General features: G+C 43.4%; 1 protein-coding gene across 1 annotated transcript; it reads right to left on the bottom strand.

Moving 5' to 3' along the window:
- Positions 1 to 1,617: 1,617 nt before the first annotated feature.
- CNIH3 (cornichon family AMPA receptor auxiliary protein 3) lies at positions 1,618 to 100,298 on the bottom strand. The gene is made up of 6 exons (XM_066594466.1): positions 99,956 to 100,298; positions 38,004 to 38,072; positions 30,041 to 30,088; positions 7,731 to 7,843; positions 6,751 to 6,894; positions 1,618 to 2,659 (listed from the first exon to the last, which is right to left on the bottom strand). Exons 1-6 carry the CDS (start codon positions 100,034 to 100,036, stop codon positions 2,632 to 2,634), a joined length of 483 nt encoding a protein of 160 aa, XP_066450563.1. The 5' UTR covers positions 100,037 to 100,298; the 3' UTR covers positions 1,618 to 2,631.
- Between the last annotated feature and the right edge of the window lie 21,598 nt (positions 100,299 to 121,896).

The raw sequence follows: 121,896 nt of genomic DNA, 5'->3' as shown, positions 1-121,896 counted from the left end.
GCAGGGAAGGGCTTATATATTTAAGCCCTTCCCGACAATTCATCCCACACTCGCCCGCAGCGCATTGCTTTCAATGGAGCCGCTGTATTGCCGGCTCCATTGAATACAATGCGCTGGACAGCTCCCGCCCGTTTCTAATGAAACGCGGCTAGGAGCAGATTTTCGGGCGATTTTCGGGCACCGGTCACGCGATTTGCGGATGCGCATCCGTCATGCGATCCGCAAATCGCGCGAAAAAACGCCCGTCTGACTACGGCCTTACACTTTATTTTTTTCTACAAAAAAGTAATAAGTGCGCAAAATATCATACACTTATTGTCAAAAACACTCCGGCCCCCAGAAGAAGTTGTTATTTTGCTGCAAAATTCAGCATGCGGTTCCATCTCAGGCAGATCTGTGGATGATGGGAGTTGTGGTGATTAGATGGACAGTCTTGTCACTGGAGGCCCTATAAGTGGTTCCCCCTTGGTCTATAAGAGGCTCTCGGAGGCTCCTTGTGTGTAGTGACCTCTTCTTCCGCTTGTAGAGCTTGTTGACCACTAGATGCCTCTACGACGCAGAGAAGAGACCCCGTTATCAGAGTCTGATAGGGGCGGATTATTGGGGTGTGAGAAGCTGAAGAAAATGGATGAAACTTGGATAAAAGTCTCCCCCTATGAAGGGTACTGAATAATACAAAATTGGATGAGGTCCATGTATTAGTATGGAAATTATGGGGTCCTTTGTTATACAAAATGCAATGTTGTTGTAGTTTATAGGTGGTACAGTGTGTTATGTAAGATGGTCCTTCTTTGTCCACAGATTGTTAGTGACCAGATACGCCAAATTGTATAGTTCAAACCCCATGCACCCAAATGTCTGAGAGAGGTCAGGTAATTTGCATGTTTGAATTGTGGAATTTCTGCAAGGACTGGCCGTAGTGCAATGTTAGTGCAGAGAGCTCTTACTCAGTGGACTCAGGAAAGATCCAGTACTCGCAGACCGACCACAGGTCCATGCAGAACGCCTTGCGAAGACTGTCAAATTGTGCGGATGGCAGTTGTTAATAGACGGGCAACTGCAGTACTGGTCCAAGGAGTAGCGGGAGTCAGAGTTACCCTATGAACAATTGTAAACTGCTTAAAGCTGGGTTACATTTTTGGACCCCCTGAAGTGTGTTCCATTAAGCTAATTTCACTGCCAGCAACGACTACCCTTAGTAGAGTTGCGTTTAATGAAGAGTCCCGATTCTGTCTGTGACAAAGTGATGATCGTCAACATATCTGTAGGCGTTTTGGAGAAAGGGCCCACGCTATTGTGATTTCAGAATACCACACAGGTCCAACCCCTAGAGACATGTTTTGGGGGGCCAAGAAGTTTTGACAGCAGGCTGAAGTTGGTGGTTGGTTGAAGACATAACAGCTGACCGCGAGTATGTAGAGTGGTATACCCTGTTGACGTACCATTCATGACCACCATCCGAAATGGTATCTTTCAACAGTATAATGTCCATCCACATACTGCAGCCATGGATTGGCCTTCGTGGTCCGCCGATTTATTACCAGTAGAGCATGTCTGGGATGCCATAGGTAGACGCATTACGACACATGGTGACCTACCACAAACTGTACACCAACTGATTGCACAAGACATGCAGGTATGGCGAGACCCTAACATTACTGAGAGATCCGAACACCTCTTGATTCAATGCCTGCAAGGATCCAAGAGTGTCTAGGTGCTCATGGTGGGCGCACTTCTTACTGATACAAACTGTCTGATTTATTCCAGTTAGCTATCATTTATTCAGGGTCGGACTCTGTAGAGATCTACCATGCTTCATGAAATTCCACCGATTCATTCTCAGTGGAACACTTTCTATTTCGACCAATGTAAATCACCCCTTGAGGCAATGAGAACTTGCCTCGTTATCTGTGTGTCTATGGTAAGCCTTAGAACATTTACCTCCCATTACAAAATAACATTAGTTGATATACAAAGTACAAATCGCCGACCTGAAGAGCATAAATTTGCATTCCAAGTGCACAGTTTATAGTAAATGATAATTCCCTGTCAAACAGAGATGACTTAACTGAACACATGCAAGGCTGAAAAACAGAGAGAAAAATAATCCATAATCACTTGTGGCAGGTACGACGAAGCTGGCGCCTGGGACAAGAAATTACCTGTCCGTTAGAAATCTCTGCGTCGTGACATCTGAAGCTTAGAATATGGAGTGGGATGTGATCAGCAAAGGGATGTAAGCAAATTCACCCATTAGCATAAAAAAACGTTAAGTACTTTATATTATTGCAATAGAGAAGAGACAAGTAAAAGATGTTAGAATGCTTTGTGATGGCAGCCATCTTGTAGACCGCCTCTCCAAAGGGATCGGCTCTTCGGCTGTCCAAGAACTTGGTATCCAAGTTTATAATCCCAATGATCGCCAACATCTTGGCCACCAGTGCGGTCAATTGTCTAGTTGTAGCTAAACATTTAGACACAATTATGTCATCCAAGGTTAGGACCTTCTCAGACGTCTAGGGCCACCGTATCGGATCCTCTTTCCCATACAGTTATGTTGGTGGATGTGTGGATCATCTCCAAACCGGGCAAGTTCTTAAGGTCTTACTAATTTTTCAACTTCTTTCTCCTTTAGGAACTCATTAAAGTGTATATCATACTGGAAAAACAGAGAAAACATAGTGAGTCATCTCATGAGAGAGAAGCCATCAGACCATATTACAGTAGTAAAAGACTAACATAGAAACATAGTATGTTAGGCTGAAAAAAGGCAAAAGTCCATCTAGTTCAACTTATTACCCTCCTATGTTGATCCAGAAGAAGGCAAAAAAAAAGGTTGAAGCCAATTTTTCTAATTTAAGGGGAAAAAGAAATTCCTTCCTGCCTCCAAATCTGGCAATCAGAATAGTCCCCAGATCACCGACCCTTCTGAAGTAACCAGTGACTAGAACATGTAATAGGCATCAAGACCACTCTCTATCAAATTTGCCATCACCACATCCTCAAGCAAAGAGCTCCATAGTCTTACTGCTCTAACAGTAAAGAACCCCCTTCTATTTTGGTGTAGAAACCTTCTTTCCTCTAGACGTAGACAGCGCCCCCTTGTTACAGTCCTGGGTATAAATAGATGGTGGGAGAGATCTCTGTATTGCCCCCTGATATATTATACATAGTTATTAGGTCTCCCCTCAGCTGTCTTTTTTCTAATCTAAATAACCCCAATTCTGATAACCTCTCTGGGTATTGTAGTCCGCCTATTACTTTAGTTGCCCACCTTTGTATCTACTCAAGCTCTGATATGTCCTCCTTGAGTACCGATGCCCAGAACTGTCCACAATATTCAATGTGTGGACTGACCAGTGATTGTAAAGAAGAAGAACAATGTTCTCATCATGCGCCCCTAGACCTCATTTGATGCACCCCATAGTCTTATTTGCCTTGACAGCAGCTGCCTGACACTGGTTGTTCTAAGTTTACAGTTAACTAAAATCCCCTAGTCCTTTTCCATGTCAGTGTTCCCCGGTGGTTTCCCATTTAGTGTGTAATGGTGACATGTATTTCCTCTGCTCATGTGCAGAACCTTACATTTATCAGTGTTACACCTCATTTGCCATTTTTCTTGAATATTGGCATCACATTGGCTGTCACTATAGAATCCTTAAATATAAGAAACAATGGTCTGTCTATCACATTATGTAATGCCCTTAGAACCCAGAGATATATGCCATTAGTCCCTGCGATTTGTCTAATTTAATCTTTTTAAGGTGGCTCTGCACTTCCTCCTGGGTTAAACTGTTGACATTTAGTGGAGAGTTTACTTTATCACTCTGGATCTCATCTGAAATTTTATTTTCCTCTATGAACACACTGGAGAAAAAAAACTGACAAATTTGCTTTTTCCTCATCACCTTTGACTATTTTTCCATTATTACTATTAAAAGGGCCAACACTTTCAGTATAAATTTTTAAATTTTCATATAGTTGAAGAAAAGTTTAGGATTAGTTTCGGATTGACACACATTTGCGCCGTGTCTTTGCAAATCAGGGGTTGCGTATTTGCATGTGTAACAACATTTTTTACTGTACCTTTTGCGCACGCATGTTGTTCGTAATTGCACATGCAAAAAAAAGCACAGATGTATTGTCAGTACTCTTATTTTTGAGGACATTGTCCCAGGCAATAAGGTTAAGGACATCTCTGAGCTGATCGAACTTTGCCTTCCTAAAGCTTAGTATTTTTGTAGCTTCCCAATAAAACCCCCTTTTGAAAGTCTCCCCCTATGAAAGGTACTGAATAGAGATGAGCGAGCGTACTCGCTAAAGCAAATTACTCGAGCAAGTATTGCCATTTTCGAGTACATGCCCACTATATTATGGTCACTGGGAAGGTGGAGGGAGCTCTATACTACTTGACCGATGTAGCAATTGCGTCGGAAGTGAAGTTACCCCAGACCACACTGGAATGAGTATTTAAAGACCAGTGCACATATATTATATGGCAGCAGGCAAAAAGTTTTTTTTCAGGCATTTTCTATTGATGACCTATCTACAGAATAGATAATCAATAAATGATCAGTGAGGATCCGTCGCTCATCTTCTGGGCCGGTGTCACTGCAGTGGGGCGAGAAGTTGTCATCAGGGTAAGAGGTAGAAGTCAAATAGAAAGGCTTTACTCCCATTGAAATCAATGGTGTTGCCTTCTATTACACTTCCTGCTCTGACCCCGATGACAATGTCCGGCCCCACTGCACTGACTGCGGGAGGATCAGCTGATTGGTGGAGATCCAACTGGCAGACTCCTGCTGGCCAACTACTGATGATCTATCCTGAGGATGTCCCTCTTATTGGACCATATAAATGGTATCCTACTTTCCTTGGTTTCATTTGTGAACTCAGACCAAAGAGAGATACATTCTCAAAGGTAGGTACCCACCTTTCCCAGGCTAAGATTAGATCACCTGGTATTAGTGTTAGAACCCATCTGAAAGCTTGGTCACCTGGACGTTGGTAGATGGGCCAATATGATTTGATCAAATGATATACCAAGAACCTTGCATTATTTAATGTGGTTAGTGTATGTATCATATATTTCTGATAAAAAAAATGTATTTTGAGTGCTGTTGCCACTTTTTGTTTTTCGCTATGCCGAGGATAGGTCATCAAGACTAAATGTCCAGAAAACCCCTCTAACTATGAGACCATTTAACCAACCCACAGGTACTCCTTGCACCAAAGTATTGTGCCTTCTTGAGTGAAAATACCTTTGTGTGCCTCTGTATAAGACATGGGGTGCACAGGTACAATATGAGGAGGCTATAGGCATATATTAGAAATCTGTACAACAGGGCCGTGTGCGGGAGGCCTCACACTGATTAAAGAGATTTTCAATTTATTTCTCATTCTTTTTCCTCCCCGCACCGCAAGTGCCATAAACTCTTCATTTGTCTTAAATTTTTTCAACTTAGGAAAGGATGAATAAATAACTGAATTCCTTCTTTTTGGGGGGGTTGGGGTTATTAGAACCATTTTAGGGTCCATACATCTGTTTCATCACTTTTTATTCAATTTTTGGGGGAGACAGAGTAACAAAAAAACCTGTAATTCGTTTTTCTATTATGTTCATCGTGCGGGATAAATAGTGTGATAGTTTCGTAATTTGGTCTTTTCTTTCATTTGTTAGAATTTTTTTTTTTACTGATAAATTACTTGAAAAGCATTTTGTTAACTTTTAACATTTTTTTCATTTTTACAAAAATGTATGAAACCTTTTGCTACATTTTTTTCAGTTCCCATAGAGGTGCTGAACTTGCTATCATTTGATCGCTTAACTATAAACTACAATACTTCATAATTGCAGTACATAGCGCTTTTCAATGTTGCCTATTAAGCCCTGCCGAGGCCACAGGAGGGGCTTAATAGGTATCCATGCATGGCGGCCCTGGAGGCCTTAACTAGGCCTAAGGTTGCCATCGTAACCCATAGGCACTCCTTGACTGCGTTTTGGGGGTGGTGGGAGGGCGATGGAGCACTAGAGGGGTCCCCTTTGACAAATGATCATGATAGGGGCTAACTCTGAATGACACCACATTGCCAGCGTCTGTCAGCTGTCAAAAACAACTGATAGTCACAAAGTATGAAGCAGACTCGGCTCCTTAGCCCGCTCATACACCGTTCACGACCGCATGACATATATTTACATGATAAGGTCAGGATGGGGTTAAATGTGCCCCCCAAAAAACTTTACACTTGCTCAGGGTAGTGGAGAAAAATAACAAAGTCATCCTCACTTTATCCAATTTCCCGGTCCACTGATGCCCAGTCCCCAGTGCTCCCTGCTTCCTGATGCAATGATGACATCACTGACATCAAGGACAGGTGACTGGTGCAGCCAAACATTGACTCACTTTCCTGGGGCAAGATGTCATTGCTGCTGCAGCAGGAAGTGCGAGGCAGCAGAATCTGGGCACAAGCAGATAAGAGCAGTGGGATTGAGGTAAGCATGACGTTTCTTATGTTTCTCCAAAGAGTTGTCTTTCTTGCCAATATGCCCTATTAGAAGACCAGGCAAGATAGGCCAACCCCCGAGTTAATCGTCCCTCCTCCAAGGTAATCCCCAGGTGAAGAAAACTGAGCATTTATGTTCTGTTCATATAAATGACTCAAAGATTGTCACGGCTTCATCCTTATCATAGTACCAATAGGAGGTATGTCACATAGTTCACAAACATAACTCAGAATCTCGGACTTTACCAGTATAGATAATAGAAGAAGGAGAGGAGATAGAACGCTAGTTTGCACCAGGCTTCTTTCTGACAATAGCTCAATGTGCTGGCGTTCATTACTACAGGAGGGTCGTACGCCAACTCTGAGCTGTCTGCCGGGCAGTGGAAGTACCTGGTGACAGATAAAGATGACAGGTAAATAATGATGTATAGACTGCAAGTACCCACAGTACAACATGTCAATATAACTGCAGGGTACAACGGTTTGGTTGGTTGGTTTTATTAAAGGGATTCCCCACTACAGACATCCCCTTTCTATAGGTACGTCTTATATCTGGTTTCTGACCAGTGGGTTCCCCAGTGATCCTAAGAGCAGCGCAATCCAGATGCCCCATGTGAGTGTGGCAGTGGTGCACATGCGTGATCATTGCTACATACACTTCTGTGGGACTGAAGAAGATTTCCAAGCACATCTATCTCCTTCCCAAAGAAGTGAATGGAACAAGGATTGAGCATGCACAGTGCCTCTCTATTTGCATGGGACATAGGGATCTACTGGTTTTTGAGATTACTGGGGTTGGACCCCAGTTGGACCTTTAGCAATCAGACATTTATTCCGTATCCAGACAGAAATGTTGTGCGGAACCATCTCCATGCCTGCTGAGTGGGTGGTCTACAGCTTGTGTGATGCAAGAATTGTGCTGTGTGCTCTTAGCCAATTTCCCCATGCTGCTCTCTCTCCCCTCTCACAGCAGACAGTCTCATACATGCTGCAGCTTCATCTCCCTTTTCCTTGTTTTCTACGTGCTGACCAGGAGGTGACTGTAGAGGCTTCTGAACATGGACAGACATGCAGGGAGTAAAAAGGGAACTACAAGCTGCTGGAAGGTGAGCAAGATGCCACTTTACACTTATACGATGTAGTAGACAGTTTCATATACCGTATTCACATGTACTACTGATTTACGCAACATATATGGGGTTTATTGTCATACGTAGAGTAATTACCTCCAGATATGGTAGAAGAGCAATGGGGCATTCAGCCCAAGCGTTAACCATTCTTCGGCACATAGGAACATTATGCAGAATAGGCTATGAATGGAATATTCCGGAAGCACCAGCTAGAAAAAAAGATAAAGGATAAGTGACAATTAAAAGGGTATTCTGACAGTAGTTATTTACAAATGTGTATGGGATATTTCAAGGTTAACTTATGTACGATGTCGAATAGGTAGGGGGCTCCACCACTGGGACACCCATTTATATGCCCTATTAGGGCTTGGAAACATCATAGAGCAGAGTTCTCTGCTCAGGACCTCCAAAACAGAAAGTTTAAGATTGGCTTACACCCTGGCAGACCTTCTACTGTCCTGGAATTACAGGATGACCATTTATGAGAATGTCTGTCCTCTAATACTACATTTTCCTTGTAGCAGCTTTGGCTTCCACCGACAAAACCAGCGAATTGCCCAGGGCCCTACACTCTGGGAGGGCTTGTGCATGTTGGCAGTGGAGTTCACACTAGGTGACTGGGCTCAGGACGCCCCTTTCAGACCACCAGTAAAGAGGAGCGTCTGACAAGACTGTTAGGAGGTGTTGGGACCAGTGGATGGGGGTATACAAGGTGACCAGGCTCAGGACGCCCCCTACAGACCACCAGTAGAGAGGACCATCTGATCATCCAACAAGCATGAGTAGTTCCAACAGTTTTGTTGTCCGCCATCCACAGACAGGAGGCGCCATCGTTATACCCCTGTGTCTGTAGGAATCATTTCCAGGTGCTTGGCTGAAGGACATTTGGTCTCACGGCCCCCATTACATGTACGGCATCGGACATCCACCGGCCCCTCCATTTGCAGTCATGTCATGAACAATGAAACTGGACGCTACGGAGGGAAACCGTATTGTCTACAGCGATGAATCCAGGTTTAGTTTGGGCGCTGATGATGGCCGTGTTTGTGTCTAGAGACCTTGAGATGAATGCCTCAATCCTGCCTTTGCTGTGGAGTGGCACACTGCCCCCTGCTGGTGTGATGTCTGGGGGGGCCATCGCATACAACAGTTGGTCACCCCAAGTAGTGGTACGAGGGACAATGGTCGCTCAGCGATATGTTCAGGACATCCTGCAGCCACATGTGTTCCTCTCATGGCGGCTTCCAGCTGGATAATGCTCAACCGTACAACAAGGGGGTCACAGGAGCCCCCACAACATTGTCACATTTCCATGGCTGCCCAGTCGCCAGATTTATCAATTTCGACAACCTATGAGATTACACGATCCAGAGGCTCAGTTACAGCAAATGTAGAGCAATATGCCACAAGAACCTGTATGCCTCCATGCCCACCTGTATCACATCTTGTATCCAAGCTAGAGGCGGTACAACAGGGTACTAGAGCCTCCATGCTCACCCGTATCACATCTTGTATCCAAGCTAGAGGTGGTACACAGGGTATTAGAGCCTCCATGCCCACCCGTATCACATCTTGTATCCAAGCTAGAGGCGGTGCAACAGGGTACTAGAGCCTCCATGCTCGCCCGTATCACATCTTGTATCCTAGCGAGAGGTGGTACACAGGGTATTAGAGCCTCCATGCCCACCCGTATCACATCTTGTATCCAAGCTAGAGGCAGTACAACAGGGTCCTAGAGCCTCCATTCTCCCTGTATCACATCTTGTATCCAACCTAGAGGCGGTACAACAGGGCCCTACAAGGGGTCAGTTCTCCACAATAAATTATCCTTTTGCTCTGATATTATAATCACTTACTTATAACAACGTTACAATCACACAGAGAAAGTTTCATCCATCCGAAAACTTCCAGGGTAGGAATTGTTTTTACAATGAGTATATAAAACCTGACTTAGGCCAGTTTCACACAGATCCATTAATGCAGTTTCAGTATTAGTGCAATATGTCTCCACTGGAACTATGGGTGGAGAAATGGGTTTGCTGTGTGGAGTTACAGGGAATGCCCACAGCTGCTGATTGGCTCTTCGCTTACCCCTGTTAGGAGCCCTGTGAGGAGGAGGAGGGCATGTCTCCCGCAGTGAGGGGGTACTTGGAGCCGAAAGCTGTATTCCCAGCCCTTCCCAGCCAAAGCAGCAGCAGCTCGCTGGAACAGGGCCGGCCGAGCGGTCAGGATGCTGTGGACGATCCCAGTGACTCTGGCGCGTGGAGGAGGCAGCTCTCTCTGCTTCCACATGAATGGCCATCTGGTCCACCGGCGACTGGAAAGCCAGCCATCTGCCGCCTTGAGGGAGAGACGGAGCGCTGAGCCAGCAGCGGCTGCTGGAGAAACTGGTGTGGGAATGAGCTGCAGGGCCGTCGCTCTGAAGGTGTGTGTCCACCATCCAGTCAGCAGCTGTGGGCGTTCCCAGGACCTCAGCGCGGCCAACCCATGTCTCCACCCATACTTCGGGTGGAGTTTCTGTAAGCATATTATGTATTTATTCATCAGTTTAAGGGTGCCCACCCACTGGTGTTTGCGATTTTCGTGCGTGAAAAACGCCGCGTTTTCGCGGCGTTTTCCATTAATTTCCATTGACTTTCATGGGTGCATTAGGAGAAAAATAAGGACACATATGCAACTGACAGTTCCTATGTTAAAAAACGCAACGCAACGCAAAACGCCAGTGGACAGGAGTACATTCAATTCTAATTGCTCTGCAGGAAAAACGCAAAACGCAAAGAAAAAAAAATCGCCAGTGGGTGGGCGCCCTTAAACTTTCGTAATGATTTACTTTTCTACTGCAGTAAGGTGTAACTCAGGGTGCTGTCTGCTGTGATTGGACACTACACATTCCTTTGTTCTACTTTGCACTATTACTAAAGTTAACACTGAGTTAGGGTGGCTTCACACGAGCGTGTGCACGCACAAAAACACGCTTGTATTTGCAACATTGCATTCCCTATGGTGTGTGCACATGTCCGTACTTTGCAGGTGCGTGCCTGCAAAGATGGGACATGCGTGCACCATTGGGAATGCACGCATTGTTTTCAATGGAGCCGCGGCAGATGTTTTCTTCACTCCCGCTGGTTAAAAGAATTCCCTGCTGCTACATCTGCCACATCTGTGGCAGATGCAGCAGAGGAATTCTTCAATTCCCTACCTGCCGGCATCCCCGTGAATCCTGCTGCCAGCATCCCCGTGATTGGATTTCAGGGAAGGGCTTTAATCATAAGCCCTTCCCTGAAAATCCAATAAAAGTAGTGTAAAAATAGTTAAAAAAAGCATACTCACCTTCCTTTAGCTGCCGGGGCTCAGCCGCGACTTCTGGCATTGTCCTCAGCTCAGTAGTTCTGAGCTATCAGCAGTCGGGGATTTAAAATCCCCGACCGCTGGTAGCTCTGATTGTGATTGGCTGAGCGCTTCAGCCAATTACAATCAGTGCTACCAGCAGGCGGGGATTTTAAATCCCCGGCTGCTGATAGCTCAGAACTACAGAACCAGGGACAGCGCAAAGTTATTGGGCATCCCTTTCTGAGGGGTGTCCAGAAGAGGCGCTGCTCTGGCCTTGGCTACGTGCATCCCTCCGGGAGGGAGCGTGGTCAGTGCCACCGTGAGCAGTGTCCATCTTGCCCTCCCAATTCCTCAACGCATGCCCTGTGTCCGGGTCACCCTACGGGACACTGCAGGTACAGCTAGGAGATACGTGAAACACTCTGTGATTGCGCAGAAAAAGAACACATATGGAACTCAGACCAATTGACCATTTCAATCGGAGCATCTTTGTTTGCCATGTGCAAAGGAACATGCCCTGCAGGCGCAAAAAGGACAGCAAAATACACCGCTGCGCACGCAAAAAATCATAATTCATTCTCCAAATACGCAGCGCTCAGGCGTGCTCAAACACGCATACGCTTCTGTGAAGGGGGTCTAAGGCTTAAACTTGCTAACGGACTGGGAAGCGATACGCCCCGCCAGACTCCCAGCGTGCAGGTCCGCCTTCCAGCATCTCCGGACACTTCCATATTATCTCCACCGCCAGCCGGGACTTAAATGAAAAATATAAACATAACATGAAAAGACTCTGAAACGCTTCACTGCGGCTGCAAAAAGTCGTTTCTACGTTTTTAGATTTTTTTTCTTTTCTTATAAAAGACAAATTAACCATAAAATCTTTTTTTTAACCTTTTCTCTCCCAGTATTTTATATAGATAAATATATATTATTTTTTGTTATATTTTTTAATAAAGATATATAAAAACCTTTCCTGTACTTCTGGAATGTACATATCTCTGGAACAGATTAATAAAGGACCGTATAAAACAAGGCTCCCAAACACCGCCCTCCAGAGGCGGAGGAGGGTGGGACAGCTTCTAGGGCGCAAGAGTAAGAGGGGAACACTACACAAAATGGACACAAAAGAGACTCTGTCACCATGTTTTTGCACCTCTCTATGAGGGCAGCAAGTAGGTACGGGCACACCGATATGTCTGCTGTGTGGATCTGTGCAGTAGTTTTGGAGAAACTTGCATTTTATCTGTAGCAGCGCATAGAGGACTACTTAAAGGGGTTCTGTCAGCAAAATAAAAAAAATTATACTCACCTGCATTCCTGTAGAGTCTAACCTGTGGAAAAAGAAGAGTTTAAAAAACTAAGCATGCTCACTTTATCCCGTTGTACTTGGTCCCTCCGTTGTTCAGGTGCCACGTGAGGGGTCATCTCCCAGCGGCTACTGTGCGCTCAGGTCGACCTGGCCATGTCTAACCTCTGCCGTCCATGGAGAGTTGACGGCGAGTGCGCAAACACACCGGGAAGGGGGAAGCATGCGCACTCGCCATCGACTCTCCGAGGACGGCAGAGGTTAGACACGGCCAGGTCAATCAGTGAGCGATGCGTCACTTGTGTCCAGCAGTGGTCGGAGCAGGGGCAGAACCTAGAACTTTGCCAGCTTCTGCCCTGCGATTGGATGGCTGCCGGGGGGAGAGGCGAAGACCAGCAATGATTCTCCGCTAGTGGACGGTGTGCTATGGAAAGCTTCAGAGGGCGTGATTCGCTGGCGGTAAACCACCGGCGAAATCACGCCTGTGGACAGGCACCCTAAATATGATACAGAGGAGAATGGAAAGCATGGTATTGACTGCTGGGACCAAGAAGGCAGAACTGGTAGCTACCAGGCAGCATACAAGGCGGGGTGGGGTGGGCATTACTGAACACCTTATATGGGTATACTGATAGCTCAGGCTACCTGGCATGACTTTAATAAGTGCCCTCCGCAGTCAGCATGCACCCCACTTATACAGTGGGGATGCATTCCAAAGCTGCAGGCTTAGAAAGGTCACCATAAAACCTTCCTGCGGCGTTCATCTGACTGTTCTAGTTGTGGTCTTGTTTCGTACCCCATTCCCCCTTCTTCAGTCCTCCCTCCACTAATCACCTCCGTTGCCCACCAGTTCCAGTCTGCTCAACCAAGCAGTAGATAGCGGTTTCTTTTTTCTCTATGCACCTACAATGTACTCCAGTAGTCTTTCATCTGTTCTCCTCCAAAACTAGCACTGCTAGTATGACCTGACAGGACCTTTCACCCGGGATGGAATTGTCCACCAGACGCAGCACAGATGCAGATTTTATTGCGTTTTTAACTGCAGAATGCGTTCTGCGGGACGTCTTGTGGAATTTTGGGGGGGGGGGGGGTTGAGCAGATTTTAATTGCAGAATTATATTTCCTGTATGTTGTAAATCCACTACAACAACTTTGCAAGACTACTTTATTCTGCAGCAGAAAGCTTTCCTCTGCGGAATTTATTCTTGTGGTGCATTAAGACGCACGGATTTTAACAGGTACGAAACTCATAGAGATAACACTGTGACGCAGAAGTGTCCGTGCCGACTAATTCCATCCCGTGTGATAGGCCCGACAGCCTCCTGGGGTAATGGCTTCACAACTGCTGGAGAGCCACAGGTTGGAGACCACTGGTGCATACGAATGATGGCAACTGATACGAGCCCTAACGCTGGTGATTAGACATGACACACTGAACTAGAACGCTCGCCGCAGGACGCAGAGTGTATCAAATATTTAACGTTCGCCCGGGCATTAAATACGGAGAGTTAACGATCAGATAAAAATAAATGCACAATAAAAGCCGACAGAGCATGACCTTTCCCTCTTCGCTTTTCTAGTTACTTAAGCAATTAGTTGTGTAAATCATGACCTTTAAGAACTCGCAGTACGATGACTCCCGCAGCCGGTGGGGAGCTTGGAATGAGGACTAATACACTGGTAATATGGCTACATACTACAGTCATGTGGATAGAAATGTACACAGTATGGGACTATGGTAGTAAGGATGAGCACAACCAAAGAAGAAGGGAAGATGACCTTCGCGGTAGCACTGGTCTGGTCACTTTTCAGCTGGTTTTATGTACACTGGGGGCAGCGGTCATCTCATCATCACAGGCAGGACAATGAAAGGAGGCAGATAACACAAGATCTACCATTAAGAACAGGTGATGAGAGCAACTCAGCTCACCTCCTCTACCTCCCTGCACATGTCACAGAGCATGCCCACAGCACTCTCTCATAGAAGTCAATATGTTGTTTTCTGGGGTCCTCCTCTTCCTTGCAATGCCCACTACAGATATCATGCAGCACGACGAAAACACTCTCCCATGAAAGTCAAGAAATTGTTATGCAAGGTCCTCCTATTCCTTGTACTGTACATATTACAGAGCATGACCACAACACTATGCCATAGAAGTCAATAAGTTGTTTCTTGGGGAATCTCTTCCTTGCAATGACTATGGCACATGACGCAGATCAAAATAAGACATGCTGCCCCCCTCCCTGCCCCCTTCCTCTAGCCATGTCCTGGTCATGTAATATACCAGGGCCATGCAATTTTTCATTCTGACTTCCGTTGTATAGGTTTCCAAGTTGCTGTCTAAACTATAGATCCTTACTGCCCCCAAATTAAAAATTGTCTGCAATGTTCCTGAACTGAACAAAAAATGCTGCTAAACCCCACCTCATCACTGACATCACTTCCTGCTCTGCAGCTATTGGCTGAAGTCTTACCCTGTATACTTCCTGCTCCGCCCACTCCTTGCATGCACTCTGCATTTAGAACATATTTATATGACTGTTGAACAGGAAGTTCTAGGAGATCGGTGAGGCAAGTATGACTTTTCATGGTTTATTCAGAGCTGAGCAGATTTTAATCCAACGTTTTCCTCCCCAGATTGCCCCTTTAACCCATAAAGGACCAAGCACCATAAATGTATGATAAATGGTCCTGGGCTTTAATCCCGACTGATAGTAAAAATACGGCGCAGGATCAAAGCACCCGCTCCTGCAATGTACCATGAGCAGGTCGGGTTCTCGGCTGTCAAAGAACACTTCTCCTGTATAAACTGAATAGTATTCACTGAGCACTTACTGGTCTTATCAGACCCCAGAACAGCTCTGGCAGTGACCAATGTAACACAAGAAGGATGTTTTCCACTAACTGAGGCTCTTACACCGTAGATGCCCCAGTTACAGTGGGAAAATATGAAACAAAAACAAAAAAATGTGAATGACCACCAAAAACCCTTATACAGAGTCACGGGGGACAGAGATGTTAAAAAAAGTTACAAAAATAACTATAAAATACAAGTATATATGAAAAATAGAAAACAATGCCAACATAAACCGTCACCATATTCATGATCCATGATTATACAAATTATATATCAAAACATCCGAAACCAAATGACAAACCTATTCCTGTGTAGTGGCCCAGAGTTTGGGGTCCCCTCCAGCACTATATGCATGTTATATGTATGTCTCACGTCATTGTCATAAGTGTTGAATGAGTCAATGTTATGTTTATTAGCACCTGCAGGCAAGAAGGGGTTAATGTCTGCTAATGTTTGGTAGTGTCTGGAAAATGTATTGTTTTCTCTAGTCGTGGATTGGTTGATGTACACGTGGTGTGTTGTGGGTGAGATGTCTAGAAGAGAGTTGGTAGTTGAAGGGAGTAGAGCTTGAGAGGGGATGAAAATGGAGGAGAGATGGACTGCTGCTCCTGCCGGAGCGCAGCAATGTCGAAGTGTCTTCATATAAGGAAGTTTGCCTTTTCAGGGTTTTGGAACCCAGGACATGCCGAGTACGTGTGGGTGTGAGAGCACAAGAACGAATGTACCTAGTCAGCGACAACAGCAAGCCAAGCAAGAAATAGCGAGTAACTGCCTGATGTTCAAGTCAAGTGTGAAAGAGATCCGTCCAGTTGAGAGAGGTTCGACCAAGAGAGTGAGATCAACAGATAACTGAGACTGTGGATGTAATACCTTTGGAAACCCAAACTGTGCGAGTGAGAGGAAACAGGCGAGGAATGTAAACTCACTGCTTCTAACAAGTTAATTATATTCAAGTTATTTGCACGCAAGTCAATCATCTTTTATCACAAGTGTTATTTGAAGCAAAGGAACAGGACCGCAAATAAAACTATCAATTTAAAACTTTTTTTTAACTTTTTGCATACATTAGCCTTAGGCTAACTTCACACTGGTGAGCGTGATATGGGGCTGTGAATCCCACTCCCATATCGCGCTCCCCACCATGTGAATTCTCTGTGGATGCAAAGCGCCTTCATGTCAAAATAGCCTTGAAGCATTTGTCAGCGGAGGATTGCATTGCGTGTATCTAGCACGGTGCTGCCGCCGGCCCCATTGAAACAACGGGCGCTGCAGTGCTAGACCACGAACAAGACAGAACATGCCGCGAATTTCTTCCCTCATCGGATCACGGTGCCATGCAGGAAAACATCGCTCATGTGTATGAATGGGGTTCATATTTTTGCGTCTCGCAATGCACTATTCTCGCGTGATTTTGTTACCCGCTTGAAGGCAGCGTTAATAAAATGTAAAAAAACTGAAAAATATTTTTGTGAAAAAAGGTATTATAATGTATCCCTGCATGTGATGGAAAAAAACGCAGCAAAAAAAAACAAAAAACTGTTAAGGACCGCTGCCCGGTCACAAACCCTTTCAGGTCTTGAGGTCCAAATTAGAATCGTATCTGGGTGCACCTTAGAAACCAAAAACTAAACTCAGAGGCAGTTATCGGTTTCCTCAGATACGCGGAGTAAACGCAGGCCAGGAAAAAAATTTAGGCCATAAAACCACCACATGGGTGAAGTTGCTAAAAAGTGTCTGGTCCTTTGTGACGGAAACACCCTGGTCCTTAAGGCTGAACGCACATGAGTTAGTCGGATTCCGCATGAGGGAGGCCAAGCTGTGAGCCCGACCGGTCACCCTGCATACCCGATTTTTCTGTATCGCGGATAAACGCGGCGGCTCGCCGTCGGTCATGTGCAGTACAGTTTTTTTCTCATTATTTGTATTACCAGCGCCGTTGCTAAGCGATGACGCTGGCACCCACAGTGCATACGCAATGTCAATTACGTATGTGTTGCGGGTCGGACAGCCTCCATTGACTTCACTGGAGGTCGTCGACGGAGAGTTCGCGACAAAATAGAGCATGCTGTGATTTTTCGTCCGCGAGTGTGAAGGACAATCTAAAGTTAATTCCTTTAAATGCCTGAATTTTGCCGCGGATCCTCAGAGCGGACGGCGATCGTGGATTCCGCAATCAGCATTTATCCGCGTGAGACCCCACTTAGTGGTTAAGGGCATAGCTGTTGTCTACTGTTCGGCCTATATATTGCCTACAGCTCTAAATGCCGTCACAAAGGGTTAACATCGCCTCGACTGCAGGCAGTAAATCACATCCACGCACCGCGCATCCTGCCACCTACCATCAAGAAAGGATTACCTACCTGACAGAAACCCGCTCGGCCCACGGAGCGCATTAAATATTTAGGGCTTTGTCAAAAGTTGTGACACATCTTGCGGGCAGCCAGCGATGGCGGCTTTACATGACAGGAGCTTCACAAAAATCTGCCCATGAATAAAACATGCGTCTCCGAGGAGGCAGAATTAATTACTGCTGCACTTTAAATAGAATATTAGCATTATGCCGCGGCGCTGATGGGCGCTAATGTGAGATAATTGGCGGTTCCAAGGGACTTCATGGGAAATCTTATAGCATTTACAAATTCTGTGTGTTTTATGGACGGCAGAGATGATTGGCGCAACACAGCAAACAACACGAAGGGCGAGGAAAGCAAATGAGCGGATCCTTGTTCTGATCAGGCAGATGTAACGGATGGGAAGAAAGAGGAAGAAGAAAGTGAAACGCAATCGCAGAAACTATGAACGTGCCAATGAAGAGAACCAAAAAGATGATGGAACATTCTAGAGAAACACTTACCTACAAAGCACAGATAAATGGCGCTATATAGCGCTCAGGTAGCGCCATACTGTAATGTATGCACGCAATACGCAGAGAATAGAACCCATTTATTTTGATGGGTGCGTTCATAGTTCCGTATTTTGCACGCGCATTTCAGTTGCACTAAAAAACTACTACTTTTCTGTGCAGAAGTCAATGCGGATGTGCAAATGTGCGAGCAAAAGGCAAGGAGATTCATAATGCGCAACATAATTCTGCTGGAAAAAAAAAACGTCTGGTATTCATTAGACAAATTAGTCATTTGAAGCAATGCGGCTTTGTTTGCGGTGCGCAAATGAACGGAAAAAGTACAAAAAAATACGCCAATATGCGTGCAAAAAAAGCCTTGTTCAGGCTTAAACAGATGAACGTGTTTGCGCATTTTATTTGCGCCAAAAAATCATGCTCACAAAATGTGACAAAGCGAACATATTGAAATCAATGGGTTCGCTTTTCTATGGGTGTTTCTCACACGCAAATCGGGAAAAGATAGGACATGCCCTATCCTTCTGCATGATACGCAGAAAGCTGCCACAGAAGGTTAAGACAATCAAGGGGAAGGGGATGACCGGCGGACAACCCTTGCTCATGTGTAAGTACGCTCCACTGCGCTAGTTGTGTCCACCTCCATTCACTGAGCGATGATCTTCCTGTGAAAAGTACAAGAACGATTCTCGCTGGGACGGCTGTTGGACGCTTCAGTGCCTGACTGTGTAAAATGGGCTTTAAAAAGGCCCTACAGCACTGTATATAGCATATACTGTCATATAGCACTGAAATAAGTAGTAGTGTCCAGATAAACCGTTACAGGCAGCGGCAAGATACATAGTGTCAAACAAAGCCCATTAGTGTCCTGTCACATTCAGATAGTGTCTGATAAATAGTGTCATACGGTGCCAAGATGAATAGTGTCATACAGTGTCCATATAAAGAGTGTCATATAGAGCCAATATAATGTCAAACACAGCCCAGAGAAAGTGACATACAGCATCTAAATGAACAGTGACATACTGTGCCCAGATAAATGGTACCATATGGTGGGTACCATGATGAATAGTGTCATACAGTGCCCATATAGATAGTGTCATACACTGTCCACATAAATACTGTCATATAGTGCCCATATAGATAGTGTCATACAGTGTCCATATAAACAGTGTCATATACAGCCAATATAGTGTCAAACACAGCCCAGAGAAAGTGACATACAGCATCTAAATGAACAGTGATATACTGTGCCCAGATAAATGGTACCATATGGTGCCATGATGAATAGTGTCATACAGTGTCCATATAAATAGTGTCATACAGTGTCCACATAAATAGTGTCATACAGTGTCCACATAAATAGTGTCATACAGTGTCCATATAAATAGTGTCATACAGTGTCCACATAGTGTCATACAGTGTCCATATAAATGGTGTCATACAGTGTCCACATAAATAGTGTCATACAGTGTCCATATAAATAGTGTCATACAGTGTCCACATAGTGTCATACAGTGTCCATATAAATGGTGTCATACAGTGTCCACATAAATAGTGTCATACAGTGTCCACATAAATAGTGTCATACAGTGTCCATATAAATAGTGTCATACAGTGTCCACATAGTGTCATACAGTGTCCATATAAATGGTGTCATACAGTGTCCACATAAATAGTGTCATACAGTGTCCATATAAATAGTGTCATACAGTGTCCACATAAATAGTGTCATACAGTGTCCATATAAATAGTGTCATACAGTGCCCGCATAAATAGTGTCATACACTGTCCACATAAATAGTGTCATACAGTGTCCATATAAATAGTGTCCTACAGTGTCCACATAAATAGTGTCATACAGTGTCCATATAAATGGTGTCATACAGTGTCCACATAAATAGTGTCATACAGTGTCCACAGAAATAGTGTCATACAGTGTCCATATAAATGGTGTCATACAGTGTCCACATAAATAGTGTCATACAGTGTCCATATAAATAGTGTCATACAGTGTCCACATAAATAGTGTCATACAGTGTCCACATAAATAGTGTCATACAGTGTCCATATAAATAGTGTCATACAGTGTCCACATAAATAGTGTCATACAGTGTCCACATAAATAGTGTCATACACTGTCCATATAAATAGTGTCATACAGTGTCCACATAAATAGTGTCATACAGTGTCCATATAAATAGTGTCATACAGTGTCCACATAAATAGTGTCATACAGTGCCCATATAAATAGTATCATACAGTGTCCACATAAATAGTGTCATACAGTGTCTATATAAATAGTGTCATACAGTGTCCATATAAATGGTGTCATACAGTGTCCACATAAATAGTGTCATACAGTGTCCATATAAATAGTGTCATACACTGTCCACATAAATAGTGTCATACAGTGTGCATATAAATGGTGTCATACAGTGTCCACATAAATAGTGTCATACAGTGTCCATATAAATGGTGTCATACAGTGTCCACATAAATAGTGTCATACAGTGTCCATATAAATAGTGTCATACACTGTCCACATAAATAGTGTCATACAGTGTCCACATAAATAGTGTCATACAGTGTCCATATAAATAGTGTCATACACTGTCCACATAAATAGTGTCATACAGTGTCCACATAAATAGTGTCATACAGTGTCCATATAAATGGTGTCATACAGTGTCCACATAAATAGTGTCATACAGTGTCCATATAAATAGTGTCATACACTGTCCACATAAATAGTGTCATACAGTGTGCATATAAATAGTGTCATACAGTGTCCACATAAATAGTGTCATACAGTGTCCATATAAATAGTGTCATACAGTGCCCACATAGTGTCATACAGTGTCCATATAAATGGTGTCATACAGTGTCCACATAAATAGTGTCATACAGTGTCCATATAAATAGTGTCATACAGTGTCCACATAAATAGTGTCATACAGTGCCCATATAAATAGTGTCATACAGTGTCCACATAAATACTGTCATACACTGTCCACATAAATAGTGTCATACAGTGCCCATATAAATAGTGTCATACAGTGCCCATATAAATAGTATCATACACTGTCCACATAAATACTGTTATACAGTGCCCATATAAATAGTGTCATACAGTGTCCATATAAATAGTATCATACAGTGTCCATATAAAGAGTGTCATACAGTGTCCATATAGATAGTGTCATACAGTGTCCACATAAATACTGTCATACAGTGCCCATATAAATAGTGTCATACAGTGTCCATATAAATAGTGTCATACAGTGTCCACATAAATAGTGTCATATAGTGTCCATATAAATAGTGCCATACAGTGTCCATATAAATAGTGTCATACAGTGTCCACATAACTAGTGTCATACAGTGTCCACATAAATAGTATCATACACTGTCCATATAAATAGTGTCATACAGTGTCCATATAAAGAGTGTCATACAGTGTCCATATAGATAGTGTCATACAGTGCCCACATAAATAGTGTCATACAGTGTCCATATAAATAGTGTCATACAGTGTCCACATAAATAGTGTCATACAGTGTCCATATAAATAGTGCCATACAGTGTCCATATAAAGAGTGTCATACAGTGTCCACATAAATAGTGTCATATAGTGCCCATATAAATAGTGCCATACAGTGTCCATATAAATAGTGTCATACAGTGTCCACATAACTAGTGTCATACAGTGTCCACATAAATAGTATCATACACTGTCCATATAAATAGTGTCATACAGTGTCCACATAAATAGTGTCATACAGTGTCCACATAACTAGTGTCGTACACTGTCCACATAAATACTGTCATACAGTGCCCATATAAATAGTGTCATACAGTGTCCACATAAATAGTATCATACACTGTCCATATAAATAGTGACATACAGTGCCCACATAAATAGTGTCATACAGTGTCCATATAAATAGTGTCATACAGTGTCCACATAAATAGTGTCATACAGTGTCCATATAAATAGTGTCATACAGTGCCCATATAAATAGTATCATACAGTGTCCACATAAATAGTGTCATACAGTGTCCACATAAATAGTGTCATACAGTGCCCATATAAATAGTGTCATACAGTGTCCACATAAATAGTGTCATACAGTGTCCATATAAATAGTGTCATACAGTGTCCACATAAATAGTGTCATACAGTGTCCATATAAATAGTGTCATACAGTGCCCATATAAATAGTATCATACAGTGTCCACATAAATAGTGTCATACAGTGTCCATATAAATGGTGTCATACAGTGTCCACATAAATAGTGTCATACAATGTCCATATAAATGGTGTCATACAGTGTCCACATAAATAGTGTCATACAGTGTCCATATAAATAGTGTCATATAGTGTCCATATAAATGGTGTCATACAGTGTCCATATAAATGGTGTCATACAGTGTCCACATAAATAGTGTCATACAGTGTCCATATAAATAGTGTCATACAGTGTCCATATAAAGAGTGTCATACAGTGTCCATATAAATAGTGTCATATAGTGTCCACATAAATAGTGTCATACAGTGTCCATATAAATAGTGTCATACAGTGTCCATATAAATAGTGCCATACAGTGTTCATATAAAGAGTGTCATACAGTGTCCACATAACCAGTGTCATACAGTGTCCACATAAATAGAGTCATACAGTGCCCATATAAATAGTGTCATACAGTGCCCATATAAATAGTATCATACAGTGTCCATATAAATGGTGTCATACAGTGTCCACATAAATACTGTCATACAGTGTCCATATAAAGAGTGTCATACAGTGTCCACATAAATAGTGTCATACAGTGTCCATATAAATAGTGCCATACAGTGTTCATATAAAGAGTGTCATACAGTGTCCACATAACCAGTGTCATACAGTGTCCACATAAATAGAGTCATACAGTGCCCATATAAATAGTGTCATACAGTGCCCATATAAATAGTATCATACAGTGTCCATATAAATGGTGTCATACAGTGTCCACATAAATACTGTCATACAGTGTCCATATAAAGAGTGTCATACAGTGTCCACATAACTAGTGTCATACAGTGTCCATATAAAGAGTGTCATACAGTGTCCATATAGATAGTGTCATACAGTGCCCACATAAATAGTGTCATACAGTGTCCATATAAATAGTGTCATACAGTGTCCACATAAATAGTGTCATACAGTGTCCATATAAATAGTGCCATACAGTGTCCATATAAAGAGTGTCATACAGTGTCCACATAAATAGTGTCATATAGTGCCCATATAAATAGTGCCATACAGTGTCCATATAAATAGTGTCATACAGTGTCCACATAACTAGTGTCATACAGTGTCCACATAAATAGTATCATACACTGTCCATATAAATAGTGTCATACAGTGTCCACATAAATAGTGTCATACAGTGTCCACATAACTAGTGTCGTACACTGTCCACATAAATACTGTCATACAGTGCCCATATAAATAGTGTCATACAGTGTCCACATAAATAGTATCATACACTGTCCATATAAATAGTGACATACAGTGCCCACATAAATAGTGTCATACAGTGTCCATATAAATAGTGTCATACAGTGTCCACATAAATAGTGTCATACAGTGTCCATATAAATAGTGTCATACAGTGCCCATATAAATAGTATCATACAGTGTCCACATAAATAGTGTCATACAGTGTCCACATAAATAGTGTCATACAGTGCCCATATAAATAGTGTCATACAGTGTCCACATAAATAGTGTCATACAGTGTCCATATAAATAGTGTCATACAGTGTCCACATAAATAGTGTCATACAGTGTCCATATAAATAGTGTCATACAGTGCCCATATAAATAGTATCATACAGTGTCCACATAAATAGTGTCATACAGTGTCCATATAAATGGTGTCATACAGTGTCCACATAAATAGTGTCATACAATGTCCATATAAATGGTGTCATACAGTGTCCACATAAATAGTGTCATACAGTGTCCATATAAATAGTGTCATATAGTGTCCATATAAAGAGTGTCATACAGTGTCCATATAAATGGTGTCATACAGTGTCCATATAAATGGTGTCATACAGTGTCCACATAAATAGTGTCATACAGTGTCCATATAAATAGTGTCATACAGTGTCCATATAAAGAGTGTCATACAGTGTCCATATAAATAGTGTCATATAGTGTCCACATAAATAGTGTCATACAGTGTCCATATAAATAGTGTCATACAGTGTCCATATAAATAGTGCCATACAGTGTTCATATAAAGAGTGTCATACAGTGTCCACATAACCAGTGTCATACAGTGTCCACATAAATAGAGTCATACAGTGCCCATATAAATAGTGTCATACAGTGCCCATATAAATAGTATCATACAGTGTCCATATAAATGGTGTCATACAGTGTCCACATAAATACTGTCATACAGTGTCCATATAAAGAGTGTCATACAGTGTCCACATAACTAGTGTCATACAGTGTCCACATAAATAGTGTCATACAGTGCCCATATAAATAGTGTCATACAGTGTCCATATAAATAGTATCATACAGTGTCCATATAAAGAGTGTCATACAGTGTCCATATAGATAGTGTCATACAGTGTCCACATAAATAGTGTCATACACTGTCCATATAAATAGTGTCATACAGTGTCCATATAAAGAGTGTCATACAGTGTCCACATAAATAGTGTCATACAGTGCCCATATAAATAGTGTCATACAGTGTCCATATAAATAGTGCCATACAGTGTCCATATAAAGAGTGTCATACAGTGTCCACATAAATAGTGTCATACAGTGTCCATATAACTAGTGTCATACAGTGTCCACATAGTGTCATACAGTGTCCACATAAATAGTGTCATACAGTGTCCACATAACTAGTGTCATACAGTGTCCATATAAATAGTGTCATACAGTGCCCATATAAATAGTGTCATACAGTGCCCATATAAATAGTGCCATACAGTGCCCATATAAATAGTGTCATACAGTGTCCATATAAAGAGTGTCATACAGTGCCCATATAAATAGTGTCATACAGTATCCACATAAATACTGTCATACAGTGCCCATATAAATAGTGCCATACAGTGTCCATATAAATAGTGTCATACAGTGTCCATATAAATAGTGTCATACAGTGTCCACATAGTGTCATACAGTGTCCATATAAATAGTGCCATACAGTGTCCATATAAATAGTGTCATACAGTGTCCACATAACTAGTGTCATACAGTGTCCACATAAATAGTGTCATACAGTGCCCACATAAATAGTGTCATACACTGTCCATATAAAGAGTGTCATACAGTGTCCATATAAATAGTGTCATACAGTGTCCACATAAATAGTGTCATATAGTGTCCATATAAATAGTGTCATACAGTGTCCATATAGTGTCATACACTGTCCATATAAAGAGTGTCATACAGTGTCCACATAAATAGTGTCATACAGTGTCCACATAAATAGTGTCATACAGTGCCCATATAAATAGTGTCATACAGTGTCCACATAAATAGTGTCATACAGTGCCCATATAAATAGTATCATACAGTGTCCATATAAATAGTATCATACAGTGTCCATATAAATAGTGTCATAGACTGTCCACATAAATAGTGTCATACAGTGCCCATATAAATAGTGTCATACAGTGCCCATATAAATAGTGTCATACAGTGTCCATATAAATAGTGTCATACAGTGTCCACATAACTAGTGTCATACAGTGTCCACATAACTAGTGTCATACAGTGTCCACATAAAGAGTGTCATACAGTGTCCACATAACTAGTGTCATACAGTGTCCACATAAATAGTGTCATACACTGTCCATATAGATAGTGTCATACAGTGTCCATATAGATAGTGTCATACAGTCCCCATATAAATAGTGTCATACAGTGCCCATATAAATAGTGTCATACACTGTCCACATAAAGAGTGTCATACAGTGTCCACATAACTAGTGTCATACAGTGTCCACATAACTAGTGTCATACAGTGTCCACATAAATAGTGTCATACACTGTCCATATAAATAGTGTCATACAGTGACCATATAGTGTCATACAGTGTCCATATAGATAGTGTCATACACTGTCCATATAAATAGTGCCATACAGTGCCAAGATAAAGCTTCTTCCAGTGCCAAGTCCAAATAAACAGCATCATATAGCATCCAAATAAGTAGATACAGTGCCTAGATAGATAGTTGTGCCATACAGCATCCAGATAATCCAGACTATCCAGGACTAGAAGTAGGACATACAACCTCCAGATAAGGCATGCTGATAATTAGTGCACAGAGTGCCAGTTTCCTGTTAATGCCATGCATGCCCCATTGTGCTACATAGTACCCACTGACTACCATAAATATCCATGCAGTGATCTGTAGGTGTCATACAGTGCCCCATAAGTGCTACGCAGGGCCCTGCACAGTACTGGTAGGTATAAGGGCTCACTAACATGGCGCGGTGCTACAGCTGCGTTTTTTCACACACGTATAACTCGTATGAAAAAAATGCAGCATGTTCTATTTTTGTGTGTTTTACACGTTAATGGGGATTTACCAAATACAGCAAATGTGTGTTCCATGTGTATTTGCTGTGTACTGTGTACTGTGCGTGTGCAAAATACACGGGCCACATACACTTGTGTGAGAACTAAGGCAGTGCTACATGCCCAATAAGGGTCACAGTGAATATACCAGTGCCACACAGTGACTCTTATATGCCACAGAAGTGGATTGCTGCTAGTGAGTACGGATGACATTTTCTGCGGCTCTGTGTATTAGATTGTATCACTGGGAAGAGAAGCGACAGTACGGTAAGTGAGTCCAACCCAAATACCGCGATATGAAATGTATCAGCAGATCAAATTTGACTGCAAGTAATAATAATCTTTATTTATATAGCACCAACATATTCCGCAGCGCTTACATTACAGGGGAAATAACACAAAACAATGGTTACATGAAGTAATCAATTAATGGAAACAATAGGGGTGAGGGTCCTGCTCCAACGAGCTTACATACTACAGATAATGAGGGATACAGAAGGTAAAGGGGCTGGAGATGTGCACGGTATGGTGAGGTGGAAAGTGAGGGATGCTTTACACACAGACAATGGTCAGGCTGTGTAGTGGCTGAATCGGTATGACTACAGGGGCAGTTGATGACGGCTAGCAGGGATTGCAGTCAGTAGGTCAGGGAGCATGTTATCAGGCAGAGTGCAGAGAGGTTTGGTTTAGGGGATGTGGTATGCCTCCCTGAAGACGTGTGTTTTTAGAGCACGCCTGAAGTTTTGTGTGTCGGGGATTGCCCAGATAGTTTGCGTAGCGCGTTCCAGAGGGCTGTTGCTGCTCTGGAGAAGTCTTGGAGGCGGTTTGAATTAAAGGGGCACTTAATCTGATTTCGTTAGTGGAGGGCGCGGGCTGGCTGGTGGATTGAGATGAGGGCAGCAATGTAGGGCGGTGTAGTGCTGTGGAGGGCTTTATGGATGAAGGTAGTGAGTTTGAATTGAATTCTATCTTTGACGGGCAGCCAGTGCAGAGACTGGCACAGGGCAGAGGCGTCCGAGTAGCGGCTGGACAGGAAGATGAGCCTGGCTGCCGCATTCAGGATGGATTGGAGGGGGTAGAGTCTGGCGCAGGGGAGGCCGATCAGCAACGAGTTGCAATAATCGAGGCGAGAGTGGATGAGGGCGACAGTGAGCGTTTTTAACGTGTCCACAGTGAGAAAAGGGCGGATGAGATGTTCTTGAGGTGCAACAAATAAGTGAAAGAGAGCAAACTGAGGAGCTCAGGTATAACTCCGGTCCTATGAATATTAACGATGATGTATAATCGCACACACGCGTCAGCATTTCCATTTGGTCCTCTTATTACTGTAACGAGACGGATGCAGCTGATTCTGGGATCACTTCCAGCCGTTGTCCCGGGAGCGGAGGCCTCAGCTGGACGCTTGCAGGTTTCCTATGGCGTCTTATTGTGATGAGTGATGTGAATTACATGATTACTTCTCTCCGGTCCTCGTCTTCTTCCAGCACTAATTACAAGGCACACTTTACACTTTGCAAATTTAATTTATTTAAAAAGGTTTTTCTTAGTTATGGAGATTTAAAGAGGCGCTGACTAAAACCAAAGGAGGGCGTGTGACATCCTCAAAAAGGTTTTCATTACAGGTACTTCAGTGCTGCTGTGATGATGGCATCCCCAGTTTTTAACCCCCTGGGTGCTGATTATTTCTGAGCCTTATATGCAAATGAGGGCTAAATGTGTCAAGGGGGCGGATACCGGCACTCTGATACTACGGGGGGGGCAGACCTTGCAGCTCTGATACTGACCAATTAGTCATCCACCAGCAAGACGTATACAGACTGGGGCCAACACACCCCTAAGGTCCGCCTGGCCACATCAGCTTTTTACTCTATTTTACAGCCTCTTATGAAGCCCCATAAATCATTCTCCTCCAGACTTTGTCTCCTCCTCTCTGATGTTCCAAGGTGCTGCTGTCAATCTATTGGTGCCCCTGCAACATAACCACTTAGTTCAGCTATTGTATTTATGTTATGAGCTTGGTTCTGGTGCTGTATTTATATACTGGGCTCGGTTATGGTTCTGTATTTATGTTATGAGCTTTGTTCTAGTGCTATATTTCTGTTATGAGCTTGGTTTTGGTGCTATATTGATGTCATGAGTTTGGTTCTGATGCTATATTTATGTTATGAACTTTGTTCTGGTGCTGTATTTATGTCATGAGCTTGGTTCCAGTGCTATATTTATGTTATGAGCTCTGTTCTGGTGCTGTATTTATAATGAACTTGGTTCTGGTACTGTATTTATGTTATGAATAGAGATGAGCGAGTATACTCGCTAAGGCGCTACTCGCTCGAGTAATGTGCCTTAGCCGAGTATCTCCCCGCTCGTCCCTAAAGATTCGGGGGCCAGCAGGGGGCGGGGAGGAACGGAGGGGAGATCTCTCTCTCCCTCTTTTCCCCCCGCTCTCCCCTGCTCCCCGCCGCAACTCACCTGTCAGCCGCGGCGGCCCCCGAATCTTTAGGGACGAACGGGGTGATACTCGGCTAAGGCACATTACTCGAGCGAGTAGTGCCTTAGCGAGTATACTCGCTCATCTCTAGTTATGAACTTTGTTCTGGTGCTGTATTTATGTCATGAGCTTGGTTCCAGTGCTATATTTATGTTATGAGCTCTGTTCTGGTGCTGTATTTATTATGACTTTGGTTCTGGTGCTGTAAATATGTTATGAGCTTTGTTCTGGGGCTGTATGTATATACTAGGCTTGGTTCTGGTACTGTATTTATGTTATGAGCTTGGTTGTAGTGCTGTATTTATTTATTGATCTGTTCTGCTGTGGGTACACTGCTATCCTGCTTCTCTCTGCACAAGCAATATATATCATATTTTCTTATGATTCGGAGGACACGCAAATACAAACTCTGCACAGGGGGGCCATCTAAACTACGGCTGGCACTGTCCAGAGGTATGCTGGGAAGGAGCTGAAATAGAGGAGAGAAACGCTCAGCTGCACGACCACCCACCCCTCCCAGGAGCTGGAGCAAGGCTCAGAAATTTGCAGGAGCCAAGCTTCCAACACAGCAAGAAGCAGTAAGTATGACAAACTCCTTACAATGAGCATTTTTTTGCCTTGGCGCTCAGCATCTCTCCCCTTCTTCCTCTGCAGCGGCTCCTTCCTCCGGATACTGGACTTTCTTCCACTGCTGTCCTGCACTCAGGCTGCTTTGCCAATAAGTTTCTGCTGCAGTAGCCAATCTGACACTGTCCATGCTGATTGCATAGTGTCAGAGTTGGTAGGTACACTCCCCTCTGAATTGGAGCACTGGTGTCTGCCCCCTTGACATAGCCAACCCTCATTTCCCTACAGGGCTCAGAAAAAATCAGCACAGATTTTTGGGAAATGGGGGATAATAAAGTGTCCCACCAATAAGGATGGAAACATTTGGAGGTATGTAATAACGCCAAACTCACCTTCCTGAGGAGGAAGCAGATCCGCTCAATGTTTCTCAGCCGTTCCCTCTGTAATAGAGAAGTGAGAGTATAAAATCAGGAGTGAAAGGTGTTTATTACACAATAGAAGACATGTCTTAGCCAATAACTCCTTAAAGGAGTTGTGTCCTCATGCTGTTGGTGAGAGTGGAGATCATAAGAAGTTTCACTCATCCTGGAGGACTTGTCTCTGCATCCGCCCGACAGCAGGAAGAGGACCCAGCCGCTCGTCATGGGAATGGGGGTCCGTTTCTACACACAGGGTAATCATAATTAAAGTATCCCCATTGAAAGATGTCTAGAGAGACATCTACTGAGAGTAAATGAACCAAACTTGGTGATAATACTATCCAGGATATGCGGAAGCGATATGTGAAAAAAAAAAATAGCTACAAATCTCACTGCCAGAAACAGGATTTTCAGTTCTGTTGACTGGGGCATGTCTGACTGTCTTGAAGCAGCATGCGCACCACTTGCCGATTTTCCATAAACCTTTCAACAGCTGTAGCAACATTTTCTGTTGGTTGTTGAGATTTGTCTTTTCACATAGATCGTTTCCGCACATCCTGGATAGTATTACTACCACGTTTGGTTCAGTTATGTCCAGTAGATGTCTCTCTAGACATCTCTGAATAAGGACATTTTAATTAGGACTACTGTATTGGAGTTCAAAGCGGACCATTACTACTAGGTGGAGGCACAAAAGGGGGCATTATTATTGTATAGGAACACAAAGGGAGGCATTGTATGCAGGCACTATTGTCATGGGTCAGCCAGGTTCTTGGATGGATCGACATGGAAAAAGAAAGGTGTATTGACCAGAGTGCTGACCCAAGGTATCAGAGGTCTGAGAGAGGCACTGGAAGAACTCCCGATGTCACGTCTGTCTCCTGAGACCTGTGGTTCTGCAGGTGCTTTGGAGTTCTCCTGCTCAGGTGTGGGGGGTTATGCGGGCTGGGCGTGTGTGTGTCTTCAGTCTACCAATCACTCTAGGTCAGTACACATAAAGCTGTCTTCCCAGGTGTGGGTGTGGTCAGCTGTCTTCCCAGGTGTGGGTGTGGTCAGCTGTCTTCCCAGGTGTGGGTGTGGTCAGCTGTTTTCCCAGGTGTGGGTGTGGTCAGCTGTCTTCCCAGGTGTAAGTGTGGTCAGCTGTCTTCCCAGGTGTGGGTGTGGTCAGCTGTCTTCCCAGGTGTAAGTGTGGTCAGCTGTCTTCCCAGGTGTAAATGTGGTCAGCTGTCTTCCCAGGTGTGGGTGTGGTCAGCTGTCTTCCCAGGTGTGGGTGTGGTCAGCTGTCTTCCCAGGTGTGGGTGTGGTCAGCTTTCTCTGTTCTCATTCTCTCTCTCTCTGTGGTGTGAGCAGGTTCTATGTGTGGTGGCTGCAAGAAAGGTTTGTGTCTTGTGGCTTTGTTTGGTTATGTCGCTGGACTCCTGGTTAGTGTAGGGACTAGCAGTATTGCCGGGAGCCATGATGTGGCCCGCTAGCTTCCATATTTTGGCCAAAATGTCAACAAATACCTGGCATTTATAGCATTAACATCTGCTACTAGTGTTTACATATTGGCTGCTGTATGGTGCGATTATGGCTCTGTGTGTCTTCTTATCATGTCCAGTTGTCCCTGTTGGTGGTAGCATGTGTATGCGTCCTAGCCTGTGTGTGTGGGTTCCTAGGGGCAGCAAGGGCCCAGATCCGAAGACCGTTGGGCCGCTCCCTATTGGGGCAATGTCCCCGCTCAGGTAGGTCCTTTGTCATAATTTCTTTATAGTAGATAGGGAGAGGTGTTAATTTGGTGGTTGTTTCTCCTGGCGTTCCCTATTCTTTGGTAAGATTCGTGTGGACCCGGTGCCAGCCACGGTGTTTCTTGAATGCCAGTTGGGTGATGAGTGCTGCCCTTTCCCCTTGTACAGTGGGTGTAGTGGCTCCAATCCAGTGTTGGTAAGACATAACACCCGATTACATGGCTTTTTTGGTTGCAACCAGTGCGGCGGTAAATAAGCAGGAGTTGGCCACATGCTTGTAAAACTTGATTAATAGAAGGACATAGTCCAGTAGTTAGTTTTGGATTCACAGGCCAGATGGCACTGGTGATTGTCTCTCACATTGGCGCTTTCTTGAAGCTGCTTGTGCTCACAAGTAGATCCGCCTTGCCACACACTGTGGCCAACTCAGGTGGCAGCAACTTAGGAACTCTGGTTTTCAATCTTAACCCCTCCAAATGGGGTACAGGCTTTGCTGCGGAGGACCAGGTCATTACATGCACATATAGTTCCAGGCATGTGGTTGCTAATGCTGCACTGGGCCAAGGCACTATACCTGTAGATCTGAGCTGACACATAGAAAATAGACAAGCTAGAGTCAGGGCTGGCAACACAAGTGCATAAACAAGGTCCAGGCTATTAGTCAGGGCAGGCATCAGACAAAGCAGAGTCTAAAGTCAGGCTAGTTAGTACACAGTCAAGAGTCAAAACCAGGAACACACGAACATAGCAGGTTGAGACCAAATTGCTTAGGCACCCACCCTAGGGACTGGATGTCTAATATAGCAAGTGCAGAAACTGGATTGGAGAAGGGTGAGTAATGGAAGCGCAGACTGGTTCGCTAAGAAGCTGGGCAGGAGCATGCACAAGGCCTATGGGTAGAAGCTTGGGAGCGGGCAGAGGAGAGGTATACTGAGCATGAATGTCAGTGATGCCTGACCGCAGCCCCAGCAGCAGGTGCGTAGATGTGACACACTGTCTCTCTCTCCGCGGTCACTCTCGAATTCGCTCGTTTGCTGTGGCAAGACTCACTTCCACTTCTACATGGAGTCTGAAATATATCTGGAGCCATCCTTAGTAGCAGGACGCGGAAAAAGTCAAAGATGTCTGGACAGCATTCTCTGCAGACACAACTGACAGTTGGAAGAAGTCATCATGGTGGTCTGAGCCAGAAGGAAAAGTGAATGATTCTAATCGGAGATGTCACATGTGATACACTGGATATAACCCTCACATATACGGTCTGCAGAATGCCTGTGTAGACCTGGTACCTACCACTATACAGGGGAGGATATATATCTTCATCGACACTAGCAATTCCACTGGGGTCTGCACAACTGAGCAAAAAGCTGAGGGAGGAGACAGGTTTAAATTTGCGCTGGGTCCTATAGGACTTTATTTACACCCAACTCCCAGTGTGCCTTGTCAGCCTGCGGGTGGAGCTGGGGAGCTAAACACTGTAGACCAATGATATAGATTATAACTGCAGTTCCAGTTCTGAATAGCAGAGCCGTCACAATCTATGGGTTTATAAACATAAATTAGCGGAAATCTCTGCGGGCAGAGTAGTAAACAACGGTATCATGTTCCTCTGATGTACGACTGTGTTTGGTAATTTTTGAGCCCCGCATTCTCTGTGATACATTATCATCATCCTGTAATCTGACGAACCGGGAGATTTATTGTAGCAATTGAGAAGTTTCTGTATCACACCTCTAAATCTGGCACGGAGGATAATGAAATCCTCTTGTATGCGGGGAATACAAATGGCGGCAATCACTGGATCGTCACAGCAGAATTATTTATAATCTGGTGTTTTAACAACTATCCCCTTTCAGTACTTACAATTACTTGGGATTTAAGGGGTTCCCCACTTTGGACAATCCTTTTTGTTAGAAGCATCTCCTGATAGTAAACTGATTACAGGCTGACCCACTGATGGAACCTCCAACAGTGAGATGAAATCTGTGAAGGAACCTGGAAACAAGTGTTCCATTTCCCTGCAGTGCGCCCACAGGAGAAATGGGGTATTACATGTTCTCATTTATATCAGTGGGCTGTCTGTGTGATATAAGGACATGTCAGGTCCTCCAGAACAAAAGACAATCTTAGTAGCCACTTTATCTGGCTAATGGATAGGGGTTGCAAATATACTAACTCAAAATTACATAATAGGGTATTTGTAAATGAGTTTTCTTTGGTTAATACTTACCTGGATTTTTATTTTCTTTTTTATGCCTACACTCCTTAACTATAGGTCATCTGGCATTCATCTTGAGTTGCATCACAAGCTTAAGAGGCTGCACTGACTCCCACCACCATGCTTTACACTGCAGCTCTGCTTGTTTCAGTCCGGCTGCTAAATATAAGTACAATCTCACTACAAGCATTCTTCCCAACTTTTGAACAAGGACAACTATTGCATTGCATCACAGTGCTAGTTAGCGAGCCCCTAGAAGTAACAGCACCCCTCGGTGACCCTCTCACAGTAATAGTGACCCCGGATGTCCCTATTCACTAATAATGCCCCTTTTATGCAGTAAAGGAAAAAACAGCCTATACTCACTCTTTCCGCTTCCCTTGACACTCCAGTCTGCGCTCCAGTCCTCCGCTAAATTCCAGGTAGTGCAATGACATCAAGTGACCACTGCAGCCAATCCCTGTCCTCCGAGTTGGAAAAGCTGAAGTCAATGATTGGCTACAGCGATTATGTGTTAGACTGCATATGATTATGCTACCTGCGGAGGACTGGAGCAGACCAGAACATATAGGCTGTTTTTTTATTTTACTCCCTCTATTGCTGTAGAGGTAGTATATCCACCCCTGCTGGACAATTCTCCTATCACCTGGAACAGTAGGACAGTCCCCAAAACTCCGGACTGTCCCGCTGACTATGGCAGACCTGCACAATCATGCCATGGAGACAGATTACAGCGGTAATAGAATATAATAAACTGCAGGCAACTAAACCACCAATGAAAAAATAGATAAAATGTACCGTTATATAGTGAGCGAATAAGTCCTAATAAGGGGGAGGAGTCTGAATGCCATACCTTGCTATAGTACATACAGTACGTCCACCAATGGTCATTAACCCCATTAACCGTAATACAGCTTTTTACTGACCTCACTGATGGGCTTTAAACCTGCACATACTTCTTTTTAAGACCGTGGCTTGTCTGACTACTGACAGCCAGGTTCCTGCTCTAACCATCAGGAAAGGAAAAAACTCAGATCCCTTACATGCCACAAGCAATAGCAACTGCAGCATGAAAGCAAATGACAGGGGAAGGGGGCTCCTCTTGTCATCCACCGGCACCCCGCAATGTGATCCCAAGGTACCAATGGGTTCCCATGCCAGCCAGAAACTGGACAAACACCTCCATATCTGCCACGTAACTCAGCCTACCCTCCAACAGAGTCTAATAGCCTGCTGTCATAGGCATAGTAGAATGCACCACCCTAGCCATCACATCTTCACATCCCCTTTAGGGACTAAAATAGTGTCAAAAGGTTCGGGTGCTGGCGAGTAGTGGCAGTCAGCAGGGGGGAGCGGGGGGGAGAGAGGGAGAAAGAGATCCCCCCTCCGTTCCTCCCCGCTCTCCCCCGCAGCTCCCTGCCCGCTGCCGGCACCCGAACCTTTTGTCTCGAGCAGGCAGGTACTCGCTAAGGGCAATGCTTGCTCGAGCAATTGCCCTTAGCGAGTATACTCGCTTATCACTATTCATGAACCCTCGTTAAAAAGTTCAATTCGCCCAACAAAAAACAAGCCCCCCCCCGTACGGCTATATCAACGAGTTATGGCTCTTGCAATGCGACAATGAAAATGACTTGGACCTTAAGGCAAAAATTAAGCCACTCACTAAGGAGATAAACCCTTATCAATACTCAGATGTCTGCAAGACCCTTCACCAAAGGCAAAAGTCTAAAACTGTGAAGGGAAGCGGGAATTCGGAGTTGTGTATCTGTAGAACGGAGCTCCAACCCCTAATGAAATTACCATTGTTATTTCTGCTACATTGGCTTTATGTTTCCTGAAGGTTCCAGAAACGTTTGCTGTGAACGTCGTCTATATAACCTTGGAGATGTCATGGTTAGGAGCAGCAAACATGTTGACTGTGGCTTCGGAGTCTACATCCATTGGACTTACTGGCGCTACAATGTAATTCAGTTACTTCTGTATATTCTTATTGCGACGATGAGTCACAATACATCTCATGAACGCGGGAGATAAGACTAGAAATGTGACAGCGTGGATCTATGTATACCGCCGATTACAGACTTCACGGAACAGAAGCTTTGCTGTGACACTGGAATCATTCGGTAAACTGAGGCTGATTCGATGCTGACAACTACTGTAGCAATCCTCGTAGTTTGGAGATACCTTCTAACAGTCCGGTGTTCATGGGACTGTCCCGTGAACTGTACCATAAAGGAGCAGGGCTCATACATATTGGCATAAAATGGGCGTTTCTAATCCGTCTTTAGGGGGTGTTCCCATAAGGCCCTGGAGAGGGCTTCCAAAAACTATCTCAACCTCTTTTGAGATGGAAGCTGGTCTGGCAGTCACTGCGCTTCAATGATCAATGGGGCCACCAGAGGAAATGCTGCTTTTTTGGTAGCGGTACTTCCACGTGTGTAACTGTAATGGGTGCAAAAAATGAGGTTGCATTTGGACCCTGGAGCCTTATGGGGCCCATAAGGTCCTTCTTTCTCATATGAGGAGACTAGTATTATGAATGACGTATTATAGCTGGGGGGCCTTACACATTTTGCATTGGAGCCCAAGAAATACAAGGGTCAGGACCACCATCTTTTTTCCTTAGGGAGAGCACCTAGAAGGTGAGTGAATGATGAGACTTATAAGGCCATTCATGCTCCTCTGGGTAATATGCAAATAGGGGAGATGGAAGATTACCTTTGCAGCACCACCAATTGGATGGCAGCATTACTGCAAGTCAATGTTAGTCTCTTTATACAAGCCTTGTAACAATGACTGGGAATTAAGGGCATACTCACGTGTCTTCGATCCCCTCGGGATCCAACTAAACGACTCCTGCTATGGTCAAATCAGAGGCCACATCATTACTATCCAAGCTCCTGGCATCAGGACTCACATCCTGTTCCTGATGGTGCCGCCGTGGCCTCTGATTTGGCCACAGCAGTCACCTGGCCTTTAGAAGACATCCAAGCCAGTTACGGGGCCACTCAGCTGGGTCCAAGTGGGCCGAAGACAGGTGATCATGTTCTCTTTTTTAAATTTAACTTATGGTCAGTGATTAAATAGTTTTTTTGGTTATAGCAATACCTCCTATCCACCAACATTGTAAACGAGGATCCAGAAGGTCCGCATATGAATAGAGTGAAAGTCGCATACACACCACCGCTAATACATACCAATAACAGCAGTGGAAATTTGCTGAGTACAAGTGCCCAGCAATCAGTGACACCATTGAAATGAATGCATTAAGGATTAGTGGGGGAGGAGGGGGGGGGGGTCGCAGTGAGAAGGCGAGGTTGGTTCTCTGGATTGCTGGAGGTCTCAACCGTCGGACCCCCACCAATCATAAAGTTCTGTGTCCTGTGGATAGGAGATAACATTATAACTTAGCATAACCCCTTTAAGGTAGGCAATAAAGCTTTCATTATGTATTGGCCGGCTTTACACAATCTCTGGTTTGCCTAATTCCGAAAAGTTGGTCAAGCATGTGCGATTCCTGAATCCAAGATTATTTAGGACAAGGATCTCTAACCTATGACAAAGCTACAACTCCCAGCATGCCTTAGCAGCCTTAAACTCCCAGAGCATGCTGGGAGTTGCAGTTTTTTAGCAGTTGATGAACCACTGGATTAGGACATTTGAGACCCCAGTAGCAGTGCCAGGAATCCTTGATTGTGTCACTTAAGCCATGTCGCAAGACTGGAAGCTGTCTTCCAATAGAGGGCGATGCAGAGACACTATAACAGCTCCCATTTGCATACTAAATTTCCCATGGAGCACTGCTTGGCTATAATTCTCCTTACACCTCCGTTCACTCTCCACAAGGAGAAACAATACCCCACGCAATTGAAACCTGGGTGGTAGAAGATGACCTACCGTGACCTTTACAATGCCACCCCATTGACCCTGTGATCGTAATACAAAACATTTATTCTCATAGAGCAATCAGGAGTCTTTGTAGACGACTTACCGCGTGCGCGGGATTACACTGATCAATTGGGCTTTTGAAGTCTGTTCTTAATTCATCAAAGGCAATTATCTGCAAGAGATGATGAGAGTGTCCTTAGTGCCGCGGATCTGCATGCATTTCATCAGCCACATTATCCCGCTTATTTCCAACCATCAAAGCAACTCCTGGAGTATTACTGTACACGGAGATAAATTATTTAATGGCGTCCGTTCCGTAACGCCACGTTATCTGTTATAAACGGAACATTTCTGACAAATGTCTGACCTGAGAAGACAGAAGGATCAGATCTCCCCTACAGCATCCGCACGTACCTAGAGTCAATGAGACTCTCTACAATACTGCAATATACAGTAACAGGACGTACAATAATAACCTTATATACAATAGTCATACCATAACATATACAAGCACAGCAATACAATAATACATCATACAATATGTACAATAACTTTGAAGGGGATTTTCAGGCAAATACTATTGTTGACCTATACTCAATAGTTGATTGACTCTTTTTGGGATCCCAAGTGATCGACTGATCATCCCGGCCCATTGTCAGTGTAGTGACGCTCGATGTTGTCATTGGGGTCGGAGGTAGAAGTATCATAGAGGGCTTCACTCCCACTTAAATCAATGGAAGATGGAGCTTCATAATACACTTCCGGCTCTGACACCGGGTTTGGATGTGGAAGTGTAATAGGAGGTAGCGCTCCAATTGATTTAAGAGGGAGTATTGTAGAACAGTGTGGAATAGAATAGTAAATGCAAGCCTACTGTTGAACATACATATTCCTTAAGGCCTTATGCACACAAGCGTTTTTACATGACTGTTTTTTAGCCGTGTGATAACATTGCGCCGGGAACTATAGGACATCGGCGACCGATTTTATACGCGGATGGAAAAGATTTGTGTTGCCCTATCTTTTGGCCCAAATACACTGGCAGCTCCCATAGACTCCTACTGCAAAAAAAGGGAGAGAGAGGGAGTTTAGCAGCGTCCAACACTGCGAAAACATTACAGCTGGCTCTTGTTAACCCTCAGAAGCCATGCCAAGGATTTATGCCGATCAAAGGTTTTCCGCATATATATACCGCAGCCGCTCTTGTGAATGGACGAGAAAACACGAATTTTGGCCGCGGCTAGACCGAGGCTTTTCCCGGTCACGCATTTTGTGGCCAGCGTGAAAACGCAATGTTCGTGTGAAAGACGGCTAAAAAACCCACCAATGCTGGGTGACCTGTCACAATATAACAGGATAATGAGGGATGTAGGCTCTAAAGTGCCACCATGTCATCTATAAGGTATATAAAGATATAGAGTATGTGCACAATATGCAGCGATCTTTTAAGAAAAGCAGCAACTTCCGCTTCAAGTTCCTGTGTATTTGTGGCCTGATCAGCTGATTGGTCGGGGTCCCAAGTGGCGGACCCCAGACGATCAACTATTAAAAGGACAGGTTATCAATAGTATTTTGCCTGGAAAAAACCTTAAATTACAATGCACTACAATGCTGTAAATGGAGTTATCCCAGTGCGCCAGTCATGTTACATACATAATATTACATACACTACAGCAGCGTCTCTAGGACCCCTGGAGACCCCCAGCACAGTCAGCAATATGTTAGGTAGCCGGCTCAAGGTTCACTCAGCCTTCCATCCTTCCGAGGTCGGTAAAATGAGAATCCAGCTTGGTGGGGGGTAATAAGTAATAATTACCTGAAAGTGCTGCGGAATAAGTTGGCGCTATACAAATACCAAGATTTAATACGTAAATTCCACCACAATAACAGAAACAACAGCAGACCTCGTGTTACTTGATCTGCAACCACTGAATGGAGGGCAGTGTCATAAAGCAGAACCAGTGCATAAAGGAGAACCTACATAGTGTCTGCGGGCTCGTCCGCGGGCCCAGGCTCCACGACAATAATAAGCACCAAAGGTTCATTTGGGGGTGACTTTTGGGTCAATTATTCATCATTATGGTCTACACTATCCAACCAAAAGTAGTTGGACATCTGAGTAAGAATCATAAGAAGTATTTATTTCCATGTGTGAATCCTTAGTGGGGCTCCTTTGGTCCCAATGACATCGGATACTCTCTCTGGCATACTTCCTACTAATGTCTGGTACACTTCAATTAGTATTTCCCTCCATTCATCCTGCAAATATCTGGCGAGTTCTCTCAAAGAAGATGGACGCTGTTCATATTTCCTGACCCGCCGTTCCAGTTTATCCCAAAGATGTTCAGTAGGGTTCAGGTTGGGACTCTGTGAGGTTAGTCCAATCGTGGAACATCCGTATCCACAAACCAATGTAACACAGCATTGGATTTGTGACAAGGCGCGTTGTCTTGTTGTAAGTATGCCTGACCATTCCTAGAGTATTGCCCCATTGTCGGCAGCACATTATTGTCTAGTGTTCATGGTTTTTGTCACATCAACCAATGGACGAAGACCATGCCTCATAAAAGAGTCTCAGACCATAACAGAACCTTCGCTGTACATAACTGTTGGCATAACACACTCAAGTAAGAGGCATTCCACTGGCTCCTCCATACCCAGGTACAGCCATCTGATGTAAAAATGGAGTAGCAGGATTTATTTTTCCATAGAATGTTCTACCATTGCTCAAGTGCTTAATGACCATGTTCCTAGCAGCACTGTAGATGGGCTGATGCATTGTCTTCCAGAGAACCTGCCAGACATTTGCAGGATGAATGGAAGGAAATACCAGCTGAATTGTATCAGATATCAGTGGAAGTGTACACAGATAGTATTAGGGCCCAAAAAAACCCGTCCACTAAGTATTACCATATGGAAATAAATCCTACTTTTGATTTTTGCTCAGGAGTCCAATTACTTTTGGTAGGATAGTGTATGTCTTATGGGATGTGTCACAAATAGCCTATTAGACCTTACTAATGATCTATTCTGTGTGTGCCATGATAGCAACACAGATTACAATGTAACTAAAAGTGATATGGAAAAAGACCTGGCGGTACAAGTTGACTGTAGACTTAACCGGAGCAATCAATGCCAGTCAGCTGCTGCAAAAGCAAATAAAGTCTTGGGGTGCATTAAAAGAGATATAGGGGCGAGGGACGAGAACATTATCCTCCCACTATATAAGGCACTTGTCAGGCCTCACATGGAATACTGCGTACAGTTCTGGTCACAGGTGCTCAGGAAAGATGTTACAGTGCTGGAGGGGGTTCAAAGAAGGGCAACTAAACTAATACATGGAATGAGAGGACTGGAATACCCAGAGAGGCATCAAAACTGGGATTATTTACCCCGGAAAAAAGATGGCTAAGGGCGACCAAATAACTATGTATAAATACATGAGGGGACGATACAAGGATCTCTGCCATGATCTATTTATACCCGGGACTGCGACGGTAACAAGAGGGCATCCGCTACGTCTAGAGGAAAGCAGGTTTCATCACCAACACAGAAAAGGGTTCTTTACTGTAAGAGCAGTGAAACTGTGGAACTCTCTGCCTGAGGATGTGGTGATGGCAAAATCGATTGAGGCGTTTAAGAGGGACTAGATGCCTTTTTAGAGCGCTATGATATTAAAAGATATAGACATTAAATAACCAGCAGGGTTGTTGATCCGGATCTTGGAGTCAGGTAAGAACTTTCAGACGTTGATCCATGGATTATTCTGACAGCCATTATGGAGTTGGGAAGGAATTTTTCCCCCCAAATGGGTTAAATTGGCTTCTGCATCATTGTTTTTTTTTCCTTTCCTCTGGATCAACAAGGGGGTGTGGAAACAGGCTGAACCAGATGGACATGGTCTTCTTTCGGCCGAACATACTATGCTACTATGTATATGTATGTTCTGTATACCGTAGATGGAGGTTAGGTTCTCTGAATCATATCCTCTGGAGGCTCCAAAAACCCAGGCCAATCTGTATGTGTGGAGCTCCCCTAGTGGTGTTGTTATTACTACACCTCAGCAGGCTTCCTGCACAAAAGGCTGTACCTTCATACGAAATCCCCGAACTCTCATCTATAGTAACAGCCAGAGCGGGCAGCATCCCTTACTCTGGAGGAACTGGCTTGCCCATATACTACACAGGTATAACATTGATTTCAATGAGAACTGTGCAATACCTCATTTCCCCTGTAGAGGTGTTGCAGAGAAATCTAAGGGTGCATTCACACGGGCGATAAAATCGTGCGAGTTTTGTGCGTTGCGCGATGCATGAAAATAGAATCCATTTTTCTCAATGGGTCTATTTACACGGGCGATTTTTTTCTCACAGCGATGCTGCGAAATGTAAAAATCTGTTTCGTCTGCGCACTACAAAGACACCAAGCCTTGGCACAGACGCAGGGCGGCTTTACATGAATGCCAGAAGCACACACACAATGCACACTGAACACCAAAAGTAGGACTGCATACTGAACTCACAGACAGACATAACATATCCCTACTCTAACAGGTCAACCACCACATGAAAACTTGCCTGGAATCAGGGCGATCGTCCTGATAAGGAAGACCCCGTGCTGGAACCTAGGGACCTACTTTTTCCTGGATGGCAAACGATCCACAGCAGGAAAGGGATTTGCATGCAAGATAGAACAGGATTGTTCATACACCTGGTACCTGCAGAGACTCAGTGAAGACCACACTGTTCACACACATATCTGGCCACCTGCACAGACTCGAACCACGTATCATGCATAAACGCAAAACCCTAGAGTGACAGAGAAACCCAACACAGTAACCCCACTCAGAGCTCACATGTATACAGATAAACCATTGCTAGCGCAAGTGTCCTCACACTAAGGGGAAAGAGTCAAACACCAGACTGACATACAGGGAACAGTGTCGGGCATCACCCATCAGACCCATCAGACATCAGACGTCTGGAGGCCGCACCTGTAAAAAGGAAGAGGGCGTCTGCATATGATGCAGACGGGGACTACAGGTGTTCAGACCGTCCTCAGGGAAGACACACTACAGACTAGACATGCATAAACAAAATAAAATGACCAGTATTCTCTGGCAAGAGAAGCTGGTATTTACATGCAGCAGACCAGGGGGATTGGCTGGCTGGATGAACACCAAACCTAGCCAGCTCAATGAACCCGCCTGCGAAGCTGCGCTTCTGGAAGCCCGTAGAACAACAGATCCCAGGCAGCACAACCTGACAAAATCGCAGCATGTTCTATTTTCGGCGAGTCTGTGTCCTGTCCGATGCAAATCGCATCCATGTGAATGTACCCTGAGGGCTCATTCAGACGAGCGTGTTGATGTGCGTACAATTGTGCACACAAAACTGCGCGTCTATTAAAACCATTGGTTTCCTATGATGTGCTCATATGTCCATGTTTTACAGGCGTGCAAACATAAAGGACCTCTGGGGGACATTCACATGTTTTTTGGTTTTTTTATTTGACCCTTTTCCACTGCTCTGAAGCCTGCTGAACGAGCTTCGGAGCAGTGCAGGGGGACCAAGTGGCTACACACGCCTGAGCTCAACAGCGGTGGAGAGGTGAGTATATTTTTTTTTACACATGCTAGGGATGATTTTTAGGGTAGGGCTTATATTTGAAGCCCTTCCCCGAAAATCACTGCAGGGGGTGCCGGCAGCCCATTGCTTGAAATGGGGCCACAGGCAGCAGCGGCGGCCTCCTTGAAAGCAATTGGCACGGAGCTTCGTTCATGTGTTTTTCTGCACATCCGTGCAGCGCTGCATTTTGCGCAACACGGATGCGTGCAAAACAATGCTCGAGTAAACGAGGCCTAACACTTACTACCAGGTTCCCCCCACAGATCACAGCTGATTGCTTGGGGTCTCAGCCTTGGGGGATCCGTATATAGTTAGAGTTCTGTAACAGAAGCTGATTGTTCACGGTAGAGGACTCCGCTATATATGAGTGCCGCTCCTTAAAGAGGTCAGTTGTCTTTAAATATCAGATACCATGTTATCCTGGTGAAGCCATGAGCCGTCATCCCGCGGCTTGTCACAGTTGGAGATGTGATTTCTCATGGAATTATCCGGGGTGCCTGACATGATACATTTCACCTTTGGCAATTTCCTACTTATTCAGCCATTGATAAAACAGTTTTCTTACTACTTATACTGTAAAGAGCGGAGATGACTGAGAGCAAAGAGCTATTTGTAAACTCTGTTATGTGCGCTGCCTTTCTACTTCACTGGAGCGCAATCTGGGCAGCGGATGATACACGACAATGTCTCCAATACGTTATATTTATACCTCATATCTATCCAATAATTACTTATTTATCTCACATTTATCTAATAATTATCTATATGTCTATCCATCTATCTATCTATCTATCTATCTATCTATCTATCTATCTATCTCATATCTATCTATCTATCTCATATCTATCTATCTATCTAATATCCATCCATCTATCTATCCAATATCTATCTAATCTATCTCATATCTATCTAATCTATCTCATATCTATCTATCTATCTCATATCTATCCATCCATCTCTTTATCTATCTATCCCATATCTATCTATCTATCTATCTCCTATCTATCTATCTATCTATCTATCTATCTATCTATCTCCTATCTATCTATCTATCTATCTATCTATCTCCTATTTATCTATCTATCTATCCCATATCTATCTATCTCCTATCTATCTATCTATCTATCTAATCTATCTCATATCTATCTATCTATCTATCTATCTATCTATCTATCTCATATCTATCTATCTATCTATCTATCTATCTATCTATCTATCTATCTATCCCATATCTATCCATCCATCTCTTTATCTATCTATCCTATATCTATCTATCTATCTATCTATCTATCTATCCCATATCTATCTATCTATCTATCTATCTATCCCATATCTATCTATCTATCTATCTATCTATCTATCTATCTATCTATCTATCTATCTATCTATCTATCTATCTCCTATCTATCTATCTCCTATCTATCTATCTCTCTATCTCATATCTCTCTATCTCCTATCTATCTATCTATCTATCTATCTATCTCCTATCTATCTGTCTCCTATCCCATATCTATCTATCTATCTATCTATCTATCTATCTATCTATCTATCTATCTATCTCCTATCTATCTATCCCATATCTATCTATCTCTCTATCTCATATCTCTCTATCTCCTATCTATCTATCTATCTATCTATCTATCTCCTATCTATCTATCTCTCTATCTCATATCTCTCTATCTCCTATCTATCTTTCTTTCTATCTATCTATCTATCTCCTATCTATCTGTCTCCTATCCCATATCTATCTATCTATCTATCTATCTATCTATCTATCTATCTATCTATCTATCTATCTATCTCCTATCTATCTATCTCATATCTATCTATTTACCTATCTATCTATCTCATATCTATCTATCTCTCTATCTCTCATATCTATCTATCTCTCTATCTCTCATATCTATCTATCTATCTATCTCATATCTATCTATCTATCTCTCTATCTCTCATATCTATCTATCTATCTATCTCATATCTATCTATCTCATATCTATCTATCTCTCTATCTCTCATATCTATCTATCTCTCTATCGCTCATATCTATCTATCTCTCTATCTCATATCTATCTATCTATCTCATATCTATCTATCTATCTCCTATCTATCTATCTCCTATCTATCTATCTATCTATCTATCTATCTCTCTATCTCATATCTATCTATCTATCTATCTCATATCTATCGATCATATCTCGCCCAAAAACCGCGACCATCTGAAGCATTGGATTCCAATGTATTCATTCAGGTGAACGATTTTTGGGTGCGTCAGGAAAAAAGACATCAGTGACCATTTCCGGTAGATGATTTTATATATTTGTGATTAATTGTATTTAATTGCGCCGGAAGCTCCCATAGATGTCTATGGAAACGGAAAAAGGATTAGAGGGGGAGGGAGTTACTCGGCATAAAAAAAGTGAGCTTAAAATAATTACAGAATAAAATAAAAATATTTACATAACAAAGAAAATGACCGACTGCCGTCGCCGAGCAAGATCGTCGCCATATGCGCCCTATAATCCAAAATCGTACAAATTGTATATCAAAATGTCCAAAACAAAATGAAAAATGTAATTCCCATACTTTATTTTAGCATACTAATTTTAAAAAATACAGCTATAAATTATTTTTTTTTTAAATCATTTTTTTTTAGCTTTTTACCTCCAATAAAATTAAAAAATGGAAAAAAAAGTCAGTGAAAAAAGATATAAAAAAAATCGCCCTCTCTGTCACGGGGCAAAAAAGAAAAAGCAGCAAAAATAATTTTGGTAACTAAAAGGAAACAAAATATGGCAGTAAAACCACCACATGGGTAAAATCCCTAAAAAGTGTCCGGTCCATATGGTACAAAACAGCCTGGTCCGTAAGGGGTTAAGAGTGGCCACAGAGAGGCAGTACAGCTAAGAGGGGCTACAGAAGGGCACGTTAATGCAGAGATGGGTCGCAATTGGTGATGGTGGTCTGGGTGAAGACAGAGAAGTATAACAAAATCAGATGTCACCAATCACAGAAGACACCACCTGTGATCACTGGAGGTAACTGCACTGTCATCACTATCACTGTATAGAACTGGTATCCCGGCTAATAAGCCTTTAAAAAGCCGTGTATACCGCAAAGTGGTAAAAATGAAAAGATCAACTCATTCTGTGGAAAACACGGTCTGTTGATGAGAAAATTAAAAAGCTCCGGCTCTCAGAAAATGGCGATTTAGGTTTTCTATAGTGTAAAAGTAGGAAGTAATCAACCTATACATATTTTGTATCGCCATAACCGTACCGTCATTTATACGTAATTACAATGATGTGCCTTCTCCGAACCCTCATTACCTGGGTGTGCCGGACTTGTACCTGATGGCAGACCCAGGTAAGTGGCCTTTTACAAAACCTAGTTGAGTCCCTGCTATGGACTATAGAAGAGTGCTGGTTTGGGGGGGCGACATTTCCTCACCTGCTGGAGCCAGAAGATTCCTTCATAAACCTATTTATTTGGCAGCGAGTCGGGAATGACATCTAATGTGACTTGATACAAATGATAATCTCCCGTCTTTCCTCGGGCTGAGAATAACAAGCTGTGAAAAGTTTATAAACCGTTCTGCGTCCTCCATCACCGGCCGCCCCCAGAGCGGATGAGTCCCACAGCATCAGGGATAGAAACGTTCAGGTTTCCTCATTAGAATCTTTGCATTTTCCCCATGATGTCAGACGCCGCTGAGCGCGCTTATATTACGAGGATCTGCAATACTGCGATGGCTCATCTGAATAATGTGTTACCGCTTTATCATAACCCAGAACATTATCAGCAAATTGTCGCCTCCAGTGTATACAAAGCACCAACGTATTCTGTAGTGCGATACACGGTATCATATCACTGTCAGTCCCTGGTCCCAGGAGCTCACAATCTGATTTCTCACTTCTCATATCTATCTCACATCTATCTAATATCTATCTCATATCTATCTATCATCTATCCATCTTAGATCTATCTATCCAATATCTATCAATCTATCTTCTATCTCATATCTATCTATCTATCTCATCTATCTATCTATCTATCTATCTATCTATCTATCTATCTATCTCATATCTATCTATCTATCTATCTATCCCATATCTATCTATCTATCTATCTATCTATCTATCCCATATCTATCTATCTATCTATCTATCTATCTATCTATCTATCTATCTATCTATCTATCTATCTCATATCTATCTATCTATCTATCTATCTATCTATCTATCTATCTATCTATCTCATATCTATCTATCTATCTATCTATCTATCTATCTCCTACCTATCTGTCTAATATCTATCTATCTATCTATCTACTATCTATCCATCTATCTCATGTCTATCAATCTATCTATCTATCTTATATCTATCTCCTATCTATCTATCGATCTATCTTCTATCTCATATCTATCCATCTTCTATCTATCTATCTCATATCTATCTATCTATCTATCTCCTATCTATCTATCTATCTATCTATCTCCTATCTATCTGTCTCCTATCCCATATCTATCTATCTATCTATCTATCTATCTATCTATCTATCTATCTATCTCCTATCTATCTATCTCTCTATCTCCTATCTATCTATCCCATATCTATCTATCTCTCTATCTCATATCTCTCTATCTCCTATCTATCTATCTATCTATCTATCTATCTATCTATCTATCTATCTATCTATCTATCTATCTCCTATCTATCTATCTCTCTATCTCATATCTCTCTATCTCCTATCTATCTTTCTTTCTATCTATCTATCTATCTATCTCCTATCTATCTGTCTCCTATCCCATATCTATCTATCTATCTATCTATCTATCTATCTATCTATCTATCTATCTATCTCCTATCTATCTATCTCATATCTATCTATCTCATATCTATCTATTTACCTATCTATCTATCTCATATCTATCTATCTCTCTATCTCCTATCTATCTATCTATCTATCTATCTATCTATCTATCTATCTATCTATCTATCTATCTATCTATCTATCTCCTATCTATCTATCTCTCTATCTCATATCTCTCTATCTCCTATCTATCTTTCTTTCTATCTATCTATCTATCTATCTCCTATCTATCTGTCTCCTATCCCATATCTATCTATCTATCTATCTATCTATCTATCTATCTATCTATCTATCTATCTCCTATCTATCTATCTCATATCTATCTATCTCATATCTATCTATTTACCTATCTATCTATCTCATATCTATCTATCTCTCTATCTCTCATATCTATCTATCTCTCTATCTCTCATATCTATCTATCTATCTATCTCATATCTATCTATCTATCTATCTATCTATCTATCTATCTCTCTATCTCTCATATCTATCTATCTATCTATCTATCTCATATCTATCTATCTCATATCTATCTATCTATCTATCTCATATCTATCTATCTATCTATCTTATCTATCTATCTATCTATCTATCTCATATCTATCTATCTATCTATCTATCTATCTATCTATCTATCTATCTATCTATCTATCTATCTATCTCCTATCTATCTATCTATCTCATATCTATCTATCTATCTATCTCCTACCTATCTGTCTAATATCTATCTATCTATCTATCTACTATCTATCCATCTATCTCATGTCTATCAATCTATCTATCTATCTTATATCTATCTCCTATCTATCTATCGATCTATCTTCTATCTCATATCTATCCATCTTCTATCTATCTATCTCATATCTATCTATCTATCTATCTCCTATCTATCTGTCTAATATCTATCTATCTATCTAATATCTATCAATCTATCTTATATCTATCTCCTATCTATCTATCTATCTATCTACTATCTATCCATCCATCTCCTATCTATCTATCTATCTATCCCATATCTATCTATCTATCTATCTATCTATCTATCTATCTATCTATCTAATATCTATCTCCTATCTATCTATCTATCTATCTATCTATCTATCTATCTATCTATCTTCTATCTCATATCTATCCATCTATCTATCTCATATCTATCTATCTATCTCCTATCTATCCATCTATCTATCTCATATCTATCTATCTATCTCATATCTATCTATCTATCTATCTATCTATCTATCTATCTATCTATCTCCTATCTATCTGTCTGATATCTATCTCCTATCTATCTATCTCTCTCATATCTATCCATCTCCTATCTATCTATCTATCTATCTATCTATCTATCTATCTATCTATCTATCTATCTATCTATCTCATATCTATCTATCTATCTATCTATCTATCTATCTATCTATCTATCTATCTATCTATCTATCTATCTCCTGTCTATCTATCTCATATCTATCTATCTATCTATCTATCTATCTATCTATCTATCTATCTATCTATCTATCTATCTATCTATCTATCTATCTATCTATCTTCTATCTATCTCATATCTATCTCCTATCTATCTATCTAGCTATCTCTCTCATATCTATCCATCTCCTATCTATCTATCCATCTCCTGTCTATCTATCTATCTCATATCTATCTATCTATCTCATCTCTATCTCATATCTATTTATCATCTATCTGTCTAATATCCATCTTTAACCGCCGTTTTGTATGCTGGTCTAAATAAACTATGCAGTGTGCCAAGAGCAACAAATGTAATTAGAGGGGTCAGAGGGAAAGTTATGGCAGCTCCAAGCTGGAGTCAAGTGCTTGTTGTGATGTGCGCTAGTTTCTGCCGTAAAATTTAGTAAATGAGACAGACTCTACCCACTTTTTGAAAATGACGTCGGTTGGCATAAAAGCACAAAAAGTATATTAATTATACTAATTGCAAGCATAATTCTGGTTTATAGGGCAGAATACATTTGCCCCATGCACCCCTGGACTAACTTCATAGGAAGCCATTAATCTACCACTACTATCAGCAGAAATCATAGGAAGAATATACTAACTCCAAGTACAGCTCGCTCCAACCAACACTGAAAGCTGCCAGATAAAAGTATCACAGGTATAATTAACAGGTCAGGGGTCCAGAGACTGAGGGGGTCCATACTGAGGTGCCCATGTGCATTGTGGTACTGGTGTATCTTGACGCCACCGGAAGCTTGGGGTGTGACAGGGCTTTGATAGAGGGATGGCCCTGTCACACCCCAAGCTCCCATTTGGCTGCTTGTCAGTGTGCTGTTCTTTCCATCCCAGCTGTCTAACTCACCACCCGGCCGCTCCGTCGGCTGCTGTGACTGGTGGTTTGCCTATTTGTGGCGCTCCGTCTGCTGCTGTGGCTGTGTTGTACCGCAGCAGGGTGCGTCGGCAGCACGCCCGCTCCGTTGGTAGCTGCTGTGTTCTAGGGGTTGCGGTGTGCCTCACCAGCACAACGGTGAGCAGCCACCAGCCTCCCTCGCCAGCACAGGGGGGAGCGTGCAGGAGGCAACAGCGCAGCGCACAGTGTAGGAAATCCCCTGTCGCCACAGACGTGTCCTGCAGGACTGAACAGTGAAGGGCTCCCTACACTTCTGGAAGCGCACGGGGGACATGGCCCCACGGACAGCGCTTGTGATCCGGTGAGTGAGGGGGCCCAGGAGTGTAGCAGAGCAGCAGGAGCTACATGGCACATGTGTCGGGGCCGAGGAGGGCAGCAGCGGCTTCATCCCACATCTGCGGTGGCCGAGGAGTGTACATGGCAAACATGGCCGCAGGGACAGCGCTTCCAGCAAATCATGCAGCCAATGGGGAGCTAGGGGTGTGACAGGAGCGTTCTTGCATGCGAGCCCTATCAAACCCCTAGCTTCCGGTGGTGTCAAGGTACACCAGTACCGTGCATTGTTTGGGTGAATATTCTATATATAATTATAGTATTACAGGTTAAAATTATTTCTGTCTGCAGCTACCATTAGGGGGAGCTCTATATACTGAGTTCAATGAAAAGTGTATACATTCATATGCCTTGGGCTTCCCCTAGTGGTGGCTGCAGGCAGTTAGCACACAATTAGGACCAGTTTTTGAGCTTAGGAAAACCAATCTGATCATGCAATCAGGCTCCTTGCCATCAGTCCTCTACTTCTAGCTAACCTAATGAATTTGTGTGAGCTACAAGTAGGAGGCATTAAGAATGGAATAAGACTTCAGGATAAGACTACACAGGGTTTGTTTGTAGTCTGTTACCATGGAGACACACAGGTCCACATAGAAGCTGTATAAACTAAATGGTAGGAGTATTTTTTTCCTATTGAGATTAAGCAAAGCTTCTTTTGTTTGTTTTTTTAAACATTGGAGCCAACAAAACAAATTTGCAAAAGTCTACACATCCTTAGAGGGTTGATTGAAACTCAGCACATATTTTAAGTGAACCTCCAGTTTCAAGACAAACTTCTGCGCCGGGACTACAGGGGTAGGGGAGTATATTTTCTGCAATTGTTCTTCTCCACTGTCCCTCCAATCCAAAGGTTCCAGGTTCCATTTTTGGTCTTCCAAGATGCCCACTGCAATTTTCTAACTGCCTGTTGCACAATGTGCACTGCACCCTGGTTGGCCAGCACTGGTCACATGGGCAGCCCTTACCATTCAAAGAGTAGGAATAATGCATTGGTATTCTAACATTACCGGTTCACAGTGGAAATTAGGTAGTCTAAAGACTGAGTCCGCCATCTTGGATGGCCAGAAGCAGGGCCTGGCAGATCAGAGGGGTGGCAGGGAAGACCAATTGCAGGCAATATACCCCCTCCTCCTCCTCTGGTCGCAGGACAGAATTATTTCCCGAAGGCGGAGGGTTGCTTTAATGATCCCAGGTTTGCAATGATAGAATCATTATGTGCGGCAGCAAACCTCTCAGACCCACCGCTAACATTCCCCATGCTGATCTTGTCTCCCTAATAACATCTGCTTCCATAACCGATAATACTGGAGTTACATCGAGGAAGGAGATATGAGGCGGCGCGATCTGTTCTATTTTTTACACTCCATGAATAGTTAATTTGTACAGTCTGCTCTTCAGCCCATTTGTCACCCTGGAGGGGAGTGCAGCTCCGCAGGCTGAGCGCCCCTTCATTATATCTGATTGTAGTCAGTGCTCTATTTGTTTAAGTCCGTGACAGCAGAGGGAAGAGGCTGATTGAAGCAAATGAAATGAATAAATCTCAAGAGCACAGCAACAAAGTCATCTGCAACTGCGTCCCCAGCCCGCCAACTCATACAGGAGCGCTGCTCCCGGGGAGCTACTGTCACATTCCAACCCATGTGTCATTATACAACCTGATTAGCATGTATTTAAAGGGGACACGTATCAAGAAATGAGGCTCTGCACCAATAAGGGCGTCACATGTAAGTTGGTGGAGTAGCCTCCTTCACCTCCCCAGAGGGAACAAACCAGAGACTTCAACAGAAATGCCCATGCAGCAGATCTACAAGTAGGAGACCAAGTATGGTTGAGAACAGAACACCGTACAGGAGAATTAGACCCTAGATGGGAGTTACAACCTTATACTGTGATCACTATCATCTCAGCTGAAAAAGGACTGTATCGCATAGCTCATCCTAATGGAAACATTCAAATAGTGCACAGAAACCGCTTCAATATTTGTGTGGCCCCCACCTTCTTCATCTGTATCAACTGATTCTGGAACAGAGGAGATTGAAAGCGAACCAGAGATGGGGATAGATAAAAGTCCACATGCTGAATGCCCTACACCCTTTGATTGGAAAAACCAAATTATGTGGTACCAAAAGCCTTTTGCCAGACTGCTATATCAAAAACCAGCACCTGTACCACCAGCCCCAAGTGGATCCCAAGTCTTTACACTTGTGTCCTCACCAGTATCACCACCAACTAGTCCAATTTCTTCATCACCAGCAAATTCAACTTTTTCTTCACCACCATCATCACCAGTAATCCCAACTTCATCATCACCCCAGTCATCATCAGTGCCCGCAGCACTGTATGTCATGCCCTCACTGATTGGTAGAGGGGAGGAGAGAGAGTTCGGAGTGGGAAACTGTAGTACGAGCCAGTCTGCTGAGGGGGAGGAGAGCAGCAAAAGTGAAGAAGGCAGAAAGTGAAGGAGGAGTCGGAGTGGAGAGTTTGCTTAGGAGGTCGTCGGAGGAGGACATGCAGGGAGGAGGTCTGCAGTGTGAGTCGCTGAAACACGCGTTTTCTTCATGGAAGCGAGGATTCACCAGCAGTGAGGAGGAGTAAAGCTGAAGCCGTTCCACTAAAACAATGAGTTACACAAAACCAGGTGAAGTCAAAGCCAGGGGTAGTAAAGTGGCCATCTTTACTCAAATTGCAACACCTGAATAATTTAATTCCAGTAAGCCCAACAGATAACCAAGCCTGTGGGAATTCATACTGGGTAACCTTCCAAGTTCAAATAGAGAGAGAGCGTTGAAGAGAAAACTGTATTTACTTGGAATTCAACTGTACTGCATAACCCTTTGTTCTGCTTCTGCTATCATCTTGCATGATTGCTACTGTTCGTTGTATCATATTTCCACTAAGTAAAAGCTGAAGTAAACTGTGCACTCTCGGTTTGCTAAACTAAACAGCTACCAGGACTCATGTCAAATTATTTCCGCCATTGATTACCGCAGTCCCGGATGAAGTGCTGGCGTCACGTGACAAACCACCGTTCATCTTAATAAGAAATTTATATGTATTTTGTGCCACTGTGCTGCGACCAAGTAGGACACATTTTTGCTGCCATTGTCGGAAGAGATTGCAGAGCCACCCGTGACATCCATCTTGCAGTCCCCTGTTGTCTCCCCCACTTTGGCGCGTCTCGCTCGGACACTGCAAATGTAGTACCAGAACCAAGCTCATAATATAACTACAGCCCCAGAATCAAGCTCATAACATAAATACAGCCCCAGAACCAAGCTCATAACATAAATACAGCAACAGAACCAAGCTCATAACATAAATACAAAAGCAGAACTAAGCAAGTTTGAGTGCACCGATGGACTGACTGACACCCCTATAAATTGATGGCCGGCGCCCTGAATACCCATGAGGGCAGACATTATGTAAAAGTACAGTATATTCAAAACCCTTCCTTTCTGGAGAGGTCTGAGCAGTATGGCTTCCATATATCCATTTTCAAGAAGTAAATCAGATAAAAAGCCGCCATTCGCATCGATATAATCCGGACTGACCACTAGAGACCGGACAGAGAAATAGATTTGACAACCGCAGCTCTACAGATTAAGAAATTGTCTCCTCTCGTTACTTAACATGTAAAGGGATTAACGGCACCACGAAAGTCAAGAATGTTCGGCTGGTGAAATCCTCCGTACAATCCTGCTAATGACAAATCATTAATCTACGTGATGATAGGAGGATCCTAAAGACAAGGAAGCCGGATGACCTTAAGCAGTACTAAATCCAGGACATATTAGCATCTAGCCCAAAGTATTCGCCATACACTAAAGCCCGAGTAAAGTGGTATAATGTTTCTGGGTCCGCTGACGAAGCAAAATGTTGCCTCCCTGGTGGTCTATTAGGATTCAAAAGCAGTGGTAAAATCTCTGGTGGTCTACGGTAGATAAAAGGTTAATGGTAACAAGACGGTGATCCGGAGAAGTAAATGGGTTAATGCCAACACCAATGAAGCGGTTAATGTAAGTCTCATCTGGTGGTCGAGGATAGTAATCAATATCAGCTTACTGATACCCACCAACATTCTGCCAACGTGTGTTTAGCGCCGCAACAAATGTTTCACGTTAGGCCACGCCCCTTTTATACCGAAACACCCTTATGTCTCCTCACAGTAATAATGCCCCCCTTAGTAATAATGCCCTCACATGCCCCTCTCAGTAATAATGTTCCTTCACAGTAATAATGCCCCTATATGCCCCCCTTAACATTAATGACCCCCTAACTAATAATGCCCTTACATGCTCCCCCTCAGTAAAAATGCCCCCCTCAGTAATAATGCCCACACATGCCCCCTTCAGTGATTATGTCCCCCTTCAGTAATAATGTCCTCACATGCCCCCCTCAATGATAATGCCACCTTCAGTAATAATTCCCCCTCACAGTAATAATGCCCCCTCACTAATAATGCCCCCTCAAAGTAATAATGCCCCCTCAGTAATAATGCCCTCTCACAGTAATACTGCCCCTCAGTAATAATGTCCCCTTTCAGTAATAATGCCCCCTTCAGTAATAATGCCCCCTCAGTAATAATGCCCCATTCAGTAATAATGCCCTCTCACAGTAATAATGTCCCTTCAGTAATAATGCCCCCTCAGTAATAATGCCCTCTCACAGTAATAATGCCCTCTCACAGTAATAATGCCCTTCAGTAATAATGCCCCCTCAGTAATAATGCCCTGTCACAGTAATAATACCCTTCAGTAATAATGTCCCCCTCAGTAATAATGCCCCCTCAGTAATAATGCCCCCTTCAGTAATAATGCCCCCTTCAGTAACAATGCCTCCTCACAGTAATAATGCCCCCTCAGTAATAATGCCCCCTCACAGTAATAATGTCCCCTTCAGTAATAATGCCCCCTAACAGTAATAATGTCCCTTCAGTAATAATGCCCCCTCACAGTAATAATGTCCCTTCAGTAATAATGCCCCCTTCAGTAATAATGTCCCTTCAGTAATAATGCCCCCTCACAGTAATAATGCCCCCTCACAGTAATAATGTCCCTTCAGTAATAATGTCCCTTCAGTAATAATGCCCCCTCACAGTAATAATGCCCCCTTCAGTAATAATGCCCCCTCACAGTAATAATGTCCCTTCAGTAATAATGTCCCTTCAGTAATAATGCCCCCTCACAGTAATAATGCCCCCTCACAGTAATAATTCTCCTCTTCAGTAATAATGTCCCTTCAGTAACAATGCCCCCTTCAGTAATAATGCCCCCTTCAGTAATAATGTCCCTTCAGTAATAATGCCCCCTTCAGTAATAATGCCCCCTTCAGTAATAATGTCCCTTCAGTAATAATGCCCCCTCACAGTAATAATGCCCCCTTCAGTAATAATGTCCCTTCAGTAATAATGCCCCCTTCAGTAATAATGCCCCCTTCAGTAATAATGCCCCCTTCAGTAATAATGTCCCTTCAGTAATAATGCCCCCTTCAGTAATAATGCCCCCTTCAGTAATAATGTCCCCTCAGTAATAATGCCCCCTTCAGTAATAATGTCCCCTCAGTAATAATGCCCCCTTCAGTAATAATGCCCCCTCAGTAATAATGCCCCCTTCAGTAATAATGCCCCCTTCAGTAATAATGTCCCATCAGTAATAATGCCCCCTTCAGTAATAATGTCCCCTCAGTAATAATGCTCCCTTCAGTAATAATGCCCCCTTCAGTAATAATGCCCCCTTCAGTAATAATGTCCCTTCAGTAATAATGCCCCCTTCAGTAATAATGCCTCCTCACACTAATAATGCCCCCTCAGTAATAATGCCCCCTCACAGTAATAATGTCCCTTCAGTAATAATGCCCCCTCACAGTAATAATGTCCCTTCAGTAATAATGCCCCCTCACAGTAATAATGTCCCTTCAGTAATAATGCCCCCTTCAGTAATAATGTCCCTTCAGTAATAATGCCCCCTCACAGTAATAATGCCCCCTTCAGTAATAATGTCCCTTCAGTAATAATGCCCCCTTCAGTAATAATGTCCCCTCAGTAATAATGCCCCCTTCAGTAATAATGTCCCCTTCAGTAATAATGCCCCCTTCAGTAATAATGTCCCTTCAGTAATAATGCCCCCTCACAGTAATAATGCCCCCTTCAGTAATAATGTCCCTTCAGTAATAATGCCCCCTTCAGTAATAATGCCCCCTCAGTAATAATGCCCCCTTCAGTAATAATGCCCCCTTCAGTAATAATGTCCCTTCAGTAATAATGCCCCCTCAGTAATAATGCCCCCTTCAGTAATAATGTCCCCTCAGTAATAATGCCCCCTTCAGTAATAATGTCCCCTCAGTAATAATGCCCCCTTCAGTAATAATGCCCCCTCAGTAATAATGCCCCCTTCAGTAATAATGCCCCCTTCAGTAACAATGTCCCTTCAGTAATAATGCCCCCTTCAGTAATAATGTCCCCTCAGTAATAATGCCCCCTTCAGTAATAATGTCCTCACATGCCCCCCTCAATGATAATGCCACCTTCAGTAATAATTCCCCCTCACAGTAATAATGCCCCCTCACTAATAATGCCCCCTCAAAGTAATAATGCCCCCTCAGTAATAATGCCCTCTCACAGTAATACTGCCCCTCAGTAATAATGTCCCCTTTCAGTAATAATGCCCCCTTCAGTAATAATGCCCCCTCAGTAATAATGCCCCATTCAGTAATATTGCCCTCTCACAGTAATAATGTCCCTTCAGTAATAATGCCCTCTCACAGTAATAATGCCCTCTCACAGTAATAATGCCCTTCAGTAATAATGCCCCCTCAGTAATAATGCCCTCTCACAGTAATAATACCCTTCAGTAATAATGTCCCCCTCAGTAATAATGCCCCCTCAGTAATAATGCCCCCTTCAGTAATAATGCCTCCTCACAGTAATAATGCCCCCTTCAGTAATAATGCCCTTTCACAGTAATAATGCCCTTCAGTAATAATTTCCCCCTCAGTAATAATGCCCCCTCAGTAATAATGCCTCCTCACAGTAATAATGTCCCTTCAGTAATAATGCCCCCACACAGTAATAATGTCCCTTCAGTAATAATGCCCCCTTCAGTAATAATGCCCCCACAGTAATAATGCCCCCACAGTAATAATGCCCCCTTCAGTAATAATGCCTCCTCACAGTAATAATGTACCTTCAGTAATAATGCCCCCTCACAGTAATACTGTCCCCTCAGTAATAATGCCCCCTCACAGTAATAATGTCCCTTCAGTAATAATGCCCCCTCACAGTAATAATGTCCCTTCAGTAATAATGCCCCCTCACAGTAATAATGCCCCCTTCAGTAATAATGCCCCCTTCAGTAATAATGTCCCTTCAGTAATAATGCCCCCTCACAGTAATAATGTCCCTTCAGTAATAATGTCCCTTCAGTAATAATGCCCCCTCACAGTAATAATGCCCCCTCACAGTAATAATGCCCCCTTCAGTAATAATGCCCCCTCACAGTAATAATGCCCCCTTCAGTAATAATGTCCCTTCAGTAATAATGCCCCCTTCAGTAATAATGTCCGTTCAGTAATAATGCCCCCTTCAGTAATAATGCCCCCTCACAGTAATAATGTCCCTTCAGTAATAATGCCCCCTCACAGTAATAATGTCCCTTCAGTAATAATGCCCCCTTCAGTAATAATGCCCCCTCAGTAATAATGCCCCCTTCAGTAATAATGCCCCCTCACAGTAATAATGTCCCTTCAGTAATAATGCCCCCTCACAGTAATAATGTCCCTTCAGTAATAATGCCCCCTTCAGTAATAATGCCCCCTTTAGTAATAATGCCTCCTCACAGTAATAATGCCCCCTCAGTAATAATGCCCCCTCACAGTAATAATGTCCCTTCAGTAATAATGCCCCCTCACAGTAATAATGTCCCTTCAGTAATAATGCCCCCTCACAGTAATAATGTCCCTTCAGTAATAATGCCCCCTTCAGTAATAATGTCCCTTCAGTAATAATGCCCCCTCACAGTAATAATGCCCCCTCACAGTAATAATGCCCCCTCACAGTAATAATGTCCCTTCAGTAATAATGCCCCCTCACAGTAATAATGCCCCCTTCAGTAATAATGCCCCCTTCAGTAATAATGTCCCTTCAGTAATAATTCCCCCCTTCAGTAATAATGTCCCTTCAGTAACAATGCCCCCTTCAGTAATAATGCCCCCTTCAGTAATAATGTCCCTTCAGTAATAATGCCCCCTCACAGTAATAATGCCCCCTTCAGTAATAATGCCCCCTTCAGTAATAATGTCCCTTCAGTAATAATTCCCCCCTTCAGTAATAATGTCCCTTCAGTAACAATGCCCCCTTCAGTAATAATGCCCCCTTCAGTAATAATGTCCCTTCAGTAATAATGCCCCCTTCAGTAATAATGCCCCCTTCAGTAATAATGTCCCTTCAGTAATAATGCCCCCTCACAGTAATAATGCCCCCTTCAGTAATAATGTCCCTTCAGTAATAATGCCCCCTTCAGTAATAATGCCCCCTCAGTAATAATGCCCCCTTCAGTAATAATGCCCCCTTCAGTAATAATGTCCCTTCAGTAATAATGCCCCCTCAGTAATAATGTCCCTTCAGTAATAATGCCCCCTCAGTAATAATGCCCCCTTCAGTAATAATTTCCCTTCAGTAATAATGCCCCCTTCAGTAATAATGCCCCCTCAGTAATAATGCCCCCTCAGTAATAATGCCCCCTCAGTAATAATGCCCCCTCAGTAATAATGCCCCCTTCAGTAATAATGTCCCCTCAGTAATAATGCCCCCTTCAGTAATAATGTCCCCTCAGTAATAATGCCCCCTTCAGTAATAATGCCCCCTCAGTAATAATGCCCCCTTCAGTAATAATGCCCCCTTCAGTAATAATGTCCCTTCAGTAATAATGCCCCCTTCAGTAATAATGTCCCCTCAGTAATAATGCCCCCTTCAGTAATAATGCCCCCTTCAGTAATAATGTCCCTTCAGTAATAATGCCCCCTTCAGTAATAATGCCCCCTCAGTAATAATGCCCCCTTCAGTAATAATGTCCCTTCAGTAATAATGCCCCCTTCAGTAATAATGCCCCCTCACAGTAATAATGTCCCTTCAGTAATAATGCCCCCTCACAGTAATAATGTCCCTTCAGTAATAATGCCCCCTTCAGTAATAATGCCCCCTCAGTAATAATGCCCCCTCAGTAATAATGCCCCCTCAGTAATAATGCCCCCTTCAGTAATAATGCCCTCTTCAGTAATAATGCCCCCTTCAGTAATAATGTCCCTTCAGTAATAATGCCCCCTTCAGTAATAATGCCCCCTCACAGTAATAATGTCCCTTCAGTAATAATGCCCCCTTCAGTAATAATGCCCCCTCAGTAATAATGCCCCCTTCAGTAATAATGCCCCCTTCAGTAATAATGTCCCTTCAGTAATAATGCCCCCTTCAGTAATAATGCCCCCTCACAGTAATAATGTCCCTTCAGTAATAATGCCCCCTCACAGTAATAATGTCCCTTCAGTAATAATGCCCCCTTCAGTAATAATGCCCCCTCAGTAATAATGCCCCCTTCAGTAATAATGCCCCCTTCAGTAGTAATGCCTCCTCACAGTAATAATGTCCCTTCAGTAATAATGCCCCCTCACAGTAATAATGTCCCTTCAGTAATAATGCCCCCTTCAGTAATAATGCCCCCTTCAGTAATAATGTCCCTTCAGTAATAATGCCCCCTTCAGTAATAATGCCTCCTCACAGTAATAATGCCCCCTCAGTAATAATGCCCCCTCACAGTAATAATGTCCCTTCAGTAATAATGCCCCCTCACAGTAATAATGTCCCTTCAGTAATAATGCCCCCTCACAGTAATAATGTCCCTTCAGTAATAATGCCCCCTTCAGTAATAATGTCCCTTCAGTAATAATGCCCCCTCACAGTAATAATGTCCCTTCAGTAATAATGCCCCCTCACAGTAATAATGTCCCTTCAGTAATAATGCCCCCTTCAGTAATAATGTCCCTTCAGTAATAATGCCCCCTCACAGTAATAATGTCCCTTCAGTAATAATGCCCCCTCACAGTAATAATGCCCCCTTCAGTAATAATGCCCCCTTCAGTAATAATGCCCCCTTCAGTAATAATGTCCCTTCAGTAATAATTCCCCCTTTAGTAATAATGCCCCCTTCAGTAATAATGTCCCTTCAGTAATAATGCCCCCTCACAGTAATAATGCCCCCTTCAGTAATAATGTCCCTTCAGTAATAATGCCCGCTTCAGTAATAATGCCCCCTTCAGTAATAATGTCCCCTCAGTAATAATGCCCCCTTCAGTAATAATGTCCCCTCAGTAATAATGCCCCCTTCAGTAATAATGCCCCCTCAGTAATAATGCCCCCTTCAGTAATAATGCCCCCTTCAGTAATAATGCACCCTCAGTAATAATGCCCCCTTCAGTAATAATGTCCTCACATGCCCCCCTCAATGATAATGCCACCTTCAGTAATAATTCCCCCTCACAGTAATAATGCCCCCTCACTAATAATGCCCCCTCAAAGTAATAATGCCCCCTCAGTAATAATGCCCTCTCACAGTAATACTGCCCCTCAGTAATAATGTCCCCTTTCAGTAATAATGCCCCCTTCAGTAATAATGCCCACTCAGTAATAATGCCCCATTCAGTAATAATGCCCTCTCACAGTAATAATGTCCCTTCAGTAATAATGCCCCCTCAATAATAATGCCCTCTCACAGTAATAATGCCCTCTCACAGTAATAATGCCCTTCAGTAATAATGCCCCCTCAGTAATAATGCCTTCTCACAGTAATAATACCCTTCAGTAATAATGTCCCCCTCAGTAATAATGCCCCCTCAGTAATAATGCCCCCTTCAGTAATAATGCCCTCTCACAGTAATAATGCCCTTCAGTAATAATGTCCCCCTCAGTAATAATGCCCCCTCAGTAATAATGCCTCCTCACAATAATAATGTCCCTTCAGTAATAATGCCCCCTCACAGTAATAATGTCCCTTCAGTAATAATGCCCCCTTCAGTAATAATGCCCCCTCAGTAATAATGCCCCCTTCAGTAATAATGCCTCCTCACAGTAATAATGTCCCTTCAGTAATAATGCCCCCTCACAGTAATAATGTCCCTTCAGTAATAATGCCCCCTCACAGTAATAATGTCCCTTCAGTAATAATGCCCCCTTCAGTAATAATGTCCCTTCAGTAATAATGCCCCCTCACAGTAATAATGTCCCTTCAGTAATAATGCCCCCTTCAGTAATAATGTCCCTTCAGTAATAATGCCCCCTCACAGTAATAATGTCCCTTCAGTAATAATGTCCCTTCAGTAATAATGCCCCCTCACAGTAATAATGCCCCCTTCAGTAGCAATGCCCCCTTCAGTAATAATGTCCCTTCAGTAATAATGCCCCCTTCAGTAATAATGTCCCTTCAGTAATAATGCCCCCTTCAGTAATAATGCCCCCTCACAGTAATAATGTCCCTTCAGTAATAATGCCCCCTCACAGTAATAATGTCCCTTCAGTAATAATGCCCCCTTCAGTAATAATGCCCCCTCAGTAATAATGCCCCCTCAGTAATAATGCCCCCTCAGTAATAATGCCCCCTTCAGTAATAATGCCCTCTTCAGTAATAATGTCCCTTCAGTAATAATGCCCCCTTCAGTAATAATGTCCCCTCAGTAATAATGCCCCCTTCAGTAATAATGCCCCCTTCAGTAATAATGTCCCTTCAGTAATAATGCCCCCTTCAGTAATAATGCCCCCTCAGTAATAATGCCCCCTTCAGTAATAATGCCCCCTTCAGTAATAATGCCCCCTTCAGTAATAATGTCCCTTCAGTAATAATGCCCCCTTCAGTAATAATGCCCCCTCACAGTAATAATGTCCCTTCAGTAATAATGCCCCCTCACAGTAATAATGTCCCTTCAGTAATAATGCCCCCTTCAGTAATAATGCCCCCTCAGTAATAATGCCCCCTTCAGTAATAATGCCCCCTTCAGTAGTAATGCCTCCTCACAGTAATAATGTCCCTTCAGTAATAATGCCCCCTCACAGTAATAATGTCCCTTCAGTAATAATGCCCCCTTCAGTAATAATGCCCCCTTCAGTAATAATGTCCCTTCAGTAATAATGCCCCCTTCAGTAATAATGCCTCCTCACAGTAATAATGCCCCCTCAGTAATAATGCCCCCTCACAGTAATAATGTCCCTTCAGTAATAATGCCCCCTCACAGTAATAATGTCCCTTCAGTAATAATGCCCCCTCACAGTAATAATGTCCCTTCAGTAATAATGCCCCCTTCAGTAATAATGTCCCTTCAGTAATAATGCCCCCTCACAGTAATAATGTCCCTTCAGTAATAATGCCCCCTCACAGTAATAATGTCCCTTCAGTAATAATGCCCCCTTCAGTAATAATGTCCCTTCAGTAATAATGCCCCCTCACAGTAATAATGTCCCTTCAGTAATAATGCCCCCTCACAGTAATAATGCCCCCTTCAGTAATAATGCCCCCTTCAGTAATAATGCCCCCTTCAGTAATAATGTCCCTTCAGTAATAATTCCCCCTTCAGTAATAATGCCCCCTTCAGTAATAATGTCCCTTCAGTAATAATGCCCCCTCACAGTAATAATGCCCCCTTCAGTAATAATGTCCCTTCAGTAATAATGCCCGCTTCAGTAATAATGCCCCCTTCAGTAATAATGTCCCCTCAGTAATAATGCCCCCTTCAGTAATAATGTCCCCTCAGTAATAATGCCCCCTTCAGTAATAATGCCCCCTCAGTAATAATGCCCCCTTCAGTAATAATGCCCCCTTCAGTAATAATGCACCCTCAGTAATAATGCCCCCTTCAGTAATAATGTCCTCACATGCCCCCCTCAATGATAATGCCACCTTCAGTAATAATTCCCCCTCACAGTAATAATGCCCCCTCACTAATAATGCCCCCTCAAAGTAATAATGCCCCCTCAGTAATAATGCCCTCTCACAGTAATACTGCCCCTCAGTAATAATGTCCCCTTTCAGTAATAATGCCCCCTTCAGTAATAATGCCCACTCAGTAATAATGCCCCATTCAGTAATAATGCCCTCTCACAGTAATAATGTCCCTTCAGTAATAATGCCCCCTCAATAATAATGCCCTCTCACAGTAATAATGCCCTCTCACAGTAATAATGCCCTTCAGTAATAATGCCCCCTCAGTAATAATGCCTTCTCACAGTAATAATACCCTTCAGTAATAATGTCCCCCTCAGTAATAATGCCCCCTCAGTAATAATGCCCCCTTCAGTAATAATGCCCTCTCACAGTAATAATGCCCTTCAGTAATAATGTCCCCCTCAGTAATAATGCCCCCTCAGTAATAATGCCTCCTCACAATAATAATGTCCCTTCAGTAATAATGCCCCCTCACAGTAATAATGTCCCTTCAGTAATAATGCCCCCTTCAGTAATAATGCCCCCTCAGTAATAATGCCCCCTTCAGTAATAATGCCTCCTCACAGTAATAATGTCCCTTCAGTAATAATGCCCCCTCACAGTAATAATGTCCCTTCAGTAATAATGCCCCCTCACAGTAATAATGTCCCTTCAGTAATAATGCCCCCTTCAGTAATAATGTCCCTTCAGTAATAATGCCCCCTCACAGTAATAATGTCCCTTCAGTAATAATGCCCCCTTCAGTAATAATGTCCCTTCAGTAATAATGCCCCCTCACAGTAATAATGTCCCTTCAGTAATAATGTCCCTTCAGTAATAATGCCCCCTCACAGTAATAATGCCCCCTTCAGTAACAATGCCCCCTTCAGTAATAATGTCCCTTCAGTAATAATGCCCCCTTCAGTAATAATGTCCCTTCAGTAATAATGCCCCCTTCAGTAATAATGCCCCCTCACAGTAATAATGTCCCTTCAGTAATAATGCCCCCTCACAGTAATAATGTCCCTTCAGTAATAATGCCCCCTTCAGTAATAATGCCCCCTCAGTAATAATGCCCCTTTCAGTAATAATGCCTCCTCACAGTAATAATGCCCCCTCAGTAATAATGCCCCCTTCAGTAATAATGCCTCCTCACAGTAATAATGTCCCATCAGTAATAATGCCCCCTTCAGTAATAATGTCCCTTCAGTAATAATGCCCCCTTCAGTAATAATGCCCCCTTCAGTAATAATGTCCCTTCAGTAATAATGCCCCCTTCAGTAATAATGCCTCCTCACAGTAATAATGCCCCCTCAGTAATAATGCCCCCTCACAGTAATAATGTCCCTTCAGTAATAATGCCCCCTCACAGTAATAATGTCCCTTCAGTAATAATGCCCCCTCACAGTAATAATGTCCCTTCAGTAATAATGCCCCCTTCAGTAATAATGTCCCTTCAGTAATAATGCCCCCTCACAGTAATAATGTCCCTTCAGTAATAATGTCCCTTCAGTAATAATGCCCCCTCACAGTAATAATGCCCCCTTCAGTAATAATGCCCCCTTCAGTAATAATGTCCCTTCAGTAATAATTCCCCCCTTCAGTAATAATGTCCCTTCAGTAATAATGCCCCCTTCAGTAATAATGCCCCCTTCAGTAATAATGTCCCTTCAGTAATAATGCCCCCTTCAGTAATAATGCCCCCTTCAGTAATAATGTCCCTTCAGTAATAATGCCCCCTCACAGTAATAATGTCCCTTCAGTAATAATGCCCCCTTCAGTAATAATGCCCCCTCAGTAATAATGCCCCCTTCAGTAATAATGCCCCCTTCAGTAATAATGTCCCTTCAGTAATAATGCCCCCTTCAGTAATAATGCCCCCTTCAGTAATAATGTCCCTTCAGTAATAATTCCCCCCTTCAGTAATAATGTCCCTTCAGTAATAATGCCCCCTTCAGTAATAATGCCCCCTTCAGTAATAATGTCCCTTCAGTAATAATGCCCCCTTCAGTAATAATGCCCCCTTCAGTAATAATGCCCCCTCAGTAATAATGTCCCTTCAGTAATAATGCCCCCTTCAGTAATAATGCCCCCTTCAGTAATAATGTCCCTTCAGTAATAATGCCCCCTCACAGTAATAATGTCCCTTCAGTAATAATGCCCCCTTCAGTAATAATGCCCCCTCAGTAATAATGCCCCCTTCAGTAATAATGCCCCCTTCAGTAATAATGTCCCTTCAGTAATAATGCCCCCTTCAGTAATAATGCCCCCTCAGTGATAATGCCCCCTTCAGTAATAATGTCCCCTCAGTAATAATGCCCCCTTCAGTAATAATGTCCCCTCAGTAATAATGCCCCCTTCAGTAATAATGCCCCCTCAGTAATAATGCCCGCTTCAGTAATAATGCCCCCTTCAGTAATAATGTCCCTTCAGTAATAATGCCCCCTTCAGTAATAATGTCCCCTCAGTAATAATGCCCCCTTCAGTAATAATGTCCTCACATGCCCCCCTCAATGATAATGCCACCTTCAGTAATAATTCCCCCTCACAGTAATAATGCCCCCTCACTAATAATGCCCTCTCACAGTAATACTGCCCCTCAGTAATAATGTCCCCTTTAGGTAATAATGCCCCCTTCAGTAATAATGCCCCCTCAGTAATAATGCCCCATTCAGTAATATTGCCCTCTCACAGTAATAATGTCCCTTCAGTAATAATGCCCCCTCAGTAAAAAATGCCCTCTCACAGTAATAATGCCCTCTCACAGTAATAATGCCCTTCAGTAATAATGCCCCCTCAGTAATAATGCCCTCTCACAGTAATAATACCCTTCAGTACTAATGTCCCCCTCAGTAATAATGCCCCCTCAGTAATAATGCCCCCTTCAGTAATAATGCCTCCTCACAGTAATAATGCCCCCTTCAGTAATAATGCCCTTTCACAGTAATAATGCCCTTCAGTAATAATTTCCCCCTCAGTAATAATGCCCCCTCAGTAATAATGCCCTTTCACAGTAATAATGTCCCTTCAGTAATAATGCCCCCTCACAGTAATAATGTCCCTTCAGTAATAATGCCCCCTTCAGTAATAATGCCCCCACAGTAATAATGCCCCCTTCAGTAATAATGCCTCCTCACAGTAATAATGTCCCTTCAGTAATAATGCCCCCTCACAGTAATACTGTCCCCTCAGTAATAATGCCCCCTCACAGTAATAATGTCCCTTCAGTAATAATGCCCCCTCACAGTAATAATGTCCCTTCAGTAATAATGCCCCCTCACAGTAATAATGTCCCTTCAGTAATAATGCCCCCTCACAGTAATAATGTCCCTTCAGTAATAATGCCCCCTTCAGTAATAATGTCCCTTCAGTAATAATGCCCCCTCACAGTAATAATGTCCCTTCAGTAATAATGTCCCTTCAGTAATAATGCCCCCTCACAGTAATAATGCCCCCTTCAGTAATAATGCCCCCTTCAGTAATAATGTCCCTTCAGTAATAATTCCCCCCTTCAGTAATAATGTCCCTTCAGTAATAATGCCCCCTTCAGTAATAATGCCCCCTTCAGTAATAATGTCCCTTCAGTAATAATGCCCCCTTCAGTAATAATGCCCCCTTCAGTAATAATGTCCCTTCAGTAATAATGCCCCCTCACAGTAATAATGCCCCCTCACAGTAATAATGCCCCCTTCAGTAATAATGCCTCCTTCAGAAATAATGCCCCCTCAGTAATAATGTCCCCTCAGTAATAATGCCCCCTTCAGTAATAAAGCCCCCTTCAGTAATAATGTCCTTCAGTAATAATGCCCCCTTCAGTAATAATGCCCCCTCAGTAATAATGCCCTCTTCAGTAATAATGTCCCCTCAGTAATAATGCCCCCTTCAGTAATAATGTCCCCTCAGTAATAATGCCCCCTTCAGTAATAATGCCCCCTCAGTAATAATGCCCCCTTCAGTAATAATGCCCCCTTCAGTAATAATGTCCCTTCAGTAATAATGCCCCCTTCAGTAATAATGTCCCCTCAGTAATAATGCCCCCTTCAGTAATAATGTCCTCACATGCCCCCCTCAATGATAATGCCACCTTCAGTAATAATTCCCCCTCACAGTAATAATGCCCCCTCACTAATAATGCCCCCTCAAAGTAATAATGCCCCCTCAGTAATAATGCCCTCTCACAGTAATACTGCCCCTCAGTAATAATGTCCCCTTTAGGTAATAATGCCCCCTTCAGTAATAATGCCCCCTCAGTAATAATGCCCCATTCAGTAATATTGCCCTCTCACAGTAATAATGTCCCTTCAGTAATAATGCCCCCTCAGTAATAATGCCCTCTCACAGTAATAATGCCCTTCAGTAATAATGCCCCCTCAGTAATAATGCCCTCTCACAGTAATAATACCCTTCAGTAATAATGTCCCCCTCAGTAATAATGCCCCCTCAGTAATAATGCCCCCTTCAGTAATAATGCCTCCTCACAGTAATAATGCCCCCTTCAGTAATAATGCCCTTTCACAGTAATAATGCCCTTCAGTAATAATTTCCCCCTCAGTAATAATGCCCCCTCAGTAATAATGCCTCCTCACAGTAATAATGTCCCTTCAGTAATAATGCCCCCTCACAGTAATAATGTCCCTTCAGTAATAATGCCCCCTTCAGTAATAATGCCCCCACAGTAATAATGCCCCCTTCAGTAATAATGCCTCCTCACAGTAATAATGTCCCTTCAGTAATAATGCCCCCTCACAGTAATACTGTCCCCTCAGTAATAATGCCCCCTCACAGTAATAATGTCCCTTCAGTAATAATGCCCCCTCACAGTAATAATGTCCCTTCAGTAATAATGCCCCCTCACAGTAATAATGTCCCTTCAGTAATAATGCCCCCTTCAGTAATAATGTCCCTTCAGTAATAATGCCCCCTCACAGTAATAATGTCCCTTCAGTAATAATGTCCCTTCAGTAATAAGGCCCCCTCACAGTAATAATGCCCCCTTCAGTAATAATGCCCCCTTCAGTAATAATGTCCCTTCAGTAATAATGCCCCCTTCAGTAATAATGTCCCTTCAGTAATAATGCCCCCTTCAGTAATAATGCCCCCTCACAGTAATAATGTCCCTTCAGTAATAATGCCCCCTCACAGTAATAATGTCCCTTCAGTAATAATGCCCCCTCAGTAATAATGCCCCCTTCAGTAATAATGCCCCCTCACAGTAATAATGTCCCTTCAGTAATAATGCCCCCTCACAGTAATAATGTCCCTTCAGTAATAATGCCCCCTTCAGTAATAATGCCCCCTTCAGTAATAATGCCTCCTCACAGTAATAATGCCCCCTCAGTAATAATGCCCCCTCACAGTAATAATGTCCCTTCAGTAATAATGCCCCCTCACAGTAATAATGTCCCTTCAGTAATAATGCCCCCTCACAGTAATAATGTCCCTTCAGTAATAATGCCCCCTCACAGTAATAATGTCCCTTCAGTAATAATGCCCCCTCACAGTAATAATGTCCCTTCAGTAATAATGTCCCTTCAGTAATAATGCCCCCTCACAGTAATAATGCCCCCTTCAGTAATAATGCCCCCTTCAGTAATAATGTCCCTTCAGTAATAATTCCCCCCTTCAGTAATAATGTCCCTTCAGTAACAATGCCCCCTTCAGTAATAATGCCCCCTTCAGTAATAATGTCCCTTCAGTAATAATGCCCCCTTCAGTAATAATGCCCCCTTCAGTAATAATGTCCCTTCAGTAATAATGCCCCCTCACAGTAATAATGCCCCCTTCAGTAATAATGTCCCTTCAGTAATAATGCCCCCTTCAGTAATAATGCCCCCTCAGTAATAATGCCCCCTTCAGTAATAATGCCCCCTTCAGTAATAATTTCCCTTCAGTAATAATGCCCCCTTCAGTAATAATGCCCCCTCAGTAATAATGCCCCCTTCAGTAATAATGTCCCCTCAGTAATAATGCCCCCTTCAGTAATAATGTCCCCTCAGTAATAATGCCCCCTTCAGTAATAATGCCCCCTCAGTAATAATGCCCCCTTCAGTAATAATGCCCCCTTCAGTAATAATGTCCCTTCAGTAATAATGCCCCCTTCAGTAATAATGTCCCCTCAGTAATAATGCCCCCTTCAGTAATAATGTCCTCACATGCCCCCCTCAATGATAATGCCACCTTCAGTAATAATTCCCCCTCACAGTAATAATGCCCCCTCACTAATAATGCCCCCTCAAAGTAATAATGCCCCCTCAGTAATAATGCCCTCTCACAGTAATACTGCCCCTCAGTAATAATGTCCCCTTTCAGTAATAATGCCCCCTTCAGTAATAATGCCCCCTCAGTAATAATGCCCCATTCAGTAATAATGCCCTCTCACAGTAATAATGTCCCTTCAGTAATAATGCCCCCTCAATAATAATGCCCTCTAACAGTAATCATGCCCTCTCACAGTAATAATGCCCTTCAGTAATAATGCCCCCTCAGTAATAATGCCTTCTCACAGTAATAATACCCTTCAGTAATAATGTCCCCCTCAGTAATAATGCCCCCTCAGTAATAATGCCCCCTTCAGTAATAATGCCCTCTCACAGTAATAATGCCCTTCAGTAATAATGTCCCCCTCAGTAATAATGCCCCCTCAGTAATAATGCCTCCTCACAGTAATAATGTCCCTTCAGTAATAATGCCCCCTCAAGTAATAATTTCCCTTCAGTAATAATGCCCCATTCAGTAATAATGCCCCCTCAGTAATAATGCCCCCTTCAGTAATAATGCCTCCTCACAGTAATAATGTCCCTTCAGTAATAATGCCCCCTCACAGTAATAATGTCCCTTCAGTAATAATGCCCCCTCACAGTAATAATGTCCCTTCAGTAATAATGCCCCCTCACAGTAATAATGTCCCTTCAGTAATAATGCCCCCTTCAGTAATAATGTCCCTTCAGTAATAATGCCCCCTTCAGTAATAATGTCCCTTCAGTAATAATGCCCCGTCACAGTAATAATGTCCCTTCAGTAATAATGCCCCCTCACAGTAATAATGCCCCCTTCAGTAATAATGCCCCCTTCAGTAATAATGTCCCTTCAGTAATAATGCCCCCTTCAGTAATAATGTCCCTTCAGTAATAATGCCCCCTCACAGTAATAATGTCACTTCAGTAATAATGCCCCCTCACAGTAATAATGTCCCTTCAGTAATAATGCCCCCTTCAGTAATAATGCCCCCTCAGTAATAATGCCCCCTTCAGTAATAATGCCTCCTCACAGTAATAATGTCCCTTCAGTAATAATGCCCCCTCACAGTAATAATGTCCCTTCAGTAATAATGCCCCCTTCAGTAATAATGCCCCCTTCAGTAATAATGCCTCCTCACTGTAATAATGCCCCCTCAGTAATAATGCCCCCTCACAGTAATAATGTCCCTTCAGTAATAATGCCCCCTGTCAGTAATAATGTCCCTTCAGTAATAATGCCCCCTCACAGTAATAATGTCCCTTCAGTAATAATGCCCCCTTCAGTAATAATGTCCCTTCAGTAATAATGCCCCCTCACAGTAATAATGCCCCCTCACAGTAATAATGTCCCTTCAGTAATAATGTCCCTTCAGTAATAATGCCCCCTCACAGTAATAATGCCCCCTTCAGTAATAATGTCCCTTCAGTAATAATTCCCCCCTTCAGTAATAATGTCCCTTCAGTAATAATGCCCCCTTCAGTAATAATGCCCCCTTCAGTAATAATGTCCTTTCAGTAATAATGCCCCCTTCAGTAATAATGCCCCCTTCAGTAATAATGTCCCTTCAGTAATAATGCCCCCTCACAGTAATAATGCCCCCTTCAGTAATAATGTCCCTTCAGTAATAATGCCCCCTTCAGTAATAATGCCCCCTCAGTAATAATGCCCCCTTCAGTAATAATGCCCCCTTCAGTAATAATGTCCCTTCAGTAATAATGCCCCCTTCAGTAATACTGCCCCCTCAGTAATAATGCCCCCTTCAATAATAATGTCCCCTCAGTAATAATGCCCCCTTCAGTAATAATGCCCCCTCAGTAATAATGTCCCTTCAGTAATAATGCCCCCTTCAGTAATAATGTCCCTTCAGTAATAATGTCCCCTCAGTAATAATGCTCCCTTCAGTAATAATGCCCCCTTCAGTAATAATGCCCCCTTCAGTAATAATGTCCCTTCAGTAATAATGCCCCCTTCAGTAATAATGCCCCCTTCAGTAATAATGCCTCCTCACAGTAATAATGCCCCCTCAGTAATAATGCCCCCTCAGTAATAATGCCCCCTCACAGTAATAATGTCCCTTCAGTAATAATGCCCCCTCACAGTAATAATGTCCCTTCAGTAATAATGCCCCCTCACAGTAATAATGTCCCTTTAGTAATAATGCCCCATTCAGTAATAATGTCCCTTCAGTAATAATGCCCCCTCACAGTAATAATGTCCCTTCAGTAATAATGTCCCTTCAGTAATAATGCCCCCTTCAGTAATAATGCCCCCTTCAGTAATAATGTCCCTTCAGTAATAATTCCCCCCTTTAGTAATAATGTCCCTTCAGTAATAATGCCCCCTTCAGTAATAATGCCCCCTTCAGTAATAATGTCCCTTCAGTAATAATGCCCCCTTCAGTAATAATGCCCCCTTCAGTAATAATGTCCCTTCAGTAATAATTCCCTCCTTTAGTAATAATGTCCCTTCAGTAATAATGCCCCCTTCAGTAATAATGCCCCCTTCAGTAATAATGTCTCTTCAGTAATAATGCCCCCTTCAGTAATAATGCCCCCTTCAGTAATAATGTCCCTTCAGTAATAATGCCCCCTCACAGTAATAATGCCCCCTTCAGTAATAATGTCCCTTCAGTAATAATGCCCCCTTCAGTAATAATGCCCCCTCAGTAATAATGCCCCCTTCAGTAATAATGCCCCCTTCAGTAATAATGTCCCTTCAGTAATAATGCCCCCTTCAGTAATAATGCCCCCTCAGTAATAATGCCCCCTTCAGTAATAATGTCCCCTTAGTAATAATGCCCCCTTCAGTAATAATGTCCCCTCAGTAATAATGCCCCCTTCAGTAATAATGCCCCCGCAGTAATAATGCCCCCTTCAGTAATAATGCCCCCTTCAGTAATAATGTCCCTTCAGTAATAATGCCCCCTTCAGTAATAATGCCCCCTCAGTAATAATACCCCCTTCAGTAATAATGTCCCCTCAGTAATAATGCCCCCTTCAGTAATAATGCCCCCTCAGTAATAATGCCCCCTACAGTAATAATGCCCTTCAGTAATAATGTCCCTTCAGTAATAATGCCCCCTCAGTAATAATGCCCCCTTCAGTAATAATGCCCCCTTCAGTAATAATGCCTCCTCACAGTAATAATGCCCCCTCACAGTAATAATGTCCCTTCAGTAATAGTAGCCCTGTCTTATGCAGTAAAATTTAATAGACCTCCTATACTCAACCCTTTAGCCCCCCATCACTCCGGTCAGCACCGATCCAGTCCATTTCCTTCCATGTGGCATAATCATGTGACATGATTACCGTGGCCAATCCCCACTTTCAGCATTGTTAGAGTCGGGGCCGGTAATTGGCTGCAACGGTCATGTGCTAGATGGCAGGCGATGGTGTTACCCGGCAAGGAGCCGTGCGGACTGGAGGCTGCTGCTTCATTCAATCTCCAAATCACTGCAGGCGGGTGCAGCGAGCTCGCAATGAGGAGGAATAGGGGACACAGGACCCTGTAACTGGGACCGGGAGATGCCCACCGATCAGGCTTTTATCACATCTCCCATGAACAGGTGAGAAAAGTGGATTTTGGGAACATCCCCTTAAGGGCCTTTTACACGACCTGCTGATCATACTGGAACGTTTCTGCAGTCTGTGCAGGATAAAGAATAAAACCGCATCACTCGCGTGTATCCCTTCACCAGATACATTGATAGAGAAAGACCGGCATCCCACTCTGATGAGAGCCGTCCAAAAGAAAATCTGTCCTTGTTGCCGACAGCAACCAATCACAGAGCAGGCTTCATTTCTTATACTACTGAGGTGAAATGAAAGCTGCGCTGTGATTGGTCGCTGTGGACACCACACTGTTATGAAAGCTGTCTGAAAGAAAATATGGCTGTGTTGCCTATGGCAACCAATCACAAAGCAGCTTTCATTTTACCTCAGCAGTATTGGAAATGAAAGCTGCGCTGTGATTGGTTGCTCAGCACAACAAGGACCATCTTACCATTAGACTGTTTTGCTAAATGAGCCTTAAACAGTTTTATTCTTCTGTCGTCGCCACTAGGGGTATATGAGACGAAATAGCTGCCAACAAAAACAGGAGAGCATTTTGTGTCCTTAGTTGAGACCACGGGTTAACTATGATGGTGGTCATGGGTGGCTCTATGATCTCTCCTGACAGTGGCGTCAGCATGGCCTAGCTCGGTCACGCACACAGTGACATAACGGAGCATCCAAGTTTATGATGTTCCTAGCGTCTAACATAAATGTCACGTGACTCCAGTGCCTCCTCTAGGCTGCTATTCACACGGCAAGAAATAAAGAGTCCACAATCCAATAGTGAAGTTTCAAGAAAACAACCGGAGGTGGTCGGCTGCACTTTACTTTACTTTTCCAGCTTTGATTCTCCAACAAATCACTTGTGTAGTACACTTTTCGGGTATAACATTTCCTTTACAAGATTTGATTTCCTTCCCGCACTTTCAGTTTTAGACGCTTTCTAGGAGACACTCTTCCCTCTGAACTCCAGACCTCCCCAGTCCCAGTTATCTGATAGACCGTCCATGGGGTTTGCACTCCGGACACAGTAAAAGCATTCACTCGAGCTTCTCTTATCTCAGGCTCCTTAAATTACTCTTCCTCTTTTTAGGGTAGCAGGAGAACCGTTACTCTGTGCCTCAGCCTCACGCTGAGACATCCACCTCCTCCGACTACATTCTCTCAACTCTCCTTTTTTCTTCCTTTCTCCTAAGCTCCACCCCCAACTACCCAAGAGTTACAACCACGTCACTCCCGCAGTTAAAGGGGCACACACACATGATTCACTCACAACCCCCCAAGGTGAACCTGTTCTGTGCTACAACCAGTAGGAAAGTGTATGGCTCTTTCTTCTCCCATGAGGGAAACAACCCCAGGGATTTCGTACCTGGACGCTACAGATACGCAGCCGGAATAGGAAACCCCAAATTTCATCTTCCACCCCGACAGAAATGTCTTTAAAATGGTTTTCCGAACAAAAACTATTGATGATGCATCTCCCTTAATCAATAGTTAATTGTCAGGAACCTGCCGCTCGAGAGCCACTGCGATCACCTGATCGCCCAGCCTACTGGCACTACAGCGGGCAGGATGTGCATCATAGGGGTGCAGTGGCCCAGAGTTAGGGTACCTCTAATTGGTGTTTGTCTACCCCAGTTGGATTGTCTTTGTGTGTATGTGGGTCTATGTACTGTGTTCATGTTGGTGTCACCATTCTTGGTGGTGTCAGTGAGTCTGCCTCCCTAACCTGCTCTGTGTGGCGTGATTGGTCGTTAGAAAGGTTGGGGGCAGAGCTAGTAGAGTCGGGAAAGAGTAGAGATGTAGTCGGTGGAGGAGAACATGTGAGTAGTCACACTGCCTTTTTCCCAATTGCTATGGGAAGTATCCCCTCCCGGGACTGGAGCTCAGAGACCGGATCCTGTGTGAGGAGTTGGCGGATAGTATTAAACACTCCCATGCTCAACTACGTGTTGGAGAGAAGGGACTGACCCCGCTATTGCAGGTTGAAGGACAAGTTTTACGTAAGCAACTACACCGCAAGAATGCAGCTAGAGAAGTGAGTTCAGGGACGTAGTGAGTGATGCATGAGGAATAAGTGTTTCCCCTTCAGGTCCGGAGAGTTCTCTCAAGAGTTCTACCATCAGATAACTGAGGCTGATGATGACTGTACTACGGGAGAAGAGTTACTCCTAATTACCAAAGTGTTGTACCTAAGACTCTATGTCATAAGTTGTTCTTGAAAAATCAAAGTTGGAAATTGTGAGTAAAAGAAAACCGTGTGCCTCCGGTTTGAAACTACATCTTTGACTGTGGACTCATGTATTCGACTGGGATGATTTATCACTCAGAAGAGGCACTGGCGTCACGTGAACAGATAAGTACCAAGAGTTCCATAGCATGGTTGCTAATTTTATGCCCTGCGTACAGCTGGCTGGGCAATATTATTGGAGGAGATGGTAGCACCATCGTGACCTTCTACCATCTTCCCCGGCCAAAGGTACGACCCCGGCCGCTGCAGGGGACAATAGGAGAAGTGCTCTAGCTGAATCTGTAGTGGGAGCGGAAGCAACTATTACACTTCCGGCTGGCTCTTCTCCAACATCAGGGATAGACCCGGAAGTGTAAAAGCTGCTTCAGCTCCCATTGATCTCCATGGGAGTGAAGCCAGCTAGGGTACTTCCTCTCCCAACCACTATGATGCACATCCAGCCTGCTGCACTGACAGTAAGCTAGGCATCCACTCATCGCTGGGGATCCCGAGTGGCGAGTCCCCGATGATTAACCATTGATGAACTATCCTTAGTATAGCTCATCAATAGTTTTTGCCTGGAAAACCCCTTTAATAAGAAATCCCTTTAAAGCTCGCTGCCAGTAACTGCGCCTTTCTTAAAAGTAGTTTAAGCAAAAAGAAAACATAAAAATTTCAGCGTAAACGAATTCCGTTTCACTTGATGAAACATCTTCTGCACGTATTATGGTGAACGTCGTCTATATACCCGTCTGTTTGAGTCTATCATCTCTGTAGTTGCTCTGCCCCGGGTCACATTACAGTAGAGACATAATCCTGTCTTGTCTCATCTACGTTTCTGCCTCTCATTGTCCCGTTCTCTCGTTGAGCAAGCTGTCTGCCTACGAGACACAGACATTCTCCCAACAAACAGTATGGAATACTTCGCTCGGCGCAAAATTAAAATTGTGGCTAAAATCCAAGCTGCTCTTGTACGGCAGAACAGTGTTATTCACGGATAACTGGGCCTGTCTAATCCCATAAAACGTGGAAGCATTATTTCCTTGCAATTAGCACCGACTTCGGAATGTATTCCAGGCTTTGGCCACCGGGAGCGCTGTTGTGATAACTAAGTTCAAAAAATTGCTTTGAGATGGAGACGACCGCATGATTTGATTCGACAAGCTTGAGACGAATAATAGGTAGATTGATTCGCCATTGTGTTGTATGAATCTGCAAATCAGGCACACTTTTTTTTTTTTTTAATTATTGCAACGTAGAGATAAAATAAAATCTGGAAAAACTTGCACGTTTATGGATTTGCTCATTTACGGTATTGCAAATTGGTATTTAAAAGGGGTTACTGAACATAAAAATAAGGTTCAGTACATGGTGATGTTCATCCAGCACCGTCACGGGGCACTGCTGTTGTTCTGTCGCCGACAGTGATGAATCTGTAAGCAGATAATATAAATTATGTTACAGTTTTTAAGATTTCTGCTTGCTGACAGTGAATGGCACAGTCACCATTTTTACTGAAAACGTGTCTGATGACTTGTAGGAAGATGGGAATCTTATGCCCATAACAAAATGTGCAAAATGATGGATTATTCTATTCACTGTAAGCAAGCAGAGATCTTGAGAGCCGCTATAATAATAATTGATAGCATTTTCACATTGTCTCCTTACTGTCAATGAATGCAAAGCAGTGAAAAAAACTGACCTGATCGCCACACTGCAACAAAGCATGCTGCTGTATCATCAGGACAGCTTTAGGCTGGTTTCACATTTGCATCGGAACGTCCAGCTGAAAAAGTGCTGCATGCATAAGTACAGCCCAGTACATAAATACAGCCACAGAATCAAGCTCATAACAAATAGAGCACTAGAACCAAGCTCAATGCATAAATACAGCACCAGAACCAAGCTCATAAAATAAATTCAGCACTGAAACCAAGCTTATAACACAGAGACAACACCAGAACCAAGCTCATAACAAATATAGCACCACAACCAACCTCAGTAAATAGATACAGCACCAGAACCAACCTCACTACACATAGCTCCAGAACCAAGCTCATAACAAATACAGCACCAGAACCATGTTCATAACATAAATGCAGCACCAAAGCCAAACTCAGTACATAGATACAATACCAGAACCAAGTTTGTAACACAAATGCAATACCAGAACCAAACTCAGTACATAAATACAGCAGCAGAACCAAGCGCAATACGTAAATTCAGCACCAACACCAAGCTCAGAACATACATATAGCCTCAGAACAACATAAATACAACACCAGAACCAAGCTCAGTACATAAATACAGAAACACAACCAAGCTCAGTACATAAATACAGCTCGGGAACCAAGCTCTAAACATAAATACAGCCCAGGAACCAAGCTCTAAACATAAATACAGCCCGGGAACCAAGCTCTAAACATAAATACAGCCCGGGAACCAAATTCATAATATAATAGCCACACAAGCCAGCCTCAGTACATAGATACAATACCAGAGCCAAGCTCATAACATAAGTACAGTAGCTGAACTAATTGATTATGTTTTGGGTGCACCGATGGTCTGAAAGTGGCATCTCGGAACATCAGAAAGGAGGAGCCAGAGCCAGGAGGAGGATAAGGTTGCTGCTGGAACGGGCCTCCATCTTGCTACACCCGCAGTTCCATACTATGCAGTGCACTGATACATATCTTACAACATTATTTGTCATATGCAGTCACTACCGATAAAGTTTATCCCGCATTTAGCCAGTAAGGAATAAAAACTTATTTTAAGGGTCAAACAACAGAATCGTCCGTCGGGACGGCGTGCGGTTAATTTACGCGGCAGAGAAACCCAGACACGGCAGACATCAGTGTAATTTCACATCATTTTAAACTGACACAACATGACAGCGGGATTCGCCAATACTAAATTATCCAGCAGTGGAAATACTTCTAAGAATCGCCATCCCTGCTGGAAACTTGACGTCAATAATTCATTCCCCCCGTCCAGAACCATGAATGAGAGCGAAGGAAGTGACAGCTGGGCGGTGGCGGGAACCGAGCGGCAACACTTAGTGTGAACTGGTGTAAATACGGCAATTAAATTTTCATGGCTTTATAGTCGGGCTGCGACACATTAAACAGCAAGCTGTCATTTTACGTGAGCGCCCTTAAAGGAACGTTTAAAAGGAGTCCTCGTATGTTCTGGAAGGATCATCCCGGGCGACAGTCGTACGGACACGATGATGCGCTGGCAGTCTCGCAACACAAAACATGTTTCAATGTATCATTTGTTTTTGATAGTTTCAAAGAGGTTTAGGGGTTAATAGCTAATATCTCTGGTGGGTGAAGGGGTTAACAGTAATGTAGGCCGTGGTCTAAATTATATATATCATTCACTGTCAGCAAGCAGAGATCTTCAAAGCAACTATAATAATAAACTACTATCATTTATCATATCCCTTCCAACTGTCGTTGAATTGAAAGCGGCTAACAGTCTGCTACGTCCCGCTGACAAAGCTGCGCAGGTCAGAAACGGATACACTGTAACGAAGCGCACTCAGGTCAGGTTTACAATATCAGGATATAAACAAATGATGTTTTTACCAGCTGACAGCAAGCAGAGGTTTTGGAAATGATGAGTGATTAAATCAAAAAACGGTAGAAGTGAATGGTAAATTTACGGAGAGTCCACAGAGCGCCAATCATGAAACGGGCAGTGCGAAGGCTCCTTAATTAGGCCGGCTTGAATTATAGAATGTCCTATTTTACTATTGATTACCTGTCCATAGAATAGGAAATCAATCGTTGATCAGCAGGGTCTGTTGTTCGGGATCCCCGCTGATCAGCTGACCCCGGGTCTCCTGTCCAGGGGCGCCCCAAATATGAGGCGGGCGACCTGAGGCTGCCTCCTCAGGCTGCATTCTGCAGGACATCAGAGTGGCGATGGGTCACTACCTGGCCGGTATTTTTTATTTTTTGTCAGCTACGAGCCGGCTGGGAAGCAATCTGGCAAGTATTGCACTCACTCTGCCCGCAGCTCTGGTCGGGTGGCCACTGCGCTGTACTCAGTCTCTCCACCCAGCATCTACATGCAGGAACGCAGACCCTGGGGGGAGGTCAGGGGCTGCAGACCGAGTACAGCACGGTGGCGTGGCCGACTGGAGCTGCAGACAGAGTGAGTGCATATGTAGCTGGTAGTGGGTCTTCTTGGAGTGGATGCTCCGGGACTTGTGTTAGAGGGGTCTGGTGCATCCAGGAAAGAACAATGTCACACCATTCATTTCCATGGAACTTCTGGAGAAATCAGAGCTCTTGAACCATCTCCGAAAGTCCCATTGAAATGAATGGCACGTGTGAGTGCCGCTCCATCTATTCCTGCATACACTGGAGTCCATTCTCAGGATCAGTGGCCGTCCCAGCAGTCAGACCCCCGTCTGATCTTAGTTATCTTCTATCCTATGGATAGCAAAAAACTTGCTTTTGTAGGATAACCCCCTTTAAGACCTTATTGTATTTTGGACCCCCTCTTTGTGAGCAAGAAAAAAGAGCCGTCCTGCATGAGAAGCTCCCGCTCATTGTGGTTCTCATGGTCTGAACCCCAAACTAAAAAGTGAGAAACTTTTGCTTAGCTATTGGCTGAGCACTCAGCCAATTACAGCTAGTCATGAATGAATAGTTAAGCACTAGCTGTAATTGGTTGAGCGCTCAGCCAATCAGCACAGCCCTTTCAGGAGGCGGGGATTTTTACCAGCCCAGCTCTGCTACATCAACCTGTCACCTGCCCAGCTCTGCTACATCAGCCTGTCACCTGCCCGGCACTGCCACATCATCACCATCAAGCCTTACCTGTCCATCAGTGCTGTTAGCCTCACCATGTTTACGGTTCCAAGTATCCAAGTAACAACAGCACCCTGGGGCGTGAAACAAGCGATAAGTCACTAGTCGTTTTGTTTCAGCTTGCCAAAAATATAGTCGCTGGTTGGTGAATAGTCGTCCGGTGTTGGACATTCATATTTGAACGACTTGCAAAATAATTTGCATGGAGACCTCCTCTACGAACGATATGTCGGCAAATGACTGGTAACAAGCGAACGACCATCATTCATACACTTCAGTGACGTTTCTGAGCGACTATCTGAATGAAAGATTTATAAAGATACCTTGATTCCATAAGGGCCATATAATGACCCACAGGCGGCTCCAGGTCTATATGGGGCCTTAGGCGACACAGTGGGCCCTTGACTAGAAGAGCTCTGGGCATTCAAGCATTGGGATTGCCTACGTAGTGTGCCTGGCATCAGCCCCGGCTTGCCCTGACATGACCCCCACATATGCGCACATCCCATTCCCCCTATTTATAATACATACGGAACAAAACCGGCACTTACATGTCTGCGATATGCATTTTTTATGCTACATAACCCCCAGGAGAAACGTTGGCGACATTACATGTTACATTCACCGAGATGACGGCGAGCTCCCGCGATTCATCCATATTCCTGCAGACGTCCATCCCGCTATCTATATTTCACGTGATGTGTCCGTCTAAGCACATGACCACTGCGGCCAATCACTGGTCTAATTCTTACTAAAAGCTTTGATTGGCTGCAGTAGTCATACGCTTAAATGGGACTGTGACCGCTAGACCTGGAAGTGAGCGAAGACCGCAGGACTGGAGCTGGCAACTACCCAATGGGGTGTTTTTTGGAGCTCTGGAATAGTTTTTTACCTGTATCCAAGTGCTAATGACACGGATACAGTTAACCCTTTCCAATCCACTGTCTGACGTCTTCCTACATTCTGATTGAAGCTTGTACAGCTCCAATGTCAGAAGACGTCCGTCAGGGTATTCTTACCGTCTATTGCCAGACACTGTGCTGTCGGAGCCTCACTCTCTTTAGCCAGCAGATGGCACCATTGTATAACAGCAAAAAGAGAAGGCCTTCTAGGAAACCCTGAATTTAAAATTGGATTGGAAAGGGTTAAAAGTGGTGAGACAGCCAGGGGGCCTGGGGCTACTGGGGGGCCCGATGCAGATTCACCATTTGCTGTATGGTTCAGGCTGGGTTCACACGGGGTGGAATTGCAACAGAATTTCCATGCGGACTTTCCGCACGGAAATTCCACTTGCAATCTTAAGCCTGAGACTAAGCAGCAGAGTGAACGATATTTGCAAAAATCTAATCCACACGCTGTGGATAGTCCGCTGCGGACAAGTCGCGCTAAAACTGACATGCCGCACACAATTCAATTGTATCGCCGTTTCCGCTGTGGGCTCTCTTCTCTCTATGGGGAAAGATGGCTGCAGCAGAATAAGCCGCCGCTTTCAAAACCCGTGCCAAATAGCTTTTAACTTCAGCTGCGGAAATCTCGTGGAATTTCCGTGTGGTCCCGCTGCGGACATTCCGGCGAGATTGCCGCCCCGTATGAACCCAGCCTAAAGCAGGTCTTTGTGGTAGCTTATTTTAGCCAATGCCAGAAGTGGATCCAGCAGGAAGGAAAAGTAAATGTTCTGCTTTATGTTTCCTGCTGTTTTTGAGGCCACCTTTGGGCTTAAAAAACAGCATTGAATGCTGTCAAAAAACTGCAGTTTTTTTTTTACAAAATTTGCTTTGTGTAAAACCAACATCAGACTGTTCCCCGTTCGAAGCACGTCCTATTTTGGTGCCTTTTTCATGCCGCAAAGTTTCTCATTAAAGTCAATTGGTGCGTGATAAAAGAGGAATGCATTCGCATGGCGTTTGTGCACAGCGTTTTTTTTTCATGTACCCATTGAAGTAAATTTTTTTTAAAGAGCCACATCTCTCCGGCATCTATTAGTAGCACCTGTGATTGGCGATCCGCACACTTCCTTACCAAGGCTGCCATCAGGGCTGCTACCAATGGGTGTGTCGTTAGTTGGAATTTTCCATAGACCTCTTGGTCTAGGCGTTTGCTGATTAAAGTCGTTACCCGCACTGGGATCCAGGATTCTGTAAGGGGGAGGGTGTCCAGTTTATTGGATTATAAAATGGTTTAATGTTTACAAACGTTCTACAAGCTGCATTCAAGTTCTTAGGTCGCCTAATGTTTTCTAAAAGAACTACTTACCCCATAAGGTTGAGAGTATTGTCACTTCTCAACATGATCTCTTGGCGTACACATTTTTCACAATGTTGATGCCCCGAACACTTCTTTAGGGGTCTGTTTTGCCCACTGTTAAAGTGCTGATGTAAGAGCGGCACGACTGGAAAACGTATGACCAGAGAGAGTCCTTCATCATTGGAGAAAGCCAAAAATCGCTAGGTGAAGGTCAAGTTGTTGACATAAAAAACCTAGATGAGGAGTAGTGTTGTTTCGATGGAAGATGGAAGACCACATGTGCAGCCTTTTCCACTCATTTTTCTTGTAATGCAGGAAGGAACATCTTGCTGAAACATCTTCATAGGATGCCGCCATTACCGTAGTGCCCTCTGGAACGCAATGAGTGAAGATTATGCCTTCACTGTCCCAAAACATGGACACCATCATTTTATCAACACCAGTGGTAATCCGAAATTTCTTTGGTGGATTTAAGTCAGTGTGCTTTCATTACACTGACTGCTGTTTGGTTTTACGTCTGAAAGACGGCATCCACATCTCATCCATTGTGACAGCTGATGGAACGAAGGCACCGTTCACGCTGTCATCGTGTGTCCAGATCTCCTGACACATTGTCACGTGCACAGCTTTGTGATCGTTGGCCAACATTCATTGCACCCACCTGGAGGAAACCTTCCACAGTCAATCGATGGTCCTCCATAACCACTTGCTCAACTTGCGCAACCATGTTGTTGGACCGGCTGGTGCGTGGCCAAGGCTCTCACACTCAAGCGTCGTTGGCCTTTTTTGAACCTCTGCTCCTATGAACACACATTTTTCACATCCATAACACCTTCACCACGTCTCACTCAACCAACGATGAATGTCATTGGGTGTCATTCCACACAAGTGAAGAAAACCGTTGTTCTTGGAACATGAATGTTGACTTTTTAAGTAATGAAAGCGCTTCTAACTCCAGCCGCTGCCTTATGGGTTCTGTGCGCAAAATTTGGAACTGGGCCCCCAACTCTAAAGCTTCATTGATAGTATTGGTTTGCAGTATAGCAAAGAGAGACTTAATGGGCCCCCTAGGGCTCCTGGGTCCAGGTGCGACCACTCCCCCTCCACCTCCTCTAATTACGCCCATGCTACCATTCCCGGCTCTTTCTTATCCTAGACCTGCCGATCTACATCGGCATAGAAGTTGTAATTGTTAAAGACTATTGAATAAATGTTTCCGTTTACAGCATGAGCCACAAATCTTGGTATGAACATTTTCCCGCACATTACGGTGTACTCTGCAATCCAGCTCTGTTCCTTACCAGACCCCCCTCATGTAGTGAAGCAGGGCAGGGAGGTTAGTGTTATAGTCAATGTCTCCAACTCCCACCCGACTGCACCACAATGAATGATAGTATGTGGTCTCTGCTCCGGTGGATGATCTTGCAGTGTTGTGGCGCAGGTGATCCAGGGGAAAGGAAACAGCAAAACTCACCTTATTATTACTTCAGGTGGCAGACAGGAGATGGTGATTGGAGATACCGTTGCTTCTAACAAAATTCATGTACTGCTTATCCATGGTTTTCACTGGCGCTCTGGGAAGACTCTTACAACGTTGTATCTGGCACCTTGCCCCTTCCTTAGGCCAGGCTCACATGAGAGTGTTCTATAACGCAGCGTTTTACCGTTGTGTGAGCCTATCGCCGCATATGGCAGCGATATCTCATGCACGCTGTTGTTTCTTTTTTTTTTAAATGTCCCGCTCTGTCACTTAGCAACTTTGCGTATTAATGGCACACATACGCAATGTTTTTGCGTATTGTGGCAATTGATGTTCCTCGCTTGCAGATCGCTGACCTCTCTGTCAGGAAAATTGGCACCACGCGTCTAAACAGGCTCCAGGAAATTAGAATCTCTTTAAATCTGGCGCCTGACAGCATTTATTCACAGCAACAATACAGCATATCACAGTCCATATATAACGTCCTGGGTTTACACCCTACAGGGTCCCAGTTACTAACCCCACCCGGAGTGTCTGGAGGGTGTCCTCCTCCGTCAGACGGGTGACTGGCCCAAACTGGTCCACACCGGACCCTAGGCTTTGAATCCTTGATGCGGCTCCTCTGACTACCTCTCAGTGGTCCACACTGGACCTGTGACAAGCAGCCCTTCTGCTCCACTGCACTATCACTTTCCCCTGAGTGTGTCAGGAACTAAGACTTTTATGTCTCTTCCTGCCACACCCCTAGGCGTTAACCCTCTTTATCAGGTCTCAGAATGGCTGTCTAGGACCTCTGCAGGCCACTCTTGCTACTGCATTGCCGCAGTATGTACAGCGTTTATTAGGTGTATATAGAGAGCAATAGGGCTCTATCGCACGTAATACACAGTAAAATAGAGCATGCTGCATTCTTTTTTTACACGTGTATAAAACACAATATATATATATATATATATATATATATATATATATATATACAGAAGTGTGAATAGATCAATAAAAATCAATGTACTTTCATTGTCTTCATTTATGGCGTATAACACGGGTTTCTCGGTGCGATATATCGCATTTGCCCGTGTGAAGTAAGCCTAAGGGTGTTGGTAACGTTCCTTTAGCCAGCTGTCTGCACTTGCTGCTTGGCCCCAGGTATTCTCCTTTCTGGAGTTTCTGGAACTGAACAGGGGTTTTATAGACTTCTGGGGTCCTCCAGCACCATAGAGATGAGAGGATAGACAGATACTGAATCCCAGAGGCTTTTCTATCCCTGTGATCTAATGTCTTTGGTCAGAGGTGTAACTTGAAGCTCCTGGGCCCCAATGCAAAACCTGGATCGGGGCCCCCAACTATAATGCTTTATTCATAGTACTGGGCTCCCTATATGGAGAAGAGAGGCCCTATGGGCCCCCTAAGGCTCCTGGGTCTGGGTGCAACCGCATCCCCTGCACCCTCTATAGTTACGCCCCTGTCTTTGGTCCTCCAGCCACCAACACAGCCATCAATTCAGCCCATCAAAGAGGATCTTAAACCATCAGAACATGTAAAAACACCCAAAACATACATTTGTCTCATTTTCTGAGAGCGAGACCACCACTTAGGCCTGTGTCATGCGGGAGTATTTGCACAACCTTTTGCGCATGCAATACGCAATGACTAGAACCTATTGATTTCAATGGGTTCTTTCACATGCGTGGATTTCGCGCACGCATTTTAGTCGTGCAAAAAATACACAGCATGCTCTATTTTCCTACGTATTTGCACACGAAAATAGCATATTGAACTAATAAAACTAATTGCCCACGGCAATCAACCGGAGCATGGTTGTGTGTTTTGGGTTTTTTTTTCTGTGTGCGCAAAAAGTACAGTAAGGGCGCCTGCACACGGGCGGAAATTCTGCGGCGGGATTTCCGCCACTGGAAGCTTGCATAGGATTGCGTTAACAAACAGAGCCCCGCACAGAAAAATCACTCACCCGCCGCCGGCTCCGGTCTGCGCATGCGCCGGCACATGAAACAGCCAGAGCTGCGGGGCGCGGTCCCTGCAGGCTCTCGGGTTGGGTCCCGCGGCGAGAATCCTCGCCGTCGGATCCGACCCGCCCGTCTGCAGGCAGCCTAAAACACACAGAGATCCATGCAAAAATGCAGCGCCCATTGCGTAAATACGCAGCATAAGTGCGCATATGCCCATGCAACACAGGCCTTAGGCTAATGTCACATGGGCGAGCGTGATATCAGGCGGTGGAACTCAGACTGATATCGCACTTGGAAACGTGCGATGTCCCCGGGGATGCAAGGCGATTTTGTGCTAAAAACGCCTCCCATCACTTCAGGGAAGTAGCGATCCTCCGGCGCGGCTGAAAGAATCGGCAAGTGTTTTCCATTGTTTTCAATTTTTTTCTGTCCCCATTGAAAACAACGGGCGAGGTGTTCCAACGGAGTGCCCAACGATAATACATGCCACGATTGTTTTTCACTGGTCCGACTTCACTTCTATACTGGCTAGGTCGCAGCGCTCATGGGTGGGATGGGGTTTGCGGGCGTAATATGGAGGGAGGCAAAAATACGCCTGTAATACGCTTATGTGAAACCGGCCTTCATGTCACATATGGAGACAATTAGGTCATGGTGGTTCCTGGCGATCGTGAGGAGCGAACTCGGACCACTTGATAAGATGCTGAAGCGTTCTGCTGTAGAGCGCTGGCGTCGCCGTGACACCCTCTCACCGGGAGACAGATTAATCTTCTTGGCCCAGATACCACACAGCTTCAGACTGCAATTAGACGGGAACGACATCCTAATATCCAGCCTCGGGAAGCCACGCTACTTACACGTACAGAGACCTATTTATAGGATAGGCCTCCAATATACATTGATGACCCCTACCGCCACCGGAGACATCAAAAAGTAGTCATGTGACCGCCAGCGACTGCGTGACTATAAATGTAGTAGGGGTTGCTGGTTACACATGTGTCTAAGTGACCTTTCACACGGGCGGAATCTTTCCACATTCCTCACCGCCAGCTGAGGTAAATTCCGCAGGGTCGGCGCAAATTTTGATACGGAATAACAATGGCGTAATTCTGCATCAAATTCCGTAAGGAGACTTGCAGTATTTTCAGGGGCGAAAATTCCACCCGTGTGAAGCGTCCCTGAGGGTAATTTCACACGGGCGAGTAAACATGCAGTTTATGTTAAAACCGCCTCGCATCACTTTGGGGAAGTAGCAATTCTCCTGCGCGACTTTTAGTCTCGGCGAAGGATCATAGTGTTTCCTATTGTTTTCAATGGGTAGACCTCGTATCGCACTCGCGTGCACCTCACACGCTGTGCCGGTCTTGAGACATCCCAAGGGAACAACCAAAGATAGGACAGGCCACGATTTTTTTAGCGTGACGCAATGCAGGAAATAAATCGCTCAGGTGTATGACCCATTCAAAAGAATCGGCTTCGTATTTGTGTGAGATTTGTGCGTCTCGCAACGTAAAAATCTTGTGCGATTTTTATCTGCTGTGTGAAAACGGCCTAAGGGCTAAGAAACTCACGTGGAATTTGTGCGTTGCGAGACGCACAAATCTCGTGTGGATATGAACCCCATTCTTTTAAATGGAGTCAAATACATGAGCGATTTATTTCCTGTATTGCGTCATGGGAAAAATATCGCGGCATGGCCTATCTTAGCGTTTCTAGGAACGCATCGCCCATTGTTTTTAGTGGGACAGTAAAACACGTCGCACAGCGTGCAATGTGCATGCAAGTGCGAAGCGAGCTTTCCCATTGAAAACAATTGGAAACACTTGCCGAGCCACCAACACCCCCGAAAGCCGCGCCAAAGGATCGCTACTTCACAGAAGTGATGAGAGACCCGATATCGCGCTCCTAGATAGCCTAAGGGGTGTGAAAAGGGGAACGAGAAAACTAACCATCAGTAAACTCTTAGGGCCTCTTCACACGACCGCCTTTGTGCAGGTATTTGCGCACGTAAAAACTGCACATGCTAAATACAGAGAATAGAATCCATTGACTTCAATGCGTACGTTCCCACTTGCGTGTTTTGCGCGTGCATTTCATGCGCGCTGGAAAAAGTAGGTCCTGCTCTAAGTTTTCCGCAGAAAAAGTCCAATAGAAGTTGCAAAAATACGCAAGAGGAAGAGCGTGACGCTGCGCAAACGTTGGGAAAACAACACATCTGGAACTCATTAGGCTTTAAATAGCCATTAAAAACTATGGAAAGGGGGAGTCACGCGCACAAAACGTACAGTACTCTACGCAGACATGGACGCAACATACAGATTATGTACGCCTCCAAACTCACTCATGCGTACTCCTTCACACGACTGTATGCGTTTTTACGTAAGCCCGTAGATATGCATGAATGACTTCTGACACGATTGAGTCCCAATGTTAATTAGCGTATTTAAAGCCATGCACACGGGGCGCTGCTGAGTGAATGCTAAAAAAATATGGCTGTTTGCAATGGGAGGAGGTGGAGCTAAGCTCCCGCCCCTTGTCTGTACCCAGCAGTGGGAGGGGGTGGGGCTGAGCTTAGCCTCACCCCCTCCCCATTGAAAACAGTCAGAGGGAAGGAGAGAGGCAGAGAGCTGGCGAGGGGGAAGGAAAGGAGAAGACAGCTCAGATGGTAGCCCTATCGGCCATGAAAACGGCGGCCGATATATGCTCCTGAGAATAAGCCCTTAGGCTGTATTTACATGGGTGAGTGTGATATCACTCCGAGGCACACTAACAGATACCACACTTCTAAACATGCGACAATGAAAATTAAAAAAAAAAAAATCACACTCGTATGAAACTCGCATTTACATGCGAGTGCGATGAGATTTTTTTCCCTCCCGAAGGAGATAATGTCCAATTCTGGAATAAAAATAGGACATATCGGTGCAAGCAAAAAAAAACTCCCCCCAAACAATCGCTCATGTAAATTAACCCATTCAATTCAATGAGTTATTTCCCCGCGTGCGCTCTGTCCGATCACGACATGGACGGAAGTCGCACGGGAAAATTGTTTACAAATATCCCATGGTCCAGAAAATCTGCTCGTCCGGCATCCTGCTGGTTACAAGTGTTTTTGGACCAGTATTTTGTATTTCATTAAAGTTCTGATTTGGTGTAAATTCATCAAAGGTCTCACATATTGTGCATTTGCACATATATTGTATTATTATACCGCACCCTAGAACTGGAAACGGCCAGAAATAAAGAACAGGTGCAAAATGTGTCGCACGGGGGTTCGCATCTTTAGGCCATTCTGACTATTAAACATTCAGCACCATACGGCTAAAAACAAGAAAAAAAAGCATAATTTTCTGATAAAATTGTCTGCAGCAATATTTACATGACCCAGCAAAGAAAGAGTTAAAGTAAAATTAAAGAAAGCTTCAAAAAAGTGAAGACAAATGTCATGAGAACCCAGAGGTGCCCAGATAGCAGGCCTGATGGTATAAAAGCTGCAAGTAAACTGCCCTGAGGACCAATTCAACAACTGCAAACATTACAGGAGCGGAAAATACCCCAGAAACCCCCCGCCAGGGGCAAAACTACCACTACCAACAGCATGTAGCGTGTAGTGAACCTTACGTCCTCCTATGAGCATCAGCACATGGTAGTCGCTGTACATTTACTATACTGTCACATGCAAGAATGTAACGACTATAACACAATCGTATCTGCTTGCAATACGCAGAGAACAGAACCGATTGTTCTCAATGGGTTCATTGTCAGCAGTTTTTTCACATGCATACGGCGTGCGAAAAATCGCAGTAAGCTGTATTTTTGTGCGCATTGGCAAAGTACAGTCCCAATAGAAGTCTATGGGAGACGCGCAAACAGACAATCAATTACTGCGCAAATTGCACAATTCCGCAGGAAAAAGAACACATCTGGAACTCATTAGGCTCGAAAGCCTCTAAAATCATGATGCGGGCATGTACCAAGCCCATATGAACTGGCCCTGCAAGTGCAAAAAGTACAGTAATATGCGCAAAAACAGACAAAAGCACGTACAGGCAAATGTGCAGCGCTTACGCTAACATTTTTGTGCGTACAGTCGTGTGAAGGGGCCATAATAATGATCCAGTGTACGAGAATATAAATACTATACTACTGCCCCCTATTTAGAAAAATATAACTACTATTATACTGCTCCCTATGTACAAGAATATAACTACTATAATACTGCCCCCTATGTACAAGAATATAACTACTATAATACTGCCCCCTATGTACAAGAATATAACTACTATAATACTGCCCCCTATGTACAAGAATATAACTACTATAATACTGCCCCCTATGTACAAGAATATAACTACTATAATACTGCCTCCAATGTACAAGAATATAACTACTATAATACTGCCACCTATGTACAAGAATATAACTACTATAATACTGCCACCTATGTACAAGAATATAACTACTATAATACTGCCCTCTATGTACAAGACTATAACTACTATAATACTGCCCCCTATGTACAAGAATATAACTACTATAATACTGTCTCCTATGTACAAGAATATAACTACTATAATACTGCTCCTATGTACAAGAATATAACTACTATAATACTGCCCCCTATGTACAAGAATATAACTACTATAATACTGCCCCCTATGTACAAGAATATAACTACTATAATACTGCCCCCTATGTACAAGAATATAACTACTATAATACTGCCTCCTATGTACAAGAATATAACTACTATAATACTGTCTCCTATGTACAACAATATAACTACTATAATACTGCTCCTATGTACAAGAATATAACTACTATAATACTGCCCCCTATGTACAAGAATATAACTACTATAATACTGTCCCCTATGTACAAGAATATAACTATTATAATACTGCCCGTATGTACAAGAATATAACTACTATAATACTGCCCCTTATGTACAAGAATATAACTACTATAATACTGCCCCCTATGTACAAGAATATATCTACTATAATACTGCCCAATGTACAAGAATATAACTACTATAATACTGCCTCCTATGTACAAGAATATAACTACTATAATGCTGTCCTCTATGTACAAGAATATAACTACTATAATGCTGTCCTCTATGTACAAGAATGTAACTACTATAATACTGCCCCTATGTACAAGAATATAACTACTAGAATACTGCCCCCTATGTACAAGAATGTAACTACTATAATTCTGCCCCCTATGTACAAGAATATAACTACTATAATACTGCCCCCTATGTACAAGAATATAACTACGATAATTCTGCCCCCTATGTACAAGAATATAACTACTATAATACTGCCTCCTATGTACAAGAATATAACTACTATAAATACTGCCCCCTATGTACAAGAATATAACTACTATAATTCTGCCCCCTATGTACAAGAATATAACTACTATAATACTGCCTCCTATGTACAAGAATATAACTACTATAATACTGCCCCCTATGTACAAGAATATAACTACTATAATTCTGCCCCCTATGTACAAGAATATAACTACTATAATACTGCCCCCTATGTACAAGAATATATCTACTATAATACTGCCCCATGTACAAGAATATAACTACTATAATACTGCCCCCTATGTACAAGAATATAACTACTATAATACTGCCCCCTATGTACAAGAATATAATTACTATAATACTGCCTCCTATGTACAAGACTATAACTGCTATAATACGGCCCCCTATGTACAAGAATATAACTACTGTAATACTGCCCCCTATGTACAAGAATATAACTACTAGAATACTGCCTGCTATGTACAAGAATATAACTACTAGAATACTGCCCCCTATGTACAAGAATATAACTACTATAATTCTGCCCCCTATGTACAAGAATATAACTACTATAATACTGCCCCCTATGTACAAGAATATCACTATTATAATACTGCCCCTATGTACAAGAATATAACTACTATAATACTGCCTCCTATGTACAAGAATATAACTACTATAATACTGCCCCTATGTACAAGAATATAACTACTATAATACTGCCTCCTATGTACAAGAATATAACTACTATAATACTGCCCCCTGTGTACAAGAATATAACTACTATAATACTGCTCCTATGTACAAGAATATAACTACTATAATACTGCTCCTCTGTACAATAATATAACTACTATAATACTGCCCCTATGTACAAGAATATAACTACTATAATACTGCTCCTCTGTACAATAATATAACTACTATAATACTGCCCCTATGTACAAGAATATAACTACTATAATACTGCTTCTCTGTACAAGAATATAACTACTATAATACTGCACCCTATGTACAAGAATATAACTACTATAATACTGCCCCCTATGTACAAGAATATAACTACTATAATACTGCCTCCTATGTACAAGAATATAACTACTATAATACTGCCCCCTATGTACAAGAATATAACTACTATAATACTGCCCCCTATGTACAAGAATATAACTACTATAATACTGCTCCTATGTACAAGAATATAACTACTATAATACTGCTCCTATGTACAAGAATATAACTACTATAATACTGCCCCCTATGTACAAGAATATAACTACTATAATACTGCTCCTATGTACAAGAATATAACTACTATAATACGGCCTCCTATGTACAAGAATATAACTACTATAATACTGCCCCCTATGTACAAGAATATAACTACTATAATACTGCCCCCTATGTACAAGAATATAACTACTATAATACTGCCCCCTATGTACAAGAATATAACTACTATAATACTGCCTCCTATGTACAAGAATATAACTACTATAATACTGCCCCCTATGTACAAGAATATAACTACTATAATACTGCCCCCTATGTACAAGAATATAACTACTATAATTCTGCCCCCTATGTACAAGAATATAACTACTATAATACTGTCTCCTATGTACAACAATATAACTACTATAATACTGCCCCCTATGTACAAGAATATAACTACTATAATACTGCTTCTCTGTACAAGAATATAACTACTATAATACTGCCCCCTATGTACAAGAATATAACTACTATAATACTGCTTCTCTGTACAAGAATATAACTACTATAATACTGCCCCCTATGTACAAGAATATAACTACTATAATACTGCCCCCTATGTACAAGATTATAACTACTATAATACTGCCTCCTATGTACAAGAATATAACTACTATAATACTGCCCCCTATGTACAAGAATATAACTACTATAATACTGCCCCCTATGTACAAGAATATAACTACTATAATACTGCTCCTATGTACAAGAATATAACTACTATAATACTGCTCCTATGTACAAGAATATAACTACTATAATACGGCCTCCTATGTACAAGAATATAACTACTATAATACTGCCCCCTATGTACAAGAATATAACTACTATAATACTGCCCCCTATGTACAAGAATATAACTACTATAATACTGCCCCCTATGTACAAGAATATAACTACTATAATACTGCCTCCTATGTACAAGAATATAACTACTATAATACTGCCCCCTATGTACAAGAATATAACTACTATAATTCTGCCCCCTATGTACAAGAATATAACTACTATAATACTGCCTCCTATGTACAAGAATATAACTACTATAATACGGCCCCCTATGTACAAGAATATAACTACTATAATACTGCCCCCTATGTACAAGAATATAACTACTATAATACTGCTCCTCTGTACAAGAATATAACTACTGTAATACTGCCCCCTATGTACAAGAATATAACTACTATAATACTGCCCCCTATGTACAAGAATATAACTACTATAATACTGCCCCTTATGTACAAGAATATAACTAATATAATACTGCTCCTATGTACAAGAATATAACTACTATAATGCTGCCCCCTATGTACAAGACTATAACTACTATAATACTGCTCCCTATGTACAAGAATATAACTACTATAATACTGCCCCCTATGTACAAGAATATAACTACTATAATACTGCCCCTATGTACAAGAATATAACTACTATAATACTGCCCCCTATGTACAAGAATATAGCTACTACGGTATTATACTGCTCAGCGGTGGAAGTCATGCTAGTATTATTGGACACAGTTATGTGTGGCATCCATAAGAAGAGGAAGAAAAAAGATCAGCACTCAGGGACTGAGCATTAATATAAAATCAGCTACTTCATGGCCCCCTGCACATGGGCGGAAATACTGCTGCAGGATTATCCAATAGCAGAGGGCATGGACGGAAATTCTGCGAGAAATCCCGCGGCAGAATTTCCACCTGTGCTCACCGCCATTGGATTGCATTAGATTATACAATCCTATGCAGACGGCCACGGTTTGTCCGCGTGAAAACATGCACGAAAAACAAATAATGGCATGTTTTATTTCTGCGTGGGTCTCGCAGAGGCCTGCACAGATATGTCACTGGTGACGGGCATGCTCCACCCTGCGCATGTGCCAGCTGGCACATAGTACAGAGAGAAGACGCCGGGAGCGGGTGAGCCGCAGGGCTGTGCAGGGGCAGGAGTCCGCATCCTGCTGCGAGAATTCCCACAGTGTGATCCGACCCGGCCGTCTGCAGGCGGCTTATTTCTCCAGCAGTACAAGTTGCTGCAACGTTTCGACCTATATGGAGGTCTTCGTCAAGCAGTTTGTGTGGCATCGCGGCTCTACTTCACTAATATAGTTTGTAATACAAGAGAAACATTCATGTACAAGGGAGGAGCTGTGGCTCGTAAAAACATATGGTGGGGCTCCTTGAGGTTGGCTCTGTGGCTCTGTGCTAGTCACAAGGACCTCCTGGTCTTCCACATTCTCCTGTGACGTTTCCTTTAACCTCTCCGATAACCTGAGTGATATTTCACAGCTTTCCTAATGTCTTCCTTCCCACTCACATAGTTGCTGGCTGCTCTCCTCATGTGTCTATTTTAGTAAATTCCTGTATTCTGCATGAATTAGCAGTTTTGGAGCATCTTTTCTTAGATCTCTGTTGCATGCCGTCCCCTAGTTATTACTACTACACATACTGAGCGGTTCCACAATGAGGCGGTGGAAGGATTGTGCAACTGAATGTCAGCAGCTTCTCCTTACAAATACACTCTTTGTGGGGAAAAAACCAAAACACTCCGGCCCCCAGAAGAAGCTGTCGTTTTGCTGCAGCACTTGGCATGCGGTTCCATCTCAGGCAGATCTGTAAATGATGAGAATTGTGGTGATTAGATGGACGGTCTTGTCACCGGAGGCCCTATAAGTGCTTCCCCCCTTGGCCTATAAGAGGCTCTCGGAGGCTCCTTGTGTGTAGTGACCTCTTCTTCCGCTTGTGTAGAGCTTGTTGACCACTAGACGTCTCTACGACACAGAGAAGAGATTTCACCCCGTTACCAGAGTCTGAGAGGGGCGCATTATTGGGATGTGAGAAGCTGGATGGTCGTAGCGATGAATTGTCCCCCATCGGGCCGTTCTGACCAGACTGTTAGGAGGTGTTGGGACCAGTGGATGGGGGCATACAAGGTGACCGGGCTCAGGAGGCCCCTTACAGACCACCAGTGGAGAGGAGCGTCTGACCAGACTGTTAGGGGGTGTTGGGATCAGTGGATGATGGCACACAAGGTGACCGGGCTCAGGACGCCCCCTACAGACCACCAGTGGAGAGGAGCATCTGACCAGACTGTTAGGAGGTGTTGGGACCAGTGGATGGGGGCACACAAGGTGACCGGGCTCAGGACCCCTGAAAGACCACCAGTAGAGAAGTGCATGATCCTCTGACAAGCACCAGCAGCTCCAACTGTTTCATTGTCCGCCATCCAGAGACAGGGGGCGCCATTGTTACACTCCTGTGTCTGTCGGAACCATTTCCAGGCACTTGGCTCAAGGACATTTGGTCTCACGGCCCTCATTACATGTACGACCTCTGACCTATTACATGTACGACCTCTGACCCCCATCGTCACCTCCATTTGCAGTAATGTCGTGAACGATGAAACTGGATGCTGCGGAGGGGAAACGGGTGTCTTCAGCGATTAATCCAGGTTTAGTTTGGGCGCTGACGACGGCTGTGTTCAAGTCTGGAGACCTCGGGGTGAGCGGCTCAGACCTGCCTTTGCTGTGGAGCGGCACACTGCCCCCTGCTGGAGTGATGGTCTGGGAGGCCATCACATATGACAGTCGGTCCCCCCTAGTAGTGGTACGAGGGACAATGACAGCTCCGCGATATGTTCAGGACATCCTGCAGCCACATGTGTTCCTCTCATGGCGGCTTCCAGCAGGATAATGTTCAACCACACACACAAGGGGGTCACAGGAGCCCCCACAACATTCTCACACTTCTGCGGCTGCCCGGTTGCCAGATTTATCACCAATACAACATGTATGGGACCATCTGGGACGCCAACTTCCACACCCTACGAGTTTACACGATCCAGAGGCTGAGCTACACCAAATATGGAGCGATATGCCGCAGGATATCACATGGAACCTGTATGCCTCCATGCATAATTTAGGGCTTATTTACACAACGCACAGAATTCGTGATACATTAACTTCCTGTTTCCAAAGGGTTAATTTACATGGACATTTTGCCTCTCACAGTGATGCGAGATGGAAAAACTGCAGCATGTTCCAGTTTTCAGCGATATCACGGAAAACTTGCTCATCATTTTGCATGGACAAGCCAAAAATCGCATTGCGCTATTTTTTGGGCGATATCACCCATTCTATTTTATGGGAGCAGTAAAAAAAATTAAAATCGGCCTTGCATGCAGATGTGATTTTCGTGCGGGTGTGATGCGATCTTTATTTTTCCTATAGATACAACCTAACATGCAATTTTTCATGCGCCTATCAACGCACGTAATAATCGCATATTTGGTAGCGTGAGGTGATGCATTTTTTCTCGTAAGACACATCACAATCGCAGGGAATATCTTAGATCTACATGTGAGATATCAGTCTGAGTTTCTTGCACCGATATCGCGCCGGTCCGCGTGAATACACCCTATCAGACCAATATCGCACTCCTAAACCTGCCATTTCTGCCTGCGATTGCATCACACGCATGTTCTGCCAAGAGCAAAAAATGTGGAGATTTTTTTTTTCTGCAATAGAAAAAATGGGCGATTCTTAAACAAGAATCCCCTAAAAATGATCACCTAAGAAATGCATTTTTCAATGAATGGGTTAATTTTGAGTGCGAGTTCTGTCTGTGTTGGACATGGACAGAACCCACAGGTGAATATTGGCTATGTGAATATGGCCCAGGGCATCATGGCAGCTGTGGTGGTACTACAACTCCCAGCATGTTGCATACATACCAGCTATTTCTTAACCCCTGCATGACAGCAGCACCTGTCACACCTGGGTGTCACTATTATCCCACCTGCCCCTAGCTCATGTGTGATGCCCACTTGTATAATGCCACTCACTAGATATTATCACTCGTGCCCTTCTGCCTATGACAAACTGCAGAGAAGGTGAGTGACAGGACAGAGGAGATACAATAGAGGGATGTCAGAACTTCATAAACCCTAAAAGTAATCCCGGTCTATGGAACCACAAGTCCCAGAATGTTTGGTAATTAAGACAGATTCATTCTGTGCCCATCTCTTTATTCCTGATGTGTCCTACCTGCCTGACTGTGCTCCTTGCAAACATTCCAGGATGCATCTGCCCCTGCCATGCTCTGTGATATGTCCGGATACCCTCTGCGTCCCCTATAGACAGCCATAACTTCTAGATGCCCACCTTTGTGCCCAATGCACATAATCTATGGATAGCATGACACCCTCTGTGCCCCTACACACACACACACAACTCTTGGATATGTCATTATCACCCATTGTGTCTCCATACGAATGATCCCTGGATGCCAACCTTTGTGCCATTATGGACATAACCCCCGAATACCCCGACATCCCTCTGTGTCCCTGTATCTATAATCTCTGGATGTCTCTGACACCCTCTCTGCTACTGTACACATAACTACTGGATATGCCCCTGCCACCCTCTGTGCCACTACGCACAACTCATGGATATACTCTCACCACACTCTGTACACATAGCACCTGGATGCCCCTGCCACCCTTTGTGCCCCGAGACATGCAACTCCTGGATGCCCCTGCCACCTTCTGTGCTTCTGTACACATAATTCCTAGGTGCCCCTGCCATCATCTGTTCCCCTATACATGCAACACTTGGATGTCCCTGCCACCCTTTGTGCTCCTATAAGTGCAACACCTGGATGTCTCCACCATCCTCTGTGCCACTACACCCATTACTCATGGATGCCCCCACCACCCACTGTGTCACTACACACATAGCTCCTGGATGCCACCGCCACCCTCTGTGCCTCTGTACACATAACTCCCGGATGCCCCTGCCATCATCTGTTCCCTAAACATGCAACACCTGAGTGCCGCTGCCACCCTCTGTGCCCCTATACATGCAACACCTGGATGACCCCACCATCCTCTGTGCCACTACACCCATTACTCATGGATGCCCCCACCACCCACTGTGTCACTACACACATAGCTCCTGGATGCCACCGCCACCCTCTGTGCCTCTGTACACATAACTCCCGGATGCCCCTGCCATCATCTGTTCCCTAAACATGCAACACCTGAGTGCCGCTGCCACCCTCTGTGCCCCTATACATGCAACACCTGGATGTCCCTGCCACCCTCTGCCCCTATACATGCAACACCTGGGTTCTCCTGCCACTCTCTGTGCCTCAATACATGTTACACCAGAATATACCGTACGTACCCCTATATACATAATCTCTGGATACCCTGATATCCTCTGTGCCCCATAAAAATTTCTGCATGCCCCTTCTACCCTGTGTGCCCCATACGCACATAACTACTGGATGCTCCTGTCATCCTCTGTGCCACTATACACAACTCATGGATATACTCTCACCACCCTCTGTATAGACATAAGTCTTGGATGCCCCAGCTACCCTCTCTGCCAATGCACACAACTCCTGGGTGTCTCTGCCATCATTTATGCCCCTTTACATACAACGCCTGGATATCCCTGCCACCCTCTGTGCCCCTTTACATGCAACACATGGATGTCCCTGCCACCCTCTGTACTCTTATACACAATTACTGGATGCCTCTGCCACCCTTTATGTTCCTATATACTGTTCATAAATACTGAATATGCCTCTGCCATCCTCTATATACATAACGCTTGGATATATTCCTGCCACTCTCTGTGCCCCGATGCACGTAACTCCTGGATGCCCCTACCATCCCCCGAGCCCCTATACAGATAACTACTGGATATACCACCCTCTGTGCCCCATACCCATAACTTACATGCCAAATAGCAAAGAAGATGAGAGCAGCGCACAGGACCAGGGACAGCATGTAGCAGAAGGCAGCGAAAGTAAATGCCATGGTGCCCCAGGATGATGAGAGTTACCCCAGATCAGGGGCAGTCCGGGCAGCCAGGACTCCAGGGAAGTGTCCTCCAACCTCCAGGTCCCTGCGCAGGGCATTAGTGTCCTCCAGACTAATCCTCCAGCGCTGCAATCCTCCTGGTGATGAATGATGCCCTACACATGGGCACAGAGTTACCTACTCTCCTGCACCGCGGTGCCAGGCTGCAGCTTCTGCCCTGCATCCCTCCAGCACACACAGGACACTTGTGGAGAACTGGATGCCCATACAGGGGGCATGAAGTGTTCTGCTAGGGGAGGAGGAAGAATGAGAAGAAGTGAAGGAGGAGCTGCCAGCAACTTACTCCATGTGCTGCTGAGGAAGATATGACTGCAGCAAGGAGCAGCGTGTGATCTGGGGGTGCAAGGAGTAGTTTGTGATCTGGGGGTGCAAGGAGCAGTGTGTGATGCCAGGGGAGCAAGGAGTAGTGTGGGGTGCCAGGGGTGCAAGGAGCAGTGTGTGATGCCAGGGGAGCAAGGAGTAGTTTGTGATCTGGGGGTGCAAGGAGTAGTTTGTGATCTGGGGGTGCAAAGAGCAGTGTGTGATCTGGGGGTGCAAGGAGCAGTGTGTGATGCCAGGGGAGCAAGGAGTAGTGTGGCGTGCAAAGAGCAGTGTGTGATCTGGGGGTGCAAGGAGCAGTGTGTGATCTGGGGGTGCAAGGAGCAGTGTGTGATGCCAGGGGAGCAAGGAGTAGTGTGGGGTGCCGGGGGTGCAAGGAGCAGTGTGTGATGCCAGGGGAGCAAGGAGTAGTGTGGGGTGCAAATAGCAGTGTGTGATCTGGGGGTGCAAGGAGCAGTGTGTGATCTGGGGGTGCAAGGAGCAGTGTGTGATGCCAGGGGAGCAAGGAGTAGTGTGGGGTGCCGGGGGTGCAAGGAGCAGTGTGTGATGCCAGGGTAGCAAGGAGCAGTGTGGGGTGCAAGGAGCAGCGTGTGATCTGGGGGTGCAAGGAGTAGTGTGGGGTGCAAGGAGCAGTGTGTGATGCCAGGGAAGCAAGGAGGACTGTGGGGTGCAAGGAACAGTGTGTGATGCCAGGGGAGCAAGGAGTAGTGTGGGGTGCCAGGGGTGCAAGGAGCAGTGTGTGATGCCAGGGGAGCAAGGAGTAGTGTGTGATGCCAGGGGAGCAAGGAGTAGTGTGGGGTGCAAGGAGCAGTGTGTGATGCCAGGGGAGCAAGGAGTAGTGTGGGGTGCAAGGAGCAGTGTGTGATGCCAGGGGCAGGAGAACTTCCCAGCAGGTGCCAAGAATGTCAAGACAAGACCTGGACAAGTCAGGTCTGCAAGGAGCCAGAAGAGAGAATGCTATAATGCAGGGGTGATAGAAGTTAGACAGGATGTAGTCAAAAAGCCGGATCTAGCCCTACTGGTGACCTGTATTAATATAACAATAGCGTACTTGAATAGGAAAGAATGGATGAGCTACATGATGGTATGGCACACAGGCCCCTGGGGGCCCCAGAACATGGTTTTTAATTGTTTTGTGGCCCCTATAAGAGGGAGAGCATAAACCCAATGACAAAGTTGAAGAGCAGCATGTGAGAAGCAGACATCTCTGTAAGCCCTGTGGGACCGCTGCTATGACTGAAGTAAGGACAGTGTACTGGAAGTGGTCTCCTTCTGCTCCGATAGGGGCCGATCATCCAGGAAGTCTCTGCCGTTGTCTGCAGGAGATTCAGGTACCGATCCATGTTGAGTCCCTGGAATGAACACCGGTCCAACGAGGCGATCGCGCCAAATTACAACACACACGTTCACGCTGAAGTTTGCATTATCTTCTGATTGGGTCGTGGCCTTCCTAGTAATCAGCATTGTATCTGCACTGAATCAGCGCTGTCCATGAACACGGCCCTGCAGTGATGGCGTCGGCCCCCGGACTGCACTGTTGGACGGCTCCATGCACGTATCGTAGCAGGAGGCCACTTCGAGGACGCTTCCCCTACTTCAGTCATAGCGTCGGGCCCACAAGGAACGGACAGCAGATTTCTGCTTCTCACAAACTCCTCTTCAACTTTGCAATTTAGGTTTTACTCTCTATATCTTATAGGGGCCACAACACAAAATTGAAATCCAGGCCCCAGGAGCCCGTGTGCCATACCACCATGTAGCGCATCCATGCCTTTCTAATCAAGTATGCTACTGTTATTGCAATACAGGACACAATAGTGAGATATAACAATGGATTCGGCTTTTTGACTCCACCCTGTATAGTTCCTGGATGATCCACATATAATATGTATCCTCAGAGATCTGCTGTGATACAATGTAACAGAATGGGATGTATCAGTGAGAAGTCTCTGCTGCTGGGGTGCAGCAGCATACTAGAGGAGGGGTTATATACTGTTGCATCCCTCTATTAGCAGGTTCCTACAGGGACGTTTTTGATACTGAAGACTCTACCTAAAGGCTCCTCCAAGAAGAAAAGGCAAAAGGCAAAATAAAAAATACACTATTTAGGGTCCATTCACATCTGCTTCAGAGGTTCCATTAGGAGTCTCATAGCCAGCGGAAAAATCCACTGCAAAGTACTGTACAATTGCAGGGGGGATCGAGGTTTGTACGGTGGCGGTAAATATACGGCGCTTGGCTCTAGGCTTTAATCCTGACTGATAGCAGAAGTACAGCACAGGATTAAAGCTTCTGCTCCTGCAATCAAGCAGGGGCAGGTCAGGTCCTCGGCTATCAGACACAGCCAAGGACCCAGAGGAGAAGGGAGAAGCAGTTTTTAAGCGCTTCTGCTTTCTCTTTTCCAGGCTACATAGCGCTCAATGAGCACTGCGTACTAAAAAGTGAAAGTGGAACTGTTAGTTATGCAATCCGGCAATCCCGTGACCGCAGGGTGCCCTCTGTCACAGCAGAGCTGCAGGGTCCTAGTGAGCCCTGATCAGCTCTGCCAGTGACTGGGGGAATGTTTTTTTTTCTGTAAAATGTCTAAAACCAAATGAAGAACCCATTCCTGTACTTTAGCATAAATATACTAATTTTATTAAAAAAAACAACTATATATTTTAAAAACTTCTTTTTAGCTTTTTAAGAAAAACAAGTCATTGAAAAAGATGAAAACAAAATAGCCCTATATGTCACGGGGGGAAAAAACACAGCAAAAATAATTTTGCTAGCTGAAGGAAAAAAAAATAGGACAATAAAACCACCGCATGGGTAAAATACCGAAAAAGTGGTCCTTTAGGACCAAAATACCCTGGTCCTTAAGGGGTTAAATGCCCTGATCGGTATTCTGGGGTCCCTAATAGCTCCCCTATGATGCGATTACAAGATGCTGTTTGGTTGACATGGCAGCTTGGGGTCTGGCTTGATAAACTGCCTTTCAGCATGTGGTATAATGCAATACTGTGGTATTGATCACAAGTTCAAGACCCCTGTGGGGACAAAAAAAAAAATAAAAATGTAAGAATGACTTTAACATAGTTTTATTAAGTAGTAGTAAAAAATAAAAGCTATTAAAGTTTTTTTTAAAAACACCCTTTTCACAAATTTATAATTGAAAGTCAAGACAAAATAAACCCAAAAATATACTTGCAGAAAAGGAAAATATAGATTAAAAAAAAAATGGAAAGCGGCCAAATACTTACTGATATACTAATACAAAAGGGCTCCATGTATGAACTCATCCCAAACATGCAGACAGCCAGACTGCTAAATGGAGGAGCAATCGCAGCAGTGAAGGTACTGATGAAGAGTCACTCACACACCCTCCTTATATTCAGGGGGCGGCTGCTTATTATATACAGGGTGCCAGGTCACATGATATGTGTAGTGCACCATGCAGGCTTGCAACCTATTAACGACGTCATATTTCAATCCAGCGGGCTGCCCTGTACCCTATAGGTGAACCACCCTGGCACTGGCCCTCTTGTATCAGGATATCAGTAAGTATATGGCCGCTTTCTGTGATCTCTTTTTTGTCCAAAAACATATTTGGCATCCATAAAAAGTCTGATCTATTAATGTAACGTCTTATTTATCCCACATGATGAATGTCATTGGGGAAAAAAATACACAACACCAAAATTGCGCTTTTTTGGGCACCCCATCCCCCAGAAAAAAATGTAGTAAAAAACAATCAAAAAGTTGTATGTATACCAAAATAGAAGCAACTGCACCGCGGTCTGCAAAAAACGAGCCCTCACACAACTCCCGTGTTTCCCTGAAAATAAGACAGTGTCTTATATTAATTTTTGTTCAAAAAGGTTTAACTTTTTTACATGTATAGCTGCCTGGACACTATTTAAATTGACTTTTTTAATTAACTGTTAGCAGGGCTTAATTTTGGAGTAGGGCTTATATTTCAAGCATCCTCAAAAAGAATGAAAAATCATTTTGCATCCTCAAAAATTCTGAAAAATCATGTTATGTCTTATTTTCAGGGTATGTCTTATTTTCAGGGAAACAGGTATGTCAATAGAAAGATAAATAAAGTTTAGAGTGATTGAACTGGACCAGGAGGGCATTTAACAGGTGAGTAGTGGCACCGCTCTCTGAATTTTTTTAGTCCTTGAAAAACCCTGTTAAACCCTTTAAAATAGGAAGAGGGCAGGAAAGATGCAAAGGAAACTGTCAGCAATATTTAGGGTTGTATGAAGAGAGTTCTACATGAGGGACAGGCAAGAGTTTGAGACGAAGTGTAAAATGCCTCACACGCCCTTCGCCCCCAGGCCCAAAACGCCCCCACTCATTTTAAAGGCATTTAAAACCCCAATACACAAGACACCCGTACTTGAACCATTGAGACTTGTCTGAAGTGACTGAGTAATAATGGCCCTAATAGTAAATGTTCCACTTAGTGGCCCCAGTAGTTATAGAGGCCCAGTTAGTGGCCCCAGCATTAATAGTGCCCTCAGTAGTGGCACCAATAATAAATGTCCAGCTTAGTGGCCCCATTAGTGACCCTAGTAGTAATAGTGACCCAGTTAGTGGCCCCAGTAGTCATAGTGTCGCTCAAAGTGGTCTCGTTTGTAATTTATACTGGACTGCTATTACTACTGGGGCCACTTAGTCGCCCCAGTAGTAATAGTGGCTCAGTTAGTTGCCCCAGCATTAATGGTGCCCTCAGTAGTGGCACCAATAATAAGTGTTTAGTTGCCCCATTAGTGACCCTAGTAGTAATAGTGACCCAATTGGTGGCCCCAGTAGTCATAGTGTCGCTCACTGTGGTCCCATTTGTAAGTCCCACTCCAATACTAATACTGTCCCCCATATAACACCATTGATGATCATTAGCCGCAAGGTCTCATGTCAAATGACACGTTACCATGTTGCCCTAGCTTCATAATATGATTGTCATAAACTGCAGGGGTGAAATGGGTCCATATACTGTACATACAGAGGGGTCCATATACTGTACATGCAGAGGGGCCCATATAACGTACATGCAAAGGGTCCCTGGGCAGTTTCCGACCCAGTAAATATCCTCGTTAATTTATTTATATGGTGGTCACGATGTTGCTCAGGAGCCATGTGCGCCTCCCACATACACCCTACATTAGAAGCCTAATTTATGGTACATTTAGAGGACTGTTCAAAATCGCTGTATATGAAGTGGCTGGCAGGACAGTAACAGCTGAGCGCGGCTTTGCTATACTCTTTCCGTAACTCCCATCGACTTCTATGGGAGTTACAGGAATATCATAGTGAGGCCTGCTCAGATGTTGCTGTAAATCTCCTCCTGCGCGTACAGCTGGCCCCAAATAGCCTGAGTTAGGAGTAGATCCCAGAGGTGGATTCTGTACCTATCAGACTTTTATATCTGTGGATGAGGAACACTTTAAGCTCTACACCAAAAACTTCTCCTAAAAATGCTAATTATAGGGCACTTCTTCATAAGCTCCGCCCCTGCGGAGCGGCTTCATTCTACAATTATACAGAAATGTGGATACTGGGAGTAACAGTCTCGGTGAGAGGGTCCCATAAGACTAACACTGTACTGGGATGCCATATGTGGGCACTATTACTGCACCGGAACTACAACTAGGTCTACACTACAGAATGGACACCGTAGTGAGGAACATCAACAGGATTGTGTGACCTTAGTGAGGTATATAACACCCCAAAAAAATCACTCAAAGTATGTTCCTGAGCTACAGTGGGCAATAACCCATAATAAGGGGTGATGTACCCCACATACTTCTTCCTGCTGCTCCTAGATTGGAATTCAATGTTGGTGCCACCCGGATACGCACAGAGACCCACTCTTAACTACTTCAGTTCTGTATACAGCTAGAGTTCAATGGGAGAAGTGCAGCTATGAAAATTCCAGCATCGTAAGCAGCTCTCGCCCCGCTGATTGGCAGGGGTGAAGAGTTGGACCCTCACAGATCAGATATTGATGGCCTATCCTTTGGGGAATTCTGATTTAGGTCTGTTACATGTCATTGTGGTTTTGTGGCAGTGATTTCGGGGATTATGGGAGAGTTTCTTACTCTACGCCTGATACATGTACATATATAATGGCCAAACATCTTATATGGGAATCCTTGGAAGTGAATTCAGATCCCCCAGATCCCGTTTATTCAGTAGTGTGCATGTCGCCATCTGCTGTTTGTATGTTATATTACATCTATTCAATTTACAGTATTAGCAGACTCAGCTACAGTATATAGCGACAATGTACAATGGAGCGCTGTACATTATATAGTGTGGAGGGAGCACACACAGAGCCTAATACAAAGACCTTCATAAATCCCTAATCGCTAGTATTGGACTTCCTTCATGTTTGAACAAACCCTAAAAGGTCGGTGAAGAAGGACAGCACTGGCAAAGGTGGTAATCCATCTTTTTAGCAATGAAGAGGGATCATTTTTGCCGCACGCTATGTGCCCCATAGTAAAGTCTTTTTTACACCCTTTTTACACTAAGGCATGCCCTTTTTATCCCCTTATAATAATAGTGTCCCACGATAATCTCTCATGATAACAGTCCTCCACATTGACCCTCACAAAGTAATAATGTCCCTTAGTGACCACTCATTTTAAGGCTGGATTCCCACGGGACGAAAATCTTGTGGCTTGGCCGCACCAAAAAGCCGCGAGATTTCAGCAGGAGAGCCGCAGCTTTAAAACCCGTGGCATTTCGCCGCGGGTTTAGGAATGGTTGCGGGAATTCCATTGCGGCTTTCTCTCCCCTTAAAGAGAAGTGAGGCCGCAATGGGAAAAAGAAAGAATTGAAATGCTGCGGTTGTCAATTCCGCGCCACATCGCCGGTTCCGCCCGGCTTTGCTGCGACGTATTGGCCGCCCCATGTGGACAAGATTTTTGCAAAATTTCGTCCACATAGCTTGATAATCCCAGGATTAGGAGCCGCGGGCGGATTTGCCACACAGAAATTCCGCACAGAATTTCCACAGCAAATCCGTCCCATGTGAACCCAGCCTAATAGTACCCCTTAGTGACCCCTTTACAGTAATAGTACCCCTTAGTGACCCCTTCACAGTAATAGTGCCCCTTAGTGACCCCTTCACAGTAATAGTGCCCCTTAGTGACCCCTTCACAGCAATAGTGCCCCTTAGTGACCCCTTCACAGTAATAGTGCCCCTTAGTGACCCCTTCACAGTAATAGTGCCCCTTAGTGACCACTCACAGTAATAGTGCTCCACAATAATTCCCTCACAGTAATAATGCTCCTTAGGGACCCCTCACAATAACAGTACCCTTTAGTGACTCTTCACAGTTATAGTACCCCTTAGTGATTACAATAATAGTGCCCCACAGTGACCCTCTCACAATAGTACTGCCCCACAGTGACCCTCTTACAGTAAATGTCCCTCAGTGACCCTCTCACTGTTATAATGTCCCTCAGTGACCCTCTCAAAATAATAGGGTCCCTCAGTGACCATCTCACAGTAATAGGGTCCCTCAGTGATATCCTCACAGCAATACAGCCCCATATTGATCCCTCAGTAATCCTGCTCCACATGCCCCTCAATCGGAGGCGTAACCTGAAGCTCATGGGCCCCAATGCAAAACCTGAAATAGGACCCCTAACTATAATGCTTTATTCATAGTACTGGGCTGAATATGGAGAAGAGAGGCCTTATGGGCCCCCTAAGGCTCCTGGGCCCGGGTGCAACCGCACCCCCTGCATCCTCTATAGTTACGCCCCTGCCCTCAATAATAATGGCCTCATGTACCACCCTCAGTAATAATGCCCCCCTATATCTCCATAAGTAGCAATGCGCTGCATACCCCGACTCACTTTCCAAAGTGGCAGCCAACTTTTGCCAGTCCTACAGAGTTGCTATGGTTCTTATTATGAATTCACATAGATCTGCCCACATCCTCCGTGGGTCCTGAAGAATGGTAGGCCATTATCTTTTGTGGAATTCTCTCCAAACCACTCTCAATGTGTACATAGCCCAGCAGCCTGTGAAACAAGAGTACGGCACTAGATCACCGAGTAGTCAACAAAGTTGAAGTTAGTCTTTGCACCAAACTGACCTATAAAGGAATTCATCGGTCACCAGTGGTGTCTGCTAGGCGCCATAAACTATGAAACAGATCTGCGAAGTACATAATGGTGTCAATCTACCTAATCTAGACCCCAAGCAGTACAATAAATCTGTCATGTCATTAAGTCTAATGACAATGAGATGCCTCTACTGACCCTTTCCAGTCTATATAGCAAAGCTGAAAAGTGAGATACAGCAAAGAAGACATGTCAGTTTATGGTGTGCGCCAGCGACCAGCATGAAAACTGGAATATATCAGATTTTTTTGCCTGCAAGATCACAAATAGAATTCGAAAAACATGGCTGCTACATCTGCCCTGGGGTTATATCTGATATTGCAGTGAATGAGGGTGAACGTTATTACCACAAAACACCTGTAGAAAGGTAATAGTTAAATCTCCAGTCTCTATGGCAAAGTCTGATCTGTTGTATGGATGAATGAACATGAGATATTTCAAGCAGTTTATTATCTGTACAGCAATTAAAGCCCTTCCTGTACTCTACAGATATGCCAAGTAATTCTATTATCTAAATCATATGGTATTAATCAGTCAAGAGACGTTCCTTGGTAGATTCCACTTCAGCTTTTCCTGACATTGCAGAGAGATGCAAACAGCTGGGTATACAGTATTACCGCACAGCAAAATGAATGGAGCGCTGATTCCTTCTTCTCAAAATAAAGACTCAGGATTATTTCACTATGACAGTAAGTACAGTACCACAGAAATAATGCCCCCCCCCATGTACAAGAATATAACTACTATAATACTGCCCCTATGTACAAGAATATAACTACTATAATACTGCCACCTATGTACAAGAATATAACTACTATAATACTGCCCCCTATGTACAAGAATATAACTACTATAATACTGCCCCCTATGTACAAGAATATAACTACTATAATACTGCCTCCTATGTCAAAGAATATAACTACTATAATACTGCTCCTATTACAAGAATACAACTACTATAATACTGCCCCCTATGTACAAGAATATAACTACTATAATACTGCCTCCTATGTACAAGATTATAACTACTATAAAACTGCTCCCATGTACAAGAATATAACTACTATAATACTGCTCCTATGTACAAGAATATAACTACTATAATACTGCCCCCTATGTACAAGAATATAGATGCTATAATACTGCCCCTATGTACAAGAATATAACTACTATAATACTGCCCCCTATATACAAGATTATAACTGCTATAATAGTCCTCCCTACGTGCAAAAATACAACAATTATAATGCTATGTACAACAACTGCTGCTATGTACAAGAATACAACTACTATAATACTGCCTCCTATGTACAAGAATATAACAACTATAATACTGCCCCCTATGTACAAGAATATAACTACTATAATACTGCCCCCTATGTAAGGGAATATAACTACTATAATACTGCCCCTATGTACAAGAATATAACTACTATAACACTGCTCCTATGTACAAGAATATACCTACTATAATACTGCCCCCTATGTACAAGAATATAACTACTATAATACTGCCCCCTATGTACAAGAATATAACTACTATAATACTGCCCCCTATGTACAAGAATATAACTACTATAATACTGCCCCCTATGTACAAGAATATAACTAGTATAATACTGTCCTCCTATGTACAAGAATATAATTACTATAATAATGCCCCCTATGTACAAGAATATAACTACCATAATACTCCCCTATGTACAAGAATATAACTACTATAATACTGCCCCCTATGTACAAGAATATAACTACTATAATACTGCCCCCTATGTACAAGAATATAACTACTATAATACTGCCCACTATGTACAAGAATATAACTACTATAATACTGCCCCCTATGTACAAGAATACAACTACTATAATACTGCCTCCTATGTACAAGAATATAACTACTATAATACTGCCCCCTATGTACAAGAATATAACTACTATAATACTGCCCCCTATGTAAGGGAATATAACTACTATAATACTGCCCCTATGTACAAGAATATAACTACTATAATACTGCTCCTATGTACAAGAATATACCTACTATAATACTGCCCCCTATGTACAAGAATATAACTACTATAATATATCCCAATATGTAGAAGAATATAACTGCTATAATACTGCCCTCTATGTACAAGAATATTACTACTATAATACTGCCCCTCCTATGTAAGGGAATATAACTACTATACTACTGTCCTCTATATACAAGAATAAAACTACTATAATACTGCCCACTATGTACAAGAATAAAACTACTATAATACTGCCCACTATGTACAAGAATATAACTACCATAATATATCCCCATATGTAGAAGAATATAACTGCTATAATACTGCCCTCTATGTACAAGAATATTACTACTATAATACTGCCCCCTATGTACAAGAATATAACTACTATAATACTGCCCCTCCTATGTACAAGAATATAACTACAATGATACTGCTCCTATTACAAGAATATAACTACTATAATACTGCCCCCTATGTACAAGATTATAACTACTATAATACTGCTCCCACGTACAAGAATATAACTACTATAATACTGCTCCTATGTACAAGAATATAACTACTATAATACTGCCCCCTATGTACAAGAATATAGATGCTATAATACTGCCCCTATGTACAAGAATATAACTACTATAATACTGCCCCCTATGTACAAGAATATAACTACTATAATACTGCCCCCTATGTACAAGAATATAACTACTATAATACTGCCCCCTATGTACAAGAATATAACTACTATAATACTGCCCCCTATGTAAGGGAATATAACTACTATAATACTGCCCCTATGTACAAGAATATAATTACTATAATAATGCCCCCTATGTACAAGAATATAACTACCATAATACTCCCCTATGTACAAGAATATAACTACTATAATACTGCCCCCTATGTACAAGAATATAACTACTATAATACTGCCCCCTATGTACAAGAATATAACTACTATAATACTGTCCCCTATGTACAAGAATATAACTACTATAATACTGCCCCCTATGTACAAGAATACAACTACTATAATACTGCCTCCTATGTACAAGAATATAACTACTATAATACTGCCCCCTATGTACAAAAATATAACTACTATAATACTGCCCCCTATGTAAGGGAATATAACTACTATAATACTGCCCCTATGTACAAGAATATAACTACTATAATACTGCTCCTATGTACAAGAATATACCTACTATAATACTGCCCCCTATGTACAAGAATACAACTACTATAATACTGACCCCTATGTACAAGAATATAACTACTATAATACGGCCCCCTATGTACAAGAATATAACTACTATAATACTGCCCCCTATGTACAAGAATATAACCAGTATAATACTGTCCTCCTATGTTCAAGAATAAAATTACTATAATAATGCCCCCTATGTACAAGAATATAACTACCATAATACTCCCCTATGTACAAGAATATAACTACTATAATACTGCCCCCTATGTACAAGAATATAACTACTATAATATATCCCCATATGTAGAAGAATATAACTGCTATAATACTGCCTCCTATGTACAAGAATATAACTACTATAATACTGCTCCTATGTACAAGAATATTACTACTATAATACTGCCCCCTATGTACAAGAATATAACTACTATAATACTGCCCCTCCTATGTACAAGAATATAACTACTATAATACTGCTCCTATTACAAGAATATAACTACTATAATACTGCTCCTATGTACAAGAATATAACTACTATAATACTGCTCCCTATGTACAAGAATATAACTACTATAATACTGCCCCTATGTACAAGAATATAACTACTATAATACTGCCCCCTATGTACAAGAATATAGATGCTATAATACTGCCCCTATGTACAAGAATATAACTACTATAATACTGCCCCCTATGTACAAGAATATAGATGCCATAATACTGCCCCCTATGTACAAGAATATAACTACTATAATACTGCCCCCTATGTACAAGAATATAGATGCTATAATACTGCCCCTATGTACAAGAATATAACTACTATAATACTGCCCCCCTATATACAAGAATATAACTGCTATAATAGTCCTCCCTACGTGCAAAAATACAACAATTATAATGCTATGTACAACAACTGCTGCTATGTACAAGAATACAACTACTATAATACTGCCTCCTATGTACAAGAATATAACTACTATAATACTGCCCCCTATGTACAAGAATATAACTACTATAATACTGCCCCCTATGTACAAGAATATAACTACTATAATACTGCCCGCTATGTACAAGAATATAACTACTATAATACTGCCCCTATGTACAAGAATATAACTACTATAATACTGCTTCTCTGTACAAGAATATAACTACTATAATACTGCCCCTATGTACAAGAATATAACTACTATAATACTGCTCCTATGTACAAGAATATACCTACTATAATACTGCCCCCTATGTACAAGAATATAACTACTATAATACTGCCCCCTATGTACAAGAATATAACTACTATAATACTGCCCCCTGTGTACAAGAATATAACTACTATAATACTGCCTCCTATGTACAAGAATATAATTACTATAATAATGCCCCCTACGTACAAAAAAATACAACTACTGTAATGCTGCTCCTATGTACAAGAATATAACTACTATAATACTGCTCCCTATGTACAAGAATATAACTACCATAATACTGCCCCCTATGTACAAGAATATAACTACTATAATACTGCCCCCTATGTACAAGAATATAACTACTATAATACTGTCCTCCTATGTACAAGAATATAACTACTATAATACTGCCCCTATGTACAAGAATATAACTACTATAATACTGCCTTCTATGTACAAGAATATAACTACTATAATACTGTCCTCCTATGTACAAGAATATAACTGCTATAATACTGCTCCTATGTACAAGAATATAACTACTGTAATACTGCCCCCTATGTACAAGAATATAACTACTATAATATTACTCCTATGTACAAGAATATAACTACCATAATACTCACCTATGCACAAGAAAATAACTACTATAATACTGCCCCTATGTACAAGAATATAACTACTATAATACTGCTCCCTATGTACAGGAATATAACTACTATAATACTGGCTCCTATGTACAAGAATATAACTACTATAATACTGCCCCCTATGTACAAGAATATAACTACTATAATAGTGCCCCCTATGTACAAGAATATAACTACTATAATACTGCCCCCTATGTACAAGAATATAACTACTATAATACTACCCCCTATGTACAAGAATATAACTACTATAATACTGCTCCTATGTTCAAGAATATAACTACTATAATACTGCCCCCTATGTACAGGAATACAACTACTATAATACTGCCTCTATGTACAAGAATATAACTACTATAATACTGCCCCCTATGTACAAGAATATAACTACTATAATACTGCCCCCTATGTACAAGAATATAACTACTATAATACTGCCTCTATGTACAAGAATATAACTACTATAATACTGCCCCCTATGTACAAGAATATAACTACTATAATACTGCCCCCTATGTACAAGAATATAACTACTATAATACTGCCCCCTATGTACAAGAATATAACTACTATAATACTGCCTCTATGTACAAGAATATAACTACTATAATACTGCCCCCTATGTACAAGAATATAACTACTATAATACTGCCCCCTATGTACAAGAATATAACTACTATAATACTGCCCCCTATGTACAAGAATATAACTACTATAATAGTGCCCCCTATGTACAAGAATATAACTACTATAATACTGCCCCCTATGTACAAGAATATAACTACTATAATACTACCCCCTATGTACAAGAATATAACTACTATAATACTGCTCCTATGTTCAAGAATATAACTACTATAATACTGCCCCCTATGTACAGGAATACAACTACTATAATACTGCCTCTATGTACAAGAATATAACTACTATAATACTGCCCCCTATGTACAAGAATATAACTACTATAATACTGCCCCCTATGTACAAGAATATAACTACTATAATACTGCCTCTATGTACAAGAATATAACTACTATAATACTGCCCCCTATGTACAAGAATATAACTACTATAATACTGCCCCCTATGTACAAGAATATAACTACTATAATACTGCCCCCTATGTACAAGAATATAACTACTATAATACTGCCCCCTATGTACCGCCATCTTGGATTCAACTCTGATTCTCGTGCTTCTTTTTAATATAGCTTAATTTGTTCTCATGTAAACACAGTTATTCTTAATAACAGGGAATGTGAATGATAGTGTTATCTCTCCAGGATAACAAATGGGTTATAACAGATAATGTCTACTAAATAGATAGATGCTGTAAGCACACACCAATCCTGATGGTGGACTGGTGGTGTCCAATGGGACATTTTTTATCTTGGATGAGCTTGAACTTAATGTTTTCTTTATTAAAATCAAAGAAGAGAGTGAAAAATGTACAAAGACATAACTCACAGAAAAAGAAGCCAAATGTGCATCACCTGATACTGCAGGTCAGGCTCAATCACCATATCTGCCTGTAGCACGCAGAAAGACCAATTGCAATATGAGGGAGCTAAATGTTCAGTGCAGACTAATGTGTAGCTACTCACCTCAACCCAAGATTAGAGGAGGAGTAACTGCAGACAGCATAGCCTGCACATATGAACTGATACCGAGGATGCCAGCCATAGTTAAGTGCAATACACCATACAGGAATGCAACCCCTACTGGCAAAGCAGTGGATTGCCCTGTATCACCACAGCGTGCCACACTGGCAGGGCATCCCGGGCTCTCCCAGCATCTATAGCAAACTGCATCCAAAAAACACTGATAAATTTGGGTGTTAGTTTGCATTTTGGCCAAAACATGTAAGCCGACGGGACTGTGAGTTATTGTTTCCTTTATTACATCTATGTCTCTGACTTCGGATGACCTGCATTGAGTCATTTATGGATATCTATATAAACTAGCTGTTGGCTGTGAGTTACTTATGGTTACCGACTAGCTGTTAGTTTTCCCATCTACGGTCCTTTTGGGCACGGACAGCTCCTGCTTACAGTAATTTGTTGCCAGTTTTTATATATGCAGTCTGCGTCGGTAAAGGCAAAAACACATGGCCGCATGAGCTAAAACACTCGCCACTACAGAGCCAAGTTTCACGGCCCGACGTCATGCTCGACCGTGTGTAGGAAGCCTTAAGAGGGAGGTGTCTGGTAAAAGGGGACTTGTGTAAATCTCTAGAAGTCATTTTGTTTCTTTTTTGGGGCCTCCTGACTCTTGTCCTGGGTCTTAGGGTACATTTGGACATTTTCTTCAATTATGGCTGCCTGTAGATGGCCAGGTCGGATCCCGCTGCGAAATTTCTCGCAGCGGGATGGAGGCCGTGCCCCTGCACAGCCCTGCAGCTCACCTGCTCCCGGCGTCTTCTCTCGGCGCATGCACAGAGAGGAGCTGGCCCGTCACCACTGACATTTCTGTGCGGGCCTCTGCGAGCCCGAAATAGAGCATGCCGCCATTTGTTTTCCGCACAGACAAATTGTGGCTGTGTGCATGGAATTGCATTATCTAGCGGGCACAGGTGGAAATTCCCACCGCGGAATTTCCGCCTGTGTGCAGGGGGCCTATATGTGATATATCTCCACCCAGGTGTTACCAGATGTTGAGCGGTTCGGCTCTTGGAAGTTGTCACCAGTGTTCTGGACAACATAAGCGTCTTTGGTCTGGGACGTTTGTGAAATGCTGCATTATTTTCATTTCGAGATTTATTTTGCCCAATAATTATATTTTTAATTTCATTTTAATAAAAGTTAACCCTTTCCAATCCATTTATTTTTTCTCATCCATTCTCCCCAGCTCCAAATAAATTGGAGCTGGGGAGAATGGATGAGAAAAAATACATTTTCCCTTCACCCTCCTGAACTGACATAGTTCAGGAGGGTGCAGGTGCTCACTGCACCGTGGAGGGACCTGTTTACCTGTCCGGCGTCTTCCGCATTCTCCCTTCTGCCTCCCGGCTCGGCGATCATGTAACCGCTGGGGGTCAGGTAACATCGGCGGTCACATGATCACCAGCCGGAATCTCTGTGCATTACATAGCGCTAATTGAGCGCTATGTAATGTGTAAAGGAGAAGGCAGAAAAGGTTAAAAAACCCTTTCTACCTTCTCCTCGGGGGTGCTTGATGAGGATCAGTACAGGAGTGCATCTGCACCCGATGTGTCTGATAATCAGGTGCAGATGCACTCCTGCACTGCAGTGTCGGGCCTGTCCCGACATCGGAGCTGTGGAGGGAAATGATGATGTCGGGGCAGGCCCGACATTGGATTGGAAAGGGTTAAGTCTTATACGGAACCCCCAGTAGTGCTTTGCAATAGGTGACACTGTGTTCAAAAAGTACAAACAAATCAAATGGAACATTCATTATCCCGCAGGGTAAACAGCATTAAAAAAAATACACAATGCCAGAATTGCGGGTTTTTTGTCACTGGCTCTGCGAAATATGGGATAAAAGCAATGAACAAAAACTCATATAGTCCCCAAAATGATGCTAGTAAAATCTGCAGTTCGTCCCGCAGAAAAACAAGCGCCAGCAGAGCTCCGTCAACGGAAAAATAGAAAAATGATAGACGTTCGGATGCAGCGACAAAAAGATATGTGTTTTTTTTACGTTTTTGATTTTTTTAAACGAGCCAGGCTACACTCACACGAGCGCGAATCTCCTGCGGGATCTGTGCGTTGCAAGACACACAAAACTCGTGCGCATGTGAACTCCATTCTTTTGAATGGATTCATACACACGAGTGATGGTTGTTTTCGCTCACAGTGAAGCTGCGAGGTAAAAAAAAAAAAATAATCGCTGCATGTCCTATTTTTTTTACGTTCCTCGTAACGCATCGCCCATTGTTTTCAATGGGACAGTCAAACACACTGCACGCCGTGTGAGGAGCAAGCGAGTGCGATGTGTTGTTTCTAGAGCTGAGCGAGCATACTCGCTAAGGACAATTACTCGATCGAGCATTGTCCTTAGCGAGTACCTGCCCGCTTGGAAGAAAAGATTTGGCTGCCGGCGCGGGTGAGAGGTGAGTTGCGGCAGTGAGCAGGGGAGAGCGGGGGGGAGAGAGGGAGAGAGAGATCTCCCCTCCATTCCTCCCCGCTCTCCCCCGCCGCTCCCTGCCCGCCGCCGGCACCCGAACCTTTTGCCTCGAGCGGGCAGGTACTCGCTAAGGACAATGCTCAATCGAGTAATGGCCCTTAGCGAGTATGCTCGCTCATCTCTAGTTGTTTCCTATTGAAATCAGTGGGAAACACTAGCCGATCCTCAGACGGGTGTGAAACAATCAGCATCGCAGTTTCACTGAAGTGATGCGGGGCGTCTTTGCCGTTCGCTTCGGTCGGGATTCCGTTTTTCGATGGAAAGAAAATATTGCAGTGCAGGACCAAAAAAACAGAAGCCGGATACAATGGAGCTTTCCATTTTTGTACATTGTGCTCTGCGGGGGACGGACACAAACAGAAGCTATTCTATTGTATTCCATTTAACTGATGCACTTAAAGGGGTTGTACCATAATTGCAAGTTATCACCTATCCGCAGTTGGGGTTACTGATCCCTAGAGCGGGGGTCTCACTCTGCCTTTCACTGCGGGGTTCGCTGTGAATGGAGTGCTGGGCTAGCATGCATAGTCGGTGCGCTATTCATATCAATGCGTCTGATGGAAATGCCCAATTGGCGTCCACTCTGCTGTCTCCGCAGTCCCATTGGAAGTGAATGGAACTTCAGTGCATTGTGCGATCAGCTCTCCATTGAGTCTCCTCCTCACTACAGGCGGTGCAGTGAGGAGGACAAGGGACACGAGACTCCTATTCTCAAAATTGGTGGAGGGTCTCAGCCATGAGATCCCCACCGATCCACAAGGGAATAGGGGTAAATTGCAATAGCGGTGCAACCCCTTTAAACCAATTACTCATGTGCGGTTGTAATGCTGCGTTCACTTCTGTGTCAGAGTTTAGGTTTGGAGACAGCAGTACAAATTGGGCCTAAATTCTGGAACAAATAGCACAGCGTGCTGCACTCTTTTGTCCAGGAAAATGCCGTTCGGAATGCCAGAAGCCAGTTGGACCCCATAATAGTCAATGGGGTGCGTTTGGTGCTGTTTGAATCAGAATCTACCAGATCCAGCAGTTCTACTATTTTCCCTGAAAGTAAGACACTGTCTTATATTAATTTTTGCACCAAAAGAGGCACGGGGTCTAATTTTCGGGGGTGTCTAATACTTTGCTAGCAGGTACTGTCCCAGTCTCTCCCGCTGCTCTCCGGTGTTCCTGCAGGCTTCCATGCAGTTGTCAGCTTCCGACAGAACATCTCTTGCTAGTAACAGGGTTGAAAGCCCCACCTCAACCAAGAGATTGCTCTGATTGGCTCTCGAGTCATTGAATGGCTGTAATTGGTGCATCGAGTGCTGGCTCTGATTGGCTGATTGCGACGCTCGAGAGCCAATCAGAGCAATCTCTTGCTGGAGGCGGGGTTTTCAAACCTGTTAGCAGCAAGAGATGTTCTGTCGGAGGCTGCCAACTGCATGGAAGCCTGCAGGAACACTGGAAAGCAGCGGGAGGGACCCGGACGGCACCTGCTAGGTGAGTATTGTTTTTTTTTTTCTCGGCGTGTAGCCCGGACTTATTTTCAGAGTAGGGCTTATATTTCTCTCCCCTGAAAATCATGGTAGGGCTTATTATCAGGGTAGGTCTTACTTTCCGGGAAACAAGTTAAAAACTTTTTCAGTGCATTACATGGCAGCATTGAACAATACAACTCGTCTCTCAAAAAAAAAGCCTGCATGTGACAAGGTTGACAGAAACATACAAAAAAGTTATGGCTCTTGATGTAGAAAACGGGGACAAAAAACGATAACGAAAAAAAAATAAAATTGGCTCTGTCTCTAAGGGGTTAAGTGACCAGGTTCGGATTACAATGTAATTTTGAACCCAGATTGTGGCAAGCACTCAGCGGCGCCCCGTATACAGCGGTGACTTATACTGTGTGGGAAGTGTCATATGAGCAAGGACAGGGAGAAGATCACAGCTCCGACGAGCAGCGCCTGCCGCCGCCTCCCCATCTTCTGTACTATCAACATGAATCAAATGTTCCCGACCCGAGATGAAAACAACTACAAGGAGGTAAAAATGGAAATCTAATATGAGGAGGTATCCGCTGCAGAGCAGTAATAAGATAGATGCTGACACAGAAAGGCAACCGTTCAGCCCAAGGACTCGCTAATATCCCTCCCAGGTGGTCCAATGGGCAATAAACCCAGCAGCTGGAGGTGGCAGAACGTGGAACATCGCTGCGCCACAAGCTATTTTAATAAAGTTCTCATGCGGTGAATAGATGGTCCTTTATAGGGGAAACTTATTGGGTTTTTCATAAGTTTGGCGCTTAGGAGCAACCGATGCTGGAGAAGATGATAACATCTAGGATGGCACTGCTAAAATGCTCTACAGCAAGCAAAACCAGAGCTGTCCCTGCTCTTTACATGGCAGTCATGGTGGCACGTGACCACTATAGCTCATTGCTCTATAGAAGGTGTCCGCTGCCATCAGCCATTGTCACATGCTGATCTGGTCTGCCATTAGTGCTGCCAGGTAAACCGGAGGAGCTGAGAGTGTGGCAGCCATGCTCTGCCCATTTGTCTTTGCATGGAGCATCTCTGGAGTGTATACTGAGGCCATTCCTCAACAACTTAATAGTTGACCCCTTTGATAGCCGCCACCACCAACATGGTAAAAAGGTGTACTGACTGGTGGTGCTGCTGGCTATAGATGCAGCAGGAAGGAGGGGGTGAAAGATTTAGGATATAAGCAAATCCAAGCAAGATCCATCCACTTGTGTAGCATTGTACTGTAAATTGCCAGGTCTGAGCACAAAGTGACTATCATGAAGAGCACTTTGCCATCTTAAAGTGGTTACTCAGTTGTAATCTATTGATGGCCAATCCACAGGATAGACCCTTAATAGATTAGTGGGGTTTGCCTTCAGGGATCCCCACCAATCAGTTGTTCCTTGCATTGGTGTGGTCATGCATTGATTTCTGCAGACAGCTCTGTTCACATTGTAGTGGCCAGGCGTGGTATTACATGTAAAGTTCCTGTTGAAGTGAATGAGAACTTTGCATGTAATACCAAGCCTGGGCACTACAGTAAGAATAGAGCTGTCTGCTTCCTGCAGAAATGCATAGGCCCAGTGAACAGCTGATCAGCGAGGATCCTGGGCAGCACACCCATGCTTATCTACTATTGATGACCTGTCCTAAGGATAGACCATCAATAGTTTACAGTTGCACCACCCCTTTAACAGTGGGTATCAAGGTGCTTGGAAACCCTTCTCCACCAATCGTGGCTTTACACCCACCAGGGGCTGATTCTGGGGAGAAGAATGAGCTGAGTTTCTAATTCTCTGTAATTGGAAGTATCAACTCTTCGATTCTCGCACTTTGCTGGAGCTGAAATGAAGCTTTTAAGTATTTGCGATAGAAAAAAACCCCAAAACTATTTCTGGACGTGTCGCTCTCCATATAACAGCGGTAAACAGCGATGCTTTTAATATTTCAGGAAGAGAGGATTACACTGTATCTCAGCTGCCTCCCCGGTGGGTGCGGACGGACGGTCTGGGTTTTAGCACCTGCCACTCAGGGAATGTCTTATGGCAGCGTTACCTTCACATCATATGTGATAAAAGCTTCTCTCGTAGGCATGACCCCGGAACGGGCGCCAGATCTCCGGCTGAAAACAGGATAGTACTAGAAAAGGACAACATTCAGGATGATGACTACAGGATGAACATGAAATACAGGGAGTCTGAGCTTGTATACAGAGAGAGCAATCCTATGAGTCTGTCCCTCATACTAATAGAGCCCCCCAGTTACACCCTCACAGTAACAGTGCCCCTTAGTGTCCCCCTTATAGTAATAGTGTCCCTCTGTGGCCCCCTCAGAGTAATAGCGCCCCTTAGTGTACCCCTCATAGTAATAGTGCCCCTCTGTGGCCCCCTCACAGTAATAGTACCCCTCATCGTAATACTGCCCCCCTTGTAGTAATAGTGTTCCTTAATGTCTCGCTTACAGTCATAGTGCCCCTTAGTGTCCCCCTTATAGTAATAGAGCTCCTCAGTGACACCCTCACAGTAATAGCGCCCCTTAGCGTACCCCTCATAGTAATAGTGCCCCTTACTGTCCCCTCACAGTAATAGTACCCCACATCGTAATACTGCCGCTCACTGCCCCCCTTATAGTAATAGCGCCCC

The sequence above is a fragment of the Eleutherodactylus coqui genome, chromosome 3, assembly GCF_035609145.1.
Source record: "Eleutherodactylus coqui strain aEleCoq1 chromosome 3, aEleCoq1.hap1, whole genome shotgun sequence".
Taxonomy (NCBI): Eukaryota; Metazoa; Chordata; class Amphibia; order Anura; family Eleutherodactylidae; genus Eleutherodactylus; species Eleutherodactylus coqui.
This window is presented reverse-complemented; position numbering and strand designations above follow the sequence as displayed.

Coding starts and splice junctions, on each gene's coding strand:
- CNIH3 (XM_066594466.1), bottom strand. CDS start 100,036: ATGGCATTTACTTTCGCTGCCTTCTGCTACATGCTGTCCCTGGTCCTG. Junction 6,895..7,730: donor CTCTTCTACCATATCTGGAG/GTAATTACTCTA, acceptor ATCTGTCACCAG/GTACTTCCACTGCCCGGCAG. Junction 2,660..6,750: donor TTCTTCTATTATCTATACTG/GTAAAGTCCGAG, acceptor CTGTTTTTCCAG/TATGATATACACTTTAATGA.